Below are 125,946 nucleotides of genomic sequence, written 5' to 3' on the forward strand. Positions count from 1 at the left end.
CCCCACGGGGACCACGGTCACCCCGGGGTCCAGCTCCCAGGGCCTGAACAGTACAGGGGCAGGACCACACCACCAGAAGGGGCCCAAGGCCACCCCTGCCCGGGTCAGCGTCCCTGGTCCTGGGCCAGGCGGGAAGAAACCCCCCGGGACGCCCAGCAGCGGGAGCCAGCTCGGCGCTGGCGGCCTGGCCAGGCAGGAGAGGGAGGCGGGAAGTGGGGCTGCCTGTGTCTCTGGGTGACCGGGGACGGAATGGGCGCCGGAGCCCCTTGGGCTGATGGCTTCCGGCCCCTGCCCTGTGAGAGCCGTGGGCACCGACAGGCGATGGACCAGAACCTCCAGCGCCTTCCTGCCCTGCCAACCCCCCGCCCAGGCCTGTGCCGCGTGGGCGGTGGACACAGTGTGCATTCTGTGCTCCATCAGGAGCCCCGGGGCCCGGCAGGGGGAGAACGCCATGCCAATGACCCTGGAGGGCCTCTCCTGCACCCGTGACCCTGCGCAGAGCACGGCACCAGGCACTCGGGCCGGCCGCCGGGGCTGGACCCGCAGGCTGGGCCCTTGCCAGTGCGGTGAGTCCCTGTGCCTCTGGTCCCGCTCTGAGAGACCACAGCCATGGCCTGCTCAGTGCACGCAAGACCACAGCCCAGGGAGCTGCTTGGCCCACAGCCGCGCCCCCACACCCAGGGTCCTCACACAGACGCCACCGTCTCCCCATGGACACGGGGAACTGTGGGGGCTGGGCCGGCGCTGCCTGATTCTCCCTGGGGGTGCAGCCCCCCACATGGGCTGGCCTTGGCCAGGGACCCTCACCCCAGGTGCCGGGGCCAAGACGGGGCCCAGGGCCCTTCCCGAGGAGAGGAACCGTGAGGAGCAGAGCTGTTTATTCTGGAAGGAGGAGGCCTTGGGTGGGCCGTGGGGGCAGGGGTCCCCGAGGGCGGGGGTGAGGCCTGATACTCTGGTTCACCCCGCAGGGAAGGCACAGCTCTGCCACCTGCTCACTGGACAGCCCCGCCAAGGCCATCGCCCACAAGGCCAGCAGGAGCTCACTTTGCCGTCAGAACAAGTGCAACACGGAAACACACACTCGCCACGCCAGCTCCAGGGGTCCACCCCGCCATCCCCTCACTCACACAGGGGCAGCCCATAGCCTCTGCGGCCCCTGGAGGGGTGGTCCTCACCAGGTACCTCACCCCAAGGTCGCTTCGGCAAGGTAGTGGAGGGAATGGGGCCGGTAGAACCTTCCGGAGGGTGACACGCCAGGCCGAGCTCGGCAAGGACCCAGGGGTTTGCTGGTGCCTCCCCAACCCCCACCTGCATCTGGTCCCGCGGGCTCCCGGCCCCGGCCTGGGAGTGGGCAGCGGTGGCCATCCTGGCTTCATGGGACCCTCAGGAAAAGCACAAGGACCCAGCGGTGCCCGGGCCCTGGAGGGGACCTTTGAGGACACAGAAAGGACACAGGTGGGTGCACGGAGTGTCCCCGAGGCCTCTCGTCCACCGGGAGCTCCCCCAAGGCCACGTCCACCTGGGACCTCCGTGTGTGATGTGATCTGGAAAGAAAGCACTGGCTGGGGGTCTGGAGCTGCGGTCACCCTGGGGCCCATGTCCAGTGACCACAGCCTGGGAGAGGTGCGAAGATGGCCGTGTGACCCCGAGGCAGGGGTCGCGTCTGCGAGCCCGAGTGAAACAGGAGCCGGGAGGGGCTGGGGACAGGGGAAGCCTCTGTTGCCCACACCTGGACTCAGGCACCCTGCCTTCGGGCCACCCAGCTTGTGGTCCTGCCACAGCTGCCCCAGGAAGGCAGGGGGGCTTCCTGGAAGAGGTGGTGCCTGAGCCAAGGCCTGAAACAAGGGAGTGACGGGGCAGGGAGTGAGAGGAGCCAGAACAGTCAGCCCCCGGGGAGCTCACCCTCACCCTGTCCCCACCCCCACCCCGGGAAAAGCTGGGGCCCTCGGAGGTGATGGGGTGGGGGCTCCTTGCACTGGGGGGAGCACCCATCCGCATCCTTGGGGAGGCAGCAGCTGAGCTGGCCCAGACCATGTCCCCAGCCCCAGCCCCAGCCCCAGCCCCCCGAGAGGGCCCGAAAGACGCTCCCCCTTGGTCTGTGCTGGGGGAGGCCGCGGGCTCCCCACCCAGGAGGGGCGGCCGGCGGCAGCGTCCAGGGCAGCACACCGCGGGTCGCCCAGGAGCCCGACGCCGGGCTGAAGTCCTGGGAGGCCTCCCAGGCCTGGCACAGCTGGGGTCACCGTGGACTTGGGGCTCACAGGGCTGTGGCAGGGGCCAGGGAAGGGGATGGGGGCTCTCCTAGCTCAGCCCACTCCCCGAAGAGACCCCTCTACCAACCGTCCAAATGTTGTGGGGTCCCCCCTCCCCTCCCATCTCTACGCGGGGTCTTAAGGCTGGCGAGGGACTGAATCACAGAAGCGGGGCGGGGCCGGCCCTAGGGCGGGGCCTAAATGGGCTGCGGGGGCGGCTGGAGCATCCTCCGGCTGCCTAGGGACTGGCGGCTGGCACGGGCAGGGTCTGGGGGCCCGGGGTCTGGCGGGGCTTTAGAGAGGGGAGGGGGCTTGGGGCGGGGTCTGGGCAGTGTGGGCAGGGGTGCTGGGCGGGGCCTTGGAGAGGGGTGGGGCAGCGTCGGCGGCTGGGCGGGGCAACACTCACGTTAGAGCTCGTGGTAGATGTAGACAGCGAAGGAGCTGTAGCCCGTGTCCGCAACGCGCATGTCCAGGGCTGGCCTCCAGCAGGGGGCAGCTCTGGGAGCCTCGGTTCCGGGCTGTGGGGTGGGCCCCGTGGTCACCGCCCCCCACCCACCCCAGGGTTGTTCCGGACCGGAGGCAGAGCGGATCTAACAGGCTTGCCAGGCCGGGTGCAGAGCAAGCGCCCGGGACAGGCGACTGCTACTCCCGTCTCAGCTGTTATGGGGCTAGGGGTGCACCAGGACCTCGGCTGAGCCAGGGACCCCCAGGGCCGTGCCAGGCCCGGGCTCGGCAAGACCGACCTCACCCCACCCCTGCACCCAAGTTCCCAAGCCCCAGGGGCCCCACGTTTTAGCCTGCTCTGCTCCTGGGCCCCCCAAAGGGGCAGGTTGGGCACTGTGGCTCCGAAGCTCCGGCCCTTTGTCCACTGTCCCCAGGGATCAGCCCAGCTCTCACCTGGCACAGCCTGCAAGGTCACAGCCCAGACCCAGCACCGCCACCTCCAAGCCATGGTGCCCTGGACTCGCAGCCCCAGCGCCTCTGTCCACCCTGGTCCTGGCTGGGGCTGGGGCCCCAGAGCCCTTCGAGTGCTGCTGGGGGGCAGCCAGGCCCAAGTTCGCTCCAGCCAGCAGCCCCCTCCCCGGGGCCTGGGCCTGGAGCACTGCTCCCTCCCCGGGGTCTAGGGCTGGAGCACTGCCCCCTCCCCGGGGCCTGGGCCTGGAGCACTGCCCCCTCCCCGGGGTCTAGGGCTGGAGCACTGCCCCCTCCCCGGGGCCTGGGCCTGGAGCACTGCCCCCTCCCCGGGGTCTGGGGCTGGAGCACTGCCCCCTCCCCAGGGTCTAGGGCTGGAGCACTGCCACCTCCCTGGGGTCTAGGGCTGGAGCACTACCCCTCCCCGGGGCCTGGGCCTGGAGCACTGTCCCCTCCCGGGGCCTGGGCCTGGAGCACTGCTCCCTCCCCAGGGTCTAGGGCTGGAGCACTACCCCTCCCCGGGGCCTGGGCCTGGAGCACTGCCCCCTCCCCGGGGCCTGGGCCTGGAGCACTGCTCCCTCCCCAGGGTCTAGGGCTGGAGCACTACCCCTCCCCGGGGTCTGGGCCTGGAGCACTGCCCCCTCCCCGGGGCCTGGGCCTGGAGCACTGCTCCCTCCCCGGGGCCTGGGCCTGGAGCACTGCCCCCTCCCCGGGGCCTGGGCCTGGAGCACTGCCCCCTCCCCGGGGTCTAGGGCTGGAGCACTGCCCCCTCCCCGGGGCCTGGGCCTGGAGCACTGCCCCCTCCCCGGGGCCTGGGGCTGGAGCACTACTCCTCCCCAGGGTCTAGGGCTGGAGCACTACCCCTCCCCGGGGTCTGGGGCTGGAGCACTGCTCCCTCCCCGGGGCCTGGGCCTGGAGCACTGCCCCCTCCCCGGGGTCTAGGGCTGGAGCACTACCCCTCCCCGGGGTCTGGGGCTGGAGCACTGCCCCCTCCCCAGGACCTGGGCCTGGAGCACTGCCCCCTCCCCGGGCCTGGGGCTGGAGCACTGCCCCCTCCCTGGGGTCTGGGCCTGGAGCACTGCCCCCTCCCCGGGGTCTAGGGCTGGAGCACTACCCCTCCCCGGGGTCTGGGGCTGGAGCACTGCCCCCTCCCCGGGGCTGGGCCTGGAGCACTGCCCCCTCCCCGGGGCCTGGGCCTGGAGCACTGCCCCCTCCCCGGGGCCTGGGGCTGGAGCACTGCCCCCTCCCCGGGGTCTAGGGCTGGAGCACTGCCCCCTCCCCGGGGTCTAGGGCTGGAGCACTACCCCTCCCCGGGGCCTGGGCCTGGAGCACTGCCCCCTCCCTGGGGTCTGGGCCTGGAGCACTGCCCCCTCCCCGGGGCCTGGGGCTGGAGCACTACTCCTCCCCAGGGTCTAGGGCTGGAGCACTACCCCTCCCCGGGGTCTGGGGCTGGAGCACTGCTCCCTCCCCGGGGTCTGGGCCTGGAGCACTGCCCCCTCCCCGGGGTCTAGGGCTGGAGCACTACCCCTCCCCGGGGTCTGGGGCTGGAGCACTGCCCCCTCCCCGGGGCTGGGCCTGGAGCACTGCCCCCTCCCCGGGGCCTGGGCCTGGAGCACTGCCCCCTCCCCGGGGCCTGGGGCTGGAGCACTGCCCCCTCCCCGGGGTCTAGGGCTGGAGCACTGCCCCCTCCCCGGGGCCTGGGGCTGGAGCACTGCCCCCTCCCCGGGGTCTAGGGCTGGAGCACTGCCCCCTCCCCGGGGTCTAGGGCTGGAGCACTGCCCCCTCCCCGGGGCCTGGGGCTGGAGCACTGCCCCCTCCCCGGGGTCTAGGGCTGGAGCACTGCCCCCTCCCCGGGGTCTAGGGCTGGAGCACTGCCCCCTCCCCGGGGCCTGGGCCTGGAGCACTGCCCCCTCCCTGGGGTCTGGGGCTGGAGCACTGCTCCCTCCCCGGGCCTGGGGCTGGAGCACTGCCCCCTCCCTGGGGTCTGGGCCTGGAGCACTGCCCCCTCCCTGGGGTCTGGGCCTGGAGCACTACCCCTCCCCGGGGTCTGGGGCTGGAGCACTGCCCCCTCCCCGGGGCCTGGGCCTGAAGCACTGCCCCCTCCCCAGGGTCTGGGCCTGGAGCACTACCCCTCCCCGGGGCCTGGGCCTAGAGCACTGCCCCCTCCCCGGGGTCTAGGGCTGGAGCACTGCCCCCTCCCCGGGGTCTAGGGCTGGAGCACTACCCCTCCCCGGGGCCTGGGCCTGGAGCACTGCCCCCTCCCTGGGGTCTGGGCCTGGAGCACTGCCCCCTCCCCGGGGTCTGGGGCTGGAGCACTACCCCTCCCCGGGGCCTGGGTCTGGAGCACTGCCCCCTCCCCTGGGTCTAGGGCTGGAGCACTGCCCCCTCCCCGGGGTCTAGGGCTGGAGCACTACCCCTCCCCGGGGCCTGGGCCTGGAGCACTGCTCCCTCCCCGGGGCCTGGGCCTGGAGCACTGCCCCCTCCCCGGGGTCTAGGGCTGGAGCACTGCCCCCTCCCCGGGGTCTAGGGCTGGAGCACTGCCCCCTCCCTGGGGTCTAGGGCTGGAGCACTACCCCTCCCCGGGGCCTGGGCCTGGAGCACTGTCCCCTCCCGGGGCCTGGGCCTGGAGCACTGTCCCCTCCCGGGGCCTGGGCCTGGAGCACTGCTCCCTCCCCAGGGTCTAGGGCTGGAGCACTGCCCCCTCCCCGGGGCCTGGGCCTGGAGCACTGCTCCCTCCCCGGGGCCTGGGCCTGGAGCACTGCCCCCTCCCCGGGGTCTAGGGCTGGAGCACTGCCCCCTCCCCGGGGTCTGGGGCTGGAGCACTGCCCCCTCCCCGGGGTCTGGGCCTGGAGCACTGCCCCCTCCCCGGGGTCTAGGGCTGGAGCACTACCCCTCCCCGGGGCCTGGGCCTGGAGCACTGTCCCCTCCCCGGGGCCTGGGCCTGGAGCACTGCCCCCTCCCCGGGGTCTAGGGCTGGAGCACTACCCCTCCCCGGGTCCTGGGCCTGGAACACTGTCCCCTCCCCGGGGCCTGGGCCTGGAGCACTGCTCCCTCCCCAGGGTCTAGGGCTGGAGCACTGCCCCCTCCCCGGGGTCTGGGCCTGGAGCACTGCCCCCTGCCCAGGACTCCCAGCCCCTCCCCCGCACAGCCCATCCAGGACTGGGTGGATTAGGGGATGAGCCCCCCCCCCACTGGTTGCACAGCTGTGCAGGCGGGACTGTGGCCAGGCAGACACCAGGGGCTGCAGAGGGCGGAGCCTGGAAGGCAGCTGGGCTCCAGGTCGGGTTCTTCAGAGCCCCGCCCCGCCCCCTCCCCCGCCCCGCACCTGGCCTGGCCTCAGTGTGGTGGGCCCCCCTGCCCGTGCCCTCCCAGCCCACGCACACCTGCACGCGAGGAGGCAGCGCAGGGCTCAGGACACCGTGAGGCCGGCGCTCAGGGTCCATCCCCTCGCAGGCACCAGGCTGGGTCAGGAAGGGTCCCGCAGCTCCTCCAAGGACCCCCTCTCAAACCTGGAGCCACCCGTGTGCTGCTGGCCTGCCGGGCCCCGCCACAGACGCCCTAGAGGCTGCCTGTCCCCGCCTGGGCTCGGCGAGTCTCCCTGGCCCAGGGACACCCGTCCTGTCGGCTCAGGGCCTCCCGCGGCCTCCAGGAGAGGCAGGGACGGGACTCAGGCCGGCCGGGCACCAGAGGCGGGGCCGAGAAGCCGGCTGAGGCCCCGGCTGCTGGGCTCGGGTCCGCCGCGGCCCCGACTTCACGGGGCGGCCAGAGCTGGCCCTGCCTCTTCTCCGAGCGCCTGGCCCCCAGCGCTCAGGACTGGAACCCAGCAACTGGCTCATGCCCCTGGCTTGTGCCAGCGAACTTCCCGAAGTACGGAAAAAGGGCGGTGGAATCTCAGCTACGGAAGGGGCAGCAGCGTGACGTCATGGTCAGCCAAGCAGAGAGCTGACCGGCAGCACGGAGGGCCCGCGTTTCTGCTGACGGTGACTTTGGTCGCATTTGTACAAAAGGGAAAAATGAAAACAGCTGCATGGCACAGGGCAGAACACCGACCCACGTTAAAATGAAGTTGGCGAGGGGCCGGCGCTGTGGGCAGTGGGCTAAGCCTCCTCCTGCAGCACCAGCGTCCCACGTGGGCACCGGTTCAAGTCCCGGTTGCTCCACTTCCAATCCAGCTCCCTGCCAATGCGCCGGGGAGAGCAGTGGACGATGCCCCAGTGCCTGGGCCCTGCACCCACGCGGGAGACCCGGATGGAGCTCCTGGCTTCAGATTGGCCCAGCCCTGCCCATTGGGGCCATTTAGGGGAGTGAACTGTGTCTGCCTCTCTCTCTCTCTCTCTCTCTCTCTCTCTCTGTACTGCCTTTCAAATAAATAAATAGAAATCAAGCTGGCTTACAGAGCGTAATTCTGGAGAACGTTTTCCAGGTTAAAATTGTTGTGTGCTTGGGGTTTGTAAAATGCCCAGCACCTGCCAGCTTGCCCAGGAGGGGGCAGCGGCCTGGACTTCGAGGTGGACAAGCACGAACCACGGCCTGGAGCCGCAGCAGCGGGTGTAGACGGGCCTGGTGCTGGCCGCTCCTCGAGAGAGCGCGGTGCGGCGGCGGCCCCACAGGAGGGCGCGCGCGGGCCGCGCGGAGGCGCCCAGGACGCGGGGTACCCCGGGACCTCGCCGGCGCGCCGAGCCTGGCGGCCACCTCCAAGCCCCGCACCCTGGGGCTCCTGGTCCCTCGCGTTGTCCACCCTCGCCCGGGCCTGCACCCACCCCCACCCGGCCGCCTCTGGCCCTTCCCCGGGCGCACAGGGGTGCTGTCACCCCGTCGCTGCCTCTGGGCAGGGAGGGGCGCGGCCGCTTGCTCCGGGCCACTCGGGCAGGGCCCGGCCAGTGGGGAGGAGGGGACGGGCCCCGGGGAGGGCGCAGGTGTGCACTGGGAGGGGAGGGCACTGCGGGGTGAGGAGTCAGGGGTGCAGCAGCTGCGCACGGGCAGGAGCAGGTGCCCCACAGCGCCAGGGAGGGGGTGACTCCCAGAAACCCCTGCTGCCCTCCCCGTGGCTGGAGGCGGGCACCCCCCCCCCCGTGCAAGCGAACCCTCACCGGGTCCCCTGCAGTACGGGGCGGCGCGGGTCGTGGACGGCAGATCCTTCCACTGCCCGACTGCTGGTCACCGACCCTGGTCACTGACCCTCACGGGGGCTGGACCGTAGATGGGAGCCTCCACACCTGGGGCACTGGGGTCGCTCCCCGCACAGCGACACAGCGGGACGGCAGGAGAGACCCCTGGACATCCTCGGCCCGCCATGGGGGGCGCAGCGGATCGATGGGACCCCCGCCCAGGCCCTGCCCCTCTCCTCCAGCTCCGCTCCGCCCTGCAGGCCCACCCCCGTACCGGCCCCGCCCCGCCCCGCCCAGGCCCCGCCTCTCTCCGGAACTCCTGAAGGCTCCGCCCCCAGGCTCCGCCCTTCGCTGAGGCGCGGCCCCGCCCCGCCCCTACCCCGCCCCTCTCCGGCGGCTCCTGCGCATGCCCACTCCTCTCCTCGAGCCGGCCGGCCATGGTGACCCTGGGCCTGTCCCGTGTGGACGACGCCGTGGCCGCCAAGCACCCGGTGAGAAGGCTGGCCCGGGACGCAGAGCCCCAGGCCTCGGGGGGCTCGGGGACGGGGCGGCGTGTCCCAGCCCTCCGGGTCCCCGCGCCCCCTGCCCGGCCTCAGCCCGCCACCGCTTCCCCACGCAGGGACTCGGGGAGTACGCGGCGTGCCAGTCCGGCGCCTTCGTGAAGGGCGTGGTCACCTTCCTCGCAGGTAGGCCGGCGCCGGGGCCGGGGCTCCGCGCCCTGTGCCTCCGCAGCGGAGGTGCCAGCCCGGGCCCCGGCTGACGCGCGGACCTCCGCCCCGCAGGCTCGGGCGCCGCCTTCGGGCTGCAGATCCTGCTCCGGAGGAGGGTCCCGTACGGCTTCCAGTGGAGCGTGCTGGTGGCCGCGGGTGGGTACCCCGACCCGCAGCCGGGTCTGCAGCAGGAGCAGGGGTGTTGGGGGGCCCTGCCCGGAGCCGCCTGCGCCCAGCCTCCCTAGCGGAGCGCAGAGGCTGAGGCCCGGCCCCCCGCCCCTGCCCCGCAGTCGCAGGCTCGGCGGTCAGCTATGGGGTGACGAGAGTGGAGTCCCGGAGATGCCGCGACCTCTGGCTCTTCCTGGAGACGGGGCGGCTCCCCAGCGACCCGGACACAGGTGAGGGAGCGAACGGGAACCCAGGGGCGGGAGTGGGCGGAGCAGGAAGACGGGAGGGGGAGGGGAGGGGGAGGGCCCTGGCCCCCTTAGCTCTGCTTGCTATGGGACCCGGCATTTGTCGCGCGTGTGCGTGCGCACGCGTGTGTGAGAGAGAGAACAGGGAAGGGGACTGAGCGCCCCACCCCTCCCCCACCTCAGTGATTGACACGTCTCCCTCTGCCTCTTCCAGGTGGGCGCAGCTAGGAGAGCGTGGACACCGCCCTCAGCGGCCCGGGCCTCAGGCTGGCCCCCCCGCACCCGAGTGCCGGCACCTGCTCAGCCGGCCCCGCAGATTGGCGACACCCCCAAGACCCGCCCTGGAGCCGCTGTGACCAGGGGCGAGCTGTGGACGGGGCTGGTGCCCACACCCCCTCTCTGGCTCCTGCGGCCCCACGGGGCCAAGGGGTCAGCTTGTCCAAGGCTAATAAACGGCTTGTCCTCTCCCTGCCCGAGTGTCCCGTCGAAGAGGTCATGCGTCACCTGTTGCCACGCAGCCGGCCTGGAGGCCGAGTGAGACCCTCCTGCTGGCCCTCGGTGGAGGGGTGGGGCACAGAGGCCTCTCTGCTTGGGGGTCTGCGACCCCTGCTTGGCTGGGAGCAGCGGAGAGCAGACGGCGGGTGTGGCCTTGGCCGCCTGCCACGAGCTCCCCATCCGGGAGTCCCTCCTGCAGGGAGGATTGAGGACGGGGTCGCAGAGGGCACGGCCGCCGCCCGGCTGGCAAGAGGAAGAGGCCGGGCTGGGCGACGCCTGGTGCCGTCGCGGCTGGGAGCGGCGGGCTCTCGGCTCAGGCTCACGGCGCCCCAGCCCCGCACGGCCCTGCCAGGCCTGTGGAAGTGTTTGCCAGTACCTCGTGGGCTGTCAGGTTTGGGAGGGTGGCGCCGTGACAGAAAGCCTAAGGTGATGGTCACTTAAGCCAGCTACAGCTCCGCTCTTCTGTGACTCAGAGCCCAGGAGGGTCACAGGTTGTAGGGGTTCAGGGCCCCAGGCTCCGTTCCCAAGTCCACCTCATGGGTTCGGGCAGCTGCACTAACTCCAGCCGTCGAGTCCTCGTCCCAGCTGTCAGGAGAGGGGAGCTCCCTCACCTCTGCTCACACGGCATTGGCCGGGGCTCAGCTGTGCTCAGAAAAGCAGCCCCAGGGTTCTTTTTTTTTTTTTTTTTTTTTTTTTTTTTTTTTAAGATTTATTTGTTTACTTGAAAGAGTAACACAGAGAGAGGGGTCTTCCATCCGCTGGTTCACTCCCCAAATGGCCAGGAGCCAGGAGCTTCCTCCGGGTCTCCCGCACGGGTGCAGGGGCCCAAGGACCCAAACCATCTTCCACTGCTCTCCCAGGCCACAGCAGAGAGCTGGATCAGAAGTGGAGCAGCCGGGACTCGAACCGGCGCCCATGTGGGATGCGGGCACTGCAGGCTGGGGCTTTACCTGCCACACTACAGCGCCGGCCCCACCCTCAGGGCTTCTGTACTGAGGGAGGAGGGAGGGCCAGTCCCGGGGGATGGTGGGCGCTAAGCTGGGACCCCGAGTGGAGGTGGGGCCTGGCCGCGGGGAGGGGTGGCTGAGTGGTCACGGGCGGCCTTGCCGTGCTGCAGGTCAGCCGTCCCCCTGCAGCGCCCGTGTCCACATCTGTGCCGCGCCACGCCCAGCCCAGCTTCCAGCCAGCTGCCGGGCCCCTGCACCCAGGCGCGAGACCAGGACGGGGTCCCTGGCTCCCGGCTCAGCCCCGGCTGTTGTGGCCAGCTGGGGAGTGAACCAGCACACGGACCGCGCTGTCTCACGCTCCCTGTCACTCCGCCTCTCAAATAATACATCAGGAAGTCAAGAAGCCTAAAAGTCGTCAGGAAGGCGAGGGGCCCTGCGAGAGGCTCCAGCAGCACCGCGTGGCGGCCGCTGCCCCCCAAGGGCCCACGGTGGAGTCCTGACCCCCACCCCAGGACGTGGCTGTGCTGCCGGCCCCGGAGCCGGGGTGAGGAGGACGAGGTCCCGAATCCAGCCACCAATGGGCCGCAGGGACCCGGGGGTGCCGAGAGCCGCTCAGCGAGGTCTCCTGGGGAGCACGGACAGGGCGGGGGGCGCAGGGCATGGGGACGCCGGCAGGAGGCCTGGCTTTGCGGGACGCCCAGCACCGCCGGGCGCCGGCGGGAGGCTCTCTGGCCGGGATGGCGCTGAGGTGCAGCCTGCACTGGCCACCCCGCACGGCGGCCGGCTCTCCGCACGCCCGTCTCTGGCACTCACAAGCACGCACCCTCTGTGTGGTCAGCTGCAGGCACAGCGGTCAGCAGGACAGGGAAAGGCCCAGAGCCGCGTGCCCGCTGCACCCCGAGGCAGGGGCCTCAGCAGATTAAGGCCGCCCGGATCCGGATCCACCTGACCGCTGTCCTTGCAGGAGCGGGGATTAGGACACAGGCACGCAGAGCCGCCAGCCCTTGAGCCCCAGGGAGAGGCGCCCACGCCTGCCAGCCAGGGAGAGGCCTCGGGAGGGGCCGGCCCTGCCGCTCCTGGACCTGGACTCCGGCCTCCAGAACCGTGAGGCACTAAGCTGTCGCGGCACCCAGGCCGCCGACGGCCCGAGCCGACCAGTGCAGGCTGGCAAGGGAGGTGCATCCGGTGTGCACCCCCCAGGCCTGGGTTACGGCTCTGTGGGGTGCGCGCCGGGAACTGGCCCCTTCCTGGCTGTCCCTGAGAGAGCGCAGGGAGAGCGGGGCGGGGCCAGGCAGAGAGAGAGAGCTGGGAAGAGAAGGAGCTGTGAGCCTGGGGGGGGGTGCCCTGAGCCAGGCCCCCCAGGGCTGGAGTCTGGGCTTGGGCAGGAGGGGGCGGCGACCCTGCCAAGGCTGGGCTGGAGCCACAGAGCCGTGCAGAGGTGCCGGGCTGGGGTGTGGGGTGTGGTTTTGCCAACTCATCACAAATCACACAACCCCAGGAGGAGAGGCACCCCCACCCGGCCCCCAGCAGAGGCTGGCCGAGGCAGGGCGTGCCTGGAACCCCCGGGTTCCATCACAATGGGCCAGGGTTCTGGGGACAATCCCGGCTGTGGGCAGACCACAGGGAGAGTGGGCGGTGCACAGGGCCCCTGGGGACCCTGACAGCCGCCATGAAGGTGCTTGGTGACTCTGACGTGGAGGCACAGGTCCAGGAGCTGAAGACCATCACGCGGCTCCAGGGTGAGCCCTGCCCTGGGCAGCCGGGCCTCGAGTCCCCTACCGCCCACGCCCCCACGGGGCTGGGGAAAGGGACCGGGGGCTCGCCCCTGTTAGGGGGCTGGCTTCTAGCTGCTCCCTGAGCCGAGCGCGACAAGGGCCACCCAACCAGCATGGACGAGAAACGGCTTCCCGTTCCCGTGGGGAGTGCCCACCCCACGCCAGGGCCTTAGGCCGCCCAGGGCCCGGCCCGCAGATCCACAGCGCAGGGCGGGGGCAGGAAGCACCCCGCGCACAGCGCGGCCTCCCGGTCTCGCCCGCAGAGCAATGCCGGGCGCTGCAGGTGCAGGGCGTGAAGGAGAAGACGGCCCAGAATAAGGCGACGCTGGCGCACCTGCGCGGCAGCATCCGCCGCGGGGCCCAGGACTTGGCTCTGGCCAACAAGGTGCCCGGGCCTCGGGCGCAGGGCGCGCGCCCCTCCCCGGGCCCCGCCTCGGTCCTGCGGGCCCAGGGGCCCCGGGGGGCTCGGCCTGCGCGGGGACCCCTGTCCTCCGGCCGGCCACGGGGGAGAGACCTGGGCCCCTCGGCGACCCCACCGCGGCCCGGACGCGGCGCCCTGGGGGCAGGGTCCCGTGGAAAGCGCCCGGGGCGGCGGCGGGGAGGGGGCGTCACCCACCGGCCACCCCGGCTCAGCCGCCGCCGCCCCGCAGTACGACCAGGGCACCATCGCCAAGGCCTGCGGGAAGGACGTGCCCTCCAGGCTGGCGCACGGCCGCACCACCGTGGAGGTAACCGCGCCCGGGCGGCACGCGCTCCCCGCCGAGCGACCCGCTCCCCGGGGTCCCCGCGGCGCCCCCTGCGTGCACCCACGCGCGGGCGGTGCCCTCTCGGCCCAGGTGGCGCGCGAGAAGCTGCGCAAGTACATCTTCGACCGCGTGAACGCGCACAACGTGCTCATCCACCTGGTGCGGCGGCGCGGCCAGCGGCTGGAGTGCATGCAGCTGGAGCTGGCGCGCCTGCGCAGTCAGCCCGACGCCACCAAGGAGGAGCTGCGGCTGCTGCAGGTGCGGGGGCGGGGCTCGGCGCGCGGGGGGCGGGGCTCGGCGCGCGGGGGGGCGGGGCTCGGGGCAGGGCAAGGGATAGGGTCGCGGAAGGGGCGGGGATCTGGGCGGGGCCCGGGCGATCGGGGGCGGGGCTAGGCTCCCGGGAGGGGCGGGGCTCCGCGGCGGGGGCGGGGCGAGCCCAAGCCCCTGGGAGAGACTGCCCGGCCCGCCGACGCCTTCCTGGGCAGGGTCCGCGCCCCCGGGCCCGCACGCCAGGCCCTTCACGTGCCCCGGGCCGCCCCAGGTCATCCGCCAGCTGGAGAACAACATCGAGAAGACGATGGTCAAGATCACCACGAGCCAGAACATCCGCCTGCTGTACGTGGACCTGCTGGACCACCTGAAGGCGGTGAGCCCGGCGCGGCCGGCGGGGGAGGGGAGGGTCTGGGGGGGCGGGGAGGGGAGGGTCTGGGGGGCGGGGCCGGCCCTGCTGCTGGACCACCTGAAGAAGGTGAGCCCCGCGCGGCCGGCCGGGGGGGGGGGGGGTCTCCGGGGGGCGTGGCTGGCCCTGCGCGGGCGCCCGAGGACCAGGAGCAGGACGCGCCTGGCTCGGCGAAAGCGAAGGGCGGGCATGTCCAGTGCTTCGGACCCTCCTGCGTCCCGCGTGGTTTAACTGCCTGCTTCCCGTCGGTCATCTTTCATCGCTGGGCGCGCGGTGCCCCCGGCCGCACCACGGACCAGCGTGGGGCTGTGCCCGGAGGGAGAGCGGTCGAGGAGGGTGACAGCTCCTTGGCGTGGCTGGGAGGGACCCCGACCCTTGGCTCTCTGCTGTGCCCTCCTGCCTGGGCCGCTTGTCCTGGCCCCCGACGCTCACCTGGAGGCCCCGCCCACACTGTTCCTTCACCCCTTGGCAGCCCTCTCTCCTTTTAAAGATTTTAGTTGGAAATCAGAGAGAGAGGTCTTCCATCCGCTGGTTCACTTCCCAATTGGCTGCAGCGGCCAGAGCTGCACTGATCCAAAGCCAGGAGCCGGGAGCTTCTTCCAGGTCTCCCACGCAGGTGCAGGGGCCCAAGCACTTGGGCCATCCTCCACTGCTCGCCCAGGCCACAGCAGAGCTGGATCGGACGTGGAGCAGCCGGGACTCGAACCAGCGCCCATACGGGGTGCCGGTGCTCCAGGCGGCAACTCAGCCCCCTGTGCCACAGCACAGCCCCTCCTTTCTAAAACACGCGTCCCCGGAAGCAGAATGACTCCCTTGGTGTCCCTGAGGGGACGCTTCCCCGGGCGCTCAGGCCCCAGCCCGCGGTGCCAGCCCGGCATCCCACTTCACCCCACGCCGCCCGCTCTGGGAGGACTGGGGGTGCTCGGAGAGCTCAAGGAGCACCCCCCAGGTCACACACTGCTGGGGAGCAGCCTTGGCCTGGGGCCGCGCTCTGCTGCACGCCGGAGCTGCTCCCCCACAGAGGCCCTGGGGGGGCAGGCAAGGTGCCTTCCGGGGGGGGGGGCACGCGGTCGAGGCCTGGAGCAGGGGACGGTGTCTGGGTTGCCCGTGGCCCTGGCACACCTGCCCCTGCCCACCGACGCAGGTGCTGGCGGGCTACCCCGTGGAGCTAGATAAGCTGCAGAACCTGGTGGTGGACTACTGCTCGGAGCTGGCAGACATGACGGTCATGTCCCAGGACGCCATGATGATCACCGATGAGGTCAAGGTGAGCCCAGAACCGAGGCTGGCTCCCCGGGGCCTGTCAAGACACGCCCATGGCCGTCCCTGGGGAGTCACCCGCTGGACAGAGCAGAGGCAGCCGGGCCCGGAAGCCCTGAGGCAGGTGTGGGTCACTCATTGGCCCAGTCTGTGTGCTCTGGGGGAGGGACAGCAGGGGCTGGGCACAGCTGGCCCGTCTTCCCGAAGTGGACAGGGTGAGGAGGCAGCCCCAGCCCCAACACTGCATGATGATGGCGTCAGAGGTAGGGGTGCCGTGGGCCCGCTCAGGGAGGTCCACGGTGGCTCTGCAGGGAGCTTGGGCCGGGCTGGGAGGAATGACCCCGCGAAGGTCCAGTGACTAGAGCGCAGGAGGAGGTGCGGGGGCGGGCCCGCTGGCCTGGAGCCCAGCAGGAGCTGGAGGGCCACAGGCAGATGTGTGCTTCGGAAAGGGGTGCTCTGGCCACAGGGGCGGGAGGCTGTGGCCGCATACACACCGGCCCCTTGGGCAGGCCCGTGGGGGTGTGGCCAAAAGTGGGAGGAGTGAGAGTCCGTGACAGGCGACCCTTGAGTCGCGGCCGAGAGAGTCTGGGGCAGATGGTGAACTCAGCTTTAGACGTGCAGGGTCCACGCCAGGGGCTCTCGGCGGAGCTGGGCAGCGGGCAGCTGCAGGTAGTGGGGGGCTCGGGCTGGAGAGAACCCCGGGAGGTGCGTGTGCATCAGGGTCCCGCACTGAGGAGGCAACGGGGGTCCCTGGAGCGGCGGCCTCGGCGCTGCTGCAAACCCAGTGCAAGCAGAGTCTGACTGCCGCCCTTGGTGGGAGGGGAGGCCTGGGAAAGCCCCCCGTGCCCGCGTCCCCAGGGGCCTGGGTGAGCCCCCCATCCCCATGCCCCCAGAGGCCTAGGTGAACCCTCCACGCCCCCTCCACGGCCCCTGTCCGGGGGGGGCCTGGATGAGCCAGCGCCCTCCACGCCCCCTGTCCCGGGGGGGGCCTGGGTGAGCCAGCCCCCTCCATGCCCCCTCCATGCCCCCTGTCCCGGGGGGGCCTGGGTGAGCCAGCCCGCTCCACGCCCCCTCCACGCCCCCTCCATGGCCCCTCCACACCCCCTGTCCCGGGGGGGCCTGGGTGAGCCAGCGCCCTCCACGCCCCCTGTCCCAGGGGGGCCTGGGTGAGCCAGCCCCCTCCACGCCCCCTGTCCCGGGGGGGCCTGGGTGAGCCGGCCCCCCCACGCCCCCCGCCCGCCCGCAGAGGAACATGAGGCAGGGGGAGGCCAGCTTCATGGAGGAGCGCAGGGCGCGGGAGAACCGGCTGAGCCAGCAGAAGAAGCTCATTGACAAGATTCACACCAAAGAGACCAGCGAGAAGCTCCGCCGGGTGGGCCTGGACACGGGGACAGGGACGGGGGGACACGGGGGACACGGGGGACACGGGGGACAGCTGGGGGACAGGGGACAACTGGGGGACACGGGGACAGCTGGGGGACACGGGGGACAGGGGGGACACGGGGACAGGGGACACGGGGGACGGGGACACGGGGGACACGGGGGACACGGGGGACTCGGGGGACACGGGGGACAGGGACAGCTGGGGGACGGGGACACGGGGACAGGGGACAGCTGGGGATGGGGGACAGCTGGGGATGGGGGACAGCTGGGGGACGGGGGACAGCTGGGGATGGGGGACAGCTGGGGGACACAGGGACAGGGGACAGCTGGGGGACGGGGGACACGGGGACAGCTGGGGGACGGGGGACAGCTGGGGATGGGGGACAGCTGGGGGACAGCTGGGGGACACGGGGACGGGGACAGCTGGGGGACAGGGGACAGCTGGGGGACAGCTGGGGGACAGCTGGGGGACGGGGGACAGCTGGGGACGGGGGACACGGGGACGGGGACAGCTGGGGATGGGGACAGCTGGGGGACAGCTGGGGGACAGCTGGGGGACGGGGGACAGCTGGGGACAGGGGACAGCTGGGGACGGGGACAGCTGGGGGACAGCTGGGGGACAGGGGACAGCTGGAGGACAGGGGACAGCTGGGGATGGGGGACAGCTGGGGGACAGGGGACAGCTGGGGGACGGGGGACAGCTGGGGGACAGGGGACACGGGGACAGCTGGGGGACGGGGGACAGCTGGGGGACGGGGGACACGGGGACAGGGGACAGCTGGGGGACACGGGGCCTGGGGACAGCTGGGGGACAGCTGGGGGACGGGGGACAGCTGGGGGACGGGGGACACGGGGACAGGGGACAGCTGGGGGACAGGGGACAGCTGGGGATGGGGGACAGCTGGGGGACGGGGGACAGCTGGGGGACAGGGGACAGCTGGGGACGGGGACAGCTGGGGGACAGCTGGGGGACAGGGGACAGCTGGAGGACAGGGGACAGCTGGGGATGGGGGACAGCTGGGGGACAGGGGACAGCTGGGGGACGGGGGACAGCTGGGGGACAGGGGACACGGGGACAGCTGGGGGACGGGGGACAGCTGGGGGACGGGGGACACGGGGACAGGGGACAGCTGGGGGACGGGGGACAGCTGGGGGACGGGGGACACGGGGACAGGGGACAGCTGGGGGACACGGGGCCTGGGGACAGCTGGGGGACAGCTGGGGGACGGGGGACAGCTGGGGGACGGGGGACACGGGGACAGGGGACAGCTGGGGGACAGGGGACAGCTGGGGATGGGGGACAGCTGGGGGACAGGGGACAGCTGGGGATGGGGGACACGGGGACAGGGGACAGCTGGGGATGGGGGACAGCTGGGGGATGGGGGACAGCTGGGGATGGGGGACACGGGGACAGGGGACAGCTGGGGATGGGGGACAGCTGGGGGACAGGGGACAGCTGGGGGACGGGGGACACGGGGACAGGGGACAGGGGGACAGGGGACACGGGGGACACGGGAACAGGGGACAGCTGGGGGACGGGGGATAGCTGGGGGACGGGGGACACGGGGGACACGGGAACAGGGGACAGCTGGGGGACGGGGGATAGCTGGGGGACGGGGGACACGGGGACAGGGGACAGCTGGGGATGGGGGACAGCTGGGGGACGGGGGACAGCCGGGGGATGGGGGACAGCTGGGGGACAGCTGGGGGACAGGGGACAACTGGGGGACGGGGGACAGCTGGGGGACAGGGGACAGCTGGGGACGGGGACAGCTGGGGGACAGCTGGGGGACAGGGGACAGCTGGGGGACAGGGGACAGCTGGGGATGGGGGACAGCTGGGGGACAGGGGACAGCTGGGGGACGGGGGACAGCTGGGGGACAGGGGACACGGGGACAGCTGGGGGACGGGGGACAGCTGGGGGACGGGGGACACGGGGACAGGGGACAGCTGGGGGACACGGGGCCTGGGGACAGCTGGGGGACAGCTGGGGGACGGGGGACAGCTGGGGGACGGGGGACACGGGGACAGGGGACAGCTGGGGGACAGGGGACAGCTGGGGATGGGGGACAGCTGGGGGACGGGGGACAGCTGGGGATGGGGGACACGGGGACAGGGGACAGCTGGGGATGGGGGACAGCTGGGGGACGGGGGACAGCTGGGGATGGGGGACACGGGGACAGGGGACAGCTGGGGATGGGGGACAGCTGGGGGACAGGGGACAGCTGGGGGACGGGGGACACGGGGACAGGGGACACGGGGACAGGGGAACAGGGGACAGCTGGGGGACGGGGGATAGCTGGGGGACGGGGGACACGGGGGACACGGGAACAGGGGACAGCTGGGGGACGGGGGATAGCTGGGGGACGGGGGACACGGGGGACACGGGAACAGGGGACAGCTGGGGGACGGGGGATAGCTGGGGGACGGGGGACACGGGGACAGGGGACAGCTGGGGATGGGGGACAGCTGGGGGACGGGGGACAGCTGGGGGATGGGGGACAGCTGGGGGACAGCTGGGGGACAGGGGACAACTGGGGGACACGGGGACAGCTGGGGGACAGGGGACAGCTGGGGGACGGGGGACAACTGGGGGACAGGGGGCACGGGGGACACGGGAACAGGGGACAGCTGGGGGACACGGGGACAACTGGGGGACAGGGGGCACGGGGGACACGGGGACATGGGGGACATGGGGACAGGGGACAGCTGGGGCACAGGGGACAGCTGGGGGACGGGGGACAGCTGGGGGACAGGGGGCACGGGGGACACGGGAACAGGGGACAGCTGGGGGACACGGGGACAACTGGGGGACGGGGGACACGGGGGACACGGGGACACGGGGGACACGGGGACAGGGGACAGCTGGGGGACAGGGGACAGCTGGGGGACGGGGGACAGCTGGGGGACACGGGGACAACTGGGGGATGGGGGACAGCTAGGGGACAGCTGGGGGACACGGGGACAGCTGGGGGACGGGGGACAGCTGGGGGACGGGGGACACGGGAACAGGGGACAGCTGGGGGACACAGGGACAGCTGGGGGACACGGGGACAGCTGGGGGACGGGGGACAGCTGGGGGACATGGGGACAACTGGGGGACACGGGGACAGCTGGGGGACGGGGGACAGCTGGGGGACATGGGGACAACTGGGGGACACGGGGACAGCTGGGGGACGGGGGACAGCTGGGGGACAGGGGACAGCTGGGGGACACAGGGACAGCTGGGGGACAGGGGACAGCTGGGGGACACAGGGACAGCTGGGGGATGGGGGACAGCTGAGGGACACGGGGACAGCTGGGGGACAGGGGACAACTGGGGGACAGGGGACAACTGGGGGACACGGGGACAGCTGGGGGACAGGGGACAGCTGGGGGACACAGGGACAGCTGGGGGATGGGGGACAGCTGAGGGACACGGGGACAGCTGGGGGACAGGGGACAGCTGGGGGACAGGGGACAACTGGGGGACACGGGGACAACTGGGGGACACGGGGGACATGGGGACAGCTGGGGGACGGGGGACAACTGGGGGACATGGGGACATGGGGGACACGGGGACAGCTGGGGGACGGGGGACATGGGGACAGCTGGGGGACGGGGGACAGCTGGGGATGGGGGACAGCTGGGGGACGGGGGACAGCTGGGGGACAGCTGGGGGACACGGGGACAACTGGGGGACACGGGGACAGCTGGGGGACAGGGAACAGCTGGGGGACAGGGGACAGCTGGGGGACGGGGGACAGCTGGGGGACACGGGGGACAGCTGGGGGACGGGGGACACGGGGACAGCTGGGGGACACGGGGACAGCCAGTGGACTCTGCTCAGGGTGCACTCCTTGTGGACGATGCCACTCACCCTCCTGCCCCTCCTCCCATCAGGGCCAGAGGGACTTGGACTTCCCATCCAACCTGATGGCCATGGAAACCCAGAAAGGTGAGGCCTCTGCCCCACAGCCCAGCCCCCGTCAGGACTCGTGAGGCCCGAGGCAAGCTGCCATGACCGGGCGCCCGATGGTCTCCCGCCTCCCCTGAGCTGCCTCTGCAGGGTCTGGGAGCCGCGGGCCCAGGGTGGCTGCAGAGACACTGCCCCTCGGCCGCACAGGTCACCCGGTGACCCCGGAGCTTCCTGTGAGAAGCAGCCCTCAGGCCCGGTGCGCCCTGCCCTCGTCTCCTCCTGTCGCTCGTCCTGGGGCGTCCCCGAAGAGTGGGGCTGAGGAGGAGCAGGTGCAGGCGCAGGGGCCCACAGCCAGCCCCCTGAGGGCCAGGCAAGGACAGAGGGGCCCCGCGGCCCCACACAGGCTCCTGCACAGTGGCCGTGCGCTGACTGGCCCTCCCCTCTGCTCCACTCTGCCCAGTAAGGAGAAAAGAGACCTCCATGGCCGACATAGAGTACCAGTCGGAGGTCATCACGCTGGTGGACAGGGTGAAGTCGGCTGTGCAGTGCTCTCACCTCTGGGTAGGCTCCTGGGCGCGGGGGTGGCCGAGCGGGGCCTCCGGAGTGGACACAGGAAGCCGCAGGCCCTGCACCTGCTGCTCCCGGCCTGGGAGGACACCTGGGCGGGTGGGGTGCTGCTCAGAGCGGAGGGCACTCCCAGGACGCAGCCGGCGTAGCCAAGCCCTGTCCCCGGGGGCGGCACAGGGCCTGTTGGCACTTGAGGACCCGTATGCCAGGGGCGGGCCTCTGCCTCCTCCTTCAGCCCCTTCCCAAGTGACAGGGTGGCCAAGCTGACCACAGCCACCAGACGCTTCACCGGAGCGCCTTGTCCTCAGCCTCAGCCAAGTGCTGCAGGGCGGGACTTCGTCCCCAGCCGTGGCGCCCTCGGCTGGCTCGGCTCGCCCTCCGGGAGCCCCCTCCCTGCCTTCTTGGCTCAGTCCTGCCTTCTCTCCCCGGGCTGCCAGGACATCGCGGGCCGGTTCCTGTCTCAGAACAACACCGAGGAGAACCTGGGGCTGCAGATGCAGGACTGCGAGGGGCGGCGGGCGCAGCTGGAGGCCCTGATGAAGAAGCTGGAACTGGAGGAGGCCCTGCTCAAGTTCCACCAGACCCCCAGCTCCGTCAGGTGCGCGGGGGCTCCCGCAGCCCTGCAGGGGAGCTGGGCGCCGCCCGGCCCGGCCCTCAGGTGCCCCCACCGTTCTCAGCTTCAACTCCATCGAGAAGAGGCTGACAGACACGCTGCGGGCGGAGGAGGACCGGCTGCGGCTGGCTCGCAAGAGCGTGGCCAAGAGCCAGAAGCTGCTGCTGACCATCCAGACCGGCATCGACAACCTCTACATCCGGCTCATCGGCGTCGCCCTGCCGGCCGCACAGGTGCCCGGCGGGTGGGGGCCGCTTGCCAGGGCGAGGCAGAGGCCAGCCCAAGGCCCCCTCCCTGCACAGGTGCACAGCGCGGGTGGGGGCCGCTCGCTGGGGGGAGGCAGAGGCCAGCCCAAGGCCCCCTCCCTGCACAGGTGCACAGCGCGGGTGGGGGCCGCTCGCCGGGGGGAGGCAGAGGCCAGCCCAAGGCCCCCTCCCAGCAGTGGGGCCCAGGCCGGGTGGAGGGGTGGGATGGGGGCCCCGAGGTGAGGCCCAGGCCAGCCCAAGCCCTCCCCCCGCCACACAGGAGGAAGCAGCACCCCCCGACACCCTGGACGTGTGCTCCAAGCTGGCCTTCTGCGAGCGGAAGCTCACGTACCTAGCTGACAAAGTGCAGGCGCTGTCCAGGACTGAAGAGGTAACCGGGGGCGGGCGGGCCCCCCGGGCAGCCCCGGTGGCCGCAGAGCTGAGGGGGGGCTGTGCCTGCAGGTGGACACGAAGGTGAGGGAGGCGCTGGAGTCCTCGACCCTCAAGGAGAAGCGCAACACCCGGATCAGCTTTGAGGACCTGGAGGATATGATAGGTGCGCGGGGGGCCTGGGCTGGGGGCGGGGCGCGTGCCCCTGTCCCACCGGCACATCCTGGTCAACCTGGTCATCCCCGTGGGGCTGCAGGAACCCAGAGGGCCTTTAAGTGATGGGGTGACCGGGCGGCGGCGCAGGGCAGCCACGGCCTCGGGGACAAGTCACGGCCCAGGGGCGGCAGCGCGGAGAGGCGGCCGCGAGTCGGAGGGTGCGGGGGACAGCGGCGGGCGCGCAGGGACCGGGCTGCCAGCCGCGCCGCGCCCTGCAGACACCTTCCAGTTCGCGGACATGGACCACAGCTACGTCCCGTCGCGGGCCGACATCAAGAAGCAGGCGCAGGGGCTGATCGAAGCGAAGTTCAAGTCGGCCAAGAAGAAGAAGAAGTAGCCCCGCCCGCCCCAGCCCGCGCTTTCGTATACGAATAAACATTTTTCCAGCATTGCCTAGGCGCGCGGCCCTCGGGGTCTCCAGGGACAGGGACTGGGCGGGGCTCGGGGGCGGGGCGGGGGCGGGGCGGGGGCGTGTCCCGGGTAGCCCGGCCCGCGCGTGCGCCGTCCGCCCCGCGCCCGTGGCCCTCGCGGCGCGCCGTAGCCGAGCGGCGCCAAGATGGCGGCGCTGGCAGGCGGAGAGCGGCCGCGCTGGGGGCCTCGGGGGCCAGCGCGGAGCCGCCGCAGCTGAGGACCGGCAGCCGCCTCAGGCAGGCTCGGCCTGCGGGAGGGCGCGCCGGCTCCGGCCTCGGGAAGGGTCTGGGCCGCCGGGACATGGTGCGCGCCGCGCCGCGCCGCAGCTGAGCTCCCGGGCCTCGCAGGCTCGGACGCGCCGCGCGAAGATGTTCTCCGCTCTCAAGAAGCTCGTGGGGTCGGAGCAGGCCCCTGGCCGGGACAAGCACATCCCCGCCGGGCTGCAGTCCATGAACCAGGCGCTGCAGAGGCGCTTCGCCAAGGGGGTGCAGTACAACAGTGAGTGCGCGGGGCGGGGTGGGCGGCGGGGGGCGGGGGTCCCTGCGGGCGGCGGCCGGGGGCGGGGTGGGCGGCGGGGGGCGGGGGTCCCTGCGGGCGGCGGCCGGGGCGGGGTGGGCGGCGGGGGGCGGGGGTCCCTGCGGGCGGCGGCCGGGGCGGGGTGGGCGGCCGGGGGCCGCAGGTCGCCGCCGCCGCCAGCGCGCGCGACGGCGACCCGGGCTGCGCGGCGCTGCCCGCAGAACCTGCCCCGGCAGCTGCGGCGCCCTGTTGGCCCAGGGGACCTGCGGGGGACCCCGCCGGGGGGCTTGGCCCGCGCGCGCAGCAGGGCCGGTGGGCGCTGGAAGCCGCCGGCCTGGGGTCTCGGGTCGTCCGTGCGCCTGGAGCTCAGCGTGGAGCCGGGGTGCGAGCTGCGCCACACTTCTCGCCGCCTTCTTCTTTCTTTCTTTTGGTGAGGACGTGGCCTGGAGGGCGGTGCGGGCGTTTAGGTTGGGCCCCGCGAGTCCGCGCGCGAGCTTACAGGTGTCAGCGGGGACCTCCGTCGGCCCCGCGTGCGGTCGGCGCGGACGCGCGCGCGCGCCCTTGCTTGGCTGCGGTCCCCAGGCCTTGCCTGACACCGAATCCCAGCGCCGTGCAGGGAGGCCTGCAACTGGACACCTGCGGCCCGGAGGCCCCTGGGCTGGCGGGACGGCGCTCACCGCTCACCTGCCCCGAGCCTTCCCCGGAGCGACCCTGCGCCCTCCGTAGGGGAGCTGCGGGCTGGGCAGAGCTGAGCCTCCTCCGGGTCCCGAGGGTGAGGGTGGCCGGGCCCAGTCCCCCCGGGCAGAGGAGGACTTAGCGCAGCTCCTTAAAGGTTTCGTTATTTATTTCAGGGACAGAGTTACAGAGGGAGGGAGGGGGAGGGAGAGGGGGAGGGGTCTCCCACCCGCTGGTTCACTCCCCAGATGGTTGTAACGGCCAGGGCTGGGCCAAGCCGAAGTCAGCCTGGAGCTCTATCCGGGTCTCCCCCGCGGGTGCAGGGCCCAAGGACTCGGGCATCGTCCACTGCTCTCCCAGGCCACAGCAGGAGCTGGATCGGAAGTGGAGCAGCCGGACTGGAACCAGCGCCTATGTGGGATGCGGGCACTGCAGGCGGCAGCTTTAACCCGCTACGCCCCGGCGCCGGCCCCAGGCTCTCAATAGTGTCGCAGGCAGGGAGGATACAGCAGGGAGGCCCGCAGGCAGGTCAGGTTAGGGGCGTGGTCTGAGGGGACTGTGGTCTGGAGGACGTGGTCTGAGGGGTTCCGTGGTCTGGGGGACGTGGTCTGAGGGGTTCCGTGGTCTGGGGGGACGTGGTCTGAGGGGTTCCGTGGTCTGGGGGGACGTGGTCTGAGGGGTTCCGTGGTCTGGGGGACGTCGTCGGGGGGACGTGGTCTGAGGGGACGTGGTCTGAGGGGACGTGGTCTGAGGGGTTCCGTGGTCGGGGGGATGTGGTCTGAGGGGACGTGGTCTGAGGGGTTCCGTGGTCTGGGGGACGTGGTCGGGGGGATGTGGTCTGAGGGGACGTGGTCTGAGGGGTTCCGTGGTCTGGGGGACGTGGTCTGAGGGGTTCCGTGGTCTGGGGGACGTGGTCGGGGGGATGTGGTCTGAGGGGTTCTGTGGTCTGAGGGGACGTGGTCTGAGGGGTTCCGTGGTCTGGGGGACGTGGTCGGGGGATGTGGTCTGGGGGACGTGGTCTGAGGGGTTCTGTGGTCTGGGGGACGTGGTCTGAGGGGACTGTGGTCTGGGGGACGTGGTCTGAGGGGTTCCGTGGTCTGGGGGACGTGGTCTGAGGGGACGTGGTCTGAGGGGTTCTGTGGTCTGAGGGGACGTGGTCTGGGGGACGTGGTCTGGAGGACGTGCCTTTAGTGGCGGCCCTTTTTAGTTAGGGTCACTGTTCCCACGTGCTTGCGAGGAGGCGGCGGGCAGCTCGGCCGGAGGACAAGGCGTGGGTGGAGCGAGTCCGCTGAGCAGAGGGGTCTGGGGCCAGGACCGCAGGGGAGTGGGAGAGTAGGGGAGTGGGGAGTGGGTTCCGGCCCCAGAAGGGGGCTGGGCTGGGGCCTCCAGGCCTGGTGGGGAGCAGGGGAGCGAGGCGTGGGCTCGCTGGGTGCCGAGGACAGGCCGTGGTGGATGGCTGGACGTGGCCCCGGCGCGGGCACTGGGGTAGGCGTGGGCTTTTCGTGGTGTGAGATACAAGGACATGATCGCACAGTTGCAGGCAAGGTGGGACTGGGGCGGCCGAGGGTCTCCGCCAGGTGGGACTGGGGCAGCCGAGGGTCTCCGCCAGGTGGGACTGGCACGGCCGAGGGTCTCCGCCAGGTGGGACTGGCACGGCCGAGGGTCTCCGCCAGGTGGGACTGGCACGGCCGAGGGTCTCCGCCAGGTGGGACTGGGGCAGCCGAGGGTCTCCGCCAGGTGGGACTGGGGCAGCCGAGGGTCTCCGCCAGGTGGGACTGGCACGGCCGAGGGTCTCCGCCAGGTGGGACTGGGGCAGCCGAGGGTCTCCGCCAGGTGGGACTGGGGCGGCCGAGGGTCTCCGCCAGGTGGGACTGGGGCAGCCGAGGGTCTCCGCCAGGTGGGACTGGGGCAGCCGAGGGTCTCCGCCAGGTGGGACTGGGGCAGCCGAGGGTCTCCGCCAGGTGGGACTGGGGCAGCCGAGGGTCTCCGCCAGGTGGGACTGGCACAGCCGAGGGTCTCCGCCAGGTGGGACTGGGGCGGCGAGGGTCTCCGCCAGGTGGGACTGGCACGGCCGAGGGTCTCCGCCAGGTGGGACTGGCACGGCCGAGGGTCTCCGCCAGGTGGGACTGGGGCAGCCGAGGGTCTCCGCCAGGTGGGACTGGGGCAGCCGAGGGTCTCCGCCAGGTGGGACTGGGGCGGCCGAGGGTCTCCGCCAGGTGGGACTGGGGCGGCCGAGGGTCTCCGCCAGGTGGGACTGGGGCGGCCGAGGGTCTCCGCCAGGTGGGACTGGGGCAGCCGAGGGTCTCCGCCAGGTGGGACTGGGGCAGCCGAGGGTCTCCGCCAGGTGGGACTGGCACAGCCGAGGGTCTCCGCCAGGTGGGACTGGGGCGGCGAGGGTCTCCGCCAGGTGGGACTGGCACGGCCGAGGGTCTCCGCCAGGTGGGACTGGCACGGCCGAGGGTCTCCGCCAGGTGGGACTGGGGCAGCCGAGGGTCTCCGCCAGGTGGGACTGGGGCAGCCGAGGGTCTCCGCCAGGTGGGACTGGCACGGCCGAGGGTCTCCGCCAGGTGGGACTGGGGCGGCCGAGGGTCTCCGCCAGGTGGGACTGGCGCGGCCGAGGGTCTCCGCCAGGTGGGACTGGGGCGGCCGAGGGTCTCCGCCAGGTGGGACTGGCACGGCCGAGGGTCTCCGCCAGGTGGGACTGGGGCGGCCGAGGGTCTCCGCCAGGTGGGACTGGCGCGGCCGAGGGTCTCCGCCAGGTGGGACTGGGGCGGCCGAGGGTCTCCGCCAGGTGGGACTGGCACGGCCGAGGGTCTCCGCCAGGTGGGACTGGGGCGGCCGAGGGTCTCCGCCAGGTGGGACTGGCACGGCCGAGGGTCTCCGCCAGGTGGGACTGGGGCAGCCGAGGGTCTCCGCCAGGTGGGACTGGCACGGCCGAGGGTCTCCGCCAGGTGGGACTGGGGCAGCGAGGGTCTCCGCCAGGTGGGACTGGGGCGGCCGAGGGTCTCCGCCAGGTGGAACTGGCACGGCCGAGGGTCTCCGCCAGGTGGGACTGGCACGGCCGAGGGTCTCCGCCAGGTGGGACTGGGGCAGCCGAGGGTCTCCGCCAGGTGGGACTGGGGCAGCCGAGGGTCTCCGCCAGGTGGGACTGGCACGGCCGAGGGTCTCCGCCAGGTGGGACTGGGGCGGCCGAGGGTCTCCGCCAGGTGGGACTGGCGCGGCCGAGGGTCTCCGCCAGGTGGGACTGGGGCGGCCGAGGGTCTCCGCCAGGTGGGACTGGCACGGCCGAGGGTCTCCGCCAGGTGGGACTGGGGCGGCCGAGGGTCTCCGCCAGGTGGGACTGGCACGGCCGAGGGTCTCCGCCAGGTGGGACTGGGGCAGCCGAGGGTCTCCGCCAGGTGGGACTGGCACGGCCGAGGGTCTCCGCCAGGTGGGACTGGCACGGCCGAGGGTCTCCGCCAGGTGGGACTGGCGCGGCCAAGGGTCTCTGCCAGGTGGGACTGGGGCAGCCGAGGGTCTCCGCCAGGTGGGACTGGGGCGGCGAGGGTCTCCGCCAGGGCGCCGGGCTCCTCGGGTCCCAGGGCAGCGCCCCTGCACCAGCCACGCCGAGGCCCGGGAGCTGGCGGCCTTGGTAAGGAAGTCACTCTCAGCTCCGGAGCCAGACTTTACCGGAACACATCTGGGAGCAGGAGACGGGCCGCCTGTGGAAGCCGGGGAGGCGGCAGGGGAGGAGCCGGCTCCCGGCGGGGGCCCAGCACCAGCGCCTGGGGGGGCCCTGGCGTCCGGGAGGGGAGGCGGTGGGCGCCTGGGGGGCCCTGGCGTCCGGGAGGGGAGGCGGTGGGCGCCTGGGGGGCCCTGGCGTCCGGGAGGGGAGGCGGTGGGCGCCTGGGGGGCCCTGGCGTCCGGGAGGGGAGGCGGTGGTCGCCTGGGGGGCCCTGGCGTCCGGGAGGGGAGGCGGTGGTCGCCTGGGGGGCCCTGGCGTCCGGGAGGGGAGGCGGTGGGCGCCTGGGGGGCCCTGGCGTCCGGGAGGGGAGGCGGTGGGCGCCTGGGGGGCCCTGGCGTCCGGGAGGGGAGGCGGTGGGCGCCTGGGGGGCCCTGGCGTCCGGGAGGGGAGGCGGTGGGCGCCTGGGGGGCCCTGGCGTCCGGGAGGGGAGGCGGTGGGCGCGGTGACCGCTGGGGTGTTCTGGAGTCCGTGAAACATGCAGCTCCTCGAGGTCCAGGCCTGGAAAACCGTCCACAGCCAGGCCGCTGCTGGCGCAGTCAAGAACCAGTCTCAGTGCAGGCGGGGCTGAGCGGGGCGGGGGGGCTGGAGACGGCAGCCTGGGGCGGGGGGACGAGGGGGGGCTGGAGCTGAGAGAGGCGGGTGGGGGGGGCGGGGGTGCTGGAGACGCAGCCTGAGGTGGGGGGATGGGGGGGGCTGGAGACGGCAGCCTGGGGCGGGGGGGCGGGGGGGCTGGAGACGGCAGCCTGGGGGGGGGCTGGAGCTGAGTGAGGCGGGGGGCGGGGGGGCTGGAGACGGCAGCCTGGGGCGGGGGGGCGGGGGGGCTGGAGACGGCAGCCTGGGGGGGGGGCTGGAGCTGAGTGAGGCGGGGGGCGGGGGGGGCTGGAGACGGCAGCCTGGGGCGGGGGGCGGGGGGGGGCTGGAGACGGCAGCCTGGGGGGGGGCTGGAGCTGAGAGAGGCGGGTGGGGGGGGCGGGGGGGGGCTGGAGACGGCAGCCTGGGGCGGGGGGGCGGGGGGGGGCTGGAGACGGCAGCCTGGGGGGAGGGGCTGGAGCTGAGTGAGGCGGGGGGCGGGGGGGGCTGGAGACGGCAGCCTGGGGCGGGGGGGCGGGGGGGGGCTGGAGACGGCAGCCTGGGGGGAGGGGCTGGAGCTGAGTGAGGCGGGGGGCGGGGGGGGGCTGGAGACGGCAGCCTGGGGCGGGGGGCGGGGGGGGGCTGGAGACGCAGCCTGGGGCGGGGGGCGGGGGGGGGGCTGGAGACGGCAGCCTGGGGGGAGGGGCTGGAGCTGAGTGAGGCGGGGGGCGGGGGGGGGCTGGAGACGGCAGCCTGGGGCGGGGGGGCGGGGGGGGGCTGGAGACGGCGGCCTGGGTGGGGGGAGGACCTCAGCCCCAGTCTGTGCTCCCAGGAGCTGTGCTGAAGCCCAGGGTGTAGAGTAGTGAACGGCATACTCACGGCTGTGGGGGGTTGGGGTTTTTCTTCACTTTTGGAGATTTATTTATTTGAGAGGCAGCGCTGAGAGAGACAGGCACATCTCCGTCCGCTGTTCCCTCCCCAAATGTCCACACAGACAGGGCTGGGCCAGGCTGAAGCCAGGAGCCTGGAGCTCCATCCAGGTCTCCCACGCGGGTGCAGGGGCCCGAGCACTTGGGCCGACCTCCCCCGCTTTCCCAGGCTACCAGCAGGGAGCTGGGTCAGAAGTGGAGCTGCCAGGACTCGAACCGGCGTTGTGATGGGGAGTTCTGGTGTCACAGGCGGCAGCCCTCCTGCACTGGGCCCGCCTCGCGCCCTTACTTCAGGCAGAAATCAAAGACAGAAAGGGTTAAGGAGGTGAAGGTGGGGCCGGCGCTGTGGCGTAGCTGGCAAAGCTGCCGCCTGCAGCCCGGCATCCCGTATGGGCGCAGGTTCGAGTCCCGGCTGCTCCGCTTCCCATCCAGCTCTCTGCTGTGGCCTGGGAAGGCAGAAGGTGGCCCGAGTCCTGGGCCCCTGCACCTGCATGGGAGACCCGGATGGAGCTCCTGGCTCCTGGCTTCAGCCTGGCCCAGCCCTGGCCGTTGCGGCCATCTGGGGAGTGAACCAGTGGATGGGGGACCTCTCTCTCTCTGCCTCTGCCTCTCTCTAGCTCTGCCTTTCAAATAAATAAATAAAATTATTTTTTTAAAAAAAGGTGAGGGTTAGCGGAGAAATTGTGAGCGTGGAGAAGGTGGGTAAGCGCTGATTACAGTCAGTGATGGTGATCATGCGGGAGGGGCTGAAACCCAGAAATCAGCACGCGGCCTGGGAGGGGCCAAGGTGGGGGGGTCGGGGGCAGGCAGAGGGCAGGAGAGCAGATAGAGGGCAGGGGGCAGGCGGGGGCAGGTGGAAGGCAGGAAGGGCAGATGGGGGGCAGATGAGGGCAGGGGGGCAGAGGGGGCAGATGGAGGGCAGGGGGGCAGACCGGGGGACAAGTGGGGGCAGGCGGGGGCAGATGGAGGGCAGGGGGGCAGGGGCAGGCGGAGGACAGGGGGGCAGGCGGGGGCAGAGGGGGGGACAGGCGGGGGTAGATGGAGGGCGGAGACAGGCGGGGGCAGATGGAGGGCAGGGGGCGGGTGGGGGCAGATGGAGGGCGAGGACAGGCAGGGACAGAGGGGGGACAGGTGGGGACAGGTGGGGTGGGGGACAGGCGGGGGCAGAGGGGCCGTGTGTCTGCCCGAGGCTTCCTCAGGGGGGTGTGAGTGCTAGAAGTGCGGGTCTGAGCAGAGAAAGCTACAGCCCTGTCCCCAGACTCAGGAGCGAGAAGAGGCCGGCTTGCCCACTTGACAGCAGGCAGGAAGGGCCAGGCCCCTCCTGCTGGGGAGGAGATGGGGTGACGGGTCGCTGGAAGTTAGGAAGTGCCGTGGGGGGGCGTGCGGCTCGGGAAATGCTGGTCCTGAAGCTGCCGTGCAGGCCCCGGTGGCACCTGCTGTAGCCGCAGCCCCCCAGGAGAGGATCAGGACAGGATTGTCGGTATCTGAGGCACAGTTGTAAAAGCTGAGGGTGATGCGCACAGGTGTGAGACCTGCAGGTGCCCCAGAGAGCGACTAGTGACCACCGCCGGGGAGCGGAGCCCCAGGCCAGTGCCAGCGGGGGGGGGGGGGGCCAGCTGCCTCTGCGCAAGTCTGCCTGCGGCAGGGCAGCTGGGAGCAGAGCGGGGCGGGATGGGGCAGGGCAGGGCCAGGCAGGGCCAGGCAGGGCCAGGCGGGGCAGGGGCATTGCTTAGCTGTTGAGATACTCACGTGGGGGCCGCTGCTGTGACTCAGTGGGTAAAGCCGCTGTCTGCAACACCTGAATCCCACGTGAGCGCCAGTTCGAGTCCCGGCTGCTCCACTTCCCGTCCAGCTCTGCTGTGGCCTGGGAGAGCAGGTCCAAGTGCTTGGCCCCTGCGCCTGCGTGGGAGACCCAGGGGAGGCTCCTGGCTCCTGGCTCGGACCTGGCCCAGCCCTGTCGTTGGGCCATTTGGGGGGTGAACCAGTGGATGGAAGGCCTCTCCTCTCAACTCTTTCAAATAAAGATAAATAAAAAAAGATGCCCGCATGGGAGTCTGGACTCCACTCTCAGCCCTGCTCCCCGTCCTAGCCTCTGCCATGCACACCCTGGCACCGGGCTTCAGCCCCTTGGGACCGCCGCAGGCATTTGACGAGTGAACCGGAAAGTGGGAGCTCTGCGTCTGTGTCTCCTGCCCTCCCCTCCTCAAATAAATAAAAAATAATTTAAAAAGGAAATATATATATATGTGTTATAATCAACAAATCTCATTTGTCGTTTGCCGAAGGCTCCAAACCATTGCTTATCAAAGTGGAGCTCAGGGCGCCACCTCTGGCCGCCCAGCCTGCGTGTGGTGATGGACACAGGGAGTGTTCCCTGTAGGGGCGCCCTGCCCAGCGTGCCCTGAGGACAGCAGGTGTGGGGAGGTGGGGTCGTCCCGCCCTCAGGGGTGTGGTTAGATAGAACTGCTGCCCTGGGGTCAGGGTGCTTCCGTGTGCGAGCCGCCTGCCCAGCGTTGAGAAACAGGGCTGCCTCTCAGGGCAGCAGGCGCCGGGTGCCGGGCCCTCCCCGAATCCTGGGCAGTTTTGCTGGGCAGCCCTGGGCGGGGCTGGGGGCTGGTTGTCGCCTGGTGTGTAAGCGCAGGGTAGCCTCCGTGTGGCGTGTTGGCTGTGTGGCCCAGGATTCCCAGCTGGGAATCCGCCTGTGCTGGCCCCTGGCTGGCAGGGATCCCAATTATGAGTTCAAGTTCAGCGCAGGCCCGCGAGGGGCGTGGCAGCTGCTGGTCAGAGGCTGTAAAATAGGGGGTGGGCGTGAGGTGCGGCGGGCCGCCTCCACCTGTGATGCCAGCATCCCACACAGGAGCCGTGTGCGGTGCACTGGCGAGCGCAGAGGCTGGCCCAGGTGCGTGCAGACGGGGGCGGAGCTCCTGGCTTTGGCCTGCGCCGCTCCAGCCGTTGTGGCCGTAGAGAGTGACCCAGTGGATGGAAGCCCTGGCACTCTGCCTGTGAAATGAATGTCGAAAAATGAGGGGCCAGCCCTGGTGTAGCGGGTGAAGCCACTGCCTGCGGCGCCAGTTCAAGCCCCGAGCGCTCCACTTCTGACCCCTGCTGACGCAGCCGGGAAAGCACCCGCGTGGGAGACCTGGCCTCGTCCTGGCCCTGGCCTCCTCCTGGCCCTGGCCTCGTCCTGGCCCTGGCCTCCTCCTGGCCCTGGCCTCGTCCTGGCCCTGGCCTCCTCCTCCTGGCCCTGGCCTCCTCCTCCTGGCCCTGGCCTCCTCCTCCTGGCCCTGGCCTCCTCCTGGCCCTGGCCTCCTCCTCCTGGCCCTGGCCTCCTCCTCCTGGCCCTGGCCTCCTCCTGGCCCTGGCCTCCTCCTCCTGGCCCTGGCCTCCTCCTCCTGGCCCTGGCCTCCTCGTCCTGGCCCTGGCCTCCTCCTCCTGGCCCTGGCCTCCTCCTCCTGGCCCTGGCCTCCTCCTGGCCCTGGCCTGGCTGTTGCAGGCATCTGGGGAGTGAGCAGCGATGGAAGACCTCTCTGTAAGGAAAGGGGGTGCACCGCTTTCCCTCTCTCTCCCCTGTGACTCGGCCTCTCAGATAGACTCACAACAGCCACAGGGGACAAACGCTGAGTGGGGCCGGAGGTGGGGCCTCAGCGCCCACAGGCACTCGCAGGGTGATGGGCAGCTCTGAGGGGTGGAGGAACCCGCACCCACGCGGGAGCGAGGGCTTGAGCAGAGAGGACCTTGGTCCAGGGATGAGAGACCCGGGGTGAGTGAGGGCAGGGCCTCCCCCAGGGATGAGAGAGAGACACCACCCCCACCACCACCACCACCCCCCACCCCCACCCCCCGCTGTGAGTGAGGGCAGGGCCTCCCCCAGGGATGGGAGACCTGGGGTGAGTGAGGGCGGGGCCTCCCCCAGGGATGAGAGAGAGACACCCCCGCCCCCGCCCCCACCCCCCACCCCCGACGTGAGTGAGGGCGGGGCCTCCCCCAGGGATGGGAGACGGGGGGGGGGGTGAGTGAGGGCGGGGCCTCCCTTGCGGGGGCTGAGGGGGAGAGAGCAGGAGTCCAGGAAGTACAGTGTGCAGAGTTATTCATTTAAAGCTAAACTCAGGTGTGGGGATACGACTAAGGGGAACTCTGAAAGCAGAGTGACAAGTGGTGAATGACCTGGAGAAGACGGGAGATGAGGGGTTCAGAATCCGTGAGGCAGGCATTGCTGGGGGGGGGGGGGCACCTGTGAGATGTCGGTGCAGGGCACCAGGGCGCGGGCGGTGGCAGAGGCCGCGTGTCCCTGGAAGGCAGACCTGACCCTAGGCTGTCCCCCGGCGGCGGCGCTCACTCTGGGAGCTGGGCGGAGGGCAGGCTTCTCAGCCGAGAGCCAAGTCCTGTGGCTCTGACCCGGAATCGTCCAGCCCCGGGGCAGCTCCGTCTCCAGGGACCCGGCCTGGGCGGGCAGCGCTGACAGGGTCTGCTGTCGGGCCAAAGCCCTGGCTTTCCACACCGAAAACCAGTGCCACTCACGGTGCGCTGGCCTTGCTGGGTCTCCCGGTGGCAGGTCACCGTGGCAAGCTGTTACCTGGCTGCCCAGCTCACTGCTCGCCCTCCTGGTCTCTGTAACGTGGTCACAGAGGGCGCTGACCTAGGACACAGCCACGGGGGTGCTCAGTCCCGTCCCTGACTGTGGCCTGAGCTAGAAGTCCAGGGTCACGGGCACGTCCTGACCGCGCCCGCCCTGTGAGGACAGCTGTGTCCTAGGTGAGGTCAGCCGTGGAGGCCACCTGTCTAAGCTGTCTGTGAGTTTTGAATAGACTGTCGCTCCCTTGGTTTACAGTGCCCACGGCACAGTCAGCTGTCCGAGCGACGTCACGGCAGCCCCGAGGCTGTGCCAGGACTGGCAGGGGGGACGTGCGTGCCCTGGGGAGCCCTTCAGAAGAGAGCCCGGTTCTCACCTGCTGGTGGCTTTCTGTCAGTAACAAGAGCAAATGAAAACTTCACGAGCAATTTTAACTGTCAAATAACAACTTATGGAAGCATTTACCAAAAGGACCAATGTCTTTTATAAATGTTAAGAGTGCGTGTAGGGGCCGGCGCTGCGGCGTAACGAGTAAAGCCATTGCCTGTGGGGTCTCAAGCCCGATGCTGGCCCCTGACCAGCAGGGGCAGCGCAAGTACCGGGAGTTCTGTGGAAGCAGGAACCGCTTTTGAGGGCGTGTGCAGGCTTGTAAAGCTTCCGCAGGACGTGCGCAGTAGGGGAGCCAATCAGCAAAGAGGTCACGCAGGCACGGGTGGGCCACGCGCAGGCCCCTTAAGTGAGGTATAGGGATCACGCACTGTCCACGGTCCGGAACTAAAGCGGACCTATCCCTGCCGGCGGTCTGATCTTACCTAGCTTAACCGCAGCAGCCACGGACACGCCCCTCGAACGTCCGCCAGGCGCCATATTGTAGTGGAGGTTTTAGGCAATGCCCAACAATGGCCTGCGCCGGCATCCCACGTGGGCGCCAGTTCCAGTCCCGGCTGCTCCACGTCCGATCCAGCTCCCTGCTGTGGCCTGGGAGAGCAGTAGAAGATGCCCAAGTGCTCGGGCCCCTGCACCCATGTGGGAGACCCAGAAGAAGCTCCTGGCTCCTGGCTTCTTATTGGCCCAGTTCTGGCCATTGTGGCCGTCTGGGGAGTGAACCAGTGGATGGAAGACCCCCCAACTTGTCGCTCCCCCTCTTCGTGGAGGAGCAACACAGGACCCTGCGCTGTTCTTTCGTCTGCTCGGCCCTCCCCGGGTTTGCTGCTGGTTCTTCCCGGGTTGGCTACTATCCCTTCCACCTCCGTGGAAGGGCAGTTCCCCCTAGCCACATTCCCCACTTCCGCAGGGGAGCGGCACACCGCCAGCCGGCTCTACTCGGGGGCTGCACAGGTGTTCCTTCAGCTAGATGTTCCCCTTAGATGTTCCCGGTGCATGCCGTCTCTCTCCTCCTTTATAGTCCTCCTCCGCCAATCCCAACTCGGCTGCCCACATGCCGAGTACGCTGCTCTCCAATCAGGAGCAAGTCCTACAGTTAATTGGTTGAACTGGAGGCAGCTGTGTAGAAGCTGTTTTCTTCTCTCCCAGCGCCATATTGTGGGAGAGCAGATGCATAGAATAAGTCTTAATTCCAGTAACAGTCTAGTCCGGTTTGCTCCCCACACAACTCTGCCTTTCAAATAACTAAATCTATCTTTTTTTTGAAGTACATGTAGTTGGAAATACGTTTTGGCTCTCTAACACAAGTGTAACTTGTTTGACCAGCAGATCTAAGCACAAGCATGTCAGTGACTTAAACAGTTTTTGTCTTTCTTCCGAGTTTAAATCACGTGATGCAGAGGTTTATTTAGGTCACGTGAACCAAAAATATATTTCGGGTTAACTTAGTTTAAATTTATGAGCAATCTTTTGTCTTTAGGCCATTAAAACAGAGCTCTTAATAATTTTTCCACGTAGACATCCATACTGTAGTGTGCACACACGTGTAGCATACACGTTACAGGACAGAAGAGTAAACAGTTTCAGGAATACTTCTTAAGACCTGCAGCTGTTTTGTAATTACCCAGCAGTGAGAATCACTTCCTGCCACACCTGGTCCTCAGCTGGAGCCTGTCCCAGCTCCTGCTACAGGAGTCGGGAAGGAGTCCTTGGAGCCCGCGGCGTCTCGCTTCATGAGCAGTAAATCTGCTGTGTACTGTTCAGAGGAAAACCCAAAACTGGATGACAAAGACCACACAGTGTGGCTGGAACTGTGGGACCACTGACCGGCGAGAGGAGCCACTTGCTCGCTCGCCAGTGTTCCGGAGAGCGCCGGTGAGGTTTCATGCAGCATTTCCCGTCAGGCCTCCGCGGTAGCCATCGTGACCAACCACACAGCAGAGTGGTAGACTGCTGTGACTGCGGGACTTTTGCATCAGTAGCATTTTGCATTATCACGACTTCAGTTTTAGCACCATTTCTGGGCGCGTGCTGTGGTGTAGGGTGAGGTCATCGCCTGCAGTGAGTCCGGCTGCTCCACTTCCAATCCAGCTCCCTGCTAATGCACCTGGGAAAGCAGTGGAGGATGGCCAAGTGCTTGGGCCCCGGAGACCCAATGACGCTCCTGGCTCCTGGCTTTGGATGGTCCCAGCTCCTCCGTTGCAGCCATTTGGGGACTGAACCAGCGATGGAAGAGCCTCGCCCTCTCCCCCTCCCCCCCTCTCCCTCTCTCCCTCTCTCTCTCCCTCTCTCCCTCTCTCTCTCCCTCTCTCCCTCTCCCTCCCTCTCTCCCTCTCTCTCTCCCTCTCTCCCTCTCCCTCCCTCTCCCTCTCTCCCTCTCTCTCTCCCTCTCCCTCCCCTTCCCCCTCCCCTTCCCCTTCACCCCCTCTCTCTCCCCTTCCCCCTCTCCCTCTCTCCCTCCCTCTCTCCCTCCCCTTCCCCCTCTCCCTCCCTCCCCTTCCCCCTCTCCCTCTCTCTCTCCCTCTCCCCCTCCCCTTACCCCACTCTCTCTCCCCCTCCCTCCCTCTCTGCCCCCTTCCCCCTCTCCCTCTCTCTCTCTCTCCCTCTCCCCTTACCCCTCTCCCTCTCCCTCTCCCCCTCCCTCCCTCTCACTCCCACCTTCTCCCTCTCCCTCTCCCTCTCCCTCACCCTCACCCTCAGGCTGGTGAAAAGGTTATGGAGCCCTAGAACACGGTGGGGTAGGGCCCCCCCCCAAGCCAGGGAGACCTGGAGTGAGGCGGGGTCTCCTAAATGTGCCGAGCGAGTGCTGACAGAGGGGCCCCTCAGTCCTCGCTCACCGGTGGTCCAGGGCAGGCTCGTGCCCTAGGGAACCCTGGGCCTGAGCTTGGAGCTGCAGGGCTTATAAAAGCAAAAGCCACAAGGAGGGAGAGGGATACGTGGTCGCTGGGGTCAAGCTCACCAAAAGCATGTGCAAAACTGCTGTCAGTTACAGCCTTGACAACGTCACGTTAGCCCAGGTGCAGCGTGGGACATAGACCAGCTACAGTGTAATGTTAGTCCAGGGGCAGCCCGGGATCACGTGGGCCGTAGACCAGTTACAGCCTGTCTGTCTGAAGCCTGAGCAGTTATGTCCCTGAGGGTCAGAGCGGGGCTCAGGCAGGGCTGTGTCCTGAGGGTCAGAGCGGGGCTCAGGCAGGGCTGTGTCCTGAGGGTCAGAGCGGGGCTCAGGCAGGGCTGTGTCCCTGAGGGTCAGAGCGGGGCTCAGGCAGGGCTGTGTCCTGAGGGTCAGAGCGGGGCTCAGGCAGGGCTGTGTCCCTGAGGGTCAGAGCGGGGCTCAGGCAGGGCTGTGTCCTGAGGGTCAGAGCGGGGCTCAGGCAGGGCTGTGTCCTGAGGGTCACAGCGGGGCTCAGGCAGGGCTGTGTCCTGAGGGTCAGAGCGGGGCTCAGGCAGGGCTGTGTCCCTGAGGGTCAGAGCGGGGCTCAGGCAGGGCTGTGTCCTGAGGGTCAGAGCGGGGCTCAGGCAGGGCTGTGTCCTGAGGGTCAGAGCGGGGCTCAGGCAGGGCTGTGTCCCTGAGGGTCAGAGCGGGGCTCAGGCAGGGCTGTGTCCTGAGGGTCAGAGCGGGGCTCAGGCAGGGCTGTGTCCTGAGGTCAGAGCGGGGCTCAGGCAGGGCTGTGTCCCTGAGGGTCAGAGCGGGGCTCAGGCAGGGCTGTGTCCCTGAGGGTCAGAGCGGGGCTCAGGCAGGGCTGTGTCCTGAGGGTCAGAGCGGGGCTCAGGCAGGGCTGTGTCCCTGAGGGTCAGAGCGGGGCTCAGGCAGGGGTGCTGTCTCACAACAGTGTCTCGGGTCCACTTCGTCTGCACGTTTGTAGGAGGTTCAGTCCATTGCCTGGGGCAGGGGCCGGGGCAGGTCAATGGTAAATACACAGGGAATCTGGTGGTGCCCGCAAGTGTGACCTTCCTGGGGCCCAGTGCTGTGGTGCAGTGCCCACGCTGCCGCCCACGTCACCGGCAGCCCCCGGGCACTCTCCCCCTCGCTCCCCTCCGGTGGTCACGCTGCCGCCCACGTCACCGGCAGCCCCCGGGCACTCTCCCCCTCGCTCCCCTCCGGTGGCCACGCTGCCGCCCACGTCACCGGCAGCCCCCGGGCACTCTCCCCCTCGCTCCCCTCCAGTAGTCACGCTGCCGCCCACGTCACCGGCAGCCCCCGGGCACTCTCCCCCTCGCTCCCCTCCGGTGGCCACGCTGCCGCCCACGTCACCGGCAGCCCCCGGGCACTCTCCCCCTCGCTCCCCTCCAGCTGCCTGTGAATGGCCTGATAGAGCAGCAGCAGACGGCCCAGCGCTCGGGTCCCTGCACCCACGTGCGAAACCCAGGGGGCGCTCCTGGCCCAGCCCCTGCTGTGTGGCCATTTGGGGAGTGAACTAGCAGATGGAAGACCACTATCTCTCTAGCTCTGCCTTGCAAATAAATAAATCTTTCTTAAAAAAAAAAAAAAGGTAAAAAGGTTGTTAACCTGGAAGAAGATAAGTGGCCAAGTAGTGCACCTCTGAGGGGGTGGGGAGAGCGTCCCAGTGAGCACAGTGACCCCGTCACCCCGACCTCGCCGCGCCCAGGGTGGCCTGACCCCCGTCACCCCGACCTCACCACGCCCAGGCTGGCCTGACCCCCGTCACCCCGACCTCGCCGCGCCCAGGGTGGCCTGACCCCCCTCACCCCGACCTCGCCACGCCCAGGGTGGCCTGACCCCCCTCACCCCGACCTGGCTGCCACGGGGTGGCCTGACCCCCGTCACCCCGACCTCACTGCCACGGGCTGGCCTGACCCCCGTCACCCCGACCTCGCCACGCCCAGGCTGGCCTGACCCCCGTCACCCCGACCTGGCTGCCACGGGCTGGCCTGACCCCCCTCACCCCGACCTCGCCGCGCCCAGGCTGGCCTGACCCCCGTCACCCCGACCTCGCCGCGCCCAGGCTGGCCTGACCCCCCTCACCCCGACCTGGCTGCCACGGGCTGGCCTGACCCCCGTCACCCCGACCTGGCTGCCACGGGCTGGCCTGACCCCCCGCACCCCGACCTGGCTGCCACGGGGTGGCCTGACCCCCGTCACCCCGACCTCGCTGCCACGGGGTGGCCTGACTCCCGTCACTGTGACCTCGCTGCCACGGGGTGGCCTGACCCCCTTCACCCCGACCTGGCTGCCACGGGGTGGCCTGACCCCCATCACCCCGACCTCGCTGCCACGGGGTAGCCTGACCCCCATCACTGTGACCTCACTGCCATGGGCTGGCCTGACCCCCGTCACCCCGACCTCGCTGCCACGGGCTGGCCTGACCCCCCTCACCCCGACCTCGCTGCCATGGGCTGGCCTGACCCCCGTCACTGTGACCTCACTGCCACGGGCTGGCCTGACCCCCGTCACCCCGACCTGGCTGCCATGGGCTGGCCTGACCCCCGTCACCCCGACCTCGCTGCCACGGGGTGGCCTGACCCCCATCACCCCGACCTGGCTGCCACGGGGTGGCCTGACCCCCATCACCCCGACCTGGCTGCCACGGGGTAGCCTGACCCCCGTCACTGTGACCTCGCTGCCACGGGCTGGCCTGACCCCCGTCACTGTGACCTCGCTGCCACGGGGTAGCCTGACCCCCGTCACTGTGACCTCACTGCCATGGGCTGGCCTGACCCCCGTCACCCCGACCTCGCTGCCACGGGCTGGCCTGACCCCCCTCACCCCGACCTCGCTGCCATGGGCTGGCCTGACCCCCGTCACCCCGACCTCGCTGCCACGGGGTGGCCTGACCCCCGTCACTGTGACCTCACTGCCATGGGCTGGCCTGACCCCCGTCACCCCGACCTGGCTGCCACGGGCTGGCCTGACCCCCCCATCACCCTGACCTCGCTGCCACGGGGTGGCCTGACCTCCCCTTACACCGGACCCGCCGAGGTACAGGGTTTTAGGGAGGTAACAAGGCGGAGATGAACAAATACTGGTCCGGAATCTGCTGAGACAAACAGAGGGAGTTGAGTGACAGGCGTGAGAGGCGGGGTCCGCAGAGAGAGTCTTCCTCGTTGGCTTGAGGTGCAGCGCACGCACCCCCGCCGGCTTGCCCTGCAGACCCCACGGTGGCCGTGCTGGGCCAGAGCCGGGGGCCAGCTGTGAGCCCCGGCCTCCCAGGTGAGGGGCAGGTGCCCGCGGCTCGAGCCATCACTTGCCGTGCAGGTCGCTGGAGTCGCCGCGGCTGTGGCGCCTGCCCCAGCTGACCCCCGCGAGTGGCCGGGCAGACACGGACAGCTGCTCTCTGGGAAACTTGTTTCTTTGGTCCCCCATTTAATGAGCTGCTCCTCCGAAACCAGAACGCCGGTCAGTGAGGTAAACGCCGTCCGGCAGAGCAGAAGCGGAGCGCAGGCGGCCTGGATTCCGGCAGCGCTGGCGACTGCGCGGCTCCCGGGGCGGCCTCGCGCTGCCCGCGTCTCTCCCTCCCTGGTGTCTGGGCGCCGCCGCCGCTGAGCTCCACGGGCGTCCGCGAGATGCTGCGGGAGTCCCACGCCGCTGGGCCGGTTTTCGTGGAGGTGGCGGTGACGTGTTCGGTGTGTTCCACGCGGGGCGGAGGTGGGTCACGGCGGCAGACCATGGCTCAGCGCTCAGGAAAACCCCCCTCTCGCCCTGAGGACGAGGGTGGTCCCGGGGAAGCTGGCCCGCAGACCCTCGCGTGCGGACTGAGGGCTCCTGGCCGTGGCTCCGCAGCTTCGAGGGCCCTGGCCGGGACAGTATGGAGGCCCTGGGTAGGACAGCATGGAGGCCCCGGGTAGGACAGCATGGAGGCCCCGGGTAGGACAGCATGGAGGCCCTGGCCGGGACGGTATGGAGGCCCTGGGTAGGACAGCATGGAGGCCCTGGGTAGGACAGCATGGAGGCCCTGGCCGGGACAGTATGGAGGCCCTGGGTAGGACAGTATGGAGGCCCTGGGTAGGACAGCATGGAGGCCCTGGGTGGGACAGCATGGAGGCCCTGGGTGGGACAGCATGGAGGCCCTGGGTAGGACGGTATGGAGGCCCTGGGTAGGACAGTATGGAGGCCCTGCCGGGACAGTATGGAGGCCCTGGGTAGGACAGCATGGAGGCCCTGGGTAGGACGGTATGGAGGCCCTGGGTAGGACAGTATGGAGGCCCTGGGTAGGACAGTATGGAGGCCCTGGCCGGGACAGTATGGAGGCCCTGGGTAGGACAGTATGGAGGCCCTGGGTAGGACAGTATGGAGGCCCTGGGTAGGACAGTATGGAGGCCCTGGCCGGGACAGCATGGAGGCCCTGGCCGGGACAGCATGGAGGCGTTTCGTGAAGCGCGACGCTGGTGCCGCCATTCTTGTCACACCACGCGGTTTCGTGAGGGAGCCAGCACCTCTCCTCCTGCTTCCTCTGCAGTGCTGGGCTCGGAGCCGCGCGCCCTCCTGTGCAGGTTTCCTGGAGCCCGTGGCCCAGCGGGAGTGTGCGCCGTTCCCCTCAGCGGGACGGGCTGGCGGCCGCAGGGCGGCTCCTCTCCGCGGGCTCCTCCCCGCCTCGCCGCGGGCACCGTCGGCCCTGGCTGGGAGCTTCCTCACCCGCCAGCTTGCGAGACGGGAAGGGGGCGCCGTGACTCCTCTCTGGGAGCCGCACAGGGCGGCATCCATGCAGCACAGCAAGCTCTGGCTGGGAAAGACTTTGTTCCAGACGGTAGAAAAGGCGTGCAGGGGCCAGTGCTGTGGTGTGGCCGGTGACGCCGCCGCCTGCAGGGCCGGCATCCCACGTGGGCGCTGGTTCGAGTCCCAGCCGCTCTTCTTCCGATCCAGCTCTGCTGTGGCCTGGGAAAGCAGAGGAAGATGGTCCAAGTCCTTGGGCCCTGCCCCCACAGGGGAGACCCAGAAGAAGCTCCTGGCTCCTGGCTTCGGATCAGCACAGCTCCGGCCATTGCAGCCAATTGGGGAGTGAACCAGCGGATGGAAGACCTACCTCTCTCTCTCTCTCTCTCTCTCTCTTCTTTCCTTTTGTGTGTAATTCTGCCTTTTAAATAAACAAATAAATCTTTGAGAAAAAAAGCATGGAAAATTAGGAGAACAGACTGAAGCCTGGCCGGGTTGTGTGTGAGGGGTGTCCTCCGCGCTCTCTGGAAGTTGGTGTGACGTGGGGCCGCGTCCGGCACCGAGGTGAAGGTGTCCCATGGGACCCCCTCGTTCCATTTCAAGCTCCTGGTTTGGGTCCAGCTGCACTTCGAGCCAGCTTTCCGAGGTGCAGAGCCCGGAGGCAGCCACGATGGCTCAGGCGGGAGGTGTGGCTGCCTCTGGGACGCCTGGCCCAGCCCAGCTGCTCTGTCCCTGTCCCTGTCCCTGTCCCTGTCCGCCTAGTTCGCTGGGTCACTTGTGAACAGCAGTAATAGCGGAAGTAAGGCCCCGCAGGCCGGGAGGCCCTGGAGCTCCTGCCTGGCCTGCCCCTGTCTGTGCCCTTCCTGCTCTGTGAGGGCGCCGTGGGGCGTGGCCGCGTGGGTCTGGGGTCTGCACCTGGGCCCACCTCCGAAGACTTTCGCTTCCCGCCCCTGTGCTTTTCTGAGACCCCAGGCGCTCACTGGGGCGCCTCCCACGCCAGTGCAGGAAGCCCGGCAGCAGCCATGCCTGCCTAGGGCGTCTCCCCAGCCCTGAGCAGGGTCCCCCAGGGGCACGGTCTGTCCACCGTGGGGATGCCCTCCTGGGCCCCGGGCCTCCCTCAGCTCCTGCCCGGCGACAGCAGCCCGGCCACCTGCCCGCCTGACTCTGGGCTCTTGAACCTGACGCGTCGTCCTTTCTCTTTGCCCAGTGAAAATCGTGATCCGGGGAGACAGGAACACGGGCAAGACGGCGCTGTGGCAGCGGCTGCAGGGCAGGCAGTTCGTGGAGGAGTACATCCCCACGCAGGAGATCCAGGTCGCCAGCATCCACTGGAGCTACAAGAGTGAGTGGGCTCCCACGCCGCCGGCGCTCGCAGCTGCTGAGTCCGAGAGCCCCCTTCGCGAGGGGACGCGGGCACAGCGTGCACCCTGGGGCCCCCTGTGCACAGGGCCAGCCCCGCCCCTGCCCGCCCTCCCCTGCAGCTTCTTCCCTGCCGGTGCTGTGAAGTCCGAGTCTGCTGGCAGAGGGCGTGGCCGGGCAGGTGCCCTGGGGGAGGGTGTGTGCGGGGAGCACCTGGAGCAGCAGGTGCCCGAGCTCTCGAGGCTGCCAGACGGTGCCAGCTCCCGGGGAAGCAGAGAAGCCGTGAGCGTGTGCAGAGCATGTGAAGCCGTGAGCGTGTGCAGAGCGTGTGAAGCCGTGAGCGTGTGCAGGAAGCCGTCTGGTCTGAGCGAGGTGGTGCGGCCAGAGCCCCGCGTGCCCCTGAGCTCCAGGGCAGCTGGATGCTGGCAGCGTGGCTGGAGCCGGCATCCCGGGAGCCCCCTCGGCGCCCCAGAGGCGCAGGGACTCGGCTCTCGCGGCAAGTGAGACCGCGAGAGCGGTGAGGAGCGTGACGGAAGGTGGCCGTGGCGGGGCCTGTGGAGCAGCCCTGGGCCAGCTCCCCTCCCGCCTGTGCTGGGAGCTGGCAGGAGCCTCTGGGCCCCGCGCCTGCACAGCTGTCACTGTTCCAGTCCCCAGGGTGCAGCGTGGGCCCCCTGGGTGGAGAAACAAACGGGGTTGTGAGGAGGTGGCACAGGCGGTCCCACCCCCTCTGCACCCATCCGAGAGGACGGCTGTTGGGGTGCACGTGACGTGGTGGGGCGCGTCCCTGCCTCGCCGTGGGCCTGGCCGGCGCTGCCTTCGGCTCGGAGCGTGTGTGGGCAGAGGCCCGCCGCGGTTCAGTCTTGGCTGCCGCTGGTGTGGCCGACGCCCCCGAGGCTCTGAGGCCTGCCTCGCAGTGTCGGGTGCACGGTGGGCCTGGCCCTTGTGGCGGGCGTGTGTGTGGGCGGGTGTATGGGGGGACGCCCCAGGGCCCGGTGAGGGAGGGCCGGCACCGCCGAGGCTCTGGCAGCCCCTCTGTGAAACCAGCTGCTCCCTGGGGCACTAACGTGGGCACTAACGTGGGGCACTAACGTGGGGCACTAACGTGGGCACTAACGTGGGGCACTAACGTGGGGCACTAACGTGGGGCACTAACGTGGGCACTAACGTGGGCCACTAACGTGGGCCACTAACGTGGGGCACTAACGTGGGGCACTAACGTGGGCACTAACGTGGGGCACTAACGTGGGGATCTTCCCCGTTTCAGCCACTGACGACATCGTGAAAGTTGAAGTCTGGGATGTGGTCGACAAAGGTAAGGCCCCTTCTCTGTCTGCAGAGAGCTCGCCTCCAGCCCGGGCCGGGGTCTCGGCCGCTCTCCCTGCGGGGCCCTCAGCACACAAGCCCACTCCGGCACCTGCCGCCTGGCCGCGGACAGATTGGCGTTTGCTACCAGCTGTTCACGTCCTGGTCTGGCTCTGGTCTGCGGCCGGGCCGTGGCTGGTCAGCCGAGCCCGTGCCCGCAGGCCAGGTGCAGGTGCGGCCTATGAGGGCTGTGTTGGTAGCCCCCTATCCTGCGCCACCGCTGGTGTAGCCGGGGCGTTGGCTGCCCCGTTGGGCAGTGAAGGGAAGCCGGGTGCAGGGCCTCTCACTCGGTGCTGCAGGTTCAGCCTGGGCAGCCACGCCCACAGCAGGGGCAGGGCACATCTCTGCTGGAGACCTGGGCAGGGAGGAGGCGTGAGCGTGGAGGGTGGGGGCCAGACACCTGTGGGCCAGGGCTTTTACTGGGCCCCGGCCTTACCTAAGCCGGTCTCCCACGGGGAGTGCTGACTGGGCGTTTAAAGCAGACCAGGCAGGAGTTCCTGGGTGTGCGGTGTGGCTGAGGGGAGTCGCCGCAGCGTGTGCAGGCCGCGCAGGGGGTGGGGTCAGCAGGGCGCATGCCGCTGGTTGGGTTGGGGTCACTGGGATGCCACGGAGGAACAGGGCAGGGTCGAACTGGAGACTGTTGGGGTGGCCGAGGCCTGCCTCTGAACGCTCAGCTCCCGGTCAGGGTGGAGGGCGAGACAGCAGCGTCCCGGGAGCCCACCACAGCTCCCTGGACATCGGATCCCCGTGGACGGGCGAGGCCCTGGGTCGGAAGGCACACGCCCCTCTGGTTAGCTGGGGGGGACACAGCCAGGCCGGACTCGCAGCTGCCCCGTGGCCGGCCTGTCCTGCTGGGCCCACCTTGGCCGCCTGCCTCCCTGGGCTGTGTGCAGCCTGGGCCCGGCCCCCAGCTGTGTTGTCCGCTGGCAGCCGCTGGGCAGCCTCGAGGCCCTGACCTGCCCAGCCGCCTAGGAAGGAGGGGGCCCTGGGCTCGCTGGAGTGAGTGACTCGCCGGAGTGAGTGACTCGCCAGGCCTGGCCCGCTTGGGCTGTAATCTGCGTGGTTTCCGCCTAGGGGCAGAGGCCCCCCGGGGCGTGTGTCCACTGACAGCTGGGCGGAGTCCCCCGGCCGCTGGGTGGTCTCCAGGGGGAAGCCTCCCCAGCCAGACCTCGGCTCCCGCTGCGCCCACAGCAGGCGTGGCCCTGGGCTCAAGGTGCTTACTTCCAGTTGGGTGGAAACCCCTTGGACGCCACGCGCAGCCCGAGAGCAGCCGGCGGCCAAGGGCTGGGCCCGGGCTGAGCTCTGAGGATGGCGCAGGCGGAGCCCCGAGCGTCACCCTGAGAAACTTCTGGAAGGATGGGGCCTTGTGAGCAGCCCTGGGCGTTCCTCCTCCTCCTCCCGTCAGCAGGCTGGGCGGCCGTGAGGTGGCGGGAGCAGGCCCCTGCCAGTCAGCGGGGTGTTCAGGCCCCTTGGTCAGGCGCCGGCTGCTCGTGAGGTTGGGGCAGAAGGGGGCGTGGCTGCGTGTGCACACGGGGTGTTTCTCGTCTGTGGCTTGCACTGGAGCCCGCAAGGCGGTAGGCCGCGCTGTCTGCTCGCTCCTGCACTGTGCAGGTGATGCGGGCACGGCAGGGCGCAGGCCTCCTTACTCCTCCCCACCACGGCCTGGCATTCCCCACCCCCAGGGCCCCACACCCCGCCCAGCCATCCCCAGCTGCTCGGGCCAGCCCTGCCCCTTCTCTCAGTCCCGCTGGGGTCAGCTCCCCCCCCACACAGTGCAGGAGTTCAAGGTCACGGGGGCATCAGAAGAGCCGTCCCAGGCTTCCTGCTCTCCGGTTCTCCCAGCTGTTGCCCCAGGGGAGCCCCAGCTGTCACGAGACCCCCACACCTGCTCTCAGCTGGGGGTCCAGCTCGGACCATTTCACTGCCCAGCTGATGGAGCAGGGTCAAGTTCAGAGTGGGAGCTGGGGAGGGACCCTCCCAGAGAGACCCTCCCTCAGGAATCCTTTGACCCACCAATTCCACCCCAAATTTTCTGGTTCTTTATTAAGGAAAATGCAAAAAACGAGGAGATGGCTTGAAGGTGGAGAACGACCCCCAGGAGGTGAGCTGTGGGCCTGGGTGGGCCTGGGCTGTGGGCCTGGGTGGGCCTGGGCTGTGGGCCTGGGCGGGCCTGGGTGAGCCGTGGGCCTGGGCGAGCCGTAGACTGTGGGCCTGGGTGAGCCGTGGGCTGTGGGCCTGCGTGGGCCTGGGCTGTGGGCCTGGGTGGGCCTGGGCTGTGGGCCTGCGTGGGCCTGGGCTGTGGGCCTGGGCGGGCCTGGGTGAGCCGTAGACTGTGGGCCTGGGTGGGCCTGGGTGGGCCTGGGTGAGCCATAGACTGTGGGCCTGGGTGAGCCTGGGCTGTGGGCCTGCGTGGGCCTGGGCGGGCCTGCTGGGGTTCCTGGATCAGGGAGGGGTGAGCAGGCAGCCGCACGCTTCAGACCCCATTGCCTGTCCAGGGTGCCCAGTTACATCTGGGCACAGTGACCACCAGCTGTCCCCACTGCTGCTCCCGGGACTGTGACGTCCACAGCTGAGTGTGCACTGCGGACATCACACTGGACTGAGCCAGAGTGAGCCTGAGTGGCCTGAGAGGAGAGGCATCTGCGTGAACGGCCACGTGTGCACCTGACAGCGGCCTCAGCCTCGAAGGGCAGAGGACACGCCTTGGAGCCGTGGGCGGAGCGTGGTCCTGGGTGGACGCTCCCCTGGGAAGCCAGGAGACACAGCACCGCCTGTGCGTCCATGGTCACCCTGAACCGCCCTTCCCGGGACGCTCTGGGCTCCCGGCTCCGCCGCTGCCTCGGCCCCTGGAGTGCCTGTTGTCTCTTCCTTTGGTGCCACAAGACTGGGTGGTCATGCCGGTCTGTGGGCTCTAGAAAGTTCCGAGCGCACATCAGTCGTCTGTGGTCAGAGCCTCTGCTGCAGTGGCCTGGCGTGTCCCTGCTGTGCGTTTGTCCCTGGGGAGGCAAGTCTGTGGCCGGCCTCTGGCCTGGTGACGACACCACAGACCCCGACTTCCCGGCTCACTCTGGTTTCCGGCTTCCAGTTCACCCACACCCTGGGAAGCAGCAGTGACTGCAAGGCCGCCACAAAACACACCACCACCGGGTCAGGGAGAGAGTTCACTGGGGGAAGCCCGGCAGACCGGAGGGAAGGAAGGAAAAGAGGAAGGACAGGAAGAGAACGAGCGAGCGAGTGGAGAAGAGGGAGGGGAGGGGAGAGGAGAGGGGAGAGGAGAGGGGAGGGGAGGGGAGAGAGGAGGGGAGAGGAGAGGGGAGGGGAGAGGAGAGGAGGGGGAGAGGAGGGAGGGGGGAGAGGGGGGAGGGGCGGGAGCGAGCAGAGCCACGCGTTCAGGAGCAGGTCCTTCTAAAACTTTGCGGGGGTGGGGCGGGCAGGGAAGCAGGAGCAGCGCATCCCAGTAGGATGGGGGTGGAGCTGACACCGGTGGGTGGGCCATGCGGCCGCCTGGCTTCAGCAATGGCGGCGGGGCAGAGCCTAGGACGGTGCCAGGCTGTGGATCGCACCACAGATGAGACTGCGCCAGTTTCCCGGCAGGGAAGGCTCCCGGAGCTGCACCCCTGCTGCCCACGCGGGGACGCAGCCCTGGCCGCGCAGGCGTCGGCGAGTTCTCCCCCCTCCCTCCCACCTCTCAAATAAATGAGCCTGCACGAGGGGGAGTAAAGCGGCTGTGGTGACTGAGGGTCCGTGCGGTGGAGCCAGGCCTGGGCCCAGAGCACGCCTGGCCCCTCCCGTCCCCAGGCGGAGGCAGAAATGGCCCTGGACGCCGAGTTCCTGGACGTGTACAAGAACTGCAACGGCGTGGTCATGATGTTTGACATCACCAAGCAGTGGTGAGAGCGGGCCGGGGGCGCCTGGGCGGGGCCGGGGGCGCCTGTGCGGGGGCCGGGGGCGGGGCCGGGGGCGCCTGGGCCGGGGGCCGGGGGCGGGGCCGGGGGCGCCTGTGCGGGGCCGGGGGCGCCTGTGCAGGGCCGGGGGCGCCTGGGCAGGGCCGGGGGCGCCTGTGCGGGGGGCCGGGGGCGCCTGTGCGGGGCCGGGGGCGCCTGTGCGGGGGCCGGGGGCGGGGCTGGGGGCGCCTGTGCGGGGGGCCGGGGGCGCCTGGGCGGGGCCGGGGGAGCCTGGGCCGGGGGCGCCTGGGCGGGGCCGGGGGCGCCTGTGCGGGGGCCGGGGGCGGGGCTGGGGGCGCCTGGGCGGGGCCGGGGGAGCCTGGGCCGGGGGCGCCTGGGCGGGGCCGGGGGCGCTGGCCGGGCAGAACTGGCTCAGGCCGTCCGAGCGAGGCACACACCTTCCCAGGCCTGAAACCTGCCCTGTGCTCGCTGCCTCCCTGGAGGACCCACGACGGGGGCCGGCGGGGCAGGTGCGCGGTCAGTGCTGGGACCAGAGTCCTCTCGTGGGGTCTCGTGGCACCCACGGTGACAGCGTGTGTGAGCTGCCATCCGCCAGGGCAGCTGCAGGCTCAGTGCCCAGCTCTGCTTGCTGGCACGCGCACGGCAGGAGAGGAGCCAGGCTCGCACGCGGCGCGGCCGCCCTCTGGCCGGCGCCAGACCCCCTGGGGAGCCCCCCCCCCGCAGCTGCCCTGCGCACACGGGAGTTGACCCCTGGCTGTGTGGGAGGGGCCCTGGGGGACTGGGCTGCTTCCCGGTTTCCTGTCCCTGGTGCGTGGTCCCCTGCTCGTCACAGGGCCTGGGAGTCGCGGGGGGAAGCCAGTGCCGTCACCGGACAGCTCTGCTGCTGGCCTACGGCACGGGCTCTGGTCACTGCCGAAGAGCCAGTGCTGCTGGAGGAAGCGTGAGGTCGGGCGCTGAGCCTGCCGCGCGCTCACGTGCTGCTCTCAGGGTGTCCGTGTCGCGATCTGAGGGGCCCGGGCGTGTAGCTCCCGGCCGGTCCCGAGGTGACCTCCAGTCTGGGCGGCCACAGCCTCTGGACAGCTCTCGTGGGCACAGCCTGATGAGGGCTGAGCCCCGGCACGCGTGGGAGTGGCCCCTCGGAGCTGCAGGTGGCGTGTAGGACACGGAAGGCAGGGGCCGGGCGTGGAACAGGTGGCCCCGTGTGCCAGACGCAGAGCAGGGCTGAGCATTTGCCCGTGACCCGGCCATGGTAGCCCCTCAGCCGGCCTGGGCAGTGAGTCCGGACACCGAGAGACCAGGAGGCCTGCAGCCGGGGTGGGCGTGGTCAGAACACCCCCAGCAGCTGCCGGGGAGAGAGCTGGGGCCGGGCCGTCGGGACTGCCGTGCGACGTGGGGCACGGCTTTCTCGGGCCATGGAGCCCCACTGGCGGGGGCACCCAGCACCTGGGGGCAGCGCCAGACGTGGACAACGGATGTGTCGGCCACTGAGCGCGGACCCAGGGGACAGCGGCCACTGCGGGTGCATCTGTCGCCAGCTTGTTCGGCTTCCCCCCTTGAGGGGCTTCGCTTGCCGCATTCAAGCCATTTGGAGCGCAGTTTGGGACGAGCTGGGAGACCAGGCGGCCACCGCTGCACGGCAGGTGACCCTGGGGCTGCACAGTCTTCCCAGCGCGCCAGCAGCACGGACGCCTCCGTGTGTGCCCCGGACAGAGGGACAGGCCCCACGGGCCGCAGGCCAGAGGCAGCTTTGAGGGCGTGGACGCGTGGCACTCAGGAGGTACACTGGCGCGCGGTCCACCGCGCTCGGCCGAGCTCAGGCGGCGCCTCCCGCTCTCCCAGGACCTTCAACTACATCCTGCGGGAGCTTCCCAAGGTGCCGACCCACGTGCCGGTGTGCGTGCTGGGCAACTACCGCGACATGGGCGAGCACCGGGTCATCCTGCCCAGTGACGTGCGCGACTTCATCGACCACCTGGACAGGTGGGTGCCGGGCCCCGCCCCCGGGAAGGCGGCCTGGCCTGGGGCACCTGCCGCGGGCTGCATGGCTCCGTGGTGCGGGGGAGGCCACGGTGAGGGGCTCCTGCCCAGGCCGCAGACCCCGCCCCCGGCAGAGGGGTCAGTGCAGAAGGCAGCAGCTCTGGGGCCGAGCGCACCAGCGCCTGCCTCGGGAGGAAGCCCTGGGAACGGGCAGCCGCGCCGCGGGGCTGCAGGCGGTCCCGTCTCCACACGCAGGCCCCCGGGCTCCTCGTACTTCCGCTACGCCGAGTCCTCCATGAAGAACAGCTTCGGCCTCAAGTACCTACACAAGTTCTTCAACATCCCGTTCCTGCAGCTCCAGGTGTGTGCGGCGGGCGGGGCGGGCGGGGCGGGCCTGGGCGGGGCGGGGCGGGCGCGGTGGGTGCTGCCCCTGGTGGGGCCCCGCTGCGGCGCGGGCGCGGTGCTGCCCCTGGTGCAGTGGTGTTGGGGGCCCGCCCCACCGAGGTGAGGACACGCAGCCCCCACGGCCTGAGCCGCCGTGTGCCGGCCACTTGCCCCGCTCCTGAGCTGTCTGCCCTAGGAGGCCGTGGGGGAGGTGGGCCCTGCGCCGGGTCAAAGCGAGGCTGCTCCTCACTTGGGCCTAGTGGAGCTGGTGTGGGGTTGGGAAGAAGCGGGAGGCCAGGTGCACTTTCCCCGCCAGAATGGCCCTGCGCTCCGGGAGGGAGACAGCAGGGTCCCCCGGGAGCTACGGGGCTGCTCTGCGGGCGTCGCGGCCGCCGTCCGCCCAGGAGACCACGGAGCTCATGTGCTGTGGCCTGCAGAGCAGGTTCCTTGTTGCCGAGTGGACGTGGCGGGCAGGGACCAGCACGGGAGGGCGGCGTGCGGGGAGCCCCAGTCCGAGAGGGGCCACGCAGGCCGGGCCGGAGCTGGGCGCTGCCCTCTGAGAGATGGGGCGCCTGCCTGGGCGTGGCCCCTCCCTGCTGCAGGACGCCAGGTCTCACAGGTGATCTGCCGAGGCGAGAGGCTGGCACGCGGGGCGACGAGGCTGCCTGCCACAGGGCGTCACGGTGGGAAGCGGACCCTGGGGCAGGAGTGTGGTTTCTATAAGATTTGTTTGTTTGAAAGAAGTTAGACACAGAGAGAGAGAGAGGCGGGGAGAGAGGGAGAGAAAAGGGGAGAGGGAGAGGGGGGGGAGAGGGAGAGAGGGAGGGAGGGGGGAGGGAGGGGGGGGGAGAGGGAGAGAGAAGGAGAGGCAGGGGGGGTCTTCCATCCGCTGGGTCACTCCCCAGTTGGCTGCAACGGCTGGAGCTGTGCCAGTCAGCAGCCAGGAGCCTCTTCCGGGCCTCCCACGCGGGTGCAGGGGCCCGAGCACTGGGCCGTCCTCTGCTGCCTCCGCAGGTGCCTGCAGGGAGCTGGGTCGGAAGTGGGCAGCCCATGTGGGGTGCCAGTGTCACAGGTGGCGGCTTGACCCGCTGCGCCCCCTGCGGCCCCCGGGCTTGTTTGAATACAACCACAGGGCGTTTCCAGCTCACACGCGGGGTCAGCCCCTGAGACGCAGTGCTCAGGCTGGGGGTGGGCGGAGCCTGCTGCTGCCTTGGGGCCGTCTGCAGCGTTGCCTCAGAGACCCCTGTGTGTCCTGCACCTGTTCCCTGGGGAGCCTGGGTGTGCCAGGGTGGGGCTGGGGGACCTTTCACAGCACACATCCGAGTACGGGGGGGGGGGTTAGAGAGGCTTCTGTCCACCCGCTCGCTCTCCCCGGATGGCTGCAAGGGCCGGCGCTGGGCCAGGCCGCAGCCAGGCGCTCCTCTGGGTCCCCCTCGTGGGGGACAGGGACCCAGGCCCTGGGGCCAGCTTCTGCTTCCCCAGGCCGTCGTCAGGGAGTGGAGCAGCGCGGTTCAAACCAGCCCACATGGGAGGGAACTCGACCCACTGCCCCACGCCGGACCCCCCAGTCCCTTCTAACCGCAGGGGCCCGCCCCTCTCTCGTGCTGGGCTCTGTAAGTGGCCGAGCGTGGACTCGGGGCTGAGCTGGTCGCGCTCCTGTGGACCCTCTGGTGCCAGACACACCAGGCCCTCCGCGGTGCTTTACCGAATACATCTGAGTGAGGGGGCAGGGTCAGGCCAGCCCTGGCCCTCGCGCCAGGGGGCCCCAGCGTGCCCCCGCAGCCGTAGGGCGGGGCCGTCCAGCCCTGGCCCTCGCGCCAGGGGACCCCAGCGTGCCCCCCGCAGCCGTAGGGCGGGGCCGTTCGGGCCGGCTTCCGTCTCCAGGTGCACGTTGGGGCTGCTGGAACACAGTGCGCGCAAGGCCGTGGTCTCCACGAGGGGGCCGGGCCCTCCGGCACAGCTCGGCGCGGCGGTGGCAGGCTGGGTGCACGGCGAATGCTGGCTCAGCCCGTGCCTGCCTCTGCCTCCCGCAGAGGGAGACGCTCCTGAGGCAGCTGGAGACCAACCAGCTGGACACGGACGCCACGCTGGAGGAGCTGTCGGTGCAGCAGGAGACGGAGGACCAGAACTACAGCATGTAGGTGGGGGGCAGGACTGCAGGACTACAGCGTGGGGGGTGGGGGGAGGGCAGGACTACAGCATGTAGGTGGGGGGGTAGGACCAGGACTACAGCGTGTAGGTGGGGAGGGAGGGCAGGACTACAGCGTGGGGGGGGTAGGACCAGGACTACAGCGTGGGGGGGGGGGAGGGCAGGACTACAGCATGTAGGTGGGGGGGCAGGACTACAGGGACTACAGCGTGGGGGGTGGGGGAGGGCAGGACTACAGCGTGGGGGGGGGTAGGACCAGGACTACAGCGTGGGGGGTGGGGGGAGGGCAGGACTACAGCATGTAGGTGGGGGGGTGGGACCAGGACTACAGCGTGTAGGTGGGGAGGGAGGGCAGGACTACAGCGTGGGGGGGGTAGGACCAGGACTACAGCGTGTAGGTGGGGGGGAGGGCAGGACTACAGCGTCGGGGGGGGGGTAGGACCAGGACTACAGCATGCAGGCGGGAGGCTGGGTTCTGGGTGTGGGGAGGGCTGGGCGGGCGCAGGGTCACTTCCGGACAGCGGCGCCGGCTGGAGCGGGTGTGGTTGAGGAAGCCCTGGCCCCCAGCCCCCAGCCCGCAGCCCTGTTCCCGTGGGTGGGGCTTCATTACTGCGTGCAACAGAGCTTGTCTAGGCAAGCGGGTTAAATTCCGGAGCTGAGGTGGCCCTGGGGAGTGGGTCCTGCCCCTTCCAGGAGCTCCTGAGAATGGACGACTGGGCCCCCAGACCCTCCGCCGCCCTGCGCTTTGGGGCCAGGACACCAGGGGTCCGCAGTGGGCACAGCCCCGGGGCAGTGGGGGTCGTGGCTCGTGGGCAGCACCTGGACGACCTGTGGGCGAGGCAGCAGCGTGTGTAACCTCCAGACCTGGGGCGTAGGGCACTGCTGGCCAGCTGGCACCTGCTTCATACGGGGATTTCCAAAAGTTCATGGGAAAATGGAATTAAAAGCTAAAAATCAAGTGTTCTCGGGATGGCACTGTGGCGTAGCCAGTAAAGCTGCCACCTGTGCGCCGGCGTCCCACGCGGGCGCCATTTTGTGTCCCGCCGCTGCACTTCGGGTCCAGCTCCCTGCTAAGGCCTGGGAGAGCAGTGGGAGGGGCCCAAGTCCTCGGCCTGCACCTGCGTGGGAGACCTGGCCCAGCCCTGGCTGTTACGGCCACCTGGGGACTGAACCAGATAGAAAGCCTCTGTCTCTCCCTCTCTGAATTCTGACTTTCAAACAATCAGCCTAAAACCAACAGAAACCTACACTTTGCCAGCAGAAGCTCCACTGTGCTGGAGTCCAGCTCTGGGGCTGCGCCCAGGCCAGGCCGGTCTCCCCGGCGCCCTCCTCGGCACGGAAGCGGGTGCTCTCGGAGGTTTTAGGGTTCAGAGGGAGCCCGACTGGGACTGCCAGCGGATGTCCAGGGAGGGGAGCCAGCACTCGGGGGCTGTCCCAGTGCCTGTGAGCTCCCCAAAACCCTCCCGGGGTGCAGCCCAGCGTCAGGACGGGGTGGGCTGGGCCGGCTGCCGGGGGCTGCATGGACCGAGGCGGGCGGGCGCTGCTGTGCGCGTCAGCTTCCCCTGGCAGCCGTGTGACCCCGCCCCAGAGGTGAGCTGCCCGCTTACTTGGAAAGCAGAGTCTCCATGTGCTGGCTCCCTCCCCACACAGCACAGCCGGGCTGGGCCAGGACAAACCAGAAGGCCGGAGCTCCACCGGCTCTCCCACGTGGGTCATCTTCCACTGCCTACAGAAAGCCAGTGTTACAGCAGCGGCCTAACCCACTGGCCCAGATGAGGGCTAACAAGTTCACAAGCAAAAATACGTTGTCCACAGTTTCTTCATAATCCCTGTTTCCCGTGAGCTTTTTGAAGACCCCTGTGCCCAGCCTGGGGCCGCCTTCCCTGCTGAGGCCAGCGCGCACTGGGTGTGGGACAGCGTCCTGTGCTGGCCGGCCAGAGCCCTCCAGGCCTTGTTTTCTCCGTCCTGGAGCCGTGGGCAGATGGCAGCGGGCAGGCCCTGTCCTCTGCCCTCTTGGGCTCCCGCGGACACCTAAGCTACCCTGGGAGCTGGGCAGTGGGGGTCTTGGGGGAGGAGCCTGGGAGATGGATGGCAGAGAGCCAGCCTGGCTGCAGGTGCTGGGTGTGGCGGGAGATGGAGGGTCTCAGCAGAGCCACACCCTGGGCACCAGAGGCTGACCCCGCCCACCCAGGCCTCGATTCTGGGCTCACCCCACACCCAGAAGTCTGAAGGCACCTCCAGGCAGCACCTCTGCGTCCCCAGGACCTGGCTGCTCACCCCGTCCCCTCCAGCTGGGAGGCCCATGCCCAAACCATGCAGTGTCCCCCGCCCTGCTGTCCTGGCTGTGCAGACATCCGCCAAGGCTCCAGGCGCCCGGCTCCCGCCCGGGACACCTACGATGCTGGGGCCGGGGCCGGGGGCAGGGCCTCGGGGGGCAGACGTGCACACCCGCACGCCCTCCCAGGGCTGCCTGGGCCCGGGCACTGTGCAGACGTCTCCCTCCTGCCTTCCCGCCCTGCAGCTTCCTGGAGATGACCGAGGCCCGGCGCCGCGGCCACACGTCCCCGGTGGCAGCCAACGGGCAGAGCCCACCCCTGGGTTCCCAGTCGCCGGCCGTGCCCCCAAGCACCGCGTCTCTGGGAAGCTCTGGCTCCAGCGTACCCCAGCCAGCCCCCCAGCTTCCCCTCAGTGCCCCTGCGGCCTGCCCCCCACAGCCGTCCGCATCCCCCACCCCCCTCCCCGAGGCCCCCGCCCCCGCCCCGAGGCGCAGCATCATCTCCCGGCTGTTTGGGGCCTCGCCGGCGGCAGACGCGGCCCCTCCACCTCCAGGTAGGTCCCGGGAGCAGCCCCGGCCACCAGCCCTCGCCAGTGGCTGCGTGCCCCCACCCCACCCCGGGCGTCCGCCGTCCACAGAGCCGGCCCCAGCTGCGGCCCCCGCGAGCGTCCAGAAGGTGGAGGACTTCGTCCCCGAGGACAGCCTTGACCGCAGCTTCCTGGAAGACGCAGCCCCCCAGAAAGAGGAGAAGACCGGAGCCCCACAGCCAGACAGCGACAGGTAGGGGACCCCGGGAGAACCACTGTGGGGGGTGCGACCCCCAGGGCACGGCCAGGCCTCGTCATCCCCTCCCCTACACGCTGTCCCCACCACGACCCCGGCCTGGGCATGAGCTGCACTCGGGACCCCGGCTGCCTGTCCTGCGGACGCACACGACCCATCCAGGGCCCCGTGCGGGCGCCGTGGGGTTGGCCCCCAAGGCCCTGCCCCAGCACGCTCGGGGACTAGCAGGCTGACCTGGATGACTCTCCCGCGGATGACATTGCAAGGCTCCAGACGGCCCCCAGCCTGCATGGGGAGGTGGACGCCCGGGCGCAGCCCCACGGTGGGGGCACCAGCACACATGCCCCACTGTGACCTCTGCCCCCGCTCCTCCCTCGCAGTGATGGCGAGGCAGGGGCCGGGAACCCGATGGTGGCAGGTTTCCAGGACGACGTGGACCTAGAAGATCGGCCGCCCGGCGGGGCCCTGCCGCCCTCGGGCCCTGTCCCCAGTAAGAACATCAGTCTCTCGAGCGAGGAGGAAGCGGAGGAGGTGGCCCGTCCCCCCAGGCCCACTGCCCTGGCTCCCCAGCAGTGCCCAGAGCCAGAGACCAAACGGTATGGGTGGCCTGGGCGGGGACGGGGCGGCCTGCCCGGCTTGGAGGGAGCCTGGCCTTTGTCTTGTCTCTGAAGGTTCCACGCCAAGGCCTCCCGGCCTCAGGGCGGACCAGCCCCGCCCCCCTGGCCAGACAGCCAGGGTCCCAGGAACCTGAGCGACACGGGGCGCCCTGCTGAGGGCTCCCAGGGGCAGGCACGGGCCTCGTCCTCGGAGAGTGACCCCGAGGGGCCCATTGCCGCCCAGATGCTGTCCTTCGTCATGGACGACCCCGACTTCGAGAGCGGCGAGTCCGACACGCAGAGGAGGGTGGTGAGGCCAGGGCCCTGCTGCGGGCGGCCGGGACGCCCGTGGGCCGAGCAGGGGAGGGGCGTGGCCTGAGCAGCTGCCTCCCCCAGGCTGAGTTCCCCGTGCGAGAAGACCCCTCGGATGTGACGGATGAGGACGCCGGCCCCGCCCCGCCCCCGCCGCCCCCGCCGCCGCCCATCCCCGCCTTCAGGGTGAAGAGTGGCGCAGATCTCTTCGGGCTGGGGCCGGAAGAGCCGGGTGCTAAGGAGAGCAGCGACGAAGGTGGGGGCGCGGCTGGGGCCTGGCCCGTGGACAGCCCCGTGGGGCCCGCGCTGGCCAGCGTGGCTGCCCTGCACGGAGCCGCGTGGGCCTGGCCCGCAGCTGTGCTGTCGCCCTCACAGGGAAGGCGGGCAAAGCTCCCTCCAAGGAGAAGAGGAAGAAGAAGAAGAAGAGCAAGGAGGTATGCGGCCCCGCGCCCCGCCCCCTGCGCCCCCTGCGAGCCAGCCCTGCCCTGCTGAGCCCGCCCTGTGCCCCCCAGGAGGAAGACAAGGCCGGGAAGAAGAGCAGGGCCAAGGGCAAGAAGGAGGAGGGCAGGGAGGAGCGGCGGAGGAAGAAGAAGGAGAGGAAGGCCGTGGACGAGCTGGAGGCCTTCCTGGGGGGCGGGGCCCCCAGCAGCCGCCACCCTGGGGGCGGGGACTACGAGGAGCTCTAGCCCCGGGGAGGGGGCGCCCCTGTCGCTGACTGGGGAGGCTGCTGCTGCATGGCCCGGACCGCCGCCTCGCCCCCACCCGCTCTGCGCTTGCTTCGGGCAGAGGCGGGGCCTCGGCGGGGGGCGGGGCCCAGCCACTCCCGCGTTTCTCAGGGATGACAGGGAGGGGGAGTGTTTACAGCGGGCGTGGGGTGCTGCCCTGCCCGACCCCGGCATGCCCGCGAGGCGTGGGCGGGGGCAGACCCTCCCCGTGGACCGCGTCCCGGCACAGGCGTGCAGGCTCCGAGGGGCCGCGCCCCAGGCAGGAGCGGAGGCCCCGCCACACTGCTCAGACCATAAAGCTCTCCTGTCTCACTGCTGCGTGCGTGTGCGTGCGTGTACGTCTGCTCGCGGCCGCAGCGGCCCGGGGAGGGCCAAGGGCTTCCCCGCGAGCCCGGCCCTGTCCAGGTGGGCCCGCACAGCCACGTGCCCAGGGAGGTGCGCCCTGCAGGGCGCAGGGCCAGCACCGCCAGGCCCCAGCCCCCCCATTGCCGGTGGCGCCCTGCCCACCAGCCGCAGCCGCCGTTACCATGAGAACCTGGGGGCGGGCACAGCGCGGCAGTGACGTCCCGCCCCTTCCCACTCACAGCCTCCCCTGGGATCCCAGCAACGGGGTGGGGGGCTGCCAGGCACCGGGCCTCGGAGCACAAGCAGGGAGGCAGCCTGCCCTGGGGGCCACAGCCCGTGAGGACAGGTCAGCGTCGCAGGGACTCACGCCGCGGGCCCCGTAGGCCCTGCCCCCAGGTCCCGCCCACCCCTCCAGGGGTAGAGGTACCGCGGTGCAGCCCACAAGTGGGTCGCGTGTGCACGCGTGTGTCCCCAGGGCTGACGGCTCCCGCCGCCGGCCTGCACGTGGTCTGGGCGGCCCATCTGGCCCCAGGTACCTGCCGAGAACTTGGCATCTCCCAAGACCTCCGGCGCAGAAGCAAACAGGGCCCGGGGCGAGGCCAGATTCTGGCCAGGGAGTGGCCATCTGCTGCTGCCCGGGTGGACCGGAGACCAGATTCCAGGAGTCCCGGAGCTTGGGGCCCCGCCAGGCCGTCAGCTGCTCGGGCAGGCGTCCCGGAGGTGGGGCTGGCAGGGCCCGCAGGCCGTCCCGGGGCGCGGGTTCTGCGGAGGCCCGCGTTCTGGGATGCTGCGGGGAGCGTCGCGGCCGCACCACGCGGCTCCCGGGGCCGCCGTGCAGCCCCCAGCGGGCGCGGCCCCTTTAAGCGCAGCCCCTCCGGCCGCCATCGGAGGCAGCACTGAGCGCCCGGGCCGGCCCCGCCGCTGCCTGGAAGCTTCCGCCGGTGCCGGCGACGCCGCGGAGCCCGCAGGGTTGCGCAGCCCAGCAGGGCTGGCGGGCGGAGCACGCTCAGGTGAGGGGCCGGGGTGGGGTGCCCGGCGCGCTGCTGTCACGGCCGGGGGCCGCCCGAGAGGACGGGGCGCCCCCGCCTCCAGGCAGCCCGGCCGGGTCCTCGCGAGGGCCGTTCGCGGCCGGGCGGGGCCGCGCTGCGAGGTGGGGGAGGGGGCTCCTAGCCACCCACGTGGGCTCCGCAGGGGCGAGGGCCCCCAAGGGGCCGACCCCACGCCCACGGGGAGGGGGCGTCGCAGAGCCCCGCAGCCGCCAGGCCGGCTCTCACCTAACGGGGGCGGAGCCTCGCCGGGTCCCCGGCTGCATCCCGGCCTGGCCTTGAGCTTAGGATGAAACGGGCAGCCGTGGGGTGGGCTGAGGTCGGGGTGGGGACAAGGGGGCAGCCGTGGGGTGGGCTGAGGTCGGGGTGGGGACAAGGGGGCAGCCGTGGGGTGGGCTGAGGTCGGGGTGGGGACAAGGGGGCAGCCGTGGGGTGGGCTGAGGTCGGGGTGGGGACAAGGGCCCCGGGGGCGGCTCCACCAGCAGGAAGCCCAGGTCCCACTGGGTGATGGGCCTGGCCAGCCGGTCGCCTCCCTGCCTGGGGGGGGGGGGCTGTCACCACTGTGAGCCCCTCCCCAGCCAGCCCCAGGCCCTGGGGACCACAGCGGTGCCGGTGGCCCACATTTGACCAAGGGACTGGAGGCTGCGGCAGGGTGGGGGAGGGCCCTGTCCCTCCCCCACCCCCGCTCTGCCTCCCCCTGCTGGCATGGTGCAGGGAGAGTATCAGGAGCCCCCCCAGTCCCAGCGCTGTGTACACCCTGGAGTGGGGGCGGGGTCCCCCGCGCCTCAGCCGGGCCGCCGCGGCCCCCACGCGCCAAGTGGCTCCAGCCCCTCCCGGCAGCTGAGGCCCAGGGTGCTCCTGGGGGATTTTCCCGGCCGGGGCCGGGGCCAGGACTCAGCCTTGGGTGCAGAAGTCTATCCCTTGCAGCACTGGGGGAGGGGCTCGGCCCGGCCTAGTCAGCAGGGCCGGGGGCGTCAGAGTGTGGAGGTGACCGAGGCCAGGGTCCAAGGACGGCAGCGGGCACCCGCGGAGGCCCCGGCAAGGGGTTTTGCTCGTCCTGCACCTGTCAGTCAGAGGCCAACATGAGCGCCCATCGCTCCAGCTGTGGGCACCAGAGGGCAGCACACCTGGGACCACAACCCGGCTCTCCTGCCATCCCCGGGCTAGGCAGAGCCCAGGGGACAGCCGAGCCTCTCTGGGCCTGCCCCCTGCCCAGGGCTGGGGGCCCAGGACCGGGGTCAGCACAGCGCGGTTCGGGTTCCGCAGGTGCCGCCGCCGCCGCCGCCATGGAACTAGCGCCCAGGCCGGAGGCCGCGGCCCGCTGTGCCCCAGGTAAGCCGGCCGCCGCGGCGAGAGGGGGGGCCTGGGCCGCAGACAGGACCCCCCTCACCCGTATCCCCCCCAGGGCAGGAGCCCCGAAAGGCCGAGTGAGCTGGAGCCGCCAGCCTGGGCACTACTTTTAAGATGACCCGCACGGACCCGCCGGACCTGCTAGTGTCCACCGTGTACCAAGACATCAAAGTGGCGGCCCCGGGGCCCGCGTCCAGGCGCCCGCCATGTGAGCGCCCCGAAGCCCGGCCCGCCGCGCCCGTCAGCAAGCGCCACTGCCGCAGCTTTGACTTCCTGGAGGCGCTGGACGGGCCGGCCATGGAGGCCCGCGCGGAGCCAGAGCCGGAGCCGCCGCGTGCCCGGCCCCGGGACGGCGAGCACCGGCGGCGCGCCCGCTCCAAGAGCGCCCCCCGCGCGCCCCCGGGCTTGGCGCCCGCGCCGGCTTCGCCGCCCGTGCTGCCGCGCCGAGGCCGGGAGACACAGCGCGCGGCGCGGGCGGACGGGTCGCCGCGCCGGGAGCCCGCTTACCCCGCGCTGCGCGCCCTGGCCAACGAGCTGCACCCCATCAAGCTGCAACCCCAGCGCGGCGGCCCCGGTCGCATCGCGCCCCTGTGCGCCGCCCCAGGCCGCTGCGCGCCGCCCGAGCCGCCCGCGGGGCCGGCCCCGCACGTCCGCTGCCGCCTGGACATCAAGCCGGACGACGCGGTGCTGCAGCACGCCGCCCGGGGCTCCCGGCCCTGCGGGCCCGCCGCCGCCCCGCCCTGGGCCCGCGCCGCCGCCCCGCCCGCCCACGGCCTCACGGTCCCCGGGCCCCGCCACGTGGCGCTGTCGCGCACAACCACCCCCAGTGACTCCTACTGCGCGGACCCCCGGGCGCTGTACTGCGACGGGCCCGCGCCCCGAGACCCCGCCGAGCGCCGCGGCCTGCACTTCGCCGCGCCGCCGGGGCCCACGCGGTTCTTCTACACCGAGGAGCCGGAGGGGTACGCGGGCGGCTTCGCGGCCAGCCCCGGCCCCCCCTTCGACGGCTACTGCCCCCAGCCCTACGCGTCCGAGGAGCCCCCGGGGCCCAGCCCGAGGCGTGGGCCCGGCTACTACGCCGGCGAGGCGCGCACCTTCCCGATCCAGGCCCCGCCCGCCCGCTCCTACCTCGCCGAGACGCCGCGAGCCTACGGCCCCTGCTACGCCCCCGACGAGCCCCGGGCCCGCCTCGCCGCCCGCGCCTTCTACACCGCGGACTTCGGGCGCTACCGCGAGCGCGACGCCCTGACCCGGACCTACCCGCACCCGCGCAGCAGCCCCGCCTGGGCCGACTGGGGTCCGCGGCCGTACCGCACGCTGCAGGTGGCGCCGCCGCCCGACCCCGGCCCGCTGCTGGCCTCGTGGCACGGCGGCACCGGCACCAGCCCGCCCCGGCTGGTCACCGACAGCCGCCACCACTCGCGCTCCTGGGACAACATCCTGGCGCCGGCGCCGCGCCGGGAGGACCCCCTGGGCCGCGGCCGCAGCTACGAGAACCTGCTGGCGCGCGGAGGCCGGGGCGCGTCGCCCGAGGGCCGGCGGCCGCCGGTGGTCGTGAACCTGTCCACGTCGCCCCGGCGCTACGCGGCGCTGTCGCTGTCCGAGACGTCGCTGTCGGAGAAGGGCCGCGTGGGCGAGGGGCCGGGCCGGAACTGGTACGTGACCCCCGAGATCACCATCACCGACAACGACCTGCGCGCCGCCGACCTCCCGGGCGCCAGGGGCTGGGGCCTGCCGGGGGCCCGCCCGCAGCCACCCGCGCCCGCCCCGGGCCGCCAGCGCAGCCTGGAGCAGCTGGACGAGCTCATCACCGACCTGGTCATCGACTCGAGGCCCGAGCCCGCGCCCGAGGGCCTGGGCCGCCCGCCGCGCCGCCCGCCGGACGCGCGCCCCGCCGCGCCCGCGCCCGCGCCCGCGCGCTCGCCGCCCGCCTCCGCCGGCAGCGCCGAGGAGCCCGCGGCCGCGTCCCCGGAGCCCAGCGCGGACGAGGACGACCTGATGACCTGCTCGAACGCGCGCTGCCGGCGCACCGAGACCATGTTCAACGCCTGCCTCTACTTCAAGTCCTGCCACAGCTGCTACACCTACTACTGCTCCCGCCTGTGCCGCCGCGAGGACTGGGACGCGCACAAGGCGCGCTGCGTGTACGGCCGCGTGGGCAGCGTGTGCCGCCACGTGCTGCAGTTCTGCCGCGACAGCGGGCCCGTGCACCGCGCCTTCTCCCGCATCGCGCGCGTCGGCTTCCTGTCGCGCGGCCGCGGCGTGCTCTTCCTCGGCTTCCCCAGCCCCGGCTCGGCCGACAACTTCCTGCGCTTCGGCCTCGAGGGGCTGCTGCTGTCGCCCACCTACCTGTCGCTGCGCGAGCTGGCCACGCACGCGGCGCCCCTGGGCAGCTACGCGCGCGAGCTGGCGGCCGCCGGGCGCCTCTACGAGCCGGCCGAGTGCTTCCTGCTCAGCGTGTCCGTGGCCGTGGGCCCCGGCGCCGCCAGCCCGGCCCGGCCCGCGCCCGCGCCGCGCAGCCCCGGGCCCACGGTGCGCAAGTTCGCCAAGGTGGCGCTGGCGGCCGGCAGCCCCACGCGCCCGCCGCCGGCGCGCGGCCGCGAGCCCGACATGGAGACGCTGATCCTGACGCCGCCGCCCGGCACCGCGGGCCTGGACCAGGAAGGCGAGGCCGGGCGGCGCGCGCGCGAGGTGGCCTTCGTGCACATCCAGCGGGAGCTGCGGCTGCGCGGCGTCTTCCTGCGCCACGAGTTCCCGCGCGTGTACGAGCAGCTGTGCGAGTTCGTGGAGGACAACCGGCGCTTCACGCCCACCACCATCTACCCCACCGACCGGCGCACCGGACGCCCCTTCATGTGCATGATCATGGCCGCCTCCGAGCCGCGCGCCCTCGACTGGGTGGCCAGCGCCAACCTGCTGGACGACCTCATGTGACCGCGCGGTCCTCGCCCTGGTGCTCCCCGCCGGGCGGGGCGGGCCAGAGGACGCAGCGCGGGGCCACCCCCGCCGCCTCCCCGGCCCCGCGACCCGCGTGCGCCCCGTCGGGGCGGCCTCCGCCGGCTTCCGCCTCGCGAGCCCCTCGGGGGCCGGGCCGGGGCACGCTGGAGCCCAGGGGGACGGCACTCCCGGGCTGCGCGCCGCGTGGAGGCCCGGCCCGGCGTCCCGCTTGTCCGCGCCCCCCGCCTACGGCCCGGCCGGGCCCCCCCGGGCTGCGATACGTCCAGGGGGCGAGCGCTTCCGAACCAAGTAAAAGCATCTGAATGTAGCCGCTCTGTCTCCTGTGCTTGGGGCGGGGTCGCCGGACTCGGGACAGCGGGGAGGGGGCGGGGGGGGCTGGCGGGAGGATGGGAGGGGGCGGTGTGGGGCGGGGAGGAGGGGAGAGGGGGAGGAGGGGACTGGGGGAGGGGGGAGGCGGGTTCGCCGGACTGGGGCAGCGGGGAGGGGGCGGGGGGGGCTGGCGCGAGGATGGGAGGGGGCGGTGTGGGGCGGGTAGGAGGGGAAGAGGCTGGGGGGGCGGGGAGGAGGGGGCTGGTGGGGAGGCAGGGAGGGGGCGGGTTCGCCGGACTCGGGACAGCGGGGAGGGGGCGGGGGGGCTGGCGGGAGGATGGGAGGGGGCGGTGTGGGGCGGGGAGGAGGGGAGACGGGGAGGAGGGGACTGGGGGAGGGGGGAGGCGGGTTCGCCGGACTCGGGACAGCGGGGAAGGGGCGGTGGGGGGGCTGGCGGGAGGATGGGAGCGGGCGGTGTGGGGCTGGGAGGGGGTGTGGCGGGAGGAGGGGAGGGGCGGGGTCCCCGGACTCGGGGCAGTGGCGAGAAGGCGGTGTGGGACGGGGTCACCGGACACGAGGCGGCGTGGAGAGGGGTCACCGGGCACGGGGAGGCGGGGGGGCGGATAGGGACGGCGGAGGTGGGGAGGGTTCACCGGCACGGGGCGGCGTGGGGAAGTGAGGGGCGGTGTGGGACGGGGTCACCGGACACGAGGCGGCGTGGGGAGTGGTCGCCGGGCACGGGGGGGTGTGCGGGAGACGGAGGGGGTGGGGAGGGGTCGCCGGGCACGGGCGTCAGAGGGGCCTCAGACTTTGCGAGCCGGAGCCGGCGCGCGTCCCTTGGGCCTCCCCTCCTTGCCCCAGCTCCCCGCGAGCCCTGACCGCCCCGTCCCCCGCCGCCCGCCGCCGGGCCCCACGCAAAGGCGCTCTGCGGTCGCGTGCGTTTTATCCGCTCGGCAACGGCTCCTGCGGCCGCGTCCCCTTTAAGCGGGCCCGGCCGGCTCCGATTGGCCAGCCGTGCCTCAGCTCGGCGACGCAATTGGCTGATGCGCGGGCCCCGGGCGGCAGCCCCCGACGGGATTGGCCGGCGCTCCCCCAGCGCCCGCCTCCCGCACGGTCACGCAGCCCCGGACGGCGAGGGTAGGGGCCGCAGGAGCAGGCACGCTCGGGGAAACATGGCGGCGGCGGGCCTGGCTCAGATTCCTGATGTGGACATCGACTCCGATGGCGTCTTCAAGTACGTGCTGATTCGAGTCCACGCGGCGCCGCCCTCCGAAGCCCCGGGCGGCGAGAGCAAGGACATCGTGCGTGGCTACAAGTGGGCCGAGTACCACGGTGAGGGCGGGCTGAGGGCCGGGGCGACGGGCGGAGCTTCCGGCGCGGGGCGGGACTTCCGGCGGGGCGGGGCTGGCCGGGACGGCGGGCGGGACTCCGGCGGGTGGGCGGGGCTTCCCGCGGTGGGCGCGGTTGCCGGCGGGCCGAGGTCGGGGACCCCGTCTGAGGCCGCGCTCCGCCGCAGCCGACATCTACGACAAGGTGTCGGGCGAGCTGCAGAAGAAGGGCCATGACTGCGAGTGCCTGGGCGGCGGGCGCATCTCCCACCAGAGCCAGGACCGGAAGATCCACGTGTACGGCTACTCCATGGTGAGGCCGCACGCCCCTCCCTGCCCACCTGCCTGCCCCCACGTCCGGCCCCGGCTCCCCCTCGCTCGGGGCCGGACGTCCAAGCCCGGGTGCCAGCGGCCACTTCTCTCTGCAGGGCTACGGCCGGGCCCAGCACTCCGTCTCCACCGAGAAGATCAGAGCCAAGTACCCCGACTACGAAGTCACCTGGGCCGATGACGGCTACTGAGGCCCCGCGCGGGGAATAAACGTGTTGCTGAGCCTGTCTGTGTCTGTCGTGGGTCCCCCGACTCGGGCGGGGCTCCAGGGAGGGGCCCTGCACACTCAGCTCTTTAGGGCCTGATAAGGGGGCCCTGTCCGAGGTGATCGCCCTGCACACGGCCCCGAGTCCAAGGACGCCTGGCTCCTCGGTGCCAGCCACGGCTGGGGCACCCACGAGTGCCCCCGTCCCCAGCCGGCCCCGGGTTCCCAGCGGAGCGTGGCCAGCAGCTGACCCGGGCCGCTGGTGTCCACCCTCGGGTCCAGCCTGGAGACCCCAGCGCTAGTGGGGGTCTGCCAGCCGGGGTTGGGTCTCATCAGCTGCCCAGGGGCGGTGAGGGTCAGCGGGGCGGAGCGACCACACCCTTCCCTGGCGGGGGCCAGGCGTCAGGGGCTCAGGAGCTCCCCTAGGCAGGCCCTGTGCTTACTGGACTTGCTGAGGCTGCGGGCTGGCGAGAAGTGCAGGGGCCCCGGGACCCGGACCACGGCCGGAACGGCAGCGGGGCGGGGGCCGCCCTCCCCACGTGGATGAGCCAGCCCTGACCTTCGGCCGGGAGGGGCCCCTGCGCGGCCCCCGGGAGATGCTGCGCAGGGCGGGGCTGGGGCCGTGGGTACATAGGGGCTGCGCAGTCAGCCCGGGGACTGCACGAGGTCCCTGCGGCGCCGAGCCTGGCTGCCTCCGGCCTGACCATGCCTCTGCCTGTCCTGGCGCTGCTCCTCCTGGGTGAGTCGGGGCGCTGAGCCTGCGGCCGCCCCCGCAGACTGGAGCCAGTGCGGCGGGCGGCTCCTCCCTGCCCTGCTGCCCCCCACCCGGCCTTTGCCGCCTTGGCACCACCCCCAGGGGTCACCGCTCTCCGGGCCTCACCCCGAGCCCCCGTGCCCCGGCCGCCGGGCCTGAGCCCCAAGGCAGCTCTGAGGGGCTTCTCCGGTGTCCGCTCTGCCAGCAGCAGGGTCCCCCGGCAGGGCCTGGGCCCCCGGCCACTGCAGCAGCCCCCGGGAGTCCGCGTGCAACTTCGTGTGCGACTGCGCCGACTGCGCGGACGAGGCGCAGTGCGGTGAGCCGCGCGGGCGGCGGGCGGCGGGCGGCGGGGGCGGGCGGGGCCGTGCGGGGCCGCAGCCTGACCCTGCTCTCCTAGGCTACCACGGGGCCGCGCGCGGCCCGGGCGCCCCCTTCACCTGCGACTTCGAGCGCGACCCCTGCGGCTGGCAGGACGTCAGCACCTCGGGCTACCGCTGGCTCCGGGACCGGGCGGGGGCTGCGCCCCAGGGCCCCGGGACCCGCTCCGACCACACGCTGGGCACCGACCTGGGTGAGGCCCCCGCCCGGGCCCCGGCCCCGCCTCCTTGCGTCCTGTCCCCCTCCCCCCGCTGACCTCTCGCCCCGGGCCAGGCTGGTACATGGCCGTGGGCACCCACCGGGGCAAGGCGGCGGCCACCGCGGGCCTCCGCTCCCCGGTCCTGCGCGAGGCGGCAGCCACCTGTGAGCTGCGGCTCTGGTACCTGGCGCCCTCCGGAGGTGAGCCCTGGACCCGGCGCCGGGGGCGTGGGGGGAGAGGCCCCGCCCCCGGCAGCCCCCCAGCCCCCGCCGTGTGCCGCAGATGTGGCCGAGCTGCGGCTGGAGCTGACCCACAGCACGGAGACGCTGACCCTGTGGCGCAGCGCTGGGCCCTGGCGCCCCGGCTGGCAGGAGCTGGCCGTCAGCACCGGCCGCGTCCCGGGAGACTTCCGAGTGAGCGGGGGAGCAGTGGCGGGGGTCTGGCCGAGCGGGGGCCGGGCCTCACTCCAGTCCTGAGACCCCCGCCGTCTTCAGGTGACCTTCTCTGCCATCCGAAACGCCACCCACCGGGGGGCCGTGGCCCTGGACGACGTCGAGTTCTGGGACTGTGGGCTGCCCAGTAAGGCCCCCCCCCGCCCCGTCCCAGGGCGCCCCCCAGCGGGCACAGACCCCTCAGCCCCCGTGCCCTCCCCGCACAGCCCCGCAGGCCAGCTGCCCCCTGGGGCGCTGCCGCTGTGGGAACCAGGCCTGCGTGGAAGCCCCGCAGCTGTGTGACGCGGAGGACGACTGCGGGGACCGCTCTGACGAGGACCCGCTCGCCTGCGGTGAGAGCGGGAGGCCCCGCCCCACGGCGGGGGGCGGGGCTGCGGGAGGTCCTGCTCAAGGCGCCCCTCCCCAGGCCACCACATGGCCACCGACTTCGAGGCCGACCTGGGCCTGTGGAGCAGCGCTGAGGGCTGGGCGCGGAACCGCAGCTCGGACGGCCCCCAGCGCCCTGCCTGGCCCCTGCGAGACCACAGCAGGAACAGCCCGCAGGGTGAGGCCCCGGGGCGCCCAGCGACCCCGCCACGCCACGCCCCGCCCCGGCGCATTCCCGGCTCACACCTGCGCTGTCCCCAGGCGCCTTCCTGGTGTCCGTGGCCGAGCCCGGCGCCCTTGCCGTCCTCTCCAGCCCCGAGCTGCAGGCCTCCCACAACTGCTCGGTGAGACGGGGGGGGGGGGGGGGGGGGGGGGCGAGAGCGCCCGCCCGGGCTGCCCGGCGCAGGGGGCCCCTGACCGGTGCCTGGCCCCGCAGCTGGTCTTCTACCTCTACCTGCACGGCGCCGACACGGGCTCCCTCCAGCTGTTCCTGCAGGCCAGCGGCCCCGGTGCGCCCCAGGCCCCCAGCCTGCTGCGGACGCGCCGCGGGGAGCTGGGGGCAGCCTGGGTCCGAGACCGCGTGGACGTCTGCAGCGCCCACCCCTTCCGCGTGAGGCCAGCGGGCGTGTCCTGGGGGCGGAGGGCGCGGGGTCCTGGGAGCCCCTCCCTAAGGGCAGGAGGGGGCAAGGAGAGAGGCGTGGGCGAGGAGGGCGTTCAGGGCCAGCGCCTCCGCTGACCGCCCCCTGCCCTCAGATCCTCCTGGCCGGGCAGTCGGGCCCGGGGGGCGTCGTGGGCCTGGACGACCTAGTCCTGTCTGACGGCTGCAAACCAGTGCCAGGTGACGGGTGGGAGGGCGCGAGGCCTCCGGCCCCCCCCCAGCAAAGCCCAGGCCCTGCCCCTGCCCCACCTGACCCCAGTACCGCCCCCACAGAGACCAGGCCCCCGGGGCCCCGGGTTCCACCCCCACAGCTGTCCCGCCTGCAGCCCAGAGACCCGTGCGCGCCAGGGCACCTGTCCTGCGGGGACCTGTGTGTGCCCCCGGAGCAGCTGTGCGACTTCCAGACGCAGTGCCCGGAGGGCGAGGACGAGCAGGGCTGTGGTGAGCGGCCCAGGGGAGGAGTCCGGGCTGGAGGCAGGGGGCCCGGTGGGCCGGGGCAGGCGCCCCCCTCGGCACCTCTCAGCGCCGGCCACTGTTGCAGGCACCACGGACTTCGAGTCCCCCGCGGCAGGGGGCTGGGGGGACGTCAGTGTGGGGCGGCTGCAGTGGCAGCGGCTCCCCGCCCGGGACAGCCAGGGGCCCGGCACGGACGCCAGCGGGGCTGCTGCCGGTGAGGCTGGACATCCCCAGGGGGCCCTCTGCTGCCCCCCCCCCCCGCCCAGGAGGCCCTGTGGATGACGGTGGCGGGGGCTGCTCTGAGCAGTGTGTCTTCCCCCAGGGCACGTCCTGTCTCTGCAGAGGGCCTGGGGGCAGCGCAGGGCCCCTGCCCGGGCCCTCTCACCCACCCTGGGCCCCTCAGGCCCCCACTGTGAGCTCCACCTGGCCTACTCTTTCCAGAGTCACCCCCGAGGTACGGCCTGACCCCCCGGCACCCCCACACCCCCGCGCAGCCGCGGGCGCCCTCCATCCCACGGTGCCCCCCTCGGCCAGGCTTCCTGGCGCTGGCCGTGCTGGAGGGCGGCTCCCGCGAGCTGGTGTGGCAGGCCCCGAGCAGCAGCGGGCGCTGGACGGCAGACAAGGTCCTCCTCGGGGCCCGGCGCCGGCCCTTCCGGGTGAGCAGCAGCCCAGGGAGGGAGCCCACCCGGCCGCAGCCCAGACTGACCGTCCCCTCCCTGCTGTCCCCCCCAGCTGGAGTTTGCAGGCCTGGTGGACTTGGACGGCCCCGGCCAGCAGGGGGCGGGGCTGGATGACATAACCATGAGGGACTGCAGCACCACGGCGACCACTGAGGAGGACAGAGGTCCGTCCCGCCCACATTCCGACCCCCCAGGGCACCTGGGAACCCCTGCTTTCTCAGAACCTGGGAGGGATGTGGGGGTGCACGGGGGGTACTGACCCCTGCACCCTGCCCCCAGAGGTCTCCTGCAACTTCGAGCGGGACTCCTGTGGCTGGCACCCTGGACACCACACGGATGCCCACTGGCACCGGGCCCAGAGCCAAGGCCCTGGCTACGACCACACCACCGGCCAGGGTAGGGCGGGGCTTCCCACACAAGGGGGTGGGGTTCTTCGTAGGCCGCACGTGTGGGGGGTCTCTGCTGCTCAGCCTCGTGTCTGCCCCCCACCCAGGCTTCTTCATGCTCCTGGACCCCACAGATCCCCCGGCCCGGGGCCGTGGCGCCCACCTGCTCACAGGGCCACAGGTGCCCACGGCCCCGGTGGAGTGCCTCAGCTTCTGGTACCACCTCTATGGGCCGCAGATCGGTGAGCCAGCCCCGGGCCCTGCTCAGAGCTGTGTGTGGTGCCCATCAGGGGCTGGAGGGCGGGCCCTGCAAACCCCACCTCCCTCCAGGGACACTGCGCCTGGCTCTGAGACGGGACGGGGAGGACACGCAGCTGTGGTCCCAATCCGGCACCCATGGCAACCGCTGGCACAAGGCCTGGGCCACCCTTCAGCACCCGCCGGACCCCGGTGCCAAGTACCAGGTGAGGCTGGGTGCCCGGCGGGGGGGGGAGCAGGACACACCTCCCCGCCCCAGCCGACCCCCCCTGCCTCCCCGCCCCAGCTGCTGTTCGAGGGCCTTCGTGACGGGTACCAGGGCACCATGGCGCTGGACGACGTGGCCCTGCGGCCGGGCCCCTGCTGGGCCCCCAAGCGCTGCTCCTTCGAGGACTCCGTCTGCGGCTTCTCCACAGCCGGGCAGAGCGAGTGGCGGCGCCAGGCCAGTGCCTCGGGCCATGCCTGGGGCCCCAGCACGGACCACACCACGGGCACAGCCCAAGGTGCGGGGCCTGGCCGTGGCCAAGGGGGAGGGCAGGTCAGGGGCTGAGGCTGACCGGTGGCACCCAACCCAGGTCACTACATGCTGGTGGACACGAGCCGCCAGGCCCTGCCCCCGGGCCACACGGCCTCCCTGGTCTCGGAGCAGCACCAGCCCCTGGCCCAGCCGGCCTGTCTGAGCTTCTGGTACCACCTGAGCCTGCGCAGCCCAGGTGAGGCCCTGGGGTGGGGGCCGGCAGGCCTCCTGCCTCTCCCCAGCTGACCGGCCCGCCCTGCCGTGCGTGGCAGGCACCCTGCGGGTCCACGTGGAGGAGGGCGGGAGGCGCCAGGTCTTCAGCGTGAGCGCCTACGGAGGGTTCACCTGGCGCCTGGGCCGTGCGGACGTGCGGGCCGAGGGCACCTGGAAGGTGAGTGACAGGGCTGGGGCCGCCTTCCTTGCGCCCGGGGCGGCCGGGGCCAGGCTGAGGGCTGTCCGCCCGCGGCCCGCCAGGTGGTCTTCGAGGCTGTGGCCACGGGCACGAAGCACTCCTACGTGGCGCTGGACGACCTGCTTCTCCAGGACGGGCCCTGCCCACAGCCAGGTAGGGGCCGTGCTGGGGCCCGGGGCCCGGCGGCCAGCGCAGTGCCGCTCACCAGCCACTCCCCACAGGGTCCTGCGACTTCGAGTCCGGCCTGTGTGGCTGGAGCCACCTGGCCTGGCCCAGCCTGGGCGGGCACAGCTGGGACTGGAGCGGCGCTGCCACCCCCTCCCGCTACCCCCGGCCCCTCACGGACCACACCCTGGGCACGGAGGCAGGTGCGCATGGCTGGGCAGGGCCCGAGCTGGGCGTAGGCGGGGCCACATGGCCCCCAGCGTCCCCGCCCGCATGGCAGAGACCACAGGCCGGGGCAGGCTCCCGGGTCAGCGGGGGCACCTGCCCCTTCTTGTCCCCAGGCCACTTTGCCTTCTTTGAAACTGGCGTGCTGGGGGCCGGGGGCCGGGCGGCCTGGCTGCGCAGTGAGCCCCTCCCGGCCACCGAGGCCTCCTGCTTGCGCTTCTGGTACTACCTGGGCTTCCCCGAGCACTTCTGTGAGTCGGCCTGGGCCGCGGGGCAGGGGCTGGGGGGGTCCCCTCGCCCCAGGTCAGGCACGCGGCGCCCGCGGGGACCCCCGCCTCACCCGCCCGCCCTGGGCCCTTCTCTGTGAGTCGGCCTGGGCCGCGGGGCAGGGGCTGGGGGGTCCCCTCGCCCCAGGTCAGGCACGCGGCGCCCGCGGGGACCCCCGCCTCACCCGCCCGCCCTGGGCCCTTCTCTGTGAGTCGGCCTGGGCCGCGGGGCAGGGGCTGAGGGGTCCCCTCGCCCCAGGTCAGGCACGCGGCGCCCGCGGGGACCCCCGCCTCACCCGCCCGCCCTGGGCCCTTCTCGCAGACAAGGGGCAGCTGAGGGTACTCCTAAGCAGCCCCCAGGGCCAGCTGGCCGTGTGGGGCCAGGGCGGGCGCCTGCGGCAGCAGTGGCAGCAAGCGCAGCTCGACGTGGTCAGCACCCAGGAGTTCCAGGTGCGGCCTCGCGTCCCAGCCCCGCCCCGCCCCCGCCCCCACCCCCGCCCCGCCCCGTCCCAACAGCAGCCTCTGCCCCGCCCTCAGATGGTGTTTGAAGCCACCACAGACGGCCAGCCAGCCGCGGGGCCCATCGCCCTGGACGACGTCCAGTACCTGGAAGGGCAGCCTTGCCAGGAGCCTGCACCTGGCCAGGGTGAGCGGAGGGCCGGGGTCGCCCAGGAACCAGCCCCCGGGCCCCACGGCCGCCCTGGTGCCCCGGGGGCCAGCCCGGAGGAGGTGCCGACGGGACGCCGAGGCAGGGTCCCCAGCTCACGCGCCCGCGGCCCACAGGGGACACGGCGATGCCCTCCCTGGTGCCGGCCATGGTCGGGGGGGCCCTGCTCGTCTTCCTGCTCCTGGTGCTGCTAGGGCTTGGGGGGCTGCACTGGCTGTGCAGGAAGGGCATGTGCCCCCTGGGCGGCCACTCGCACGCCAGCCCCGCGGACTCCGGGGCCACGCTGCCCGAGGCCACGGGCTCCGCGGCAGAGGCCTCCAGCTTCGCCAACATCCTCTTCAACCAGGTAGGGGCCCGCCCAGGCCAACGGGGGGGGGGGGGGGGGGCGCCGGGCTGCCAGGCCACGCCCAGCCCTGCCCTCCGCCCACCCGCGGGCAGCCGCCATCCTGAGACTGCTTCCTCCTAGGACCACATCACCCTGCCAGCAAACCTCAACCCCTGACCGGCCCCGAGGCCGGGGCTCCTCCCCGTGACTGGACACCGCCCCTCCCCCCGCCCATGAATAAACACTGAGGGCTCTGGGTGGTCCAGGACCCCAGACCCGACGTGAGGCACGGCACGGCCGAGTGAACGCGCAGCTCAGGAACCGGGGACAAGGGACGCTGGCCCATGGCCCTCGGCGGTCCCTGGGTGACTGCACCGAGGACGGGAGGGAGGGAGGCGGGCAGTGGAGGGACTTGGGGCTGCCCTGGGGGGAGACGGCCGAGAGAAGGGAGGGTCTGAGCCGCCGCTCGGGGCCCCTGGTCTGCACAGGCCGCCGCCGCCTGCTGCCCTGACGCAGTGGCCGCCGCCCGGACCCTCTGCTTGGCCTTGAGGACAGAGGCAGGGCTTGGGGTGGCGACACCCACAGCTGCGCCCCGGCCACCGCCCGGGGCTTCAGAGCCATTGTTCACGCACAGCTGGGCACGCGGGCGCCTGGGGTGGTGGGGGGAGCTCTGGCCTGCACCTGCGGTCACCCATGAAGTGGACAAGGACTGACTCCGGGGCCCGGCGTCCCCGGCACGGGGCACGGGCAGGCGCTGTCCCTCGGCTCGTGTCCTCACCGCACCGCCACGCGTGTCGGGGTGCGTGTCCCATAGCACATGCCAAGTCTGAGCCCCAGCGCCCCGCTACCGGCCAGGGAGGCGGCAGGGCCGGCCGGACGCTGAGGTCCCTGACACCGTGGGAGACGGCCCCCGCGGCAGCCGTGGGGGGCTGTCCCTCTGCCTTTCACGGAGAAACTCCTGGAAGCAACCGAAGCCTAGAAACCCGCGCGGGGAGAGCGGCCTCAGGCCCCCACCCGGCGCGAGGCGGCCTCAGCCCCCAGCCCCGCCCCGCCCGCCCCTGCGCAGACCCCGCGGGAGGGGGAGGAAGAAGCCAGAGGAGCCGAGCCTTTGCAAGGTTGTTCTTGTTTGACAGCAGGCGCGGGCGGGGCGGCCCGCCGGTGGTCAGTGCGCGTCCGGCAGCCGGCGGCGGCCCCGCGCACCGATTTCGAGGCTTTGCGCTCACTTCGCCCTCGGGCCCTTCTCGATGGGCTTCCCGACGTCCCTGCCCCGGAGCTTGAGGCCTGGAAGGAGCCGGGGGCGCGCTGACCACCGGAGGCCGCGCCGGGGGCGGGGACAGCGCCCCCAGCTGTGGAGGGGCGGGGTCGGGCCCGCCGCGCGCCCACCGCCGGCGCACTCACCGATGGCCCGCTCGATCTTGCCCAGCACCTGGTTGTTAGGGATGGCCCGGCCGCTCTCGTAGTCCGCGATGACCTGCGGCTTCTCGTTGATTTTCTAGAGAGAAGCGGCGCGTTAGAGCCCGCGGCCGGCCGGCTGGGAGACCCGGCCCTGCCCGCCGCCCGGCCTCACCGTGGCCAGGTCCTTCTGCGTCAGCCCCTTGCTCTGCCGGCCCTGCTGGATGACCTTGCCCACTTCCAGGGTCACCCGGTCGTGGTGCAGCTCCTCCGTCTCCCGGTCCAGCTTGGCCGTGTTCTTGGTGATCGAGTGCTGTTTGTTCTGGCCGGCGGCCCCTGGGGGCGGCACGGGCAGACGCAGAGGGCCGGGCCCTGAGCCCAGGGGACAGGGGCGGCCGGGCTGCCCAGACCTGGAGCAGCGAGCTCGGGGCGCTGGCGGGCGGTGACCATCCCGCCCCCCCCGCCCGCCCCCCCCTCGCCCCGGCCCCCCCCCCCCGCCCCCGCGCAGGCGGACGCCAGCACCTACATTTCTTAGACGTCTCCACGTCATCTCCGCGGCGCTGCGCCGCCAGGATGGCCTAGGAAACCAGAGATGAGCTTTGGCAGCGCCGGCACTGCCGCGGCACTCACGGGGCGCGGGCGCCCGGCGGGGCTCCTGACCCCAGCCCTGCCACCTGCGGCCGACTGCGGACGTTTCCAGAAACGCGCGATTCTAAGCGTGAGGCTGCGAGCCCTCCGAGCCGTGTGGTCCGACCTGGGGCCGGCCCTGCGTCCCCCGCGCTCGGGCCCGCCGGTCACACGGCGCCTGCTTTACCCTCACTGCGGCCGCGGGCGTCCACCGGGGTCTCAGACCGTGTCCCTGGCAGGCAGAGGGGCCGCGGTACCTCAAACCCTCCGCAACCAAACGGCCAGACGGCTCGAAACGCCCGCAGACAGGAGAGGACACGGGTCGCCCCCACGGAGCAGGTGTGGGCGCGGCCGGCCGGCCGCTCCAGCCCCCGCCCAGGCCTGGGCCCCTGCGCCCGCGCGGGACGCCAGATGGGGCCGCCGGCTTGCGCCTGGCCCAGCGCTGGTGTCGCAGGCATTCGGGGAGTGAACTGGCAGGTGGAAGCCTCCTCTCTCCCTCTCGCTCTACCATATAAATAAACAAACAAACAGGTCTTAAATCCCGCAGGCGTGGACTTCCCCGTGGGATCGGGCCCCGGCCGCTGAGCAGGAACGTGACCCACGCGTCCTGAGCGCCGGCGGCTCCGCACCCCCGACGGCCACCCCGCGGCCGGCCACGCGCCCGGGCGGGCCCCGCGCCGCAGCCCACCGGGGAGACCCGGCCGGGCGCCAGAGAACCGTCGGCGAGGGGCGGGCCCTGGCCCGGTGCCCACCGCGTCCCTCCGGCCCCGGCCCCGGCCCCGGCCGGTCCCGCCCCGTCGCGCGGCCCCTGTCCCCGCCCTGGTCCGCGGCCCTTGACCCCCGATCCCGCGCCTCAGGCCCGCGGGCCCGGTCCCCGCCCGGCGCAGCCCCGGCCCGGCCGGGCACCTGCTTGGACTTGGCCTGCGCGGCCGTGGGGCCCTTCTTGCGCAACACCGTCACGGTGTCCCAGTCGCTCTCGGCCATGGCGCGGCGGCGGCGGCGGCGGCGGCTCCGCGGCGACTCGAGACCCGGCGCGGCGACGCGACGTCCCCTCGGCACCTCCCGCTTCCGGCGCCTGCGCGCGGCCCCGCCCCCCGCTCCCATTGGCCGGCGGCGCGGGGGCGGGCGCTGCCCCGGGCTCGGAGCCAATCGGCGCGCGGCTCGTCTGAGGAGCCGCGGGGCCCCCGCTGCGCCGTGGGGGCGGCGCCGGCGGCCGCTAGGGGGCGCGGGCCGGGGCGCGCTGGGCCGGACCCCGAGCCGGGCGGCGGGCGCCGCGTCGCAGGTGCTGCCCCGGGGCCCGACAGGTGCCGGGGAGGCGGTGCCGGCCGCGGGAGTCCCGCGTCCCGGGGGCGGGCAGGGCTTATGGGACTTGAAGCGAATTCGACCTTGGAGAAGGGATGCGGCCGGCGTGCGCGTGGGCGCGGTTCGAGTCCCGGCTGCCCCGCTGGGCGCCTGGGGAGGCGGCTGGGGCGCGTTGGAGCCCCACGTTCAGGGGTGACGGGCGGATTGCCCTTCTGCCGACGCACTTCCTGGGCCGCAGCCGGGAGCCAGGAGCTCCACCCGGGCCTCCCACGTGGTGGCAGGGGCCAAGCCCTGGGGCCCCAGCCCTGGAGCCGTCCCCTGCGGGCTCCCAGGGGCGCCTGAGTGGGGCCTGGGACCACCCGGTGGGGTGCGGGCGCCCGCGTGGGGCCTTCCCCACCAAGCCCGTGGTTGTTTTTAAATATATATAAACATTTATTAATTTATTTGAGAGGTAATAGAGAGGTCTTCCATGGCTGGTTCCCTGCCCGGATGGCCACAACGGCCGGAGCTGGGCTGATCCGAAGCCAGGAGCCAGGAGCTTCCTCCGGGTCTCCACGTGGGTGCAGGGGCCCAAGGACCCGGGCCATCTTCCACTGCTTCCCCAGGCCACAGCAGAGAGCTGGATCAGAAGTGGAGCAGCCGGGACTAGAACCGGCGCCCGTGTGGGATGCCGGCGCCGGCTGTGGAGCCCGTGGGCCGCTCCGCGTGATGATTCCTGATCTCTCACCTGCCCGCAGGAGACACGGCCCTGCACAGACACATCCGGAGCTTTCCCGGCGTCTTGGCTAAAGCCAGGCTCACTCCGGGCATGCTCGGGACAGCGCGGTGCACGTGGAGGCCGGGCCCCACCGCCTTGCCTTCTCGCGGTGGTCCCTGGGCAGGGGACACAGCGCCCCTCCTCCAGGCTGGTGCAGTGAGCGCCGCTCGGCGTTGAGGTGTCTTCCCGGCCGGAGACACCACGGCTCCACTTCCGGCCCAGCTGCCCGGGGGCTGCAGGGGAGGGCACAGTGCTTGGAGACCCGGATGGAGTTCCCCGCGCCGGCTCCTGCCCTGCCGGGGCCGCCGGGTCTGTCCAGCGGGCAGCCTGGTTTAAGCCCTGTCAGGGCGGGCCCAGAGCAGGCCCCGACTTGCTCCCTGTCCCTGAGTGACGGAGGCACCTGCCTCTCCCGGCAGGCTCAGGGGCTGACCTCCGGGCCCTGCCGGCAGCTCCTGCCCATGGCGGCCGCCCGTGCCGCCCTGAACTCCGCTGCTGCCCGCTCCCCGCCCCGGACGGCCGAGCGTGGCTGGTCCCCACCCCTCTGTCCTGAGCCAGGAAAGTGACAGGAAGAAGCCGGAGAGGACGGGGGTCAGACCCTCCCCAGAGGTCTCCCGGCCTCGGGCTGTGGGGGTTAGAGGGGCCCTGGCAGGATTCGTGGCCCTGGACTCCCCGTCTCAGAGATCAGTCAGCAGTGTGGGACGAGCCTCGTGGGGGTCTCCCCCGATCGCCCCTGCACCCTCCCGAGGCCCCTCTTCCTAGCACAGGCGGCCCAGAAGCCTGCGGTCCCAAACAGGACGGTGGCAGAGCCAGGACCACAGACCGCACCGCTCCCCGCTTGGTCCCGGCAGCTGGTGCTTTGTTGGGTGTTGGGCAGGAGGGATGGGGGATGGCCCAAGTCCCTGGACCCCTGCGCCCGCGTGGGAGACCCAGAGGACGCTCCTGGCTCCTGGCTTCAGCCTGGCCCAGCCCAGCCGATGCAGCCATCTGGGGAGTGAACAAGCGGATGGAGGATATCTCTCTCTCTCTCTCTCTCTCTCTCTCTCTCACTTTCAAATAAAGAAATCTTTCCAAAATGTATACATATATTTTTAAAGCTTTTACTCATTTGAAGGTAGAGTTACAGAGAGAGAGGTCCTCCATCCGCTGGCTCACTCCCCAAATGGCTGCAACGGCCGGAGCTGCGCCGATCCGAAGCCAGGAGCCAGGAGCTTCCTCTGGGTCTCCCACGCGGGTGCAGGGGCCCAAGGACCCGGGACATCCGCTGCTTTCCCAGACCACAGCAGAGAGCTGGACAGGAAGTGGAGCAGCCGGGACTGGAGCCAGTGCCCGTGGGTGCCGGCAGTGCAGGTGGAGGCTTTGCCGCGGCACCACAGTGCCGGCCCCAAACTCACAGGCTTCGAAACTCAAAACCAGAAGTTGGGCTGCAATGTCGCTGTCCCTCGACGGGACCCCCCCCCCCGATTTATGGGGCAGGTACCCTCCCCACTTGATTTGGAAAAAGCTCCTCGATGCAGTGGACGCTGTCACGGCTCTTCCTCCGCCGGTGCCGCGCTGTTACGTAGCGCGCTTGCTCTCGGCAGCTGGCTGATGGGTGATGTGGGGAAGTCAGCCAGGGTGAGCGGGGGGCCCGGCCAGTGGGACCCACACCCACCTGCAGAACTGGGGGGCAGGCAGAGCGGGGGACAGGGCCGTGAGAGGTGACCGTGGTCAGGGGAGGCCGGTCCAGCGCCTGGGGCAGGGTCAGAGGCCCCCTGGCTGAGGAAGGTGAGAGCCCGCTGGGCAGGGGTGGCTGGGGCAGCTGCGAGGCCGGGTCGGGCCTTGGGGTCCTGCCCGGGGTCCCATGAAGCAGCCCAGCCACCGGACTCTGTGGCGTGGCCTTGCTGGTCTGCGAGCTTGAGGGGATTCTGTCCAGTCCAGGGCAGTCCCGGCCGGTGGACAGCACAGCAGGGGTGCGCCTCCGGCCCCTCGTGGCAGTCCCGGGTCCGCCAGTAGGTGGCGCGCGCGTCCGCCTCAGTCCACCTCTCCCGCCAGGTCAGGCAGGGGCGGAGCCTGCAGGACAGGCACAGCGGGAGTGGGCCCAGGTCGCCTTGGGTGTGCTGGGGGCGGGGCAGGGTCCGGGGCGCCTGCTGTACCTGGTGCCGCCGTGCCACCACCAGGGGCTCCCGGTGCCCGGAGGCCACAGAGCCCTGCTCCTCCGGGTTCTGGTTCTGTGACTTCCGGCCCGTCCCCGCCCTCGCCTGCTGCCCCCCGCCCCGCTCCGGGCGTCCGGCTTCGCCCTCTCCCGCGGCTGCAGCGTGGAGGTCAGACCCTGCTGACCCTGCAGTCCCGGGGTGGGGGCTGCAGGAGCTGCTCGCAGGGGCCTCGGGTCCCCAGCAGCCGGCGCAGGGAGTCCTGGCCGAGAGGGGTGCCCGGGGCAGGTGGCCGTGGCCCCGTGGTCCCTCTCGGGCGGATGCCCAGGGACAGCCCGGCACCGACGCCATGCCGCTGACTTTTGCTTTCTCTTTCACAGGAAGGGGCCCGCCTGGGAATCCCCTGAGCTGCCCAGGCTGCGGCGTCACCCGCCCTGGCCACGCGCCCACCAGGGCGTGGGGGGGGGGGTCTCTCGTGGGGGAGGGGCCGGCCTCACGCCCAGCCCCTGCCCGTCCGGGGCCAGGACCCCGAGGGGTCGCGTGGGCAGTGAAGCCCCTTGACCCCAAGCCCTCATCAGCCGCAGGTCTGGGGCCCTTGAACCTGCAGGGGGGACCCCAGCTGTGCCTGCGGCGGTCGTGGCCTCCGTGCGGTCAGCGGGACGCCGGCCTCCCCGAGCGCTACGGGCTGGACCGGGGTCCGGCTCCCGGCTGCAGCCTGGCCCAGCCCTGGCTGCTGCGGCCATTCGGGGAGTGAACTCTCTCTCTCTGCCTCCCAAATAAATACACTTAAATAAATAAAAAGGAAGCAAGTGTGGGCGCGCGGGAGCCCCCAGGGCCACCGACGGGGACACGCGGGAAACAGCGCAGGCGCCAGCGCGAACCCACGTCCCGGGTGACGCGGAGCGACTGCCCGCCGCGCGCTGGGGCCGCCAGGCACACGGCAACGTGGAAACTTCTAGAAGTGAGGCGGAGGTCTTGGCGCCGAGCAGGGAGCAGCCCTGCGCTCGCGGGACCCGGGACCGGGCGAGGCTGCGCACCAGCGGCTCGCCGAGGGGAGGGTGGGCCAGCGCCCCCGGCTCCCCTCCCCGGCACTGGACACCCAGGTCTGCTTGGACAGAGCGGGAGGGAGGCTTAAGTACTCACGCCGCGCCGACCGCCGACCAATCGGCGCCCTCTGCGGTTCTCTGCGCGCTCCTGGTAGGCTGCCGCTTCAGTCCGTCAGGGCGGAGGCACCGCCGCGGGGCAAGTCTGGCCAATCGGCGCCCGCTGCGGTTCCCTGTTCTTCCCTGGTAGGCTCCCGCGTCAGTCCCTCAGGGCGCTCCGGGCGGGACGGCGGCGGGGGCGGCGGCCCGGCGGGCGGTCAGTTCCGGACGCGCGGCGACCGTTGCGTGAGTGGGACGCGGGTCGGGGCGGGCGCGGGTGAGGGTCCCGGGCGGGCGCGGACGGCCGGGGGTTACTGCTCGGCGAGGCCGCGGTCCGGGGCGGTCTGGGGGCGGGGCCGGCCGAGGGGATTTCTCGGAGGGCCGAGCCGGAAGCCGAAAGTCGGAGCGGGGCGGGCGCCGGAAAGTTCGCGAACACCCGCGGCCGTCCACGGGGCGCGCGTGCCCTGGGTCGGCCCCCGCCGTGGCTGCGGCCGTCTCCCGTCCCGCGCCCCGCCTGGCCCCGGGGCGCCGCACGGGCCGTGTGTCCGGCTCTGGCGCCCGCCCACCTGCGGCCGTCCGCCGTTGGCCGGCTTCGCCCGGTGGCCGTGGTCGTGATGGACGTGAAGCCCGAGAGGGGCGGGGAGAAGGCGGGAAGTGGCCGGAGCCCAGGGGCGGCCCCCGGAGCGGGAGAGGACGCGCTTGAGCCGGGGTCTCCCGGCCACGAGCCTCGCGTGTCCGCGTGTCCGCGTGTCCCCGGGCCGAGGAGGTTGGAGGTGCAGGCCGCAGCCAAGTCACAAACGGGACTTCCATTTGCTTGTTTTCGGCAGTTTTATTGCGCTGTGACCTGGAGAGCAGGAAGCTGCCCGGGCCGACTGGTCAGCGCCGGGGTCCCCTCTGAGCAGGGGCCCCGCAGGCCCAGCCTCCGGGAGGTGACCCCGCGGGGCCTGGGCCTGGCCGTCTGCGCCTGGCGTGGTCCGGGTGGCCTCGGTGTTTGCTCGCTGGTACCGCGATGCTGGAGCTGCCCCCGGGCCGGGTGGACGTCCACGTTGCAGTGAGAGCGGGCTGGCCTCTGCTGACCAGTCCCGGGGAGCCTTGAAGGAGCTGCTGGCCGGTGGCCGGGCAGGTTTTTTTTTTTTTTTAAAGAGTTGCTTATTTGAAAAAGTTACAGAGAGGCAGAGAGATACAGAGATACAGAGAGAGAGAGAGAGAGAGAGAGAGAGAGAGGTCTTTCATTCGCTGGTTCACTCCGCAAATGGCCACAGCGGCCAGAGCTGCACCCATCCCCAGCCAGGAGCTCCATCCGGGTCTCCCCCGCGGGTGCAGGGCCCGGGCACTCGGGCATCCTCCACTGCTCTCCCAGGCCACAGCAGAGCTGGATCGGAAGAGGAGCAGCCGGGACTGGAACCGGCGCCCATGTGGGATGCGGGCACTGCAGGCGGTGGCTTTCCCCGCTCCGCCACGGCGCCAGCACTGGCCCCAGCGGTTTTGGGGCCAGAGCACAGGAGTGGGATGCCGTGGGCGTCGCCGTGGGCGGAAGCGTTTTCCCGGAGTAAAGACTTGGTGCCGGCTGTCTCAGCACCGGGTCGTCAGTCCGGTTTGGGCTTCGTTTCTGGCCATGGCCAGTGCCAGCTGCCTGCCCAGGTGGCCGCCACTGTGGTCAGTGTGTGGCCTCTTGGGCCTGGCACGTGGGAAGTCCAGCTGGAGGCTTGGCGGGAGGAGTGTGCAGAGAACGTCGGCCCAGAAGCCGCGGGGTGCGCCGGGAGGGGCGTGCGGCCAAGGCCTTGCCGCCCCGGTCTGCCCCGTGCACTGGCCTGGACGCCGCGCGCAGGGCATGGGTCGCGGTCGTGGCCGCACCACGGTGTCCTTGCCGTAGGCATGAAGGTGTAGAAACAGCCCCCGGGGTCTGACCTGAGAGCCAGCGGTCGGGGCAGCCGGCCTCGGGCCCAGGCTGTGACTCAGGGGGGCACCCGCCGTGCAGCCAGGCGTGGGGGGGTGCGCCCCGAGACTGCTTCCATCCCCACAGCGTGTCTGTTGCCTGGCCAGAGCGCGGAGGCCACGGGGAGGTCGGCATGGGGTCCAGCACTGGGGCTCGGGGGGGGGGGGGGACTGGCTTGACTTGGGCTGCCCTGCGGTTGCTGTGGCAGCTGCCTGGGAGCAGCGCGGGGAGGGAGCGTGGAGGCGTGCGAGGAGGTTGGAGGGGCAGAGCCACGGGGGACCCAGCCCTGCCGCCCACGGCTGAGGAGCGGGGCAGCCTGAGGGCCCTGAGCCGGGGGGAAGCAGTCCGGGGGCCGCGGCTGTGGCCTGGGCCCTGTGGGAGCCGTGTGCTCCCACGGGGGTCCCTGATGCGGTGCAGCCTCCTGGAACTGGACGTGGGTGACGAGGGCAGTGCCCTGCTGTTGGCAGGGACAGCTGGGGCAGTGAGGTCCTGGGGTGCGGGTGGGTCAGGAGCAGAGTCCCCCAGCCAGGGCCGGGCTCGGGGAGGGGCGGGGGCCTTGGGGAGCAGGGCTCGGGGGGGGGCAGGGGCTTTGGGGAGCAGGGCTGGGGAGGGACGGGGGCTTTGGGGAGCAGGGCTCGGGGAGGGGCGGGGGCCTTGGGGAGCAGGGCTCGGGGGGGGCAGGGGCTTTGGGGAGCAGGGCTGGGGAGGGGCGGGGGCTTTGGGGAGCAGGGCTCGGGGAGGGGTGGGGGCTTTGGGGAGCAGGGCTGGGGAGGGGCGGGGGCTTTGGGGAGCAGGGCTGGGGAGGGGCGGGGGCTTTGGGGAGCAGGGCTGGGGAGGGGCGGGGGCTTTGGGGAGCAGGGCTAGGGAGGGGCGGGGGCCTTGGGGAGCAGGGCTGGGGAGGGGCGGGGGCTTTGGGGAGCAGGGCTGGGGGGGCGGGGGCCTTGGGGAGGGCTCCTGGAGTCGGTCGACCTCTCGGTGTTCAGAAGGTTTCTGAACGAGCGCTCGCCCACACCCGGGGCCCTGGAGCGCCCTCTCCTGCCGCTGGCTCTGCTTGAGTGGGCAGTTGGTGGGCCAAGGGGGCTGGCGCTGCGGTGTAGGGGGCTAAGCCTCCGCCTGCAGCTCCGGCATCCCGTGTGGGCATCGGTTCGAGTCCCGGCTGCTCCACTTCCCGTCCAGCTCCCTGCTGTGGCCCAGGTGTTGGGTCCCTGCAGCAGGTGGGAGCCGCCGGGGAGTGCAGCGGCAGATGGAGGACCTCTCTGTCTCTCCCCTCTGTAACTGCCTCTCAAGTAAATAAACACACAAAAAGAGCTGGCACCAAACCTAACGTTTGATGTGACTCAGCCTGAGAAAGCTCCGCTTGGCGGACAACTGCGGCTTTGGAGGGCACTTGGGCCGGGCGCCGGCTGGCGCAGCACCGGCGCGTCCCAGGGCTTAGCGCGGTGCAGCGCGTGGGCCCCGTGGACACGCTGTGGGCTCCTAGTGGAAACGTGGGCCCGAGCGCCCGCAGTGGCCAGGGGTCCCGGCGGGCAGCCTTTCCAGTGGACTGGGCCGCCGGCCGCTCCAGGGGCAGGGTGCCGGGTTTCCAGCCTCAGTGACCCCCTGGTGGGCGACGCCTTCCCTTTGGCTCTCTGTTCTTCTCCCAGGACCTGGCCCCCAGGCGGCCGGGCCTGTGGAGGGCTCCGGCCCTGCTGACCCGCAGAGCAGAGCTAGGGCGCTGGACGCCCCCACGCCACGGGGCGGGGGCGGGTCCTGCCCTCTGTGTCCAAGCCTGGCCTTGAGGTTTCTCTGCCGGTTTTGGTGATCCGAGCCGGGGTTGCAGTGGAGGATCCTGACGGGATTCCTCAGCGGGGGCGTCACCCGAGAGCGGCCGCGCGCGGCGTGCTGTGCTCCGTCCGTGTGCGGCGTGCTGTGCTCCGTCCGTGTGCCGCGTGCTGTGCTCCGTCCACGCCGCGTGCTGTGCTCCGTCCGTGCCGCGTGCTGTGCTCCGTCCATGTGCCGCGTGCTGTGCTCCGTCCGTGCCGCGTGCTGTGCTCCGTCCACGCCGCGTGCTGTGCTCCGTCCGTGCCGCGTGCTGTGCTCCGTCCATGTGCCGCGTGCTGTGCTCCGTCCGTGCCGCGTGCTGTGCTCCGTCCACGCCGCGTGCTGTGCTCCGTCCGTGCCGCGTGCTGTGCTCCGTCCGTGTGCCGCGTGCTGTGCTCCGTCCGTGTGCGGCGTGCTGTGCTCCGTCTGTGCGGCGTGCTGTGCTCCGTCCACGCCGCGTGCTGTGCTCCGTCCGCGTGCCGCGTGCTGTGCTCCGTCCACGCCGCGTGCTGTGCTCCGTCCGTGCCGCGTGCTGTGCTCCGTCCATGTGCCGCGTGCTGTGCTCCGTCCGTGTGCGGCGTGCTGTGCTCCGTCCGCGTGCCGCGTGCTGTGCTCCGTCCACGCCGCGTGCTGTGCTCCGTCCGCGCGCACACTTCTGGCACCAGAAGCCCCCGTGCTGGCTCGGCAAGGCAGCTGCTCCAGTTCTCACACCCTGGGTTTGCTTTGTCCCTTTTTTTTTTTTTTTTTTTTGACAGGCAGAGTTAGACAGTGAGAGAGACAGAGAGAAAGGTCTTCCTTCCGTTGGTTCACCCCCCAAATGGCCGCTATGGCCAGTGCTGCACCGATCCGGAGCCTGGAGCCAGGTGCTTCTCCTGGTCTCCCATGGGGTGCAGGGCCCAAGCACCTGGGCCATCCTCCACTGCACTCCCTGGCCACAGCAGAGAGCTGGCCTGGAAGAGGGGCAACCGGGACAGAATCCGGCGCCCCGACCGGGACTAGAACCCGGTGTGCCGGCGCCGCAAGGCGGAGGATTAGCCTAGTGAGCCGCGGCGCCGGCCCAGCTTTGTCCTTGAATGCGACATAACCGGAATCGGCTGGAGTGCGATTCCGCGTTTGGTCACAGTGACCTTTAACAGAAAGAAGTCTCACGGAGGAAGCCGCAGCTGTAGGAGTGGGCCCGTGTGGGCCGGGCTGGCCGCGGGAGGCGGCCGCGGCTGCACTGAAGCACTGCCTGACCTGGAGGCCCGGGAGGACCTGGCTGTGCGGGTGCCATCTGACCTCGCGTCTGCCACAAAGCCAAGGCCTGGCACGGGCGGGACTGGGGTGCTGAGCTGCTGAGGGCTCAGGCCTCCGGTGCCGTTTCAGGAACGGGGCCCCCTCCCTGGCAGGTGCTGTTGAGGCCAGCACCACCCTGTGGCCAGACCACGCACGCTCAGACCCGCGTGTGCGAGGAGACGCGTGCCTGACCTGCGTGTGCGAGGAGACGCGCCCCAGACCCGCGTGTGCGAGGAGATGCACGCTCAGACCCGCGTGTGGGAGGAGACGTGTGCTCAGACCCGCGTGTGCGAGGAGACGCGCCTCCACCCGCGTGCTGACCTCCTCCTTCCCATGGAGGACGACCGTGCCGCGTTGGTGACTGGCCAGCGTGAGGGAAGGCAGGCGTCCGTGTCACCTGGCCGAGGGCACCCGGGTGCCCAGCGCGCCCTGTCGTGGCGCCTCCGCCCCGTCCCCCGCTTGCCCCGGCCCTGTGCCGGCGGGACTCCTGCCCTGGAATGTCCTGGTTCCCGCAGTACAACGCAGGACGGGGCGTGACGGAATCGGGACGTCCTGAGCGCTCTGGGCCCTGCTCTGGGCCGAGCCTGACCCGCCGGGAGGGAGCCTCTGGCGCGGCGTCCGGGCCTGAGTGTGTCTGCTTCAGAAGCCCTCGTTGTGCGGGGCTGTGGCCCGGGGTGCGAGCACTCGGCTTTGTTCCGGGCCTGGCCACCCTCGGAGCGGCCGGGGCGGGCCGTGTGTCTCGTGGCGAACCCCTGTGAGCTGGGACGTGTGGTCAGAGCGGGCTTGGAGGGGCAGGGGGGAGCAGGGCGAGGAGGGCAGGGGTGGGAGGCGTGGCCAGTGGGGGGCAGCAGAGTGGGGGCCAGGCCCCGGGGCGCCGTCTTCGGGTGGGGGCCGGGCCTGCTGTGAGGGGAGCAGTCCCGGGAGCAGGCAGGCCCCCCGCTGCCTCAGGGCCACGTGGGGGCGCCGCCTCCCCCCGCATTCTGGCCTCCGGAGGGGCCCTTGCTCCCGCAGGGATGGGAGTGAACCCAAGGCCGCGGGGGCCCGCGTAAGGACAGCCTGTTGGTGATGTGGGCCTGCGCCGAGGCTGGCCCTCGCAGTCCCGTCTGGGGCGGCTCGGAGGCCCCCCCATGTCATCCCGGCGCGGGGGGCAGCGTGCCTGCCGCCAGCACAGAAGGGGGAGTGGTTACCACGAGGGCGCTGGCGTGGGCCAGCTCGTCACCTTCCGTCTGCAGCACTTGCCAGGGTCGCACAGGTGCCAGGTCCCCTGGGAGCCTTCCCAGAGGCAGCTCCCTGCTTGACCGCCGGCGGCCCTGCTGGAGCCCCTCCCAGCCGCATGCTGGTTCTCGCCGGGGCAGCCCACGTCCCACGCCCTGCACCAGGCTGCGGAGCCCTGGCCTGGGCACAGGGGACCGGAGCCCAGCTCCGAGACCAGCGGCGTGATGGGGGTGCGCGGTCACAGGTGCCGCTGTGGGGCGGGGAGAAGGCGCTGGGGCGCGGCCGAGGAGAGGACCGGCGCTCTCCGTCTTTCGTGCCTCCAAGCTCCCTGCCGGCCACGTTTCGTGGAAGTCGCCTGCGTCCGTGTGGGCTGACGGCTTCCGCCGGAGGCTTGAGCGCTTACAGGCCACTTGACTGCGCGTGGGGTGGAGGAGAGGCTGGCAGGAGGAAGTGGCCCACGCGTGGGGAGTTGTGGTTCCCTCGCCCTGGGAAGGGGTTGGCGTGTCCTTGGCGCCTGCGCGGCCCTGTGGTGGCGGGGAAGGGCGGAGCCTGCCCTGCACGCGCTGTGGAGGTCAGCACCGCTCACGCGGTCCGGGTTAGCACCCGACAGGCACTGCGGGGAGCGTCTGCGGGTGCGGCCGGGCGGCGCTCGGAGGAGGGGAGAGTGTGGCGTCGTGGCGAGAGCCACCCCTGTGACACCAGCCTTCCGCGTGGGCGCTGCTCGCCACCCGCTCCAGCTCCCTGCTCCGGCCTGCGGAAGATGGCCCACGTGGGCGATCTGGGTGAAGCCTGGCCTGGCCTCGGTCTGGTCCCCTGGTCTGGGAGTGAGCCCGTGGGGGACTGGCCTCTGTGTCACGGGAAGGCAGCTGTGCAGTGTGGACAGCTGGGTGCGGCCGTGGCCGCGAAGACCTCGGCGTCCCTGTGCGCAGCGGGAGGCCGCGCTGTCTCGTGGCCAGGGCCGCGTGTGTTCTGGGCGGAGCTGTGACACGCTCTGTGCTCTCCCTCAGGGCTTCCCGGCGTGGGGGTCCCAGTGCTCATGGCTGCAGCCAGCGTGACGCCCCCCGACTCGCTAGAGCTGCTGCAGCCCGGCTTCTCCACGAGCCTCCTGGGGACCAGGTTGGAGGCCAAGTACCTGTGCTCGGCCTGCAGGAACGTGCTGCGGAGGCCCTTCCAGGCCCAGTGCGGCCACCGCTACTGCTGCTTCTGCCTGACCAGCATCCTCAGGTGCGGAGGCCCAGGAGGCCCAGGCGGCCGCACGGACCAGGGCGGGCCCGGGTGTGACTCCCCTGGGCGACCAGGCCTCCAGACGTGCTTCCACTGGGCAGCACTGTTTCGGGGTGCGTGGCTGCGTGCACACTGGGCGCTTGTCGGTGTGCCCGTCTGCTCCCTGGTTTACGCTTTAGAGAGCCGGACGGGCCTGGGGCGGCGCGACCGGGAGACGCGTGTGGCGCTGAGGCCCCGTTCCCACGGTGGCTCTCGGAGGCGCTGCTCACGGGGCGTGTGCCCGTCGGCGTCTGGGCGTGGGCTCGGCTTGTCTGCGCTCGGGCAGACGCCCACGGGGTTCTCTCCCCCCAGCTCGGGGCCTCAGAACTGCGCCGCCTGCGTCCGGGAGGGCATCTACGAAGAAGGCGTGTCCATCTTAGAGAGCACTTCCGTAAGTCGGCTCGGACGCCCACAGAGCCGGCCGCGCCGGTGAAGGGCTGCCAGGCACGCCGCGGCTGCGTGGGCTGGGAGGGTGGGCGGCGGGGGGCGTGCTCGGGCCTGCCCCTGGAGGGCTGCTGCAGGGGCCGGCCCCGGCTTCAGCTAGAGGAGGCCTAACCGGGCTTGCGTCCCCCAGGCCTTTCCCGACAATGCCGCCCGCAGAGAGGTGGAGAGCCTGCCCGCCGTGTGTCCCAACGACGGCTGCACCTGGAAGGGCACCCTGAAGGACTACGAGGTGAGGAGCCCGCCGTGCGGTCACTCTCCTGTCCCAGCAGCGCCCCCCGCCCGGGCCCGGGCCGACGCCTGGTGACGTCCTTGGGCTCCGGAGCGCCTGGGGTCCGGGGTTGGGTCCCGCGTGAGATGCCCGTCCGGTCTGGGCCTCCGGGTCCCCTTCTGTCGCTGGGAGTGCCTGCCACGGCGGGCTGAGCTGGCGGGAGCGTGGACTGGTGCCGCGTCGCCCGTGTCCTCGGGGGTGTCGTGCTCTGGCTGGTGTTGTCCCTGGAAGTGACCTCGTAGCCGCTGCGTCTGTCCTGTGGCCGCAGAAGGCAGAGGCCGGGCCAGCCCCTGACATGCACGTCCTTCGGTTGTGTGGGCCGGGCTGGCCTGTGTCCCTGCCAGCGCGCTGGGGACTGCGCCGTGACCACGTCAGCTGACCCCGGCCACGAGGCCCGGGCTCGGCGCCGTGCGGGGCCGCAGCAGCACGTTCCCCGTGGCCGTGCGCGCCCGTGGGGCTCAGGAGCGCTGTGCTGCCGCAGAGGGCAGATGCCCACGCGAGGTGCCTCAGTGGTCACAGCCGTAGGGACGCACGGCGGTCGCCGGCGTGGGCTCTCGAGGTGGGGGCGCCTCGGTGCCGGGCCCAGGAGAAGCCCCCCGCCCCGCCCCGCCAGGGAGCTGGGCCCGGGGCTGCCCTGCGGCTTGGAGCTGGGACCGCGGGTCGCAGGTGCTCGTGCGGTGCTGCCTCCTGTGTCCTCAGACCAGCGCTGCCCGCGCTCTGTGGGCTCGGCCTGCCTTTGTCTTTGCCAGAGCGCGGCTCTGCCCGCGGCCAGGGTGCATCGGCTCGGCGCTCTCCTGTCTGGTGGCCCAGCGCCCGCTCCAGGCCGCTCGCGCCGCGGTGGGCACAGGCCCCGAGCGAGGCCCCGTGTGGTGTGCGCCCCCGCCCGCGTCCCCCGCCCCCACGCCCCCCTGTTGTGTCTGCAATGGGAGGTGATGGCTCAGGGCGTCTCCTGGGGGGGTGGGTGCTGGCTGCGCCCTGGGCGAGCGCCGGGCTCGGCCTCCTCTGGGGCCCCGAGCAGCCGTGTGGCCGCCGGCGGAGGACTGGGACTGCAGGCCCGCGGGTCGGAAAGTCCCTGGCCGTGCCTCGGAGAGCTCTGGAAAGCCCCTGCCAGGAGAGGCCGGCGGCGTGGGAGGAGCGGGCGGGCGCTGGGACCGGCCTGGCCGCGATGTTGTTGTTGATAAAGCCTCCCGCTGGCGTCAGTGAGCGTCATGGGGACGCAGACGCACGCCGGGCAGGGGCGCCGCGCCGCCGCCTCGACCCCCGCCCTGCGCCCCCCCCCCGCCCTGCGCCGCCCGAATCCCAGCCCCCCGCCCCTCCCCTCCCTGCCGCGTCTGCTCGACCCCCGCCCTGCGCCCCCCCCCCGCCCTGCGCCGCCCGAATCCCAGCCCCCCGCCCCTCCCCCCCCCCCCCCCCGCCGCGTCTGCTCGACCCCGGCCCTGCGCCGCCCGAATCCCCGCCCCCCGCCCCTCCCCTCCCTGCCGCGTCTGCTCGACCCCCGCCCTGCGCCCCCCCCCCGCCCTGCGCCGCCCGAATCCCAGCCCCCCGCCCCTCCCCCCCCCCCGCCGCGTCTGCTCGACCTAACCCTAACCTCGGCCCCCGCCCGCTCGGCTGTCACTCAAGCACACCCAGGATGAGACTTTTCTCGGTAATTTGTTCGGTAGTGATGTTTCCTTGGAGAAGTGAGGGACGTGAGAATGCTGCTGGGAGTCTGAGTCTGTCCCCTAAGGCCGCCTCCGTGGGGCCGCGGTGGACAGCCGTGGCTCCCTTAGGCACTGGGGCCCTCAGCAGCCCAGGCGGCGCCATGGTGGAGGTGCCCGCCAGCGGCCAGTGGCCCGCGGGTCGCAGGTGCTCTGTGCGGTGCAGAGAGGGGCCGGGGCTGGCCAGGGGCCTCATCTGGGTCTCCCGTGGGTGCAGGCCCCTGCTTTCCCAGGACCATGAGCAGGGAGCTGGATGGGAAGTAGAGCAGCCAGGACTTGAACTGGCACCCGTACGGGAGGCCGGGTCACAGGAAGTGCTGTACCTGCTGCACCAGGGCGCTGTGCCCAAGCACGGAGCTCTGACCGTGGGCTGGGAGGGGCCGCGCGGTGGCCCGGGTCACGGCCCCACAGCCCCCACACTTTTTCTGGCGTGTTATTATTGTACGTTTATTTATTTCTTTGACAGGCAGAGTTAGGGAGACACGGAGGAGTCCTCCGAGTGCCGGCTCACTGCCCAGATGGCCGCAGCGGCCGGCGCGGGGGTGCGTGCCGGGGCCCAGGCTCGTGAGCCGTCTTCTGCTGCTCTCGGGTCGGAAGTGGAGCAGCTGGGACTTGAACCAGCGCCTGTATGGGATGCCGGCGCTGCAGGCGGCTTTTCCCGCTACGCCACAGCGCCGGCCCCACGTTTCTGGATTCCTAAGTCAGCTCTGAGACTCGATGTCACCCTGAGTACGTTAGGCGCCCGTGCTTGGCGTCAGCGCTCCACCGGCCAGGGCGGCTGCTGGACCTGGGAGTGGGCCGGCAGCTGTGGCCACACAGGGGTAGCACGGCCGTGCCGGCCCCAGCCACTTGGTCCTGATGGCCCTGCCCTGCCCTGCCCTGCCCTGGCTCGGGGGGCCCAGCACTTGGGCTACGCTTACCTGCCTGCTGCCCCAGAGGTGCTGCCCCCACTACGAGGAGACGTTGGCTCACCAGAAACCCACCCGCTCCCGGGACTGGGAGGAGCCCCCCCCCGGCCGAGCCCCGACTCGTGGGCCTGGCGAGCTCCCTTTGTGGTCAGAGCTCAGTGAGACGGACCGGGCGGGGGGACGAGTCCTCGGATCCGGATCCCTGGGGACAGGAGGTAGAATGGGGGCGACGGGTTGGGGGGCCGTGGCGTGAGGGTCTCGTGGGGACAGATTGTCCTGGAGACGGACGGTGCGCGTGTGCTGCCCGGCCCGCCTGTGCCCTCGGGAACGGTCGCGGCGAGTTCTAGGCCCCTGCCGCCCCCAGGAGAGGCCAGGACGGAGCTCCTGTTCCCGGCTTCGGCTTGGCCCAGCTCTGGCTGCCGTGGTGATCTGGGGAGTGACCCCACACGTGGGAGATCCTGTCTCCCTCCCTGCCTCTCCCTCGTTCTCTGCCGTTCAAATACGTAAAATAAGTCTTTAAAGCAAACCAAGACTAGCGCGGCGAGTCGAGCCAGCCCCCAGGACCCCACAGCCCCGCTCCTCCACGCTCCTGCCCGGGCAGCCCCGGGCCCCTGGCTTCGGCCTGGTCTGGCTCGGCTGTGGCAGGCATCTGGGGAGGGAACCGGGTGGGGGAGACTCTGACGCAGACGGGGAAGAGAGGAGCGGCTTAGCCAGCGGCGCTCCCCGGGCCGGGCCGCGTCCCGACGCGCGCCCCCTTGGCTGCGCCTGCCTCTGCTGCCGCTCACTGCTCTCCCGCGAAGCCGCGCTGCAGGCCCACTTTGCACTCCCCGCGCCTCCAAACACGCACCGAGAATTTGGCCTGCCCGCCCCTCCACACACGCCGGTGCCTGCACCGCCGGGCTAGCCCTCACCGCGGGAGCTCTGGCCTCCCTGGGCAGTCCCTGGCGGCTCAGCCGGCTCCTGTCACCCCGGCCGGGCAGTCGGCAAGGTCCCAGGTGGGCAGCGCAGACCCCCGAGCTCCCGGGACTCGACCTGGGCTTCGCTCCCACCCTTCCACTCTGCCCGACAGCCCTGCCCGGGCTGCCCCTGTGTTCGCTGAGTGAGCGTTCGCGTGGCGGTCAGCGCAGGACGGCTGGGCCGGCCGTGGGGATGGCAGCTCATCGGCCCTCGCGCCCTGGCCTGCGTCCGCTCTGCCTTGGGCTGCCTCCCACAGCTCCCCGCCGGCGACAGCGGGCGCTGGGGGTGCAGCCCCTTCTGTCAGAGCCCCGAGGGCCCCGTGCAGAGGACGGCCCGCAGCAGGGCAGGGGTCGGGCAGGCGGCCGTGCGGGGTGCGCGCTGCTGACGCCTGCTTGTGTCGGCAGAGCTGCCACGAGGGACACTGCCTGTTCCTGCTGACCGAGTGCCCGGCCTGCAAAGGCCTGGTCCGCCTCGGCGAGAGGGAGCAGCACGCCGAGCACGAGTGCCCCGAGCGGAGTCTGAGCTGCCGGCACTGCCGGGCGCCCTGCGGCCGGGCAGACATGGAGGTGAGCTGGCAGGGCCGGGCGGGCGGAGCTGCGGGAGGACCCCCGTGTTTCCCAGGAACCCGAGCAGCTCCGCCCTGTCTCGTTAACCGCGTCTGTCGGGGTGCGAGTCGGGGCAGCCCCCGGGCCTTGGTCTGCTGTCCTGCAGGCAGGGGAGGAAGTGAGCACGTCTGAGCGGGCCAGTGCCGCGGGCAGGCTTCCCGGCCGGCTCCCTGCCGACCCGCCTGGAGAGCAGCAGAGAGGCCCCGAGGACCTGGACGGAGGCTCGCCTGGCCGTGGTGCCACCTGGGGGTGGAGCGGCAGGTGCAGGACGGCTCCTCCCTCCTCGGGCCGGCTGCGCTGGCAGGAGCCGGATCGCAAGTGGAGCAGCTAGAACTCCCTCCCCCTCCCTCCTTCCCTCCCTCTCCCTCCCTCCCCCTCCCTCCCTCCCTCCCTCTCTCCCTCCGTCTCTCTCCCTCTCTCCCTCCCTCCCTCCCTCCCTCTCCCTCCCTCTCTCTCTCCCTCTCCCTCCCTCCCCCTCCCTCTCTCTTTCCCTCCCTCCCTCCTCCTCCCTCTCTCTCTCCCTCCCTCCCTCTCTCTCTCCCTCCCTCCCTCCCTCTCTCCCTCCCTCTCCCTTTCTCCCTCCCTCCCTCCCTCTCTCCCCTCCCTCTCCCTCCCTCCCTCCCTCTCTCCCTCTCTCTCTCCCTCTCCCTCCCTCCCCCTCCCTCTCTCTTTCCCTCCCTCCCTCCTCCTCCCTCTCTCTCTCCCTCCCTCCCTCCCTCTCCCTCCCTCTCTCTCTCCCTCTCCCTCCCTCCCCCTCCCTCTCTCTTTCCCCTCCCTCCCTCCTCCTCCCTCTCTCTCTCCCTCCCTCCCTCCTCTCTTTCCCTCCTCCCTCCCTCTACCTCTCTTCCTCTCTCCCTCCCCCTCTCCCTCCCTCTCTCCCTCCTTCCCTCCCTCTCCCTCCCTCCCTCTACCTCTCTTCCTCTCTCCCTCCCCCTCTCCCTCCCTCTCTCCCTCCTTCCCTCCCTCTCCCTCCCTCCCTCATCCCTCCATCCCTCTCCCTCCCTCCCTCCCTCTCTTTCTTCCTCCCTCCCTCTCTCTCCCCCTCCCTCCCTCTCCCTCTCCCCCTCTCGCCCTCTCTCCCTCTCTCTCTCCCTCTCCCTCCCTCCCCCTCCCTCCCTCTCCCTCCTTCCCTCCCTCCCTCTCCCTCTCACGCCCTCTCTCCCTCTCTCCCCCCTCCCCCTCCCTCTCTCCCCTTCTCTCTCCCCCTCTCCTCCCTCCCTCCCTCTCCCTCCATCCCTCTCCTCCCTCCCTCCCTCTCCCTCCCTCCCTCCCTCCCTCTCTCCTCCCCTCTCGCCCTCCCTCTCCCCCTCTCGCCCTCTCTCCCTCCCTCCCTCTCTCTCTCCCCCCTCTCCTCCCTCCCTCTCTCTCCCTCCATCCCTCTCCCCTCTCTCTCCCTCTCTCCCTCCCCCTCCCTCCCTCCCTCTCCCTCTCCCCCTCTCGCCCTCTCTCCCTCCCTCTCTCTCCCTCCCTCTCTCTCTCCCCCTCTCCCTCCCTCCCTTCCTCTCTCTCTCTCCCTCTCTCTCTTTCCCTCCCCCTCTCTCTCTCCCTCTCTCTCTCTCTCTCTCCCTCCCTCCCTCTCTCCCCACCCCTCATTAATTAAGAAACACAGATGCTATGAAGGTCACTGAGTGGCGTCTCTGGAGTCTGGGGCTGACCGTGGAGCTGCCTCAGGCCCTGTGTGCCCGTGCCCGTGGCTCATACGCCCTCTGCTTCCCCCTAAGGCTCACCATGAGGTCTGCCCCAAGTTCCCCTTGACGTGCGACGGCTGCGGCAGGAAGAAGATCGCCCGGGAGAAGGTACGCTGTCAGCGGGCGCGGGGCCTGGCCTCGGGGACACGGCTGCTGTGATGTGGGGGCCTGGCCTCGGGGACACGGCTGCTGTGATGTGGGGGCCTGGCCTCGGGGACACGGCTGTCAGCGGGCGGGGGCCTGGCCTCGGGGACACGGCTGCCAGCGGGCGGGGGCCTGGCCTCGGGGACACGGCTGTCAGCGGGCGGGGGCCTGGCCTCGGGGTCACGGCTGCTGTGGCGTGGGGGCCGCATCCGGGCCCTGGCTCCCCTGGGGTGAGGGCTTCTTAGTCCCCCCACTCTCCACATGCTGGTCGAGAAACACCGGTCTTTCTTTTACATTTATTTATTTGAAAGGGTTACAGGGGAGGCGGGAGCCGGGGGCAGGGCCTGAGCGCTGGGGCCGTGTGGCGCTGCGTTTGTCAGGCGCGTCTGCAGGGAGCCCCGAGACACTGGCCTTGACCTCAGCTGGTCACGGCAGCTGTGGCGTGGGCACGGAGCTGGGGAGGCCGCAGTCCGCTCTGGCAGCGACGGGGTGTCGAGGGCGGGGCCCCCTCCTCGCCCTCAGCTCTGTGCCCACGGGTGTGAGCTGCTCTGGGCGCACCTGGGAAGCAGGAGGTTGGAACCGCGCACTTCCCCGGCCTCTGCCTCGCCGGCTGCAGGAAGGGCGGCGGTGGCTCCTTGCCGGGCTGCGCCTGACACCTGACACGGCGTCCTAGGCCCTGCCCGTCTGGTTTGCCTCAGTCAGACACTGGTCACGGGGCAGTGAGCTGAAGTACCACTCGGGACAGCTGTGTGTCTGCTGCACTGTCCACTCCGGCCCACTTCCTGCCTGCAGGGGACGGCTCCAGGGCGTGGGGACCCCGATGGGGCTCCAGGCTTCGGGCTGTGGCCTGGCCCAGCCCCAGCTGTGGTGGGCATTCGGGGATAAACCAGCAGACGGAGGGCCCTCTCTCTGCCCCCATCTCTGCCCCCATCTCTCTCCCCCTATCTCTCTCCCCCCCGTCTCTCTCTCTCTTTCTGTCTCTCCCTGTGCCTTTCCAAATAAAATGAAAATGAGTAATAATTTCTGAAAATACCCATGGCAGGTGCGTTTTCTTAAGAAACCATGATTTTCCCTACGCCAGCTTGACATGCTGCCTGTTTCACATGCAGAGTGTGTGTCTGTGTGTGCCTGTGTGTGTGTGTCTCTATCTGTGTGTGCCTGTGTGTGTGTGTCTCTATCTGTGTGTGCCTGTGTGTGTGTGTCTATATCTGTGTGTGCCTGTGTGTGTGTGTCTATATCTGTGTGTGTCTATATCTGTGTGTGCCTGTGTGTGTGTGTCTATATCTGTGTGTGCCTGTGTGTGTGTGTCTATATCTGTGTGTGTCTGTGTGTGTGTGTCTATATCTGTGTGTGCCTGTGTGTGTGTGTCTATATCTGTGTGTGTCTGTGTTGTGTGTGTCTATATCCGTATCTGTGTGTGTGGCAGGGTCTCACCCTGGGTTCTGGCGCTGGTTCACGCCTGTGCCTGTCTTGTGTCCGCATTTGCAGGCTCATCAGGTGTCTGATTTCTGTAAGCCCCGCCCCCCCATCTCAGCCTGAGCCCAGACACCCGACTCCCGGGCCCTGGGCCCACCCGTTCTGGTGACAGGTGCAGACGCCCAGGGGCTCCGCCCGGCCCCGCGCAGGCTCCTGACACGTGAGCCCACTGCCGCCTCTCCCGCAGGTGTGCACCCACAGTGTGCAGGCAGCTTGGAGGACAGGGCCCTGGGTCCGGTCGGTGCCTCGCAGGATGGGCAGGGGGAGAACGCTGGCTGCTTGTAGTTTCAGGACCACGTCAGGACGTGTGGCCGGTGCCGGGTGCCGTGCAGGTTCCACGCGGTCGGCTGCTCCGAGGTGGTGAGTGCGGGGCCCTGACCGGACGCGCTCCGCCTGCAGCCACGGCGCCTCCCTCGCGCCAGCCCTCAGGTCGCCCCGCCCAGCTCAGCCCCAGGCAGCTCCGGCCACCCGTTGCTGGTGGTCTCACGGTGTCCCTGGCTCTTGCCCCTGCCGTCTGAGTGCTCACGTGTGCCCACCTGGCACCTGGCACCTCCCTCATGGCCAGGCGGGCGTCAGACTCGCCGGCTGGCACATGCTGTCGCCGCGTCACCCTGGTCCCCTCTGTCCGCCAGCTCTTGCCGAGCCCCTCGGGGAGGAGGAGGGCTTGGCTGGGAGGCCACGCCCCCTAACCCGGGCGGGGGGGGGGGGCTGCCAGTCTGGTGTCAGGGTGGAATGTGTGGAGTCGGGGCAGAGACAGGAGGCACCCCCAGCACACAGCCCGGAGACCCCCGCGGGGCCCGCCCCCAGGGCCAGGCCGCTCCGGGAGCGTCCCGCTGCTGACCGAGAGCCTAAAGCGGGGGTTGAGGCCCTGCAGGAGTCCCGGCCCGGCCCTGTGCGGCACCTGCTGTCTCACTGCTCACCGCAGCCCCGCGGAGCACCCCACGGGGGGGGCTGAGCCTCCGGCGGGACACGCCGTTCATTTGGGTTTTCTTTTAAGTTTTAAGTTTTTGAAGGAATCTCTGACATTCATAAGTCTTGTTGTAGAAATTTGAAATGTTTGCAGTCGAATGTATTTAAGGAAGCTCAGTGTTAGAATCTACTGCTGCTGGCGCCGCGGCTCACTAGGCTAATCCTCCGCCTGCAGCGCCAGCACACCGGGTTCTAGTCCCGGTCGGGGCGCCGGATTCTGTCCCGGTTGCCCCTCTTCCAGGCCAGCTCTCTGCTGTGGCCAGGGAGTGCAGTGGAGGATGGCCCAGGTGCTTGGGCCCTGCACCCCATGGGAGACCAGGAGAAGCACCTGGCTCCTGGCTTCAGATCAGCGCAGCGCTGGCCACAGCGGCCATTGGAGGGTGAACCAACGGCAAAGGAAGACCTTTCTCTCTGTCTCTCTCTCTGTCTCTCTCTCTGTCTCTCTCACTGTTCACTCTGCCTGTCAAAAAAAAAAAAAAAGAAAAAAAAAAGAATCTACTGCTGTCTCCATCTTCCCTTAGGTCAGCTTTTTTTTTTTTTTTTAAGTATTTATTTATTTACTTGAGAGGAGAGTTAGAGAGAGAGAGGTCTTCCATCTGCTGGTTCACTCCTCAATTGGCCACAACGGCCAGAGCTGGGCTAATCCAAAGCCAGGAGCCAGGAGCTTCTTCCGGGTCTCCCACGCGGGTGCAGGGGCCCAAGCACTTGGGCCATCCTCCACTGCTTTCCCAGGCCACAAGAAGTGGAGCAGCCGGGACTCAAACCAGCGCCCACAGGGGATGCCGGCACTGCAGGTGGCAGCTTTACCCACAGCGCCGGCCCTAGTCGACTTTTTCTTAATGGTAGTTTTTTGTTTTTTTCTTTCCTTTTTATTGCTTTGAGAGCGACAGCGAGTTCCCATCTGCTGGGTCAGTCCTAGATGCCTGCGACTGCTGGGCTGGGCTCTCGTCTGCGTCTCCCACGTGGGTGTCGGGCCAGGGCTTGACCTCCCTGCTGCCCCCGGGGAGTTTGTCAGTGGGCAGCTGCAGTCGGGCCAGGCCGGACATTGCCACGTGGGATGCCTGAGCCAGCATCTGCCATCTCCTGTCTGATACCAGGGAGGCTGTGAGAGCAGGCAAGGTGCACGGAGAGCTAGAGACAGTGACCGGTGCTGGCAGGCCTGGGCGTGCGGGCCCCGGTGTCGCCGGGCACCCTGACTGCCCCGTCCCGAGTCCTGAGCCGCCCCGTGTCCCAGGTGGAGGCGGAGAGGCAGCAGGAGCACGAGGCGCAGCGGCTGCGGGAGCACCTGGCCCTGCTGCTGGGCTCCGTCCTGGACGCGGAGCCCCTGCTGGGCGAGCGGCGCCCGGCGGCGCCGGAGCTGCTGCAGCGGTGCGAGGCGCTGGAGCGCAAGACGGCCACCTTCGAGAACATCGTGTGCGTCCTGAACCGCGAGGTGGAGAGGGTGGCCGTGACCGCCGAGGCCTGCGGCCGGCAGCACCGGCTGGACCAGGACAAGATCGAGGCCCTGAGTAACAAGGTGTGTGCGGGGCAGGTGGGGGCAGGTGGGGCGGCCCGCGCCCAGCCCACGCCCCTTCCTGCCTGCGCCTGCCCCAAGGGACCCAACTCGGGAGGCCCCGGGGTCTGACGGGCGAAACCCGTTCCTCCCAGCCCCCACCCAGGTAGCCGGGGGCTGGCGAGGGGGCCGCCCTCGTGACGGCGGCCTTGGCCCGCAGGTGCAGCAGCTGGAGCGGAGCCTCGGCCTCAAGGACCTGGCCCTGGCCGACCTGCAGCAGAAGGTTCTGGAGATGGAGGCGTCCACGCACGACGGGGTCCTCATCTGGAAGATCTCGGACTTCGCCAGGAAGCGCCAGGAGGCCGTGGCTGGCCGCACGCCGGCCATCTTCTCCCCAGGTGGGTCCTGGGCCCCCACGCGCTGCCTCGCCGTCCGGGCCGTGGGGAGTGGCCCCGGGGGCCTGGTCGGCGCTTCTGTCCCCGCAGGTGGGGGTCGGTGCCAGGCCAGCTGCTCCCTTGTTGGCGCGGCCAAGCGTGGGCAGGGGGGCCGGGGTGGCCGTGTGGGTGACACCCGTCACCAGGGGGTGGGGCAAGGCAGCGCTGGGGTCCCACAGCTGCGGGAGGCAGGAGCCGGAGGGTGCTTCTCAGCTCGCTCTCCCTCGCGACGGCTGTGCACGGGGACTTCTCTGGGCAATCCTGCTGGGAGGGGCTGGACGCAGTCCCCCGTGCCCGCCCACGGCTGGGAGGGGCTGGCCGCCGTCCCCCGTGCCCGCCCACAGCCTGCAGGGGCACCCACCCGTGGGTTGAGGTCCGCCTGGCTCCCACGCTAGGCAGAAGGCCTCCTGTGGGCGCTCGTCCCCATGGGCCAGGCAGCAGGCTGGAATCGGCATTGACGTAGGCTGAAACTGTCGGGGTCCCCGAATCAGGGCACTCTGGAGCCCACGGCCAGCAGGACACCCCCAGTGCACTCACACGTGTTTGCCGGGAGTGGGCTGGCAGCCGTGGAGGTGCAGACCCCGGCTGTAGGCACGTGCTCAGGGTCATGCGAAGGCGGCTTGGCCGTGGGAGGCAGAGGCCGAGAGCGGGGGCTGTGCCGTCCGAGCAGGGAGGGCGAGGGCGCCCCTACTCCGGGGAGGGGTCCGTTGCCTTCCCCCACTCCGAGCTTCCTGGGGTCCCCTGGCTGCTGGGGTGGGGCTGACTCCCCCAGTCAGCCCAGGCGCCTGCCCAGCGGTCGGGGCCCCGTCCGGGCCTGGTGACACCTGCTGCTGGCCTTCACGGGGACCGTGGACGGGTCCTGTGCCATGACACCGCCTGTGCTGGTCTCCGTCCAGCAGGCGTCTCCGGGGCCCGGGCCGTGGCCTGCCCTCCGTGGCTGTGCAGGGCCTGGGCTGGGAGCCGTGGTTCTGGCCATGTTGCTCCCCTCCCCCAGCTCTGCGGTTTGTGCCCTCAGCCGCAGTCTCTGTGACCCCCAGAACCCAGCGTCTGCTCCCCAGGAGGGGCTGCCGGCTGGGACGCGGCCGCCCTGCCGGCTCACCCGCCCCGGGCCGCCCCAGCCTTCTACACCAGCAGGTACGGCTACAAGATGTGTCTGCGCATCTACCTGAACGGCGACGGCACCGGCCGGGGGACGCACCTGTCGCTCTTCTTCGTGGTGATGCGAGGCCCGAACGACGCCCTCCTGCGGTGGCCTTTTAACCAGAAGGTGGGAGAGGCCTCTACGCAGGCGCGCTGGGCACCTGGGGCCTCGGCTGGCAGGGGCCTGGGGCAGGGCGGGCGGCTGAGCCAGGAGGGGTCTCCCCATGCTCGGTGCTGGCCTCAGGGCCCCAGACCCAGTGGTCGGAAGACGGCCCCCAGGCACGTTGGGAGGGGCCTGTGCCGGGAGTGAGGTCTGCCCGGAGTCCGCGTCTGGCTGAGGAGCCGACGGCCCAGGGACGGCCGGAGTGACAGCAGCCGCGTCCCTCTCCCCAGGGGCTGGCACCGTTGTCCCAGCCACAGCCACAGCCCCCGCCCCCGGAGGAGGAGCAGCAGAGGGGCCGTGCGAGGCCCCAGGGACCTCGTCCCTCGTGGGGCGTCCGGAGCCTGGTCCCGGTCCCCTCAGCAGTGTGCACATGTCAGGGAGGGGCCGCGGCCCGTCGGGGCCTGGGTCACGTGCCGGCTCCCCCCTTGATTTTGTTGGTTTATTTGTTTTTTTAAGATTTATTTACTTGAAAGGCAAAGTTAGAGAGAGAGGTCTTCCGTCTGCTCATCCACTCTCCACAGGACTGTAATGGCCAGAGCTGGGCCAGGCCGAAGCCGGGAGCCAGGAGCTTCGTCCAGGTCTCCACGTGGTGCAGGGGCCCAAATACCTGGGCATCGCCCACTGCTCTCCCAGGCCACAGCAGGGAGCTGGATCGGAGTGGAGCAGCCGGGACGCGAACTGGCGCCCGTGTGGGCTGCCGGCGTCACAGGCTGCGGCCTCACCTCCACGCCACGACCCTGGCCCCTGGAGATGCCTGGTGCTGACTCAGCGGGGCTCCTGCAGCCACGTGGGAGGCCCAGGAGAAGTCCCGGCCTCGGCCCGGCCGCGCCCTGGCTCTTGTGGGTGTTTGGGGAGTGAACCAGCAGGCAAAGAATCTCTGTCTCTGGGCCGGTGCTCCGTGGTGCAGCAGGCGAGGCCACCGCCTGCAGTGCCGGCTGCCCCTCTGGGCTCCGGTTCAAGTCCCAGCTGCTCCACTTGGGATCCGGCACCCTGCTGACGCACCTGGGAAAGCAGAGGAGGACGGCCCAGGGCTTGGATCCTCCCCCCGTTCAGGTAGATGACCCGGAGGAAGCTCAGGCTCCTGGCTGTGGTCTGGCCCAGGCCCGGCCGCTGCGGCCATTCGGGGAGGGAACCAGCGGATGGAAGACCTCTCTCTCTCTCCCTCTCAAATTCTGACATTCAAAATAAATCTTGTTAAAAGTGTTAAAAGATACATTAATCTAGTTGAAAGACAGAGTGATGGAGAGAGAGGGAGACAGGTTTTCCATCCGCTGGTTCACTCCCCAGATGTCGGCAGCAGCCAGGGCGGGGCCAGGCCAAAGCCAGGAGCCAGGAGCTCCGTCCAGGTCCCCCTTGGGTGCAGGCCCGGGCACCTGGGTCGTGGTCATCGCCTGCTGCCCCAGGGAGCGGCTGGGGCCGGAGCCGGTGCTGTGCTAACGATGGTGACACCGGCACCACAAGCAGCTTGCCCTGGTGTGCCAGCCACTGGCTCTGGAACCCGGGCCCCGCCGGGTGAGACAGTGCGCTCTTGGGAGGCGGGCTGCGGGCGCTGAGCCCGCCCCTCGGCCTGCCCTCCAGGTGACCCTGATGCTGCTGGACCAGAACAACCGGGAGCACGTGATTGACGCCTTCCGGCCGGACGTGACCTCGTCCTCCTTCCAGAGGCCGGTCAGCGACATGAACATCGCCAGCGGCTGCCCCCTCTTCTGCCCCGTCTCCAAGATGGAGGCCAAGAACTCGTACGTGCGGGACGACGCCATCTTCATCAAGGCCATCGTGGACCTGACAGGGCTCTAGCTGCCTCCGTGGGCCGGGGAGGAGCCGCACCAGGGCAGGCGGGGCCAGGCGGGGCCAGGCGGGCTGCAGCCCCACGTGCTGTCCTCGGGTGGGCCCGGGTGGGCCCGGCTCCCGGCCCCAGCGCTGCCCAGTGAAGGGCGGGGCCTCGCCCGGGGTGGGGTCTCGTGGCTGCTGGCCGCAGAGCGAGGAGCCCCCAGCAGCTGCGTTCTGCGCTCGGGCCCTGGACGGCGGGGAGCGTTGTCAGAGCCCTAGGTCGGTGTCCAGACGGGAGACCCTGGCCGGGAGTCCTGGCAGGCCCGTGGGCGGGGCGGGCTCCGGCCGTGGGCCGTCCCTGCTGGACGCGGTGTGTAGGGCGGAGCCCCGCCCCGTGGGCGGCGTGCTTGTGCCGTCAGCTGAGGGGCACGCGTGATTAAACCGTGGACGTCTCGTGAGTGCTGTGGGTCGGCTCTGCTTGTGTGCGGCCCCCCCGCCCCCCCCCCCGCGTTCTCCTGGGCGAGGCCGCCCCCTGCAGGCCCACAGCTGGCTGTGCGGGAGGGGTGAGGCGTGCCTGCAGCCGGGGGTGGGGCCCAGGCCTTGCCCCGGCCGCCCCGTGCTCTGCAGCTCTGAGGTGACTCTGACTGGGGTATAGGTTCCTGTTTCTAGCTGGGGGGGTTGGTTTTTAATTATTTATTTGAAAGACCGAGGTTTCCTGTTTTCACTTCCTGAACGCCCTGGTCTCGGGGCGGCAGGGACCCTCGGAGGCGCACGTTGGCAGGAAGCTGGAATCAGACGGGAGGCACAGCCGGACTCGAACCCAGGACCTCTGGCTGCGGGACGTGGGTGTCTGCGGCGACACCATAACCACGTGGCAGTGCCCACACGGGTGTGCGCTGGCCCTCCCCTCACTGCCGTGACACACGCCTGCTCCGTGTGCCACTGCTGGGGCGGTTGGGAGGCCCGGGCCAGCTTGCTCCGGTCTCGGCCGTCTCCAGCCGCCTGTGGGCGGTGACGAGGGACTGGGATCTGGCGAGTGCTGAGGCGGCTCGGCTCCGGCCCGCCCCAGGACGGCTGCCCCGGCCGGCCCTCCCGGGGGCGCAGTGGCTCTGCTGTGGGGGCCCGTGCTCCTAGGCCTGGGTTCCACGCCCCGTGGGCCCTGTTGTCGCGTGTGAGCTGGTTCACACGCCAGCAGGCAGCTGCAGGCTGGACCAGTGGCGCAGCCAGGGCGGAAGCCCAAGCCCGTGGACGCCGGCCTCGGCCGAGCGCCCGCCCCTCGTGTCTGGCGTCGGTGGTCCGGGACTGAATGCTGGCTGCCTCCCGGTGCTGGAGCACCGCGCTGGCCGTCCCCCAGCCCGTGCCGCCTACGACGGGATGTGGCTTCCCCAAGGCGTCTCTGTCTCTGAAACGCAGAGCTGGGGGGGGTGGGGGGAGCTGCGTGTGCCCACTGCCCAGGTGGCAGCGATGGCCAGGCAGAGCCCGGGGCCCGGAACTCCATCGGGGCCCCGGCGTGGTAGCAGGCAGCTGGCCCGGGGCCTGCGGCAGACTGCTCTCCTGAGCTGTGACTATCAGGGAGATGTTTAAAGGGAGAAAGGGAAAAATAAAGGCTGGACGGAGGGAGAGCGAGGGGGCTGGGGGGTCAGGAAGGACCGCAGCTCGGCCCTGTGCGGGCTGGGCGCTGTCTGCCGGCAGCCAGCCCCTGGGGTGTTCACGCCGGCGGCAGCCGTGTGCTGAGCTGCCCGAGACGGGCAGAGTGGGAGCGCGCGTGACGGGCACTCCCAGGCGCTGGCTGCGAGGTCACAGCTGAAGACCAGGACCGCAGGCCGCCCAAGCGTGGCGAGACGGTGTCCACAGCCAAGGGCCTGGGGAGAGCGGATCTCAGCGCTGATGTAGGACCCGGACAGCTGTCAGTTCTAAGCAGGAGAGGCTTGGGGGCTCCGGGCTACACAGGCCTGGGGGGGCTCAAGCCCCGGCTGCGCCACTTCCGTTCCAGCTCTGCTGTGGCCTGGGAGAGCAGTGGGAGGGAGTGCCTGCACTCAGGAGACCTGGGAAGCTCCTGGCTCCCGCCTGCGTGCCCCAGCCCTGACCACGTGGTGTTTGGGGAGTCAGTCTTCTGTCCACTGGTTCATTCCCCAAATGACCACGATGGCCAGGCCTGAGCCAGGACACAGCCTGCAGCCAGCTTGTTCCTGTCTCCCAGTGGGTGCAGGGGCCCGAGCACTTGGCGCACCCTCCGCCACTCTCCCGGGCCACCTGCAGGGGGCTGGCGCCCAGGCCATGGAGGCCCCTGGGCTGTGTCCCGGGCTCATCTGCACAGCGCACGAGCCCCTCGTTCTAGCCCCAGCCGCCCCTCTCAGACCTGTCCCCAGCAAGGCCCGGCCCAGGATGGAGGTGCCCGCACCAGCGCCCGTGCCATGGGGAACAGCTGGGTCCCCTGTGCAGGCAGGGCACACAGTGTCCACTGCTTACCCCCGAGGCCCGGCGCCCTCCCCACCCTCCCCCTCACTACCACAAGGGGGGGCCCTCGGTGAGGGAGGGAGGCCAGGCAGGTTCCAGCTGGGCAGCCCCTCCCCCACCCTCGGCAGGAATCTCCCAGAATGCAGCTGTCCCACCAGAGCTGCCCGGATGCCGTCGGGCACAGGCCTCCTGGGTGCCAAGGAGGCAGGAGGCTGGGGACAGGGCCCGGGCTGCCCCTCCCTGCACAGAGGTGGACGTCGGTGGGCTGTTGGCAACTGTTTATTCTGAGCCCTGGGCCAGTGGCCAGCAGACAGGCCCCTGGGCCCCCAGCACCGCCGGTACAAACCAAGTCACCAGGGCGGGAGCCTGTCCGCTGGGCCGAGGCGTGGGGACTGTCCTGAGTGGCCGGGCCTGGGGCCGTGTGCACCCGCAGCCCGGGGGAGGGAGTGGGTGAGGAGTGAGGCCTCCAGTGTCCTGTGCACGCCGTGCTGGCCCCGCGGCCAGTGTGGGGCCGGCGCATGCAGCGCGGGCCACGTGAGGCTGTGCGTGTGCGTGCGGGGGCCGGGCCGGCCCCTCCTGAGGATCCCTGCTACAAGCAAAGCCACCCCACGCGGGGAGCACCCACGGGGCCCCGGCAGTGTCCCCGCGGCTCGAGCCAGGTCGGCCCTCAGCGCCTGTGGCAGCCGAACCAGGAGAAGAAGGGGCGGGGGCGCAGGCGCGGGGCCTGCAGGAGGCGCACAGTGCGCGGCGAGCGCCAGGCCTTGATGGTGGCGTCGTCGCTGGCGGTCAGCAGCAGCTCCTGCTCCCGCGGGCTGAAGACCACAGAGTTGACCACGTCCTCGTGCCGCAGCTTGGCCAGGCAGATGTTGTAGTGCCGGTCCCAGATGTAGCCGTGCCGGTCCTCGGCCCCGCTGTGGGCCCGCACCGGGATGAGGCTGCTGCCCGCCCCTGTTCTGCCGCCCGGCGCCCCGCCCCACGGAGCACGGCCCCCCCAGGTTCCACCCTGTCCCACCACACCCAGCCCCGCCTCGCCCCGGCCCCGCCCGGAGCCCCGCGCCACGGAGGATGGCCCCCAGGTTCCACCCTGTCCCTGACCCCGCCTCGCCTCCCCCGGCCCCGCCCCACGGAGGCCGGCCCCCAGGTTCCACCCTGTCCCTGACCCCGCCCCGCCCCGCCCCGCCCCACGCCACGCCCCACGGAGGCCGGCCCCCAGGTTCCACCCTGTCCCTGACCCCGCCTCGCCCTGGCCCCGCCCCGGCCCACAGGCCGGCCCCCAGGTTCCACCCTGTCCCCGACCCCGCCTCGCCTCCCCCGGCCCCGCCCCACGGAAGCTGGCCCCCAGGTTCCACCCTGTCCCTGACCCCGCCTCGCCTCGCCCCAGCCCCGCCCCACGCCCCGCCCCAGAGGCCGGCCCCCGGGTGCCGCCCCGCCCCACCGCGCCCCGCCCCACCCCGCCCCGCCCCGCACCTGGCCACGAAGTCCCGGCTGACGTCCAGGAAGATGAAGAAGCACTCGTCGTTGGGCGTGTAGGCGCGGTGCGCGCGCAGCGCCCGCTTCACCTCGCGCATGGTCTTGAGGTCGAACACCAGCAGGTCGATCTCCTCGGCGATGGGGGGCGGCTGCATGGGGTCGGCCACCACCGAGCCGCGGGGCCAGGCGCGGCTGTTGACGTACAGGTACCTGCGGCGGGGCGGGCGCTCAGCGCGGGACACGCCCCCCCTCTGCCCCGCCCCCGCCCCCCCTCCCCCGCCGGGCGGGCGCACCTGTTGTCGGGCGACAGGCCCATGCCCACGATGTGTCCGTGCACGTCGATGACGTGGTCCAGCGCGTCGAAAAAGGCGTCGGAGCCGCGGCCCTCGCCCAGCACGGGGCCCGCCGTGGTCATCTGGTGCGGCAGGATCTGCTTGATGCCTGCGGGGGGCCGGCGTGAGGGGCTGCAGGCCCCAGCCCGCCCGCCCGGGTGCCCTGCCCCGCGCGCCCTGCCCTACCGATCTGGTGCGGCGAGTAGGTGAGGCAGCCCGTGGTGAAGATGAGGTACTTGTTCCTGGCGTCGGCGGGGGCCAGCTCGGGGGGCTTGGTGTGGCCCTGGGCCAGCAGCTCGGCCACCCGCGTCTCCAGCACGCGCTCGGACAGCTGCGCCTGCGTGTCCAGCGCGCCGTCCGGGAAGCGCCGCGAGCCCCTGGGCCGGGGCGGGGCGGGCGCCGGGGCCGGCCCGTCCGAGTCGCTGTCGGGGTCGGAGTCGCCGCCCAGGTCGAAGACGCGGCAGGGCGCGGCCGGGCCGCCGGCGTCCAGCAGCAGGTCGGGGCTGTCGAAGCGGGAGCAGTCGGCCACCATGACGGTGCGGATGGTGCTGGCGCTGAGGTTCTGGATCTTGAAGAGCCGCTTCACCACGTTCACGTTCTCCGACTCCACGTCCTGGGCGGGCGAGCCGGTGGGCGGGGGCGGGGGCGGGCGAGCCGGTGGGCGGGGGCGGGCGAGCCGGTGGGCGGGGGCGGGGGCGGGCGAGCCGGGGGGCGGGGGCGGGGGCGGGCGAGCCGGTGGGCGGGGGCGGGGGCGGGCGAGCCGGGGGGCGGGGGCGGGGGCGGGCGAGCCGGTGGGCGGGGGCGGGCGAGCCGGGGGGCGGGGGCGGGGGCGGGCGAGCCGGGGGGCGGGGGCGGGGGCGGGCGAGCCGGGGGGCGGGGGCGGGGGCGGGCGAGCCGGGGGGCGGGGGCGGGGCGAGCCGGTGGGCGGGGGCGGGGGCGGGCGAGCCGGGGGGCGGGGGCGGGGGCGGGCGAGCCGGTGGGCGGGGGCGGGGGGCGGGCGAGCCGGTGGGCGGGGGCGGGGGGCGGGCGAGCCGGTGGGCGGGGGCGGGCGAGCCGGGGGGCGGGGGCGGGGGCGGGCGAGCCGGTGGGCGGGGGCGGGGGCGGGCGAGCCGGTGGGCGGGGGCGGGGGGCGGGGGGCGGGCGAGCCGGTGGGCGGGGGGCGGGGCGAGGGCGGGCCGGGGGTGTGGGACGGGGGGGGGGGTTGGGGCGGAGCTGGGGGCGGGAGTGGGGCGGAGCTGGGGGCGGGGCGGGGGCAGGGGCGGGGCGGAGCTGGGCACAGAGCCTGGGGTGTGGGGGGCGGGCCCCCACGGGGCAGGGGTGGGGGAGGGGAGCCCCGGGCAGGGCCGGGGGCGGAGCCAGGGGTGGGGGCGGAGCCGGGGGCATGCCGCGGGGTGGGGTGGGGGGGCAGCCAGGCCCCCCGCCCCAGCCCCCACGTGCCCCGCACCTGGAAGGCGTTGTTGAGCCAGAGCACCGAGCAGGAGGTGATGTCGCCGATGCGGTGCAGGTTCCCGGAGATGAGGCTGGTGCCCGTCAGCCAGCAGCCGAACACGTCGTAGGGCTTGTTGCGCACGCGCGACAGCAGGGCGAAGGTGTCTGCGGGGAGGCGGCGGCGGGGCTGGCGGGCGGGGCTGGGCGGGCGCCGGGGCGGGGCGGCGGCGGCAGTAGGGGCGCCCCCGGCTCACCTAGGCTAATGACGGCGATCTCGCCCGAGGAGGAGTTGTGCGGCCCCAGGAAGACGCCCGAGGCCAGCAGCAGCGAGTCGTCCTGGTTGAACTGGGAGAACTGGGTGTAGCTCCAGTTGTAGGGCCGCATGTCCGCACTGTGCAGCAGCGAGATGGCCAGGCCATTGCTCCAGATCTGCGGGCGAGCGGCGTGGGCGTCGGCGTCGGCGTCGGCCCCGGCCCCGGCCGGCCCCGGCCGCCTGCAGCCCCGACGCCTGGCCTTGCCCCTGCCCCGCCGGCCCCGTCCAGCCCCGTCCAGTCCCGGCGCCCGCCGCGCCCCCGCCCCGCCGGCCCCAGCCCCGGCTGCCTGCAGCCCCGCCGCCTGGCCTTGCCCCTGCCCCTGCCCTGCCGGCCCCGGTCCCGTCCAGCCCTGGCCGCCTGCAGCCCCGGCCCCGCCGGCCCCGCCGCCCACCTTCACGGTGCAGTCCTTGGAGCAGGAGGCGAACTGGCCGCCCGAGTGCGAGAAGCTCAGGTGCAGCACCTGGTCCGTGTGCTCCCTCAGCGTCTGCACCTCCACGCACGGCACCGCGTCGTACAGCCGCTGGAACTCCTCGTACCACGACGTGGCCGCTGCGGGCGGGCAGCGGGGACAGTGACCCGGAGCCCCCGCCCCGGCCGGCCCCGCCCGCCGCCCCGCCCGGCGCCGACCTGGGTGCCGCGGCACGTCGCGGGCCACCTGGTAGTAGCGGTAGAACTGCTCGCGCCACAGGAACTCGTCCCGGGACACGGCCTGCCACTGGCGGCACACCAGCCCCGCGGCCAGCACGTCGGCCGGGCCCAGGCTCAGGAAGATCTGGAAGACCAAGCTGTCGGGGAGCAGCGGCGCGCCCGCCTCCTCCATCGCCGCATCCTGCCGCGGCGGCCCTGCAACGCAGCGGGGCGGCGCTCAGCCCGCGCCCCCCGCCCGCGCCCCCCGCGCCCCGCATCCCCCGCGCCCCCCGTGTCCCCCGTGCGCCCCGTGTCCCCCGCGCCCCCCGTGTCCCCCGCCCGCGCCCCCCGCGCTCAGCCCGCGCCCCGCGCCCGCGCCCCGTGTCCCCCGCGCCCCGCATCCCCCGCGCCCCGCATCCCCCGCGCCCCGCGTCCCCCGCGCCCCGCATCCCCCTCGCCCCGTGCCCCCCGCGCTCAGACCGCGCCCGCGCCCCGTGTGCCCCGCGCCCCCCGCGCTCAGCCTGCGCCCGCGCCCCCCGCGCCCCGTGTCCCCCGCGCTCAGCCCGCGCCCCCTGCCCGCGCCCCGTGTCCCCCGCGCCCGCGCCCCCCTCGCCCCGCGCCCCCCGCGCTCAGCCTGCGCCCCGTGTCCCCCGCGCGCCCCGCGTCCCCCGCGCCCCGTGTCCCCCGCGCGCCCCGCGCCCGCGCCCCTTGGCCGCCGTGTCCAGGGCGCGCAGGGGCCGCTGACTCGGCCTGGGCCCCGCCTCAGGCCCCGGGGGAGCTGGGCGCCGGGGACGGGCCGCCCATTCATCCGCCCGACGGCGCGGACCCGGCCGGACAAGGCCCGGCACCACCGGACACGGCTGGCGGGGCGCAGAGGGCCCGGTCACGGCCGGACACGGCCGGCGGCGGTCGGGGAAAGGCGGGGAGGCCCGAGGCGGCACTCACCGCGGCCGCCCCCGCCTGGCTCCGCCGCCCCCGCGTCGGCACCCCCAGCCCGCACGACCCAGACCCTCTCCGGCCGCCGCCCCCGCGTCTCTATGGTCGAGCCCGCCAGGCCTGACGCCTCGATCGTCGAGGCATCGATGGCGCGGAGGGCCGAGCGGCGGAGCGGCGCTGTTTGCGGGCTCCTCCGGAACAGCGCCCCTAGGGGCCGGGAGGGCGATGGCCGAGCAAAGGAGGGCGTCTCCGGGACCGTGGGTTCGAGACCCAACCCTGCCGCACCGCTGTGGGCCCTGGAGCAGGTGGCTCCGCCAGTCCAGCGCTCTTGGCCGTGGGGAGGACGAGCTCTGAGCGCCTTACGCGAGTTGAACGTGCAAAGTGCCCAGCGCTGCCAGGAGTCTGAGGTCATCTCGGACTTTGTACCCAGGGCCCTGGCCGGCAGAGAGGTCGGGGCTGGGTGACCCTGGTCCCGGGGCAGGGGCCAGGCTGGAGGACAGATGTGGACTTGCTGGGTTGGGCTCCCAGGCCCTGGACAGCGGACTCTGACCCCGGGGCCCGAGGGGCGCTGTCCTCCACTTCCTGCAGTACTGTCCCCGCCGGTGGCCGCCGGCATGGTGCTCCGCGGGCGCGCAGTCCTCCTGGCCGTGCTGTTGGCAGCTGGCTCTCTGGGCCGCTGGGCACAGAAGCCCCGCGGGGCCCCATCTGCCATCAGCGCCATCCAGCCCAAGGCCAACTTTGATGCTCAGCAGGTAGAGGGGGCGGCCGGGCGAGGGCGGGGGGACCTGGCCCCCGCCTCGGTGCCCTGCAGCCGCTCCTGGACCCCGCTCCCCCTCACCCAGTTTGCAGGAACATGGCTTCTGGCGGCAGTGGGCTCGGCCTGCCACTTCCTGCAGGAGCAGGGCCACCGGGCTGAGGCCACGGCACTGCATGTGGCCCCCCAGGGCGCAGCCATGGCTGTCAGCACCTTCCGCAAGCTGTGAGTCCCGGCGTGGCCCCACCCCTCCCTGGACCCAGCCTACCCCCACCCCGGACTCCTGGGCCACCCCCACCTCCCAGGGATGGGATCTGTTGGCAGGTGAGCCAGCGCTATGGAGCCACGGGGGTCCCTGGCCGCTTCCTGCTCCCAGGTGAGCCGGGGCAGCGGGGCCTGGGGTGAGGCGGGTGGGGCAGGGGTGCAGGGGCTGACGCGGCCACCTTGGCTCTGCCCAGCCCGAGGGCCCCGGGGGGCCGTGCACGTGGTGGCGGCTGAGACGGACTACCACAGCTTTGCCGTCCTCTACCTGGAGCGGGCACGGCAGCTGTCGGTGAAGCTGTACGGTGCGTGGCGGTCAGCCCTGCGTGTACCCTGGGGAGGGCGTCCTGGGGGTGTGGGCGACCCCCACGGACACGCAGACCCCGCGCCCCCACAGTGCGCTCCCTGCCCGTGAGCGACTCCGTGCTGGGTGCCTTCGAGCAGCGGGTGGCCCAGGCCAACCTGACCCAGGATCAGGTCCTGTTCTTCCCCACGTACGGTGAGTGTCCCCCGGCGCCCCTCCCCCACCCGCACCCCGCCACCTGACCCCAGCCTGACCCCCAGGTTTCTGTGAGGCCGCGGACCAGTTCCACATCCTGGACGGTGAGTGGGCGTTGGCCGGGTGGGCGGGTCGGCTGCCAGGACGAAGCTGAGCCTCCTCTCCTGTCCCTGCCGCAGAGGTGAGGCGGTGAGGCCGCGTCCAGGACCAGAGGCCCGGCCGCGACCCCTGGGCTCCCGAGGACGCCCTCCCTTGGAAGCTGCCTCCACCCTGAAGCCTGCGTGCCTGGGGGTGGCGCCGCCTTCTTAATAAACGTGCGACTCAGCCCCTGCCCCCTCCGTGGCTCCCCTGGGCGGGCAGGGCGGGGGCGTGGGGGTGGGGGCTTGGTCCCCTGGCAGGGGCGTGGGGGTGGGGGCTTGGTCCCCTGGCAGGGGCGTGGGGGTGGGGGCTTAGTCCCCTGACAGGGGGGTAGGGGTGGGGGCTTGGTCCTCTGGACAGGGGTGTGGGGGTGGGGGCTTGGTCCCCTGGCTGGAGCAGGTCAGAACCCTGCGGACGAATGGCAGGCTTCAGGAAGGCTGGGCACGGTGACCCCTTCCCCATCCCTGGACTTGGGAGCCACCGGGCTGGGCAGCCTCTGGGAGACCACCCACTGGCCGGGGCCGCCTGAGTGCCCTGGCAGGCGGGGAGGGGCTGCAGCCGGGAGAGGTGGGGTCCCACCCCCAGGCTGGGGAGCAGACTGGCCTGTTCACAGCCAAGACCTGGAGGCTCCCGGCACTCGGGGTTCCCCCAGGAGGCACAGCCAGGGCTCCGCCGGCCGTGAGGGGCAAGGGAAGCGAGGTGTCTGCCAGGAGGACGGCCTTGCCGGGGACGCCCACTGCCCAGCCCACCTGCCTGCCCCCAGCGGGGGCCCTGAGTGTGGACAAAGTGTTCCCGAGGGGAATGGAGGACACGCAGAGGGGATGACCAGGCTGGCAGGGGACGGCTCGCGGGCTGCCCCTCCCCTGCCCGCAGGCGTGAGAGCGGGCCCAACCCTGGCTTGGTCTGCCCGCCCCCCTGAGCCACGGCTGCCGTCCCTGGGGAACCAGGAAGGGCTGGGGACGGGGATTGGAACCTGCGCCCTAGTGGCTCCGGTCTCAGCTACTGCCTGGCCCTGGGCTTTCATCTGCCCAGCACTTCCCAGGGGCCCACGTGCAGGGGGAGGAGACTCTGCTGGAGTCCAGCTCTGCCACGATTGACCATGGCTGGGCGGGGCGGGGCGAAGCTGCCCTGGGGGCGGGGCCACGCTGGGAGGAGGCAGTCCCCCTGCGGCGCCCACCCAGTGTCCCCACGGCTGCCCCAGGATCCAGAGTGGGGGGCCCAGGAGACCGTACCCTCCCCGCAGGGCTCCGTGTCCCAGAGGCCCCCAAAACAGGGCCGCACCGGAAGTGAGAGTCCCCCAGCTTTCTCCCAGCGGACCCCGGGGACAGGGCAGAGTGCCCAGGTCCAGTGGGTGTGGACGGCCCCACAGCCGGGGCGCAGGACAGAACGGAGAATTGCACCGTTTTCCTAAGTGTCCAGCCAGCTCCAGGTAACCCCAAAAATTAGGTAACACGATGACAGCCCCACGTGAGTGACTTATCGTTAGTTTGTAACTCTAGTAGGTGATGTCCGCATCGTAGGCAGGACATGGCAGCAATGGCCCGCGGACGCTCTAACTGGGGGCTCGGCCTGTCCCCGCCCCCGGGCCGGACTCCCGGGCACGTGCGGGGAGGGAGGACAGGCAGGGAGCGACAGCGGGAGGGTCCCACGCGGGGCCCCAGGGCCGGCCCCCACGTGGGCGGGGGTCCAGGGAGCCGAGGCGAGGCGGCTGTCACTTCCCTGCGCCGCCCTGGACTGCGAGCTCCCGGGGCGCGGCCCCGGTCACTCAGGTCCGGCACACTCCAGGCGTCGATGGCGCCCGCGACACCCCCACGGGCGCCAGGCCCCACTGGACTCCGGGAGCGGTCAGGGTCGGCCCCGCCCCGCCCCGAGCAGGAAATACACCTGTGGGGCCCTGATTGGGCGGCGGGGGGGGTCCCGTGCGCACGTCCACCAATCGCGTTAGAGGTGGGCGGAGCCACTCGTAGCCGCTCTGGGCGCAGGGCGCTCCGGGAGGGGCGGGGCGGCGGGAGGCGCACAGCTTAACCGCAAGGCTCGCGGGCGCCCTGGGCAGCGGGTGTGGCGCTGTGGTGGGCGCCTGGGACGCCGCGCGTGGGCGTGGGTCTGTGCGGAGGGGTTAGGGTTGCAGCCGCTCTCCGAACCCGCAGGTGGCACGGCCCCTGGAGTTCCAGCGCAGACCCCGGCCTCCCTGGGGGCCAGGCTGGGGCTCTCGCCCGGCACAGGCTGCCTCCGGCGCAGGGACCTCCTGGGATGAGCCCAGGTCCCCTGGGGGCAGGACAGGGTGAGGGAGGTGGGGGCACAGGGCCACGGACTCCTGTGGCCAGGAGCAGGGAGGGGCAGGCGGGGAGGGTCACTCCCCTGCCTACTGGCCCCCCTCTCAGGGCCAGCCTCCCTGGAGGGAGGGCCCTTTAGCCCCGCTAGTCCTCACCTGGGAGCCCCTCCCCCAGCCTCCACCCCTGCGCTCTGGCCACTACAGGGCCCTGGGCCGTTCCCGCTCCCCGGACCACCACCCACGCTGTTTTGGGGACTGCCATCCATTGATCGATCACTCGTGGAGCCCCCCAGGCTCTAGAATGGGCACAGTCACGCTCCCTTCCCTGCCCTGCACGGCGCGGTCTGTAGCAGGAGGGGGGCTCAGCAGGGCGGGGCGGGGCCTCTGACCCTGCCCTGGGGCCCTTGGAAGGCGGCCAAGGCAGAGGCCCAGGAGGGGCTGGGAGCCTGGAGACCCTGGGCGGTGGGCGGGATCTGTCCCACGTGCCAGCCCTCCCCGGGGCCCACCTCTCCTGCCAGTCTGATGGCGCAGGCCGAGGGGCACACCCCCTTGGGAGGGGCGCCCTCCAGGTAAGCCATAAAGAGGAGCGTGTGAGTGGCCGGCCTGGCTGCTTCCTCCAGCTCCATCTCTGCGGGGGGTGGGGGGCAGCTGCTGGGATGGGGCCCCCCTGTGTCCTGGTGCTGCTGGCCCTGGCGCAGACCCTGCGGGGCCAGACTCCGTCCCAGTCCCCGCAGCCGGCCCTGCCCCAGAGGCAGACCGTGGCTCAACAGGTACGGGGGGGGGGGAGAGGGGGGGTCTTGGGGAGGAAGAGGCAGACGTGGGCAAAGGGGGGACAGGAGCGGCCTGGGGCTGCCGCTCACCCTGGGACGAACCCTGCAGGACCAGACCTCAGCCAGCACGTCGGCCACACCCACCAGGCCGGCCACACCCACCAGGCCGGCCACACCCACCTCGCAGGCCACACCCACCTCGCGGACCACACCCACCGCGCAGGCCACACCCACCCCGCCAGCCCTGCCCCAGTGGCGGGACTTCCAGGCTCAGCAGGTACGGGCTTGGGGCGGATAGGCAGCCGGCCAGGGTCCCGCCGCGGGGCGAGGACGCACACAGGGGCCAGCCAGTGGGCGCTGCCCGGGGAGCCCGGGAGGACCAGCCGGCCCTGGACGAGGACTCCGGACATCCTGGGGTCACCCCTGCCCATCACGCCCTCTGTGCCTGTGGGGAGACTGGGCTCCCGTGCCTGCTCCATCCTGGGCAGTAACTGGTGCAGGCCATGCCGGGAGGATGCCCGGGGCTTCTCCTGGACCTGCCGGTCACCAGCGCCCGCAGTTCCAGGGGGACTGGCTCGTCCTGGGCCTGGCAGGCAGTGCCTTCAGGAAGACGGACAGGGCCCTGCTGACCCCCTTCCTCAGCACCTTCGAGCTCAACGCGCAAGGCCACCTGGAGGTGTCGAACGCCATGACCCGGTGAGCGGGCTGCCCTTGTCCTGTCCTGGGTGCAGCGCAGGCTGCGCGTGGCCGGACCCACGGGGGCGGGGTCACTGTTCACTGGGTCACAGAGCTGATGGAGTTCAGGCACGGCTGGGTCCAGGCACCCAGGCTCTGGTGGGCCTGGCCTCTCTGCTAGGGGTCTCCGGGTCGGGGAACATAACGCACTCGTGGGACACTGAAGCCCAGATCAGGGGTGGTGCCGGAGCCCCCCCCCCAAGTCCTGCTTTCCCGGGCATCTTGCTTGTCCAGCTTGGGTTATGTGGGGGTGGGGGAGCCGGCATCCAGGACACGTGCTGCTGGACCATGAAGCCCCTGGGGCTCCCCACCCCCACCTTCAGGGCAGACTTGACTGTGGGAAGGCTCCAGGCTGTAGGGGTGAGGATGTGGGGGGCGACCCCTCGCCTTGGAGCCACTGCCTCAGCCCCCCCCCCCCCGCCCCGCTACCACCGGGAGCACTTCTGCCCGTCTCAGCGCGGCCCTGCCCGCGCAGGCCTGGAGCAGCAGGCTGGACAGAGGCCGCTAAGGGCGGCCGCGCCCTCCGGGGGGAGCCCTGGGCCCCGCAGGTGACCAGCGGCAGGCTCAGGCCGGCGCCCTCCGGTGGGGGGAGCCCTGGGCCCCGCAGGTGACCAGCGGCAGGCTCAGGCCGCGCCCTCCGGGGGAGCCCTGGGCCCCGCAGGTGACCAGCGGCAGGCTCAGGCTGGCGCCCTCCGGGGGGAGCCCTGGGCCCCGCAGGTGACCAGCGGCAGGCTCAGGCCGCGCCCTCCGGGGGGAGCCCTGGGCCCCGCAGGTGACCAGCGGCAGGCTCAGGCCGCGCCCTCCGGGGGGAGCCCTGGGCCCCGCAGGTGACCAGCGGCAGGCTCAGGCTGGCGCCCTCCGGGGGGAGCCCTGGGCCCCGCAGGTGACCAGCGGCAGGCTCAGGCCGCGCCCTCCGGGGGGAGCCCTGGGCCCCGCAGGTGACCAGCGGCAGGCTCAGGCCGCGCCCTCCGGGGGGAGCCCTGGGCCCCGCAGGTGACCAGCGGCAGGCTCAGGCCGCGCCCTCCGCCCCCAGGGGGAAGCGCTGCGACACCTGGACGTACTTGCTGATCCCGGAGACCCCGCCCGGGCACTTCCGGGTCGACCACCGAGGAGGTGAGGCGGACGGGGCGGGCCGGGCGGGCCGGGGCAGCCTGACGCCCGTGCCCCCCGCGGCCAGGGCGGGACGGCGAGGACGTGCAGGTGGTGGAAGGCGACTACGGCCAGTTTGCCCTGGTGGTCTCCCGGCGACACACGGGCAGCCAGACCATCCTCAGGATCAGCCTGCTGGGTGAGCCCGGGGGCGGGGCGGGCCGGAGACCCCGCCCCCAGCCCCAGCCGCGCCCCCACCCAGGCCCCAGCCCCGCCCCCAGCCCCCGCCCCACCCCACCCACGCCCCCAGCCCCCCCAGCCCCCCCCCGCGCCCCCGGCCCCCCCCGCGCCCCCCCGCCCCAGCCCCCCCAGCCCCGCCCCCAGCCCCCCCCGCGCCCCCCCTGTGAGAGCCGCGGTGCTCCCTGGGCCACAGGCAGGAACTGGTACTTGCCTCCGGCGCGGTGGAGAAATTTGTCTGCCTGGCCAAACGTCAGGGCCTCTCAAAGGACAACGTCGTCTTCCCGGATCTGACCGGTAATGGGGTCCCCGGGACGCGGGGACGGGCCCGGTCAGAAGGAGGCGCGCCCAGGGCCACCCGTGGGTGGGGGCGGCCGGCCGCAGGTGCCTGTTCTCACCCTGAGCCAGCGTGGAGGGCGCCGTGGCCGCCTGGTGTCGGCCTGGGCCTGCCCCCCGCCCCGCCCTGCGCTGGGGCGTCCCTGGGTCTCGCACTGGGGAGCCCCGTCCCTGGACGCCGCCGAGGGCCCCTGTCCTCCCCTCGCGCGTGACGAACACGCCCCCCTCCCGTCGGGGCTCGGGGCTCGCCCCTCAGCCCCCTCGGCCCTGTCTCCCTCCTCATCCTCCCCCACTCTCCATCAGACTGGTCACCCGGCCCACACGCCTGCCCAGGATGACGTGGCCCCGCCCCAGCCCGCCCCTCCCCGCTCCACCTGAATAAACGCACTGTGCCCTGGACCCGAGTGTGGCCACGGGGACCTGGGCCGGCGAGGGGACCCCGGCCCCGGGCGCGTCCCCGTGCGGCTCCTGCGGCCCTGCGGCACGCTGCCCGTGCGGCTCTGCCCCTCGCTGTGGGCCCGTAGGCGGTCATTCCCAGGACAAGGCTCCTCTGTGCCCCCCCACCTGTGTTCGCAGTCCCCACCCCCTGTCAGAGCTCCAGGGCCACCATACGGGTGCGGCACGCGGCCCTGCCCATTCCAGGGCGCAGGCTCAGGCCCGGGCGGGGAGCCGGGCGTGGCGTCCTCCTGCGGGGTGGAGGTTCGGGCAGTCCCAGGCCGGCGCCGCTGATGGGGGAAAGCTGTTCAGAAACAGAGCCACAGAGGTTTCAAAGCCACAACCCCGAGTCCCCCCGCGGCCTGAGCGGCCAGGCCCTGACCCACACAGGGGACCCACGAGGGCAAGCACAGACCTGCTCCGTCCGCCACTCAACCCCAGGTGTCAGGGGCACCTGTCCCCAGACAGCTGTGAACACCTACCTCCTGAGTGGATGCAAGAGAGGGTGGGGGCGGGTGCTGGCTGGACCGGCAGGGGGAGGGCTGGACCGGCAGGGGGAGGGCTGGACTGGCAGGGGGAGGGATGGACTGGCAGGGGGAGGGATGGACCGGCAGGGGAGGGCTGGACCGGCAGGGGGAGGGCTGGACCGGCAGGGGGAGGGCTGGACTGGCAGGGGGAGGGCTGGATCATGAGTGGACCGGTGGCCGAGCGGATGCATGACTAGGGCTAGCTGGCTTCCTGGGTGGGTGGATGATGGGTGGATGAGTAGATGCATGGACGGATGGGTGGATGGATGGTGATGGGTGGTGAGGGGTGGGTGGGTGGATGGACAGGTGAATGGGTGGACAGAAGGGCGGTGATGGATGGTGGATGGGGCCAGTCTGCCCCTCTTCTGCGCTTGTGTCCTGGGTGAGGAGCCCAGGCCGTGGCCGTGTCTGTGGTGTGGTTGAGAGTGCACGGGCAGATCCTGTGTGAGTGGCCATGAGCCTGCGGCTTGGCCTCTCGCTGGAGGTGACCTGGGGAGCCCAGGTGTGGAGACGACCGTGGCTTTGGGCCGAGTGGGCTTCCTTTACGAAAGCTCTGAGGGACGGTCACTCCCCCTCGGGTGGGTCGGCTACTGGGTGGGTTATCCCCAGGGGTCCTTAGGGCAGCGCCCTCGTTCCCGGATGCCTGACCCTGCCCCGGCCCCCCGCTGTCCTGTTCTGGTGCCCAGGGATGGGACTCAACTGTGGAGCCATGTTCTGAGCCCCCCAGTCAGCCGTGGGCTGCCGTGGGCTGCCGTGGCCTGAGGCGCCTGCGTGGGGCCCAGGCGAGGGGGGCGGTGCCTGGATGGCTCCCCCACTAACCCCACACGGCTCTGCACAGGTGGGAAACGGAGGCCTGGGCTGGCCGGCCGCTGACCTTGCCGACCCCCAGCTCGCCCCCCGTGTGACCGCCTCCCGGCTCCAGCCCTCACCACGGCCCTCAGCCGAGCGGGGCCTCCGCCCCTGGCTGCGGGTGAAGACCGTGGGGTCGGGGCCGCCTCTCTCCTCGCACCCTGGCTGAGCCTCAGGTGCTGGCCGCTTCCGTGGACACAGGCACAGGCCACAAGAGGCCCCCTGCGTGGCCAGCGCGTGGCCTGGGGCCGTGACTGACCCGGGCTCCCGTGACGGCAGGGCACTGGGGCTGACCTCAGCCCCTGGCCGCCCTGCCTGCTCCTCTGGCGCACGGGGCGTCCCACCCAGCTGTCTCACTCCTGCCCATGAGTTCTGGGCCGGGCGGAAGCTGGGCCCCGGGCTCAGAGGTCAGGACGGCCTCCCCGCGCGCTCCTGCTACCACAGCCGCCCTCCCTCCCTCCTCCGCCTCTGGGGGGCACCATCGCTCCCTGCCCCGGGAGCCCCGCCTGGGCCTGCCCTCGAGGGCGGGGCCTGCAGGGCTGAGCCAGCAGTGAGTGGGAGCGGGCGCAGGGAGCTGCGGGGAGCTGCGGGGTGCAGGCCCCCACAGCCTTAGCCTTTCACTCCTCTGGTGCCCACCTGTTTGTGAGGGTGATGATGGCAGCCCACCTCGGCCCTGGGGTGTGCTGGGAGGGAGGGAGAGCCCCCCAGCCCTCGTCCAATCCCCCGCCTTCCCGGGGCCCCTCCCTGCCCCCTGCCCCTGGGAGCCCAGGATGCACTGCACACAGGCAGGGGTGGAGCTGGGGGGCTGGGCTGATTCCAGGCCCCGAGGGTGTGTGCAGGGCTGCCTGCTGGGAAGCTGAGGCACCCACCTGTTAGCCTGGGGGCGGCTGGGGCTGGGGCTGGGGTGGTCACGGTCACCTGCTCAGCAGGCCAGACGGCTCGCCTGGGGCCAGAGTCCAGAGACCGTCCTGTAGGGTCGGCAACGCGCCCCAGGCCACCTGCCTGGCCCCCAACCCACAGCCACCTGGGCAGGCACCAGCCCCTCGGAGACCTCAGGCCATGTCCCCAGGCCCCCAAAGGCCTCTTGGGCAGGCTAGCCCTCTTGTGTCCTGTCCCCTGACCACCCACCCTAAGCATCCACAATGTGGCCAGCAGTGACACTGTGCCCCCAGTGGGTGGCCACTGCCCTCTGTGCCCACAAAACCCACAGCAGGGGCTGGCGCTGTGGTGTAGTGCCATATGGCACCGGTTCGAGTCCCGGCTGCTCCACTTCCAATCCAGCTGTCTGCTGTGGCCTGGGACAGCAGTGGAGGATGCCCAAGTGCCGGGGCCTCTGCACCCACGTGGGAGACCTGGAAGAAGCTCCTGGCTCCTGGCTTCGGATCGGCCCAGTCCTGGCCATTGTGGCCATGTGGGGAGTGAACCGGCAGAGGGAGGGCTCTCTCTGTAACTCTGACTTTCAAATAAATAAAATCTTAAAATAAAAACGTCCCACAGGGGACACGGTGCCCCTGACCAGGACGAGGAGCCAGGCCTTGAACTCTGGTGCTGGAGCCACGGGAAGACAGCGGGGGCCGAGCTGCGGCTCTACCGCAGCCCCCCCCCCCGTCCTGAGACAGTGGGACCTGAACCCCTTGTGCCCCGGGGCCATGGACATGGTCATCTAGCAAAGCCGCGGGACAGAGGCCGCCCTGGTGCCCGCCACGTTCAGACATGAAGACCCCCTGATGGTGCCCTCCTTGGCCCGGCCCCACCCGAGCAGGCTCAGCCCCCACTCTGTTGCCCACGGCGGCCCCGCAGGCTGGGGGCACAGCTGTTGGGGAGGCGGGGAACGGGGTAGGGGCTGTGCGTGTGCCCCTTGCTGCGGATTCCAGCCGGCCCAGGCAGAGGCAGGTCGGGGGATCCCTGTGGCCTCGTCCCCGCCCGACAGTGACACCCCTGCAGGCACCGAGCCCTGTGGAAGACAGCCCTGACAGGTGCAGAGCAGCCGGCTGGGGACCAGCCCACCCCCTGCGGCGGGGCCCCCGCTGGGTCTATTCCAGCTTCTCCCCTCCACGCGCGACCGGATTCCAGGTGGAGGCTCAAGGCCGGGCTGGGACCGACGGAACAGTGCAGGCTCGGGGGAGAGTGCAGAAAGCCCGGGGGAGGACCCCCGGCGAGGTGGAGCGGCCTCTGCACCCCAGACACACGGGCCCTGGCCTGGGTGGCCAACGGACAGAGGGGGCGGGGCTCGAGCACCGCCCATGTCCGTGCCCTGTTCTAGAAATATCAGAGGTGCCCCGGCCTCAGGTGCATGATGGGAGATGGCGTGCTCCCATGATAACTTTATTTTTTATTCATTTTTAAAATTTATTTTATTTTATTTAAAAAAGCAGAGTTCGAGAAAGGGAGAGAGAGAGAGAGAGAGAGGGGTCTCCCATCCGCTGGTTCACTCCCCAATTGGCTGCTGTGGCCGGAGATGCACCGACCAAAGCCAGCGGCCAGGAGCTCCTTCCGGGTCCCCCACGCGGGCGCAGGGGCCAAGGGCGCAGGGGCTCTTCTACTGCTTTCCCAGGCCACAGCAGGGAGCTGGGAGGGAAGTGGAGCAGCCGGGACTGGAGCTGGTGCCCGTAGGGGATGCGGTGTCCCGGGGGGGGGGGGGGGTGGCTCCGCCCACGGCACCGCAGCGCCGGCCCACGCCGGGACACATCCTGCAGCCACCCTGGACCTGTCTAGCCGGCGCTGGTTCTGAGCTTGTGACACTGGGGACCTGCGCCTGCTGCTTTACAGAAGGGGGCGCCTGGGAGCTGCCGTGGGGCCGCTGGAACTGTCCATCGGTGGCAGGCCCCAGAGCTGTGTGTCAGGTCAGCTCCTCTCCACCGGCCAACGGCATCTACCTGCCCACAGCGAGGGGCCGCCGCAGGCCCGGGGGAGGACGGAGGCCTGACCGCGCCCTGTGCCCCCCCCCGGGGGGCGGCAGCTGAACCGGGCACACAGAGGCACACACCCGAGGAGGTGGGGTGGGGGCCAATCCTGGGGCAGGGCGGGGGTGGGGAAGATCAGGCCAAGCCCCCGTAGGGTCCAGGGTCCTCCTGAGCCCGCAGCGTGTGCACCCCAGGGCCCCAGACCAGAGGTGGAGACCACCAGAGCTGCTGGCTGCCCTGGCCCCCCACTGACCCCCCGCCTGGGGGACGCAGAGCGCTCCGAGGGGCCGACCTGCCCAGCCCCCAGCTCAGCCTGGCACAGGCCTTATCCGAGGGGGGGTGAGGATGGCCGGTCACCCCTGACCCCAGAGCAGCGGAGGGGGCGGAGCTGGGTCCTGCAGGAAGCAGACCGGAAGGGCCCAGCCCTGCCACCCTGGCTGCCGGCTGCCGTGGGGACGCTGGCTGCGGTCGGCAGCGGGAGTTCGGGATCTTGGCTTGGGCTGAGCTCACACAGGTGTCTGTGCTGCATCTCGGCCGCCCTCCCCCGGGCCGGACACCGGCACCTCCCTGGAGCGTGCATTTCAGCCGTGAGGAGCTGGGGGGGGGGGCGTGTGAGTGCCAGAGGAGGGACGGGGACGTAAAGATGCGGCGGTGCCAGCAGTGACACCAACGCAGACTCCGGGTTAACTGCTAAACCAGCGGGGGTCAGGGTGTGGCGCAGCGGTGAACCCCGGGCTGCAGCTCCGACATCCCGCGTGGCCGCCAATTCCAGTCCCGGCTGCTCCACTTCCGATCCGGCTCTCTGCCGTGGCCTGGGAAGGCAGTGGACGATGGCCCAGGTCCTTGGGCACCCGCGTGGGAGACCTGGAGGAAGCTCCTGGCTTTGGATCAGCACAGCTCTGGCCGTTGCAGCCATTTGGGGAGACCTCTCCCTCGCCATTTCCCTCTCTCTCTCCACCCCCCTCCCTCTCCCTCTCCCTCTCTCTCTCCACCCCCCCTCCCTCTCCCTCTCTCTTCCACCCCCCCTCCCTCTCCCTCTCTCTCTCCACCCCCCCTCTCCCTCCCTCTCCCTCTCCACCCCCTCTCCCTCTCCCCCTCTCCCTCTCCACCCCCTCTCCCTCTCCCCCCTCCCTCTCCACCCCCCCTCCCTCTCCCTCTCCACCCCCCCTCCCTCTACCTCTCCCCCACTCCCTCTCTCGCTCTCCCTCTCCACCGCCCTCTCCCTCTCCCTCTCCCCCACTCCCTCTCTCCCTCTCCCTCTCCCTCTCTCTCTCCACCCCCCCTCCCTCTCCCTCTCTCTCTCCACCCCCCCTCTCCCTCCCTCTCCCTCTCCACCCCCTCTCCCTCTCCCCCTCTCCCTCTCCACCCCCTCTCCCTCTCCCCCCCTCCCTCTCCACCCCCCCTCCCTCTCCCTCTCCACCCCCCCTCCCTCTACCTCTCCCCCACTCCCTCTCTCGCTCTCCCTCTCCACCGCCCTCTCCCTCTCCCTCTCCCCTACTCCCTCTCTCCCTCTCCCTCTCTCTCTCTCCCTCTCCCTCATCCTCGATCTCTCCCTCACCCTCTCCCTCTCCACCCCCTCTCCCTCTCCCTCTCCACCCCCCTGCCCTCTCCCTCTCCCCCCTCCCTCTCCACCCCCTCTCCCTCCTTCCCTCTCCCTCTCCACCGCCCTCTCCCTCTCCCCCTCTCCCTCTCTCCCTCCCCCTCCCCCTCCCCCTCTTCCTCTCTCTCCCCCCCACCCCCCTCTTTGTAACTCTGTCAAATAAACAACATAAATCTTAAAGACAAACCCACACTGCTCTGTGCTCCCAGGCAGAGCCTGGGGTGGTGGCGGAGGCGCAGATAGGCCCACAGCTGAGGCAGTCCCAGGCAGGCGATCACAGCCACGTTCCGGGACAGAGGCCTCCCTTTTTCTTCTGACCTTGGGAAGGCCTCCACCACAGCTTTAATTGAGTCAGTAAGAGAGAGAGAGAGAGAGAGAGAGAGAGAGAGGAGAGAGGTCTTCCATCCGCTGGGTCACTCCCCAGATGGCTGCAATGACCGGAGCTGGACCAGGCTGAAGCCAGGAGCCAGGAGCTCCACCCGGGTCTCCCGCGTGGGTGCAGGGCCCAAGGACTCGGGCACCTCCCACTGCTTTCCCAGGCCACAGCAGGGAGCTGGGTGGGAAGTGGAGCAGCCGGGCTGGAACCGGGCACTCGGATGTGGGACACCGGCGTCACAGAGCTGCAGCCCCCAGGCAGCTCTGAAAAGCGGATCCAGGTGACGGCTCCGGTGGGACTGGCAGCGAGGGAGTAGAGGGGCCGCTGCAGACAGGCGACGCCACGGAAAAGCCTGGAAAAGTGCGGGGCCAGGATGCTGTGGGCGTGTCTACACACCCGCACAGGATATCTCCATAAACTAGAAAAATTCTCAACCGTCTCCCACCCAGGCTGGGGCTGCACCGAGGCGAGTGTTAGGCCAGGCTCCCTGAGCGTCCACGTGGGACGCCCCCTCCTCCCGATGCCCCGGACGGGGTGCAGGGTATTCCGGGAATGTGGCCCGGAGGGGGGATCAGTGGGACCCGGGGGTGAGGCAGGGCCTCCCGCTGGCCGTGCACCTGGGTGCTGAGCCGTGGGAGCCGGCCTTGGAGTCCCGTGGGGCCGCTGGGCCCGTCTCTTTATCTTGGCGCGGGAACGGCTTGCTCCGCATACCAGCTGGGCCTGCTGGGCCTGCGCCAGTCCCGGGCCGGCCGCGCTGACTCTGCTTGTTCCTGCGGGAGGCAGCGGGTGCTCGGGGACACGGGGCGTCCGGGGTCAGCCCGGGGCCAGAGCCACCGTGTGTGCCGACCCCTGGGCCCCCACCCGCAGCCCACGGAGCCGCAGCCCACGGCCGTCTCCCTGCTTTGTCTGCCCGAGCTCGTGGCCCTGCGCGCAGAAGCTCAGGACGCGGGTCTGACGGCCAGCACAGCACGGCGCTCAGAGCCAGGCCTGGCGCAGCTCAGGCCACCCAAGCGGCTCTGCAGGGAGCCAGGCTGGGGCCCAGCATCCGACCGACTCCGAGGGGCCAAGCCCTGGGCCCTCCTGCCCAGCTGCCCCGGACCCCCACTGATTCGCCCATCTCTGCCCTTCCTGGACACAGGTCCGAGCTGGCCTGAGCCAGCCCAAGGCTTCAGCTGGGGCTGCGTCTGCTCTGCACACCACAGCCACGGCCAGAGCCAGGGGGCAGGGGTTCCCGGCCTCGGCTCCTCCCCAGCCCTGCGACCACCTGAGTGTCCTCGCGGAGAAGCGGGAGTGAGGGAGAGTTCCCCGGGCAGCTTCCGGGAGGCTGACACTCTGCCTCCGCCTCCACGTGCACAGGTCATGCACACATGTGCACACACAGACACACATGTGCAAACACCTGCATGTACACACCCAGAGATACACACCTGCACACACACAGGCACACGTGCACACACATACATGCACACACAGGCACACGTGCACACAGGCACACACATGCATGTACACACTCAGACACGCACACACAGAGCACACGCGCACACACATACATGCACATGCACACACAGAGCACACGCGCACACAGGCATACGCAGAGCACACGTGCACACGCAGGCACGCCCGAGCGCGGGCCGGGCTTTGTTCTGGGACACACTGTCTGCTTTGTGCCCGGCAGCGCCGTCCCCGCGGGACGCAGCCCGCTGGCAGGAATGCTGGCAGCCAGCGCATCTGTTTTGCAGGAAGCTGTCTTTCTCCTCGGCTCGCGGGATTAACGGGGAGCCGGGGTTTTTCCATCCCACAGCAGTTCAGTGGTGATGGGGGGGTCCTGGCCCCTTCTCTGCCCCGAGACTCTTTCGTGGGGTGGGGAAGGGTCTGCGGGCTGCCCTGTCCACCAGGGGCCAGAGCCGTGAGCTGTGCTCAAGGGGACACGGGGCCCGGGAGGGGACGGGGTGAGGGTCGGCTCCCGCAAAGGCCCGGCCTCCTGCTGGAGCTGGGTGAGGGACTGCGGGTGACCTCAGCAATGGACAGGGAGATGGTGGGCAGGAGTGACCCCTGGCTCCAGGGAGCGCCTGCCTGGGGGGACCCTTGGGTGCTGGGCGTCTGTGGCCCCTGTTCTGATCCCGTGGACCCCAGGGCTTGCGCTGGTCTCAGACCTGGAGGACAGGCTGAGGGGCAGCAGGCAGTGACCGGTGGAGCCATCCTGGCGGCTGCCCTGGGGGACCAGGTCGGTGGGCACCGGGTGGCCACCGGCTCCTCCCCAGGCCTCGATGTGCCTGGGACCAGAGGGGCGCCCTCCAGGAGGGGTTCCCGAGGGGCCACCCCCGCGGAAGGGCCAGGTCCCCGAGCCAGAGGCCACGTGGGGGCTTCCGGGGGGGGGTGCACGCCGGAGTCACGCTGGGCTGTCTGTGGTGCCAGCGCAACCCGACCCTCCCTGCCCAGGCCCCGTGCGCCCCTCCCCAGCTGCAGCCCTGGGCAGGCGTCTCCCTAGGTGCTCTCGGCCCCCACGGTGGCCGCACTGCCCCGCGCAGACCGCCAGCACCACGGAGACTCCCGGGGCGTCCACTGCGGCTGGAGTGACCCAGACGCCCGCCCTAGCGAGGGCCAACAGGGACCGCGAAGCGAGGGGCTGATGACGTCAGCCGTGACGGCACCGCGCACGCGTGAGAAGGACCGGCGCAGTGCACGCGGTGCGGCCCCTTGGAGCCCTGGGGAGTGGGGGCCCCTTGGAGCCCTGGGGAGTGGGAGCCGG

At 71.4% G+C, this 125,946-nt stretch overlaps 11 protein-coding genes across 21 annotated transcripts; 9 read left to right on the forward strand and 2 right to left on the reverse strand.

The window, feature by feature from the left end:
- The first annotated feature begins 8,612 nt into the window (after positions 1-8,612).
- TMEM141 (transmembrane protein 141) lies at positions 8,613-9,863 on the forward strand. 2 transcript variants are annotated; one of them, XM_070059377.2, is made up of 5 exons: positions 8,616-8,760; positions 8,889-8,955; positions 9,052-9,135; positions 9,270-9,377; positions 9,607-9,863. In XM_070059377.2, exons 1-5 carry the CDS (start codon positions 8,707-8,709, stop codon positions 9,618-9,620), a joined length of 327 nt encoding a protein of 108 aa, XP_069915478.2. In that variant the 5' UTR covers positions 8,616-8,706; the 3' UTR covers positions 9,621-9,863. The 2 variants fall into 2 exon arrangements, with proteins under 2 accessions (XP_089178932.1, XP_069915478.2); XM_089322806.1 differs by lacking the exon at positions 9,052-9,135 and having other exon boundaries at positions 8,613-8,760.
- A 749-nt stretch (positions 9,864-10,612) lies between these two features.
- CCDC183 (coiled-coil domain containing 183) lies at positions 10,613-23,037 on the forward strand. Its single transcript, XM_070059364.2, has 14 exons — positions 10,613-12,573; positions 12,873-12,994; positions 13,260-13,337; positions 13,446-13,613; positions 13,897-14,001; positions 15,179-15,301; positions 16,541-16,666; positions 20,560-20,614; positions 21,036-21,136; positions 21,580-21,740; positions 21,820-21,988; positions 22,281-22,391; positions 22,463-22,556; positions 22,825-23,037. Exons 1-14 carry the CDS (start codon positions 12,504-12,506, stop codon positions 22,941-22,943), a joined length of 1,602 nt encoding a protein of 533 aa, XP_069915465.1. The 5' UTR covers positions 10,613-12,503; the 3' UTR covers positions 22,944-23,037.
- Positions 23,038-23,132: 95 nt separating this feature from the next.
- RABL6 (RAB, member RAS oncogene family like 6) lies at positions 23,133-58,136 on the forward strand. The gene is made up of 15 exons (XM_089322832.1): positions 23,133-23,515; positions 43,205-43,339; positions 44,621-44,668; positions 46,767-46,819; positions 48,517-48,608; positions 50,463-50,603; positions 50,856-50,961; positions 53,018-53,121; positions 55,655-55,962; positions 56,047-56,188; positions 56,572-56,787; positions 56,863-57,097; positions 57,184-57,355; positions 57,475-57,533; positions 57,612-58,136. Exons 1-15 carry the CDS (start codon positions 23,386-23,388, stop codon positions 57,783-57,785), a joined length of 2,115 nt encoding a protein of 704 aa, XP_089178958.1. The 5' UTR covers positions 23,133-23,385; the 3' UTR covers positions 57,786-58,136.
- Positions 58,137-58,415: 279 nt separating this feature from the next.
- AJM1 (apical junction component 1 homolog) lies at positions 58,416-63,799 on the forward strand. Its single transcript, XM_070059325.2, has 3 exons — positions 58,416-59,179; positions 60,482-60,547; positions 60,621-63,799. The coding sequence occupies exon 3, from the start codon at positions 60,680-60,682 to the stop codon at positions 63,497-63,499; it is 2,820 nt and encodes a 939-aa protein (XP_069915426.2). The 5' UTR covers positions 58,416-59,179; positions 60,482-60,547; positions 60,621-60,679; the 3' UTR covers positions 63,500-63,799.
- Positions 63,800-64,972: 1,173 nt separating this feature from the next.
- Positions 64,973-65,715, forward strand: PHPT1 (phosphohistidine phosphatase 1). 2 transcript variants are annotated; one of them, XM_070059388.2, is made up of 3 exons: positions 64,973-65,164; positions 65,349-65,473; positions 65,589-65,715. In XM_070059388.2, the coding sequence occupies exons 1-3, from the start codon at positions 65,005-65,007 to the stop codon at positions 65,679-65,681; spliced, it is 378 nt and encodes a 125-aa protein (XP_069915489.2). In that variant the 5' UTR covers positions 64,973-65,004; the 3' UTR covers positions 65,682-65,715. The 2 variants fall into 2 exon arrangements, with proteins under 2 accessions (XP_069915489.2, XP_089179067.1); XM_089322941.1 differs by lacking the exon at positions 65,349-65,473.
- A 685-nt stretch (positions 65,716-66,400) lies between these two features.
- On the forward strand, positions 66,401-73,841 carry MAMDC4 (MAM domain containing 4). Its single transcript, XM_070061487.2, has 29 exons — positions 66,401-66,434; positions 66,628-66,765; positions 66,847-67,020; positions 67,101-67,226; positions 67,309-67,439; positions 67,521-67,605; positions 67,685-67,810; positions 67,885-68,022; positions 68,106-68,188; positions 68,281-68,454; positions 68,598-68,682; positions 68,776-68,943; positions 69,044-69,172; positions 69,281-69,412; positions 69,493-69,614; positions 69,691-69,802; positions 69,918-70,034; positions 70,132-70,266; positions 70,355-70,488; positions 70,569-70,785; positions 70,858-70,995; positions 71,072-71,190; positions 71,274-71,364; positions 71,433-71,579; positions 71,718-71,852; positions 72,190-72,317; positions 72,405-72,513; positions 72,651-72,880; positions 73,001-73,841. Exons 1-29 carry the CDS (start codon positions 66,401-66,403, stop codon positions 73,034-73,036), a joined length of 3,693 nt encoding a protein of 1,230 aa, XP_069917588.2. The 3' UTR covers positions 73,037-73,841.
- Positions 73,842-73,963: 122 nt separating this feature from the next.
- Positions 73,964-75,955, reverse strand: EDF1 (endothelial differentiation related factor 1). The gene is made up of 5 exons (XM_070059379.2): positions 75,785-75,955; positions 74,778-74,829; positions 74,427-74,587; positions 74,258-74,351; positions 73,964-74,140 (listed from the first exon to the last, which is right to left on the reverse strand). Exons 1-5 carry the CDS (start codon positions 75,860-75,862, stop codon positions 74,079-74,081), a joined length of 447 nt encoding a protein of 148 aa, XP_069915480.1. The 5' UTR covers positions 75,863-75,955; the 3' UTR covers positions 73,964-74,078.
- A 4,361-nt stretch (positions 75,956-80,316) lies between these two features.
- Positions 80,317-102,310, forward strand: TRAF2 (TNF receptor associated factor 2). Of its 4 annotated transcripts, none has more exons than XM_070059402.2 (11): positions 80,317-80,454; positions 87,442-87,658; positions 88,010-88,088; positions 88,272-88,370; positions 92,376-92,537; positions 94,298-94,372; positions 96,170-96,244; positions 98,088-98,369; positions 98,566-98,743; positions 99,898-100,046; positions 101,661-102,310. In XM_070059402.2, the coding sequence occupies exons 2-11, from the start codon at positions 87,471-87,473 to the stop codon at positions 101,877-101,879; spliced, it is 1,506 nt and encodes a 501-aa protein (XP_069915503.2). In that variant the 5' UTR covers positions 80,317-80,454; positions 87,442-87,470; the 3' UTR covers positions 101,880-102,310. The 4 variants fall into 4 exon arrangements, 3 of the variants coding, with proteins under 3 accessions (XP_069915503.2, XP_089178973.1, XP_089178974.1); XR_016226930.1 differs by having other exon boundaries at positions 80,329-80,454; positions 98,501-98,743; XM_089322847.1 differs by having other exon boundaries at positions 80,331-80,454; positions 98,572-98,743.
- Positions 102,311-104,572: 2,262 nt separating this feature from the next.
- Positions 104,573-109,581, reverse strand: FBXW5 (F-box and WD repeat domain containing 5). Its single transcript, XM_070059393.2, has 9 exons — positions 109,426-109,581; positions 108,481-108,696; positions 108,245-108,402; positions 107,794-107,968; positions 107,556-107,704; positions 106,298-106,724; positions 106,073-106,220; positions 105,777-105,989; positions 104,573-105,220 (listed from the first exon to the last, which is right to left on the reverse strand). The coding sequence occupies exons 2-9, from the start codon at positions 108,671-108,673 to the stop codon at positions 104,977-104,979; spliced, it is 1,707 nt and encodes a 568-aa protein (XP_069915494.2). The 5' UTR covers positions 108,674-108,696; positions 109,426-109,581; the 3' UTR covers positions 104,573-104,976.
- Positions 109,582-109,993: 412 nt separating this feature from the next.
- Positions 109,994-111,255, forward strand: C8G (complement C8 gamma chain). Of its 2 annotated transcripts, none has more exons than XM_089326853.1 (7): positions 109,994-110,168; positions 110,259-110,395; positions 110,476-110,546; positions 110,629-110,736; positions 110,829-110,908; positions 110,996-111,034; positions 111,110-111,255. In XM_089326853.1, exons 1-7 carry the CDS (start codon positions 110,031-110,033, stop codon positions 111,113-111,115), a joined length of 579 nt encoding a protein of 192 aa, XP_089182979.1. In that variant the 5' UTR covers positions 109,994-110,030; the 3' UTR covers positions 111,116-111,255.
- A 190-nt stretch (positions 111,256-111,445) lies between these two features.
- Positions 111,446-117,426, forward strand: LCN12 (lipocalin 12). 5 transcript variants are annotated; one of them, XM_070059424.2, is made up of 7 exons: positions 112,511-114,110; positions 114,220-114,387; positions 114,670-114,806; positions 115,879-115,958; positions 116,023-116,133; positions 116,368-116,468; positions 116,811-117,426. In XM_070059424.2, exons 1-6 carry the CDS (start codon positions 113,997-113,999, stop codon positions 116,463-116,465), a joined length of 708 nt encoding a protein of 235 aa, XP_069915525.2. In that variant the 5' UTR covers positions 112,511-113,996; the 3' UTR covers positions 116,466-116,468; positions 116,811-117,426. The 5 variants fall into 5 exon arrangements, with proteins under 5 accessions (XP_089178999.1, XP_069915525.2, XP_069915521.2 ...); XM_089322873.1 differs by adding an exon at positions 111,446-112,497 and having other exon boundaries at positions 113,545-114,110; positions 115,879-116,133; positions 116,368-117,426; XM_070059420.2 differs by having other exon boundaries at positions 115,879-116,133.
- The last annotated feature ends 8,520 nt before the right edge of the window (positions 117,427-125,946 follow it).

Source organism: Oryctolagus cuniculus, chromosome 1, assembly GCF_051225735.1.
Source record: "Oryctolagus cuniculus isolate XC-2025 breed Fujian yellow rabbit chromosome 1, ASM5122573v1, whole genome shotgun sequence".
NCBI classification, from domain to species: domain Eukaryota; kingdom Metazoa; phylum Chordata; class Mammalia; order Lagomorpha; family Leporidae; genus Oryctolagus; species Oryctolagus cuniculus.

Excerpts from the sequence above, each read along its gene's own strand:
- EDF1 (XM_070059379.2), bottom strand. The coding sequence starts at position 75,862 with ATGGCCGAGAGCGACTGGGACACCGTGACGGTGTTGCGCAAGAAGGGC. Across the intron at positions 74,830-75,784 it reads CGCAGGCCAAGTCCAAGCAG|GCCATCCTGGCGGCGCAGCG; the intron begins GTGCCCGGCCGG and ends CTGGTTTCCTAG. Across the intron at positions 74,352-74,426 it reads CGCAGAAGGACCTGGCCACG|AAAATCAACGAGAAGCCGCA; the intron begins GTGAGGCCGGGC and ends GCTTCTCTCTAG.
- RABL6 (XM_089322832.1), top strand. The coding sequence starts at position 23,386 with ATGTTCTCCGCTCTCAAGAAGCTCGTGGGGTCGGAGCAGGCCCCTGGC. Across the intron at positions 46,820-48,516 it reads TGGAGAACGACCCCCAGGAG|GCGGAGGCAGAAATGGCCCT; the intron begins GTGAGCTGTGGG and ends TCCCGTCCCCAG. Across the intron at positions 53,122-55,654 it reads GAGGACCAGAACTACAGCAT|CTTCCTGGAGATGACCGAGG; the intron begins GTAGGTGGGGGG and ends CCCGCCCTGCAG.
- CCDC183 (XM_070059364.2), top strand. The coding sequence starts at position 12,504 with ATGAAGGTGCTTGGTGACTCTGACGTGGAGGCACAGGTCCAGGAGCTG. Across the intron at positions 12,574-12,872 it reads GACCATCACGCGGCTCCAGG|AGCAATGCCGGGCGCTGCAG; the intron begins GTGAGCCCTGCC and ends TCTCGCCCGCAG. Across the intron at positions 13,614-13,896 it reads AGGAGCTGCGGCTGCTGCAG|GTCATCCGCCAGCTGGAGAA; the intron begins GTGCGGGGGCGG and ends GGGCCGCCCCAG.
- TMEM141 (XM_070059377.2), top strand. The coding sequence starts at position 8,707 with ATGGTGACCCTGGGCCTGTCCCGTGTGGACGACGCCGTGGCCGCCAAG. Across the intron at positions 8,761-8,888 it reads CCGTGGCCGCCAAGCACCCG|GGACTCGGGGAGTACGCGGC; the intron begins GTGAGAAGGCTG and ends TTCCCCACGCAG. Across the intron at positions 9,136-9,269 it reads GAGCGTGCTGGTGGCCGCGG|TCGCAGGCTCGGCGGTCAGC; the intron begins GTGGGTACCCCG and ends CCTGCCCCGCAG.
- C8G (XM_089326853.1), top strand. The coding sequence starts at position 110,031 with ATGGTGCTCCGCGGGCGCGCAGTCCTCCTGGCCGTGCTGTTGGCAGCT. Across the intron at positions 110,169-110,258 it reads CCAACTTTGATGCTCAGCAG|TTTGCAGGAACATGGCTTCT; the intron begins GTAGAGGGGGCG and ends CCCCTCACCCAG. Across the intron at positions 110,396-110,475 it reads GTCAGCACCTTCCGCAAGCT|GGATGGGATCTGTTGGCAGG; the intron begins GTGAGTCCCGGC and ends CCCACCTCCCAG.
- PHPT1 (XM_070059388.2), top strand. The coding sequence starts at position 65,005 with ATGGCGGCGGCGGGCCTGGCTCAGATTCCTGATGTGGACATCGACTCC. Across the intron at positions 65,165-65,348 it reads CAAGTGGGCCGAGTACCACG|CCGACATCTACGACAAGGTG; the intron begins GTGAGGGCGGGC and ends GCTCCGCCGCAG. Across the intron at positions 65,474-65,588 it reads ACGTGTACGGCTACTCCATG|GGCTACGGCCGGGCCCAGCA; the intron begins GTGAGGCCGCAC and ends TTCTCTCTGCAG.
- AJM1 (XM_070059325.2), top strand. The coding sequence starts at position 60,680 with ATGACCCGCACGGACCCGCCGGACCTGCTAGTGTCCACCGTGTACCAA.
- TRAF2 (XM_070059402.2), top strand. The coding sequence starts at position 87,471 with ATGGCTGCAGCCAGCGTGACGCCCCCCGACTCGCTAGAGCTGCTGCAG. Across the intron at positions 98,370-98,565 it reads TCGAGGCCCTGAGTAACAAG|GTGCAGCAGCTGGAGCGGAG; the intron begins GTGTGTGCGGGG and ends CTTGGCCCGCAG. Across the intron at positions 98,744-99,897 it reads GCCGGCCATCTTCTCCCCAG|CCTTCTACACCAGCAGGTAC; the intron begins GTGGGTCCTGGG and ends GGGCCGCCCCAG.
- MAMDC4 (XM_070061487.2), top strand. The coding sequence starts at position 66,401 with ATGCCTCTGCCTGTCCTGGCGCTGCTCCTCCTGG. Across the intron at positions 66,435-66,627 it reads CCTGGCGCTGCTCCTCCTGG|GGGCTTCTCCGGTGTCCGCT; the intron begins GTGAGTCGGGGC and ends GGCAGCTCTGAG. Across the intron at positions 69,413-69,492 it reads TTTCCAGAGTCACCCCCGAG|GCTTCCTGGCGCTGGCCGTG; the intron begins GTACGGCCTGAC and ends CCCCTCGGCCAG.
- LCN12 (XM_089322873.1), top strand. The coding sequence starts at position 113,997 with ATGGGGCCCCCCTGTGTCCTGGTGCTGCTGGCCCTGGCGCAGACCCTG. Across the intron at positions 114,111-114,219 it reads GGCAGACCGTGGCTCAACAG|GACCAGACCTCAGCCAGCAC; the intron begins GTACGGGGGGGG and ends CGAACCCTGCAG. Across the intron at positions 116,134-116,367 it reads CCTCAGGATCAGCCTGCTGG|GCAGGAACTGGTACTTGCCT; the intron begins GTGAGCCCGGGG and ends CCTGGGCCACAG.
- FBXW5 (XM_070059393.2), bottom strand. The coding sequence starts at position 108,673 with ATGGAGGAGGCGGGCGCGCCGCTGCTCCCCGACAGCTTGGTCTTCCAG. Across the intron at positions 108,403-108,480 it reads CGACGTGCCGCGGCACCCAG|CGGCCACGTCGTGGTACGAG; the intron begins GTCGGCGCCGGG and ends GCCCGCCCGCAG. Across the intron at positions 107,705-107,793 it reads GATCGCCGTCATTAGCCTAG|ACACCTTCGCCCTGCTGTCG; the intron begins GTGAGCCGGGGG and ends GCCTCCCCGCAG.